Source organism: Mustela nivalis (assembly GCF_964662115.1).
Source record: "Mustela nivalis genome assembly, chromosome: 7".
Taxonomy (NCBI): domain Eukaryota; kingdom Metazoa; phylum Chordata; class Mammalia; order Carnivora; family Mustelidae; genus Mustela; species Mustela nivalis.
Genome location: NC_139026.1, coordinates 124916582 through 125060760, shown reverse-complemented (window position 1 = coordinate 125060760; position 144179 = coordinate 124916582). Strand labels below are relative to the sequence as shown.

Here is a 144179-nt window from a genome sequence, read left to right as displayed (position 1 = left end):
AGGGAGAGGGAGAAACAGGAACAGATGCTTGAGAGGAGAGCCCAACATGGAGTTTGATCCCAGGACCATGGGATCATGACCTGAGCTGAAGGCAGACACTTAAACAACTGAGCCACTCAGACATCTTTATTATTTCTTCTTTAAATGTATGAATGATTTCAGCATTGAAGCCATCATAGGCTGGAGATTTTCTTTTCTTTTTTTGCATATGTAAGAAAGTTTATGATGATATAAATATTCCTTCATTGATGTGGGTTACTTAATTTTAAAAATTCATCTTGGGTCAATTTTGATAGGTTGTATCGATGGTTGGAAGATAGGTTGTATTGATATGTTGGAAGAAATTATAATGTTTCATACTAATTTTCAGGTTTATTGACAAAACATTGCTTATAACATTCTTTTGTTGCTTTATCTGTAAATTCCTTTCAATATTTTTATATTTTGGTACATTTTTCCCTTTTGCTTCCTGATATTGATAATTTTTGCTTTCTCTATTTTTTTTCCTTGATAAATCTTGGTGGAGGTTATCAGCCTTTAAAAACATTACCACACCCATATTTTACTTGGTTGATATTCTCTCTTATTAGTCCATTTCCTGCTCTATTGTTTTTCATTCTTACACTTATATGGTTTTTTTCTTAGGTTAAGTTGCTCTTCATATTGTTTCAGGTTTTGGTAAAAAACGGTAGCTCAGTTTTAACTCTTGCCCTGCAAAAACTAAAATATTTCCTGATTCCTGTTTCATTTGCTTACCTGCTTACCTGTTTTAGATTGAGACACTGTATTTTTCTCTTTCAGCTTCTTAATGATGCTAACCTACTATGTTCTGGCATCCATTCTTTTTGATTAGAAGCCAACATTATTTTAATGGTTGTTTTTATCCTCTTTATAGCTTCCTCTTATGGAAACTGAGACCATTGATTTAACATAATTCTTCCTAAATGGATAAGTTCTTAGAAGCAAACTTCCAAGACTAAATCATAAAGTAATAAAAAATATGGACAGACAGATTATTAGTAAGAAAAATGAATCAGTAATCAAAAATATCCCAGCAAACAAAGTCCAGGACCAGATGGCTTCACTGGTGAATCCTACCAAACATGTAAAGAATTAATACCAACACTTCTCAGACTCCTCCAAATAGAGAAGAAGAAGAAACACTTCCAAACTCATTATATGAGGCAGCATTACCCTAACACCAACACCAGACTAGGACACCACAAGAAAATTATAGACCTATGCTTCTGATGAACATATATGCAAAATTCCTGAACAAAATATTTGTAAAGTAAATTGAACAATACACTAAAAGGAACATACACCATGATCCAGTGAGATCTCCTCAGGCATGCAAGAACTGTTCAGTGTCTGCAAATCAATGTAATATACCACATGAACAAAATAAAGGATAAAAATTATATGATCATCTCAATAATGTAGAAAAAGCCATTTGATATAATTCAATATCCATTTATGATAACAACTCTCAATAAAATGGGTATAGAAGAAACACATCTCATCCTAATAAAGGCCATATTTAACAAAACTGTAGGTATTATATTCAATTATGGAAAGCTGAAAGTTTTCCCACTAATATCAGGAACAAGAAAAGGATCCCCACTCTCATCACTTACATTAAACATAGTATTGGGAGTCCTGGCCACAGAAACTGGATGAGAAAAAGAAATAAAGTCATCCAAACTGGCTGAAAATAAAAATAAATTTAAAAAAACATAAAATGTATTAAAGATAAAAAGATAAGGTTATTTAGACCTCATTAAAATTAAAAATATCTTTTTATCAAAAGACATCATTAAAAAACTAAGTAGAGAAATCCTTGCTTGGAAAATATATTCTCACCACAAACATCTGGAAAGGACCTCATACTCAGTATATCTAAACAAAATTCCCAAAAATCAACACTAAAAATATGAACAACATACATTTTTAAAAAGACAAAAGATCTGAACAGATACTTCATAAAAAATAATATACCAATAACTAATAAGGACGTGAGAAGTTTCTCCAAATCATTAGTAATCAGGGAGATTCAAAATAAAAGATAACACTACACATTCAAGAGAATGATTCAGATTTAAAGGACTTGTAACACCTTATGTTTGTGAGAAGAAAAAGAATTCTTCTTGTTTTAATGTGCTTCTGATGGAAATGTAGAATAGAATGACCACATCAATAATTTCCTACAAAACTAAATATTTAGTGACACTGTATCCCAACAATTTTATTCCTACATATTTTTGTACAAAAATCATCATCATCATCATCATCGGAGCAGTCTTAGTTATAGTGGCCAAAATCTGGGGGAGAAAAAAATCTATCAAAGGAAAATGGGGAAACATTGTATATTTAAATCATGGAATACTACCCAGCAATGAAAAGAAGTGAAGTATTAAAATATACAACATGGATAAATCTCAAAAATTAATAATGAGTAAAAGAACCAGATACAAAATAACAGATACTTTATTATTTCATTTATATTAAGTTTGTATAACAGTTATAATGAACCATTACCAGTAGAAATCAGAATAGTGGTTGGTTCAGAGGCACATGGGATCTTTTTGGGTTATTCTAGGTCATTATAATACTCTAACCTTGTTTGGGTACATCATGTAAAGTCAATGAACTAAATACTTAAGATCTGTGCATTTTATACTTTGTAAATCACACTGTCAAAAGTATCATAAAAGAATAAAAATAAATATAAAACAAAACCAATATGTGCAAATATATGGAAACATTGTGAATATATTTAATGCCACTGAACTGTACACTTACAGCTGGTTAAAATGACTAATATTGTGTTATGCATATTTAACTGCAATTTTTTAAAAAATGTATGGGAAATAATCATGAATTCACCCAACACTGATACCAGTGGTCACAATGGAAAGTAATTTTGAAGGACAGGACTGCAGGAAGTTTCACCTTTAACCTGTAAGCTTCACCATTTACCTGTAAACATCCAACTTTCTCATTTGTAGTATTTTATTTACATGGAAAAATGCAAAAAAATAAGAAAAGTAACTCTTGATCTCCTCACTTTTCAAACTCCTCTATTATCTAGTAACTGTAAAACAGTCCAAGAGTAAAGAAGACTAAATCTGAGCCGGAAATATTTCCGGGTCTTTCGCCCTGCCCCATTCCCTTGCTTCCTCCCCATCCTCACCCTTACCCTGGCTTACTTTACCCCCATTATAGTGTCTACAAAGGAATCTCTAATTAAATCATTGTATTATCATCTTTAAGTCGGAGGAACATCTTCTGTGCAGTTTGGCCAGTGATTTTGCTGGGTCGGGGCAGGAGTTTTTTAGTATCCTTTAATGGGCTTTAAGATAGAACCAAAGAACTTGCTTTTATTTATGCCTCTGGTGCTTCCTTGACTCAGGTTCCCTGGAACTAATGATTCTTGACTGGCCTACCTTCCTTCAAAGATAGAAATCTCCTTCATACATGTTTTTCTTTCCCATTCTTTCTTTCCTTCTTGCCTTCCTTCCCTTTTCTCCTCCTCTCTTTTCCCTCTTTCTCCTGTTCCTCCTGGCCCTCCTTCCCCTGCTCCTTCTCCAGGAGAGGCTCACTTCAGGTTGGGAACCCCCAGTTCTGCATCCCTGATTGAAGGTTGAACTGGAAGTCCAGAGAACCTCACTGAAAGTGCAGTCCAGCTTTGGAGCTTCCCAGTCTCTGAAGCTAGAATGAGATGATCCCATATTGCTAGGACTCTCAAAGGCCTAGCAAAAGCACACGTAAAGTCCTCTCTGGAGGAAGATAACATTGTCTGAACCTTCAAATTACTTCTATAAACAATTTTGCAATTGCAAAATCTGGCATAAACTAAACAATAGCTAAGCACCCAAGGAGACATGAACACATGAAGGAGAATGAGCAGAAATGTCACGCAACATAATCAGACCCAGAGGACCTCTGGAAATTAATGTCAACAAAACAGGGATTTTAAAATAAGAATGAATCAATCAAACAAACAAATGGTACTTCTGTTTCTAAAAATCACCCTTGGGGTGCCTGGGTGGCTCAGTGGGTTAAGCTTCTGCCTTCGGCTCAGGTCATGATCTCAGGGTCCTCAGATCGAGCCCCGCATGGGACTCTCTGCTCAACAGGGAGCCTGCTTCCCCCTTGTGCACTCTCTCTCTCTGCCTGCCTCTCTGCCTACTTGTGATCTCTGTCTAATAAATAAAATCTTTAAAAAAAATAAAAAATAAAAATCACCCTTAATAAATGTACCTAGGAAGGAAATTCTAAGAGAAATGAGAAATGAGTCAAGCATTCAGAGGTGCTTTGTCTCCGAGGCCTGTTTTGGGTAGTGAATGAAGGAAGTACATTCCCAAGGCTCTGGTGTGGGACATTTGTGGAAGTGGGAGGGTGAAGGACACTAATGGGAAGGAGAAAGAAGAATTGGGTTCTGGAATCTCACCTTGCCTACCCTTTGCTTTAGGTGATGTGTCTAAAGAGGGACCCTAGGATCTTGTTCCTTTCTCTGGATATAATTCAGAAGCATTGATCTAGACCTTCAGAGCTTGAAGGCATTTCCAGGACTTGAAGAATAAGACAAGGCATACTTAATGATTTGGACAAATATAAGACTTATGCGAAAATTTTGGAGCTTCAGCCATTCAGAAGAAAGTAGTTTGGGTATCCTCCAATGCTCAGACTCAACCATAGCATCACTACACCCTTTACTTATCAAAGTATCCTATTGCCTGCTTGATTATGAGCTTCGTGTTATCTAGACCTAGGTCTCTCTTACTATGTTTTTCCCAGTATTTATCATGGACTTGGTATTGAGCAGAGATTTAAGAAAGTTTCGATACAGAAATATGCAGTCACAAAACTTATAGCATTTGGTGAGACACTCATTACCATATTTTATGTTCATCAAATTGAACTGTATTGAGAGTAACCTATGCAAAGTCACTCAGGTCGGTGAATAAAGCAGTACTCAATTCAACACTTAATAATAATAGATAAATTTATATAACACAACTATATACTAAGCACTATTCTAAGAATTTTACATGTATTAACTTTTAAATAATTTTATTTAGTATTTTAAGATCCTCATTTTTACAAATAAGAAACACAGAAAGGCTAAGTAATTTTCTCCGGCTCATGTGACTAGTAAAGGGCAGGTGTTCAGGCCCCAGAGCTCAACCTATTAACTACCACTTCCAATTCAATGAGAAAAAAAATTAGGGATTTAATCCTAGATTTCTTCTTTCTACGTGAGCTCATAATACAACGCTGCCCCCTTTCCGAAAGGCAATTTCTTCAATTAGAACTTTGTCTTGACTCTGACTTTTGTTCTCTTAAGTGAAGGGCTCATGTTAAATATTTTTATTTGTTTTCATATGTTTGGTAGGTTAAGGATTTTTATTTTTTATAACATATTAAAAATGTGATTTGTATCACCACTTCCTCTGTGTATATATACCACATCTTGATCCATTCATCTGTTGATGGACATCTAGGTTCTTAAGTGGGTAGGAGAAGAATAAATGAAACAAGATGGGATTGGAAGGGAGACAAACCATAATTGACTCTTAATCTCATAAAAGAAACTGAGGGTTGCTGGGGGGAAGGGGGTTGGGAAAAGGGAGGTGGGGTTATGGACATTGGGGAGGGTATGTGCTTTGGTGAGTGCTGTGAAGTGTGTAAACCTGGCGATTCACAGACCTGTACCCCTGGGGATAAAAATATATGTTTATAATAAGTTAAAAATTAATTTTAAAAAAACCTAGGGAAGAAAATGTGATTTGTGTATATGATGTGCTGAATGGAAATGTGCTATCTCCTAAATGAGTGGGTTTTAGAGGAAACTAGTCAGTTCCATCCTATCCAACTGTGACAAAATGAAATAAACTGACAGTACTTTCTTTCTGCATGAAGTTTTACTTAAAATATGTTTGACAAACCTGCTAACCATACTAAATAAACCTTTTCCAAAGGACTTCACATTTTTTACATGTGCATGTAGCATAGTTTGCAAATATGGGATACAGTGTTTGCAGTGACATACAAGGTGGACTCTATCATTTTTGCAAATGGTCTAGTGAATTTTTAAAAATATTTATTTATTTATTTATTTATTTATTTATTTGACAGACAGCACAAGCAGGGGGAGCTGCAGGTAATGGCAGAGGGAGGCACAGGCCCCCCATGGAGCAGGGAGCCTGATGCAGGGCTTGATCCCAGAACCCCAGGATCATGACCTGAGCAGAAGACAGGTGCTCAACCAACTGAGCCACCCAGGGACTCCTGGTCTAGTGACTTTTAAGCTACTGGTTTCAGTTAAGGGTGCATTGCCAATACTGGATGCTTTTCCTGCTGAGGACAATTGGTGTGTTTTTCAAAATACTAAACTATGTTTACTATTCTACACATACATATTTTTATGTAGACAAAAGACATTAATTTGCTATGTCAGAATGTCAATTTCAGGTAAGTATCAAATATATGCTATATATCTGTAGTTTTATGTACTCAATATATATAAAGCCTTCTGTTTCAAACTTATTTAAATGTCAATTTTTTTCAACCAGAAATGTGAAAATTGTTATCTACCAGAAAGGTGAAAATTGTTATCTACTTAAGTCCAATATAGAGCATAAAGAGGATTTTCATAGAACTAAAGCAGCATTTACTGAAATTTAAATAAAAGGAAGTAGTCTATGATAATATAGTATTTGAAAACATTGCAACAGAGTTAGGGAAATCTCTTCATGTTATTAAGAAGAGTGAAGCAAGAGGAAAGCATTTAAGTGAACTGAGAAATGTATTCCCCCATGGGATGAGATATCCCATTAGTGCAAATGTGGCCCTGAACTCTGTATGAAGATGAACCTTAGGTCAAAAGCAATGCAATCTGTGGAACTCAATTCAACCACATTCCAGCTAATACTGTACCAGGGAAGGCTTTTAGGGGCTCATCATTTCTTATCACATATTGCAGTTCCCAAAGGTCAGGACTGCTTTAATTGCACTTAAAACTAAATACAAGAAAAGTACTAATACAGTGGACTTGTTTTTTTGGTTTTTTTTTTTTGTTTTTTGTTTTTTTTGCTGATTTTGTGGTTTCTTTAAACAAGATGAATATTCCATTGAGAAAGTACCTGGATTACCACAAACAGTGATCATCATACTCCGTATCATACAGCACCCTCCAAATCCATTCTCCATTCTTTTCCACAGATGCAAGAAGTCAGCCTGTAAGGACCACAGCAAGTGATTGATTCCTCCGTGGCTTGCTATTGGGTAGGTCAATCGGGAGCCCAGAGGATCAAAAGGAGAGAGAAGAATGCAGCTGGTTTGCCTCAGGATGGTCCTCTTCCTTGACAGAAGGTCAGTTTCCCTCAAAACGTATGATTTTCTCTTTTCAATTCCAGCACTCGGAGGGGTGGCCACATCCCTACTGAGATGAGTCCCAAAGTTCTACACTACCTCTTGAAATGTCTCTCCACCATGATCACACGTCTTTTCCGCACTCCCCTTAATGCAACATGCCCCACTCCCCACCAAGTGAATTATCCCAGCTGGAGTGTGCCGTCTGGTTCTACTTGGGGTGCTGGTGTGTTAAATTAATAACACAATGGGACATCTGGGTGGCTCAGTGGGTTGAGCCTATGCCTTTGGCCCATGTCATGATCTCCGGGTCCTGGGATTGAGCCCTGTATCGGGCTCTCTGCTCGGAGGGGAATCTGCTCCCCCCCACCCCCACCTGCCTCTCTGCCTACTTGTGATCTCTGTCAAATAAATAAATAAAATCTTTATAAATAAATAAATAAATAAATAAATAAATAAAATTAATAGCACAAGAAAAATGTTTTAAGCTCTCAGATGTAGTACATTAGCATTTAGAAGTAGTATTAAAATTCTGTGAATCAGGAATATATAACCACCTTTTACTTGTAAAAGTTTAAAACATTTTAACTAAAATAACCAGAGAACTTACTAAATCCCTTTTTTATCCTTTACTGGACAATATAAATGATATATCAAATTCTGACTTAAAAGACTGTTCTTCATCTTTTTATTGACCACTTGTTATATACCGGGCACTCTGTTAAGCTGTGGAGATGTAAGGACTGATAAGAAAATGATCCCTGCATCTGAGGAGCTCACATGTATCCGCTGATAATTATAATGGCCTGTGACAAGTATGAAAACGAATAAGAGAAAGAACATTATAAAAACTCACCTTGAGAATCCATGAGAGAGTGTCCTGCAGGAAGAGGGACTATTTTAAAAGATGTAAGAAACTGAACCCTTTTATGGCCTTGAGAGAAGGAGCAAATTCCTGAAAGAGATACCAAAGAATTGAGTTAAGAGAAAGAACAAAAGTAAGTTGTCATAAGCTAATGACATGTCTTTAAAAAAAAAAAAAAAGAAATAGTTTAACAAGAGATATCTTCTGTTTACGTGCATGATGCATGGTAGAGTATTTTAAATTATTAAAATCAGTTCAAGCGCTGCAGTCCAGAAGGACTCTATCTCAACCTGAGGATTTATTATCACTCAGCCATCTGTGACCAATAGTCCCTACAGAATTGTTCCAAATTTATTTTCTAAAGTTAAATCTATGATAGAAAAAAAAAAACTGACACCTTTTCAGTAGGTGAACATCTGGATTCATTTTGAACAGGTAAGAACCAGATACCTGCTATTTTAAATTTTTAATGAGCATAAGGAATAATGTGGAAATACTTTATTGTAATAAATATTGTAATAAAGTAGAAATAATTACCTAGTTAAACTGGAAGAATACTAAAATGTCTAAAAACTGCAGAATACAGTTTTAAAGATTTCTTTGTAAAACAACAGGCCATTGGGGGAAAAAATGTTTAATTTAGATTGGGTAGTCCCCAACTTTCTTTAAAATGAAAGATTGGTAATTTAAAAGATTATCTTAAAAATGCATTTCAAATATGAATGTCTGCAAGTTAGGTAACATGCGTATAATAGGGCTGGTGAAGGGATGGAGAGTAAAAATACTATAGAAACATTGTTAATTATAACCTCCCTGAGGCCTAAGAGTTATCAGAACCAGCAGTTTAAATACAGTACCAGCATTCCTTAACACGGGGAAATTTTGTACAAATGTCCACTTTTCCATGGGCATACATAATTACAACCAAGATCCTTTCTACAGAAAGTATACCAATTTTCACTCCCACTAAACAGTCTATGAAGTGTTGCCAACAGTGAGTAGCAACTGTTTTTCAGTTGTAGCTGATAGGTGCAGGATTGTGTTAAACATTGTTATTACAAACTGTATAAATCTAATGAGACTAAAATTGTTTTCAACTTTCAATCACTTGTGAGATGTATCTGAGTGTGTGAATCAGTTGTTTTACTTTGCCGTTCTTTTAAATTGGCCAAATCAGTATCATTTCATTTCTTTACATACTAATGTCATGTCAGGCTAAGTACAATGGAATTTAGTCGTAAGCTTACCCAACATATGACTTTCAACTGTTTGAGAGAGGTTTCAGAGACTGTACAGTATTTGCATTTTGACAGAGGAAAATTATGAATATTTGCTCTATCCTTTCTAGGTAAGTCAAAAACCTTAAATTTATGGAGAAATTTGGTTTAACATAACAAGTCTTATAAATATCTTAGATTAAGCATACAAAATTCAATTACTCAAGCAAGGTAGTAGGGATACAACACTTTTTCCTTCCTATTTAAAGGCAAATTATGGGAATAAACTCATTGTTCTAAACAATGAGTAGTATCAGTACTATTTTTTTAATGACTTACATCTTGATTCAACATATAATACATCTTTAAAATAATACTTTCTTTTCCTCAGAAGGGATCCATAGTCATTTTGCAAGAGAATTTCTTAATCACATAATGTTTCTTAACAACTCAAGATATTTTAAGACATTTAAATATATTTCAAATGCTTCCTCCAATTCTTATTGTTAAATCCTGAAGTTTCTAATTAGCACAGAGTTCTTTCTTATAACTATTTTCTGTTTGAGAATGAAAAAAAAATTCACTGTCAACACATTAGTGTAATATAAACGTAGGTAATTTCAAAGCCATTATTGCTTTCAAAAGTGATAACACTTCATACTATAATAATTTAGCCACATGTTACACTTTGATTCTTTTATTTACTGAACAGCCACTATAAGCTGGCACTGTGCTCTGAGGTTATGAATATGAAAGGATAAAACTCTAAAATCAAAGTGCTTATGATCAGGGTTACCTAGCTTGTCAAATAAAAAAAACAAAATGCCCAGTTGGATATGAATTCCAGATAAAAAATTTTTAGCATAAATGTGTACCAAATATCTCCTAGGACATACTTAGACTAAATAAAAAAATTGTTGTTCATCAGGATTCAAATTTAACTGGGCATTCGGCATTTTTATCTGGCAAGCCAATTATGAAATAATAGAAGAGTAACAAAAGACGTTATTTCTTCTAAAAAATGTAAAGAGTTGTATTAATGCTATAAAACAGGGACTTAACCATGTTATACAGATTCAGAGTTGGGAGATCAGAGGATTTATTAAAAGGTTATTTCCGAACTGGGTCTCAAGCAAGACAGATTTAGAGAGATGATCATCATTAATGTTCCAGAAAAGGAGAAAGCGTGAGTAAAGGTGGATGGGAAAGAAGGAGCCAAAAATATCTGGTAGTATAGTCAGTATCAACTGGCAAAGAGATTCATACCGGGAGATAGTAAAAAGGAGTATCACAAACAGTATATGTAGAAGTCCCAAGTCATAAATTAAGAAGGATATTAATTATAAATTCTAGGGTATAATAGTCTAAACTATAGGTTGGTGGCGTTTTTTCTACCAGGGGAAAAAAAAATCTATATCAAGAGCGATAGCCCCCTCTGCTGATCGAAAGTAGAAAAATCCTCAACGGCTATCAAAGATCATTGTAATGTTGAGACAAAGACGGGACGTTTCATTAATAAACTATCTGGAAATATTAGCGATATCTTGGAAGATCTTCTTTAAAGCTAAGCATGTGTATTTTTCTATATACCGCAATTCAGAAACTTCTCAGTGACAGAAAAGACCTGAAAAGTTGGGGGATTCATTCAAAACCATTAAATGGAAAATGTCAAATTGCTTAAATGAAGTTTTCCAAAGGTCTTTCTTCCTCCCTATGGCTGTCTTTTCTGCCTAATCTCACTGAAATTAGGGCAAACCCTACATATGTTATTAAATGGATTTTCTAGCCACCTAGGTGAGAGCTATGCATAAACAAGTCTCGCTCTGCAGCTTCTAAAAATACTGTTTCCATTCAAAATCCACTAGAACATAAATGCCAGAAGAGGGGCTTGCCAATCTGCACTTTAAAAAAAAAAAAAAAAATTATGTATTTATTTGACAAAGAGTGAGAGAGCACAAGCAGGGGGACCAGCACAGGGAGAGGGAGAAGCAGACTCCCTGTTGAGCAGGGAACCTGATGCTGGGCTCCATCCCAGGACCCTGGAATCATGACCCCAGCTGAAGGCAGGAAAGCGTGTAACCAACTGAGCCACCCAGACGCCCCCAGTCTTCACTTTTAACAATTGCCCCCAAATGATTCTTTTCAAACTAGTGTCGGAAACACTTCTCAGATACAAATATTCCTTAACAAACTCAAACTCTTCAGCTAACTTGTTGCTGAACAGCTGACTCCTGATTATTCTCAATTAATTAGCACCACCTGTTTAACAAAAGTGAATCGCTCCCCATTGTCTATTAGATCAACTCTAAAACTTCTCTCTGGCAGGAATTCAGGCTCTCTACCAGCTGGTCTTGTCTCCTATGCTCACATCCATGTCTAAAGACCCAATTCCAGCCAGGCTGCTCCTCCCCTGGTCCCCACTCTACTTTGTATCTCCCTGCACACCGATTACCCTGCAGGAAAAGGGGACTTCACTTCTGTTGAGCCTTAGTTCAAGTCTCCACATTTACAGCTGACTTAGACAGCCTGTCATGTCTTTGTCACCAAAAAAATCTAAACAAGAATATTTATTCCAGGGGTGCCTGGGTGGCTCAGTGGGTTAAGGCCTCTGCCTTCAGCTCAGGTCATGGTCTCAGGGTGCTGGGATCCAGCCTCACATCGGGCTTTTTGCTCGGCAGGGAGCCTGCTTCCTCCTCTTTCTCTGCCTGCCTCTCTGCCTACTTGTGATCTCTATCTGTCAAATAAATAAATAACATCTTTAAAAAAAAATTTATTCCAGCTGCTCAATGTGCATACCCTTAGAAAAGTGCCAATAACATGATACTCTCGGTCTTATTCTTTTTTTTTTTTTTATGTTTAACTAAGCTTACCGACATTATAGTGTGGTTGTGGGGCCAGCCTACCTCATGGCCAGCTCTCCATGTATCAGAGGTAGGTCTCAGCTATCCAGCAAAAATGTCTAGCCATTTTTTTAGTGTGTATATATATATATACACACACACACACACACACACACACAATGGGATCTGTCATGACTCTGTGCACACTAAAGCCCTTTAATAAATACTGGAGGAGTTGACTACAATGTGTCCAATCCTTATCATGCCTTACTTAGCATAAAGTCACTTTAGTAATTCCAAACCTGTGGAATTCATTAATACTTCAATTTCTAGCTATATGACTGACTAGTTAACCTGAAAACATCAACCTGACAGTATGACAGGTGCTATATAAGGATAAGCAAATATTCTTTAAGATATATTAAAGACAAAATTTTTATAAGATTTTGTTTATTTTTATGAGAGAGAGAGAAGAGTGAGTGAGTCAAACGGGGGTGGGAGACGGGCCAGAGGGAAAAAAGACTCCCCGCTGAGCAGAGAGCCTGATGCGGGGCTCCATCCCAGGACCCTGGGATCATGACCTGAGCCGAAGGCAGATGCTTAACTGACTGAGCCACCCAGGGGCCCCTAAAAACAAAATTTTTAAATCACTTCCCATATACCCATCATCCAGCCAAACAACCATCAACCACAGTCAACCCACTGCCCCATCGAAACTCCCACCCACTCATTTCAGTCCATGTACTATGTGAAAGCAAGTTTTTTATACCACCTGTATGGATTTGCATATTAATCGCTAAAAGGAATGACTTTTTTTTTTTTAACAAACTATATGTCAGTATTACACCTCAAGTATTCCTTACTATTCTTAAATATCCGGAGTATAAATTTCTAATTGCCTCTTAACCATCATTAGTGGATATTTTTATGCATTAAAAAAATTCCAGATCTATTTCTTAAAAAATAAGAGAATCAAGATATTATCAAAAATTTTTTTAAATTAAAGTGCCAAAAAAATTATAAATGCCAGGCATGTTTGACACAGAACCAAACAGAACTAGTGATTAAGAAATAAATGTACTTGCTACAGCAGAAGCCCCCTGAATATTCAAACTTTAAGGCTATTATGTTCACTTTTCTGACATAAGATTTCTGTCTGCAATTAGTGTCTGTTGTCGTGAGCTAGAACATCAAGCTGCTCTGTCTATGTATATTCAGGGCTGAATTTCAGCCAGATCCCTGCAGAGTGTATGAAATGTAGAATATATCCCATAACAGTTTGTTACTTGATTTGCAATGACCAAAACTGCCTTGGACTAAACACTCTTGCCTACTTAACAAGCGTCAGTTTGATGCGGGAGCGCCCATCATGCATTAATTAGACAAACAAATAAATAGACCAAAACAGAGCAGAACTTACGTATCCAGATCATCCGATGAAGTTGCACACTAGTTGTACTAGCTTCCTATTGCTACAAAGCAAATTACTATAGACTTAGTGGCTTTCAGCAATCCCCATTTGTTATTTCACAGTTGGGTAGGTCAGGAGTCTGGGATAACATGACTGGGTTCTCTCCTTAGGGTCTCACAGGGCTGCAGTGAAGGTGTCAGAAGGCTTGTCTGTTACCTAAAGGATGTAGTAGAATCCACTTCCAAATTCATAAAGGTTATTGGCTGAATTTCATTCCTTTGCCATTGTAGGACTGAGGTCCCTATTTCCTTGCTGGGTATCAGATCCTAGGGGTCATGTGTAATCCATGGCACGTGGTCCCCTCTGTTTTGAAAACCAGTAACAGTGCACCACATGTCCCTCAAGCTTTGGATCTCTGACTTCATTCTTTTCTACCAGTTGTTACAACTCTGCTTTTAAAGGGCTTGTGAGATTATATTATGCCCACCCAGATCACCTCCCTTTTTCCAGATAATGTACTCATGGGATTTGTATCTCATTCCACTACTCTTAAAGTGGGGGGAGTCTACAAAGGCAAGAGTCATTGGGGTCACTCATAATCTGCCTACTATATAACTACTGAGTTATGTTTTATTTTTTTAAAAAGATTGTGTTTATTAATACAACAAACATTATGGCTGTCCAGCTATATGCCAGGGCTCTTCATACAACGTTTAATAAACCATGGTCAGCACCCTCAAGGAGAGTGACTTATGAATCTATCTTTACTGTGACGAATGTAGCAACAGAGATCCTAAAATGTTCACTGGTGAGGCACAAAGGAGGGAGGGAGGAATCTGAATCTTGCAGGATTGTAGGTGGGTAGTTGCTTAGGATGAGTATACTAAAGCCCCAGAACAGATCTCAGAGGACCTTGCATATCACACCAAAGAATTTTTATTCTACTCTGTAGATAGGAGAGAGACATGGGTGGTTATTACGCAAGAGAACGATGTGAGATTCTCCCGAACACCAGACACTGAGACTGTGAAGTTATCGCCGGCAATAAATGGTAAAATACCAGCCACACCATATGCAAACTGACTCACTATTACCGTTACTGCATTTGGGAGAAGTGAATTCTGATGACCTCGTGGCCAAACATGTTGGTGCAATCTTCAAAAGAACTTGATTTATAACCAGACCATCGCCTAGGCACTGAGAAAATCTGACTCAGCCTGACATCTCCTCCATTACTATCCTGTGACAAATTTCTAATTTGCCATAATCTACGTCATACTTCCAAAATTCCATGACTTTCTCACCCACCCTCTTCCAGGCTTTTCAACTACCTACAAAAAAGGTTTTCTTTTATATACTAGATTTAAAGCTTTGCACACATTAAAAAAAAAAAAAAAAACGCACATTTTATACCTGCTGTTGCTTCCTGAGAAAAGGTTACAGGAATCTCAAGTAAATTTTAATGAGTTGGATTCTTAGGTCTCAGAACTGATTTATGTGGGGGAAAGCATTTGAGATTTTGTAGTAAGTTCATGGTCGACATGAATTATCATGTAGGTGTACACCATTCCACATACAGAGTCCTCTTATTTTAAAAAGTAACCAAGTTACAGAAACTGGATAATTTTTAAATGTCACTGTTGGATCTCAGCTAAGTATTTAGAAAATCAAATTTCTGCTTCCTAGAAGTGACTCATCATTAAGTTTTTAATCAGTGAAATACATTGTTTAAGGAAATAAAAGTGAGAGAGAAAAAACTATTTCCTGATTAAGATGGGGGGGATTAAGTAGCTCCCTTCCCATTATGTTCTGTCTTTGTATGTCCATTCTCCTCTCCCTCGTGTTACCAGACACGTGTATGACCAGATTCTATTTGAAGTTTCAGTTCAACTAGTCTCCCCTTAGAATGGAGTTTTCTGCCAAAATCTATAAGTAGAGAATGAGAAGAGCATGAACATTCAAGGTTTCTGACTTACAAGAAGACCGGCCTCAGGGCTCCTGGGTGGCTCAGTCAGTTTGTTGTCTGCCTTCAGCTCAGGTCATGGTCCCAGGGTCCTGGGATAGAGACCCGTGTCCAGCTCCCTGTTCACCGGGAGTCTTCTTCTTCTGCTTCTTCTGTGTATGTGTGCTTTCTCTCTCTCAAACAAATAAATAAATCTTAGGGGGAAAAAAAAATAAAGATCAACATTTTTTAAATAGGAAAGATCAAAAATCAACATATTAGTAGAAACTCAAAAGAATATAATGTCATCTTTTGTATAGGTATTATTTCAGAAATTCATATTGTTATAAGGTTACGGGAAATTTTAAGGCTCCTAAAAAACACCTTTTGAACTATCTAAATTTCTCAAAAACCGTTTTATTTTATTCAACTAAAAAAAGTTTTCCAAGAACCTACTGTGTGCCAGCATTCTGCTAGACATGGGAAATATAATAATGAACAAGATACTTCATCAGATTTTATTTTAACCAGAGGGTGTTAGGAGTCTTGTCCAATTTTTTCAAACACCAACTGGATATAGGAAGTGGGGGATTTTTTTTTGCTTCTTTTTTCTTTCATTTTTATTGAGATTTAATTGGCATGTAAAATGATGTAAGTTTAGGTGCACAATTTGTTTACTTTTTTGATATTTTTTTTTAACTTTTATTTTTTATAAACATATATTTTTATCCCCAGGGGTACAGGTCTGTGAATCACCAGGTTTACACACTTCACAGCACTCACCAAAGCACTTTTTATATTAAAAAATAATTACTAATATAGTGTTGCTAATACCTCCATCCCATCACATACCTACCATTTTCTTTTTTTATTTTTTTTTTGTGATGAGAACATTTAAGATCTACTCTCCTAGCAACTTGGAATATATAATACAGTGGTATTAACTATAGTCACCATACTGTATCTTACTTAGATCCCAGAACTCATTCATCTTGTAACTGGAAGGTTGTACACTTTGACCACACATCTTCTCCTTTCCCCCCATCCCATGGCCCCTAGCCATGACCATTCTACTCTTCTATGAGTCTGGCTTTTTTAGATTCTACTTATGAGTGAAATTATACAGTATTTGCCTTTCTCTGTCTGACTTATTTCACATATCCTATACCTTCAAGCTCTTTCCATGTCATCACGGGTGGCAGAGTTTCCTTCTTTCTCATGCTGGGTAGTGTATCACACATATAGGCCACATGTTTTTGATCCCTTCACTTATTGACAGACACTTAGGTTGTTTCCATAACTTGGCTATTAAATAAAACAATCATCCCAGCCAGATGTTGTATCTTCTCACTCTGAAGAATCCAATTTATGTTTGTCTTCTTAGAGCCCTCAGCAGCCCGTTCTTCTTTGTATTCAAATTATTTCCTTTTAATCACCTCTGTCAGACATCACTGCTCACTATACCCTACCCCACCCCAACATGCCTTTTCTGAACTAAACCTCCTAAAACAAGGACTTTCTGTTTCTTTCAAAGCCCTCAGCACAAGTGTTAAGGAAATATTTGCCAAATTGAAATGTATTCATTAAATACATGTAATTGTCAATAACTTTGGTGACTTAATGAAGAAGTTTCATGATGCTTCACAGCACTTATTCCTCTGGCCTCACAGAGTTATGGAAAAAATCTATTATTTTACCTTTTCCTGGAGTAGCAAAGTTGCCAATACACATAAAGCCCATTGAACAGTACTAAGAAATAAAATATTATTTTCTGAAACAGTATTAGAAAATGGATTGTCAACAATTTAAAGGCCATGTTGTCCAATTCCAAGGGTAACTCCCAGAATCGTTTGGTATCCACAGAGCAGATCAGCCAAATTTATATGAGATGGGCCCCTGGACAATTTTACAGATTGAAAAATTAACTTTCCTTGCCTTAAAAAATACAACAATTGGATAATTTCTACTAACATATATAAGGGTATATAAATCTTTGTTTCAATATCAGCCAAGATATTAGATACATTGAAGAATTTGGAGCATTAGCAAATATTTCTGGAACTTTAGATAATTAGATAATAATAGTTTTCAAGAACAAAACTCAATTCACTTAATCTACCAACAGGCTCTAAATTCACAGATTTCGAGTACAAACTAGAACACCTAACTTTGGACTGGAGATCTTCTAAGTGACAAATAGCTTGCTCTCATGCTACCAAGAACAATGGGAAATGCCTTATGAGTAATTTTCTTGATGGTAAGGACCTTATCTTATCTTTTCATGAGATATAAACATACTAAAAATAAAATAATTCCTACTCTCAACCACACTCTACCATTCTAACACTCCTTGAAATCAGATAGAATCTTTTTGCATCAGCAAACGTTTTTAGCAATGTCCTCTTCAACTTGATTCTCCTAGTATTAAAAGCATTCATATTTTGGAAGGCACCTTACCAAAGCACTGTTAGCCTAAGCCTTAATTTGACAGTGTCTGGCAGGGAAAGACTCTCTAGAGGGGTCTTTTCCTGGGAGAGGAAGACAAGATATTTTATAAGGCAAGAGAGCATCACCAATGTGTAAAAGAACTGCTATGGGATAAAGTCAAAGGAAAGAGAGGGTGGCGAGGAACAAGTACCAGAGGCAAAGATAAGTGAATGCCAGAGTGGGAAACACTCAAGTCTGAATTCCTTCACAGTTTTCACATCATTGGTAAGTGTGTTGAAAGTAAAGTCCAAAATAACATAAGAAAATCAAATTTTAATAACAAAGAGCAACAAGACTCCATAGTATGTAAATAGCTTCTAGCTCAGTACATGTGTCATTTCTAATATGGATTTTGTTAAAACGCTCATTCAGCTCCAGCTGAGTACAGAATATTAATTTTTGTTAACATTTTGCAGAATAATGGAGTTATTTGTTGGTAGAAATCAATTTCGAACAATGGTTACATGAAGTCTTTTTGTGATGTAAAACAATATTAGGTTTGCTTACATGATTTTTGTGAGTATTTCTGTTTTGGTTGCCATGTAAACTGCAGAATTAACTTTTATGCATTTTGTATTTACTTGTTCATTTTGAAAATATATATTTATTAAACCAATATTATAAGTAAAATGTTTTGCTAGAATATCATAGAAAATAAAGTGTTTGATTTAGAGGCTTTGACCTACTTGGGATAAAATAGAGATAAAAATATTAATGAAAATCATTGGCACAAGATAAACATCTATATGTTTACTTTCCATATTGTGAATTTTTTTATTTTTTATTTATTTTCAGCATAACAGTATTCATTATTTTTTCACCACACCCAGTGCTCCATGCAATCCATGCCCTCTCTAATACCCACCATCTGGTACCCCGACCTCCCACCATCCTGCCCCTTCAAAACCCTCAGGTTGTTTTTCAGAGTCCATAGTCTCTCATGGTTCATATGAATTTTAATTTATTTTACAACTAGTACATTTTTATCATTTCTAAAAACTAGAAAACCAGATGAAATGTTTTATATTTCATTTTATTTTATTTCATTTTATTTTATGTATGTAATCTCTTCTTCTTGATAGACAATATTAAGACTTTATCTATAATCTTTCAATCCTTATTAGTGAATCATATGTAGGAGGGAAAAAATTAAGCATCCATAGTTCTGTGATGGCTTAGAAGGTTACTGTTTGTCATCGGAGCTCTTTGTTGTTCACAGTGCAGAATGCAGTTGTAGGAGATAAAAAGTTATTAAAAAAAAAATCAAGACTGTAGTCCTAACTATCTCTTTTCTGTTTGTTTTCTATTAAGTCTATTTCTTGGTCTCTTTCTCTCTCTCTCCTTCTTCCTCTTTCTTACTTTTCTTCTTTTTTTTTTTTTCCTTTCCTTATTTGGTTTGTTTCTTAAATTCTACATGTCAGTGAGATGGTTATCAGAGGGGAGGTGAGTAAGGGGGGATGAGAAAAATAGGTGAAGGGAATGAAAAGTACACTTACCATAATGAGCACTAAGTAATGTATAGAGTTGTTGAATCACTACGTTGGACATCTGAAACTAATACGACACTGTATGTTAACTATACTGGAACTGAAATTTAAAACTTAATATTAAAAAAAGGCACCACCATGGAAAGAAGACTGGAAGGAAATATACCATTCTTTGGATGATTTTTTAAAAAAGGCTCCAGTCTTATTTGTCTATTTTTACTTTTTTTTTCTTTTATTTTTTTAAATTAAATTTATTTATTTTCAGCATAACAGTATTTATTATTTTTGCACCACACCCAGTGCTCCATGCAATCCATGCCCTCTATAATACCCACCACCTGGTACCCCAACCTCCCCCCCCCAGCCACTTCAAACCCCTCAGATTGTTTTTCAGAGTCCATAGTCTCTCATGGTTCACCTCCCCTTCCAATTTACCCCAACTCCCTTCTCCTCTCTAACTCCCATGTCCTCCATGCTATTTGTTATGCTCCACAAATAAGTGAAACCATATGATAAGTGACTCTCTCTGCTTGACTGATTTCACTCAGCATAATCTCTTCCAGTCCCGTCCATGTTGCTACAAAAGTTGGGTATTCGCCCTTTCTGATGGAGGCATAATACTCCATATGGACCACATGTTCCTTATCCATTCGTCCGTTGGGGGCATCTTGGTTCTTTCCATAGTTTGGCAACCGTGGCCATTGCTGCTATAAACATTGGGGTACAGATGGCCCTTCTTTTCACAACATCTGTATCTTTGGGGTAAATACCCAGGAGTGCAATGGCAGGGTCATAGGGAAGGTCTATTTTTAATTTCTTGAGGAATCTCCACACTGTTCTCCAAAGAGGCTGCACCAACTTGCATTCCCACCAACAGTGTAAGAGGGTTCCCCTTTCTCCACATCCTCTCCAACACATGTTGTTTCCTGTCTTGTTAATTTTGGCCATTCTAACTGGTGTAAGGTGATATCTCAATGTGGTTTTAATTTGAATCTCCCTGAGGGCTAGTGATGATGAACATTTTTTTCATGTGTCTGATAGCCATTTGTATGTCTTCATTGGAGAAGTGTCTGTTCATATCTTCTGCCCATTTTTTTTATATGATTGCCTGTTTTGTGTGTGTTGAGTTTGAGTTCATTATAGATCCTGGATATCAACCTTTTGTCTGTACTGTCATTTGCAAATATCTTCTCCCATTCCATGGGTTGCCTCTTTGTTTTTTGACTGTTTCCTTTGCTGTGCAGAAGCTTTTTTTTTATTTTGATGAAGTCCCAAAAGTTTATTTTTGCTTTTGTTTCCTTTGCCTTTGGAGACATAGAAGTTGCTGTGGCTGATATCAAAGAGATTACTGCCTATGTTCTCCTCTAGGATTCTGATGGATTCTTGTCTTACGTTGAGGTCTTTTTTCCATTTTGAGTTTATCTTTGTGTACAGTGTAAGAGAATGGTCGAGTTTCATTCTTCTACATATAGCTGCCCAGTTTTCCCAGCACCATTTATTGAAGAGACTGTCTTTTTTCCACTGCATATTTTTTCCTGTTTTGTCGAAGATTAATTGACCATAGAGTTGAGGGTCCATATCTGGGCTCTCTACTCTGTTCCACTGGTCTATGTGTCTGTTTTTATGCCAGTACCATGCTGTCTTGGTGACCACAGCTTTATAATATCAGAAGAGACCCCGAATTGCTAAGGATATGTTGAAAAACAAAAATAAAACTGGGGGCATCATGCTACCTGATTTCAAGCTTTATTTTTACTTTTGATGGCATATCCAAGAAATCATTGCCTTGGAACAATGTCATGAAGTTTTCACCTAAATTTTATAGGTTTAGATTTATAGATTTAAATCATTAATTCATTTTGAGATGTTTTTTCTTCTGTGTGGCATAAGAAATGTCCTATTTCATTCTCTTGCATGTAGATACCTAGTTTTCCTAATACTTGGTTGAGATTATACTTATTCTGTTGTGTATTCTCGGTACCCTTATAGGAAATTGGTTGAGGGTTTATGCATTCTGTTCCATTGGCATGTAAGTCTCTTTTTATTCTAACACTATACTGTTTTAATGACTGTAGCTTTGTAATATACTTTGAAATCAGGAAATCTGATGCCTCCAGGTCTGCTATTCTTTATCAAGAATGTTGTGACTATATAGAGTCTTTTGTGATTCTGCATCAATTTTAGGGTTTTTTCTCTTTCTTAAAGCATGCTATTGGGATTTTGATACAGACTGCATTGAATCTATAGATATCCTTGGGTAATATGAACATTTTAACAATATTAAGTCTTCCAATCCATAGATATGAAATGTCTTTCCATTTTATTAGCCAGTCACAGAAGGACAAATACTGTGTGATTTCATTTATATGAGATATTTAAAAGTCAGACTCATAAGCAGAGTATAGAATGATGATTGCCAGAGGCTGAGAGGCAAGGGAAGTGGGAAGTTGTTGTTCAATGGATATAAAGTTTCAGTTATAAAAAATAAGTAAGTCCTGGGAATGTGCTGTACATAATTGTGTCTATAGATAATGATACTGTATTATGTACTCAAAAGTTTGTTAAGAGTCTAGATCTCATGTTTAATGTCCATACTACAATTTTTCTTAAAAAGTGAGAAATATTGGGGCGCCTGGGTGGCTCAGTGGGTTAAAGCCTTTGCCTTCAGCCCAGGTCATCATCCCAGGGTCCTGGGATTGAGCCCCACATAGGGCTCTTTGCTCAGCAGGGAGCCTGATTCCCCCTCTCTCTCTCTGCCTGCCTCACTGCCTCCTTGTTATCTCTGTCTGTCAAATAAATAAATAAAATATTTTTTTTTAAAAAGTAAGAAATATTGACTTGGATCATTTACATAGAAAAGGGCACTGAAAAAGGAAAATAAAAGACAGATGTGGAATATGAAAGGGAAAAAGAAAAGTGTAATGAAAATGAATGTAGGTACTGTGATAGAGGGAAATTAAGCTTTGACTATAGTATGCAGTGTGTGTGAGAGAGAGAAAGGGAGAAAGGACAGAAGAAACTTTAAGACGTGTGTGTCAACTATGCTAATATAATGACTTAAATATCTTTTCAAGTGTTTGGAATATGTTGTACTGATATTTACTTAAATGAAGACCAAGAATCATATATTTACATGTTTTATATAATGCCTGTGGAATTTCTACCAATTCCATAATCTTTCCCCTTTTGGGAGCTAAGATGGAAACGTAATAGAAGGACTCCAGGCTTACCTTATCCCTCAAACACAGCTAGATCACTATCATATCGTTTCAAATACCCAAGAAGTTGATCTGAGGACTGACAGAACAAGATGTACAACTAGAGGGAGAGAAGAAACCATCCTGAGGAAAGTAGAAGGTGAAGAGACATGGTTTGGGGAGAAATTGATCAGGGGACTGCAGAGGGGAGGAAGCCTGGTCAGGTGTCCAAGGGAGCGTGGAGTGCACAGGAAAGTGCACAAGAAGAACACTTTCCCAAAGCCATCTTCTGGGAAAATAAGAGGGGTTGATTTTCATGAGCTTTTGCAACGAGTAGGACTCAAAGAGTGGAGTTTTAAAGGTTGGCAGGCTTTGCTGGGATAGAGTCCTGAGGGCACTGCCATACTCCTGGAAAGAAGGCAGACAATCAACACCATGGCAGATTGCATGATCTGAGAATCACCTAGAGTGCATGAAGAGAGACTCTTCAGTCTTTGTGGAGTGCATCTGTGGGAGGTGGTGTTCACAGAGATGCCTCTTGAGGGACAAAAGAGCCATGGGGTGTTGGAGGGGATGTGGAGAAAAGGGAACCCTCTTCCACTGTTGGTGGGAATGCAAGTTGGTGCAGCCTCTTTGGAGAACAGTGTGGAGATTCCTCAAGAAATTAAAAATAGAACTTCCCTATGACCCTGCCATTGCACTCCTGGGTATTTACCCCAAAGATACAGATGTTGTGAAAAGAAGGGCCATCTGTACCCCAATGTTTATAGCAGCAATGGCCACGGTTGCCAAACTATGGAAAGAACCAAGATGCCCTTCAACGGACGAATGGGTAAGGAAGATGTGGTCCATATTCACTACGGAGTATTATGCCTTCATCAGAAAGGATGAATACCCAACTTTTGTAGCAACATGGATGGGACTGGAAGAGATTATGCTGAGTGAAATCAGTCAAGCAGAGAGAGTCACTTATCATATGGTTTCACTTATTTGTGGAGCATAACAAATATCATGGAGGACAAGGGGTGTTAGAGAGGAGAAGGGAGTTGGGGTAAATTGGAAGGGGAGGTGAATCATGAGAGACTATGGACTCTGAAAAACAATCTGAGGGGTTTGAAGTGGCGGGGGGGTGGGAGGTTGGGGTACCAGGTGGTGGGTATTATAGAGGGCACGGATTGCATGGAGCACTGGGTGTGGTGCAAAAATAATGAATACTGTTATGCTGAAAATAAATAATTTTTTAAAAAAAAGCCATGGGGGCGCCATTTCCCTCCCCTGCACCTCAGCATAGGCACACAGATACCTGCTGAGGGCAGCTAACCCCTGCACTGGCTCTTTGGTCTGCTTTTGTTCCAAATCCCATGCCCCTGTGCTTTGGCACAACTGCCCTTCTCAGTCAAACCTGCATCTGTCCCAGTGCAGGCCACTGCCATGTATGTCCCTGGAGTTTGGAATTTTAAAAGTCTTCATACTTGGCTGAGATAGAGTCCAAAGTGTACTGCACTGGCTCCAAGGAGGTAGGCAACCTGGACACAGTGTGAAAACAGAGAAATGCTAGGATGCATAGGGGGGCAGTTATTCACTCTTCTGGGAGTGCTTTCCTAAGAGCAGCAACCACAGAGACTCTTCTCCTAGGACAGAAGAGCTAGCTAGCACCATCTCCCTCCCCTGCCCCTCAGCATAAACCAACTTCAGTAAACAACACAGCGCCAACACTGGCTACCTAACCTGCTTACACCAAGTCCCAAGATCCCCCCTCTACCCACCTTGATCTGTCAGTACTGCTTTTCCCAGGCAAGTGTGCCTAAGACCAGAACAGCAGGCCCCTTCCCCAGAAGACCAGCAGAAACCCTGGCACATACCATGTCTACCAACCACAGAGTTCTGCAAGCTACAGTTCTAGTGGCGGTAGCACCAGACTGTGCCTAGTTAAAACTTGCCACACTCTGGTCAAGGTCCAAACACTATCCATTGCAGGCAAGGAGAGCCTCTATAAATGACTGACCTAAGGGATAAAGCAGCAAAAACACAGCAGCAGAGTGTGCACAGCACAGCCAGAGACACTCCCTGAAGCACTAGGCCCCGGACACTACATGACCTCTTCTACAGAAAGGCATTACATTCAGGAGCAGAAAACATAAGAGGCTTTTCTAACACAGAGAAGAAGACCGAGATCTAGACAAAATGCCAAGACACAGGAATTCATGCCCACAGAGAGAACAAGAAAAGGTCACAGCCAGATATCTAATGGAAACAGATAGAAATAATAGGCCTGATGGAGAATTTAAAGCAACAATTATAAGGATACTCACGGGGCTTGAAAAAAGCATGGAAGATATCAGGGAGACCCCTACCATAGAGATAAAACAGTTGGAAATGAAAAATGAAACAACTGAGATTCAAAACCATCTGGATGTAATGACCACAAGAATGGAAGAAGCAGAGGAATGGATAAGTGATATGAAAGATATAATAATGGGAAATAAAGAAGCTGAGTAAAAGAGAGAAAGGAGAATTATGGATTATGAGAATAGAGTTAGGGTACTCAGTGATTGCATAAAACATAATAATGCTCCTACCATAAGAGTCCCAGAAGAAGAAAGAAAAGGGGACAGAAGGTTTATTTGAGAAAATAATAGCTGAACACTTCCCTAATGTGGGGAAGGAAAGAGACACCCAAATCCAGGAGGCACAGAGAGCTCCCATCAAAATAAGCAAAAGTAGGCCAACACCAAGACATACTATAGTTAAGTTTGCAAAATGGAATAAACAAATAAAAAATCCGAAAAGCAGCAAGACAAAGGAAATCCCTAACTTACAGGGGAAGACCCGTAAGGTAGATCTCTCCAAGTTTTTCCACAGAAACTTGGCAGGCCAAAAAGAAGTGACAGGCTATATTCAACATGCTGAATGGGAAAAAAAATATGCAGCCAAAAATACTCTATGTAGCAAGACTATCATTCAGAAGAGGAGAGATTAAGTTTCCCAGACAGACAAAAACTGAAGGAGTTAGTGACCACTAAGCCAGCCCTGCAAGAAATATTAAAGGGGAGTTTTTGGGAAATAAAAACAAAAGTGACAAGTAGAAAGGAACAGAGAAAGTCTCCAGAGACTTATGACAAAACAAGTAACAAAGCACTAATAACTAAATAAAGCACTAGGAACAAGTACTAAATACATATCTATAAAAAATTATTCTGAATATAAATGGACTAAATGCTCCAATCAATAAACATAGGGTGTCAGAATGGAGAAACAAACAAGACCTATCTATATAACCCCATAAGAGGCTCATTTTAGTGCTAAACACAACTGCAGATTGAGAGTGAGGGGATGGAGAAATACTTATCACACAAGTGGATGTCAAAAAAAAAAAAAAAAAAAAGCCAGAGTACCCACACTTCAATCAGACAAACTGCATTTTAAACCAAAGACTTTAACAAGAGATGAAGAAGAGCACTCTATCATAATAAGGGAACTAGCTATCCAACAAAATCTAACAATTATAAATATTTATGCCCTCCAAATGGGAGCAACCAAATATATAAAGCAATCAGGAACAAACATAAACAAACTCATTGATAATAATACAATAATAGTAGGGGACTTTAACACCCCACTTACATCAATGGACAGATCATCTAAGCAGAAAATCAAAAAGGAAACAATAGTTTTGAATGATACACTGTACCAGAAGGACTTAACAGATACATTCAGAAAATTCCCTCCTAAAGTAGCAGAAAACACATTCTTTTCAAGTACACATTGGACATTCTCCAGAATAAATTGCATCCTGGGTCACAAATCAGGCTTCAACAAGCACTAAAAAAAATTAAGATCATACCATGCATCTTTCTGACCCTGGTGCTATGAAACTTGAAGTCAACTACAAGGAAAAAAAACTGGGAAAGACCTCAAATACACACAGGTTAAACAACATGCTACTAAAGATGAATGGGTCAACCCAGAAATAAAAGAAGAAATAGAAAAAAATACATAGAAATGAAAACATGACAGTCTGAAACCTTGGAGATGCTCCAAGAGTAGTCATTAAGAGGGAAGTATATAGCAATACAGGCCTACCTCAAGAAGCAAGAAAAGTCCCACATAAACAACCTAACCATACACCTAAAGGAGCTAGAAGGAGAACAAAAAACAAAGTCTAAAAGCAGCTGAAGATAGAAAATAAGAAAGATTAGAGCAAAAATAAATGATACAGATACTAAAGAAATGAAATCAAAACAAAAACATTAGAACAGATCAATGAATCCAGGAGCTGGTTCTTTGAAAGAATTAATAACATTGATTAGCCCCTAGCCAGACTTATCAAGAAGAAAAGAGAAAAGACTCAAATAAATAAAATCACAAATGGGAGAGGAGAAGTAACAACACCAGAGAGATACAATTATAAAAGAATATTATGAAAAACTATATGCAAACAAATTGGACAATCTGAAAGAAGTAGATAAATTCCTAGAAACATATAAACTACTAAAACTCAAACAGGAAGAAATAGAAAACTTGAACAGACCAATAACCAACAAAAACATCAAATTAGTAATTAAAAATCTCCCAAGAAATGAAATTCCAGGGACAGATGGCTTCCCAGAGGAATTCTACAAAACATTTCAAGAAGAGTTAATACTTACTCTTCTCAAACTATTCCAAAAAATAGAAATGGAAGGAAAACATCCAAACTTATTCTATGAAGCTATCATTACCCTGATTCCAAAAAAAAAGACTCCACTAATAAAGGGAACTATAGGCCAATATTCCTGATAAACATGGATGCAAAAATTCTGAACAAAATACTAGCAAATCAAATCCAACAGTACCTTGAAAAAATCATTCACCACAATCGAGTGGGATTTATTTCCAAATCTTTAAGGGTGATTCAATATTTGCAAATCAATCAACACAATACACCACTTTAATAAAAGAAAGGATAAGAACCATATGATCCTCTCAATGGATGTAGAAAAAGCATTTGACAAAGTTCAGCATCATTCAAGATAAAAACTCTTAACAATAATGATAGAGGGAACATATCTCAAAATCATAAAGGCCATAGGTGAAAAAACCCAGAGCTAATATCATCCTCAGTGGGGAAAAACTGAGAGCTTATACTCTATGATCATGACCGAGACAGGGATGTCTACTCTCACCACTGTCATTTAACATAGTACTAGAAGTTCTGGTCTCAGCAAACAGACAGCACAAAGAAAAGGCATCCAAATTGGCAAGAAAGCAGTCAAACCTTCACTATTTGCAGACAACATGATACTCTAAATAGAAAACCCAAAAGACTCCACTGGTATGCTAATACAGTAGAATCGCAGATCAGTGATGCACAAGATCAATGGACAGACATCTGTTACATTTCTATACACCAATAATGAAGCAGCAGAAAGAGAAATCAAGGAATTGACCCCTTTTACAACTGCAAAACCGTAAGATACCTAGGAATAAACCTAACCAAAGAGGTAAAATATTTGTACTCTGAAAACTGCCAGGAAGGGCCAGAAATCCCTGTCTCGATGGATGAAATATTCCTCCAGATTTTGCTGGGAAAGAGAGAAGAAGGCAAGGGGGTCAATGCTCAGAGACAAAGACCCTTTGCTCTTCTTAACTCCCACTTTTATTGGTGCTTCAGGATAATCACAAATCCTTATCACTGTTTCTTACGCCAGTGATTTGTGACAAGGGGTCTTACTGAAACTAGGAGGATCTGTTTACAAGAAAGATACCCTGATATGCTAATCTGCATTGTCTACTAGTTTTGCTAAACATAGCCCAAGGGACAATGCATACATCTCTCTTAGATCACCTGGCTGCTTTTGGGCTAAGAAAGCTTCAGGGAAGGCAATTCTGTGGGGGCACTCCTACTGCAGAGTTGTCACATAGGCCTCGGCATTCCAAAGGCTTATGCCCTTTTCCAAAACCTTCCCTCACCCCCAGTGGCCTCTGTGTTACCTTTTATCAAGCCAGGTATTATGGCTGATTTCATGTCCTAGATTAACCTCAACAGAAAACCATAAAACAGTGATGAAAGACATTGAAGATGACACAAAGAAAAATGGAAAAATATTCCATGCCCATGGATTGGAAGAACAAATATTGTTAAAATATCTACGCTGCCCAAAGCAAACTACAGATTTAATGTAATCCCTATCAAAATACCATCAGCATTTTTCTCAGACCTATAACAAACAATCCTAAAATTTGTATGGAACCACAAAAGATCTGGAATAGGCAAAGCAATCTTGAAAACAGAAGCAAAGCTGGAGATATCACAATTCTGGACTTCAAGTTATATTACAAAGCTGTGGTGATCAAGACAATATGGTATTGGCACAAAAACAAACACATAAATCAAGGGAACAGAGTAGAAAACCCAGAAATGAACCCACAACTGTATGGTCAATTAATCTTTGACAAGCAGGAAAGAATATCTAATAGAAAAAGACAGTCTCTTCAATAAATGTTGTTGGGGGGCAGAGGGGTCAGTCTGTCAGCTGTCTACCTTCAGCTCAGGTCATGAATCAGGATCCTGGGATCAAGCCCTGCATCGGGCTTCCCGCTCAGTGGGAAGCCTACTTCTCCCTCTCCCTCTGGTGCTCCCTCTGCCTGTGCTCTCTCTCAAATAAATAAAATATTTTTTTAAATGTTATTGGGAAAAGCAGGAAAGAATAACACAATGGGGGAAAAGATAGTCTTCAACAAATGGTGTTGGTAAAACTGGACAGCAACATGCAAAAGAATGAAATGGGATCACTTTCTCTACACCATACACCACAAAAAATAAAATTTAAAATGGATGAAAGACCTAAATGTGAGACAAAAAGCATCAAAATCCTAGAGAACATAGGCAACACCTCTTTGACATGAACCACAGTAGCTTCTTACCAGATATGCCTCCTGAGGGAAGAGAAACAAAAACAAAAGTGAATTATTGGGACTTCTGCACTATGAAGGAAACAATCAACAACACTGAAAAGCAACCTTCAGAATGGGAGAAGACATTTGCAAATGACATATCTGATAAAGGGTTAATATCCAAAATACATAAAGAACTTATAAAACTGAACACCCAAAACCAAATAATCCAGTTAAGAAATGGGCAGAAAACATGAATAAACATTTTTCCAAAGACGACATCCCAATGGCTAACAGACACATGAAAAGATGCTCAACATCACTCAACCTCAGGGGAATGCAAATCAAAACCACAATGAGATATCACTTCACACTTGTCGGAATGGCTAAAATTAACAATGTAGGAAATAGCATGTGTCAGTGAGGATACAGAGAAAGGGGAATCCTCTTGTGCTGTTGGTGGGAATGAAAACTGGTACAGTACAACCACTCTGGAAAACAGTATGGAGATCCCTCACAAAGTTAAAAATAGAACTGCCCCATGATCCAGCAATTACACGACTAGGTATTTACCTAAAGAATACCAAAACACTGATTCAAAGGGATACATGCACCCCGATGTTTATAGCAATATTATCTAATAATAGCTAAATTATGGAAAGAAACCAAATATCCATCAACTGATGAATGGATAAAGAAGATGTAGTACAAACACACAAACACACGCAAATGCCATGGAATATTACTCAGCCATAAAAGATTGAAATCTTGCCATTTGCAATGATGCAGATGGAGCTAGAGGGTATTATGCTAAGCTAAATAAGTCAGTCAGAGAAAGACAAATACCATGTAACTTCACTCATATGTGGTATTTAAGAAACAAAACAGATAAACATAAGGGGGAGAAAAAAGAGAGGGAGTCAAACCAGGAAACATACTTCTTTTTTTTCCTCAGACTCTTACCTATAGAGAACAATCTGAGGGTTACTAGAAGGGTGGTGGGCAGGGGGTAGCTGAACTAGGTGAAGGATATTATAAGGAGGACACTTATTGTGATGAGCCCTGGATAGTGTATGTAAGGGATGAATTATTAAATTCTACACCTGAAACTAATATTACACTGTATGTTAACTAACTGGAATTTAAATTAAAAATTTTAAAAATAGAGTATTTAGAGCCCCCCCAAAACTAAGACTGTACATTTCTGATATCTCCTTAAGCTAGTATTTTTGGACTTGACCCAGAAGTTATAGAAAAAAAATTTATGTATTTCTACATATATTTTAATTAACCCTTTGATATTAATATTTATTTTATTGTTTGGGGACTAAAATGTGTCCTGTGAAATTCATACATTTATTGTGAAATATATTTGTGACCTAGAATACCATTGATTATTACAAATATTCTAAGGCAGTGTTAAAGAAAGTATATACACCCATTTTAAGAAGCAAAGCTTATAATATCCATACATATAAGTATGTATTTAATTGTAAAATTAACCTGGTTTATTATATTAATCATATGTGTATTTTTGGAAATATGATACACAAAATATCCTGACATTTCTTTCTTTATTCAGAACACCTGGAAATGATAGATAAAACCAAACAAGCCCCTTTAAATTAAGTGCTGAGATTTCCAGAAGTGAGGAAAATTCTTCAGAAGACAAACAGAAGTAGAATGTAGGCAGCAGGAATCAGAGAGGTAGCTGAAGCTGAAGCTTATTGACTGTGTTTTTTATGAGACTTTTAAGGCACAGGAAACATACCTTGTACTTACCCAAGGTAGCTGGAACTGAGAACCTACCACCCACATTTGTTAAAAGTTGTGGGGCTTCCAACACGCATAGAAGGGATGATTGTAACAGCACAAAAGACAGTAAAAGGAAACAAAAGTTCACCATTTCAAAATCAGTACACTCCATGTGAAGAGGTAAAGTCAAGCTTTGATGACTTAAAGGTACACAGTAAACCTAGAGCAACTACTGAAAGATAAAGCTAGCCATGGAAACCAAATGGCATTCTAAAAAAAATACTTATTTGGGAGGGCAACAAAAAAGAACAGATAGGACAAACAACAAACGAAGAGCACGATGATAGATTTGAAGGTGCCCAAATTGATAATGACCATATATGGAAAGTAGATGGACTTAGAAGACTCGGTGAAACAGACCTGGACCAGAACTGCATTTATTACTTTGCCCCATATACGTGCACTGAAGAGTGTGGGACAAGGATGTCATTATTTGGGGTCACTCACTATCAGCATCAACGTGGACCTTATATCCATCAGTTTATAAATGATCTGGGAATTTCCCTTTCCTCAGTCTACATTTGTCAAAATAAAGGGTCATATTTCTCTTTAATAAAAGACTAGGAGAATCACTATCTCTACATTTGCTGTGGAGTTGCAGAATTTTTGCCAAACCAAGAAGAAGAAATAAAAAGCTATCCAAATCAGAAAGGAAGAAGTAAAATCATCTCTCTTTGTAGATGACATGATATTTTACATAGAAAATCCTTGGAATATCACTCAGCCATAAAAACAAATGAAATCTTGCCATTCGCAAAAACATGGCTAAGCGAAATAAGCCAGAGAAAGATAAATACCATATGATTTTACTTTTATGCAGAATATAAAAAATAAAACAAAGGAGCAAACAACAACAAAACAGAAACAGACTCACACTGGTGATTACCAGAGAGATGGCAATAGGAGGAGGGCTGGGCAAAAGAGATGAAGGGGATTATGGGGTACAAACCTACAGTTATAACATAAACAAGTCATGGGGATGAAAAGTACTTTTCGTAGGGAAATTAGGGAATACTATGAATAATATTGTAATAACTTAATGTGGTGACAGATGGTAATTAAACACAGTGAGCATTGCAAAATATACAGAGCTGTTGAATTACTATGTCTTACACCCAAAGTAATCTAATATTATCAACTATACTTTGGTCAAAAAAGAAAAAAGAAAATCCTGAAGACTCCACCAAAGGCTTTTAGGACTAATGAATGAATTCACGGAAGGAAGGGAAGGAAGGGAACGGAAGGGAAGGGAAAGGAAAGGAAAAGAGGAAGGAAGGAAGGAAGATAAAAAGGAAGATAGATGGATGAGTGGAGGATGAGTTTTGTGCCCCAGTGGAAAATCATGAGCCTGACTCTGAACTCAGCAACTGAGAAAGAGATCCGGTTCCCATGAGGAAAGACTCTGCAATAACTAGATAGATGATTAGATAGCTAGATGACGGACAGATAATAAGTAGATGATAGATAAGCAAACAAAAAACTCACTTGATCATAGTGTATGATTTTCAGTGTAGTAAATTAGTAAATTTGGTTTACTAATATTTTGTTGAGGAATTTTGTATTTATAATCATCTAGAATATTGACAGGTAATTTTCTTTTCTTGTAATGTCCTTATCTGGTTTTGGTATCAGGGGGAATACTGGCCTCATAAAATGAGTTTGGAAGTGTTCTATCTGCTTCAATTTTTTGGAACCGTTTGAGAAAGACTGGTATTAATTCTTTTTTTTTTTAAGATTTTATTTATTTATTTGACAGAGAGAGTTCACAGTGGACAGATAGGCAGGCAGAGAGAGAGAGAGGGAAGCAGGCTCCCTGCTGAGCAGAGATCCTGATGCGGGACTCGATCCCAGGATCCTGAGATCATGACCTGAGCCGAAGGCAGCGGCTTAACCCACTGAGCCACCCAGGCGCCCTGGTATTAATTCTTTTTTAAATGTTTGGTAGAATTCACCCATGAATATGTCTGGTCTTAGACTTTTGTTGGGAGGTTTTTTATTATGGATTTAATCTCCTTACTAATAATTGGTCTGTTCAGATTTTCTTTTTCTTCATGACTCAGTCTTTATTCTTTATTTCTTTTGAATACATATATTATGAATGTAACATGTAATGCATATGTAATATGTAATACATATATTATGTATCTGCACCACTCAGATCCCTCTTCAGTGAAGGACTTGATATCGCACATGTTCGTGCCAATGGCAATGACAGATAGTTTTAGTTTCCCGCATTTGCAGTTTTCACCTGAGCTGCAGAGACACCCTCAACTAAGGTCATGCCCTTCTCAAAGTGGTGTACACCCAATGACTTCTCGAAGCAGGAGTAGAAAATGCTAGCACTTTGGGGCACTTGGGTGACTCAGTCAGTTAAGCATCTGCCTTCTGCGCAGGTCATGATCCCAGAGTCCTGGGCTGAGCCCTACACCACTCTCCCTGCTCAGTGGGAAGCCGGCTTCTCCTTCTTCCCCTGCCTGCCATTCCCCTGCTTGTTCTCTCTCTCTCTCTCTGTCAAAGAAACAAAATCTTTTTTATAAAAAGTACTAGCACTTCTCCTCAACTTAAGGCAATTCTGTAGGGCCATTTTGGCTCCAGAGCTCTCATGTGGTCAGCCAAGATTGGTGTTGGGTCTGCTGGATCTCCCTCTGCCCAATCCTGCTTCGATGCCCTCCCTTCCATAGGTGATTATTCCACGTACACCTCTAATTGACATCTGGAACCCTAAACTCTATCTCACAGATTGCTGCCTGGAGAAGCCAACTTGCAACAATTGGTACTAGGAATAGTCTGTGAAAGCAGGAGATAAGATGGGGTTTTGGAGCTGGGTGACTTGCCACTTTCCAGCAATGAGGACGAGATCACTGTTAGTAGGCAGAGCTTAGGAAGTTCCACGAAAAAAGTAACAGTCCGGTCATTCAAACTTTCACTGGTGATGAACTGGGATGGTATTTCAGTGGGAGAGAATGCACTAGCTGCTGTGGTGAATCAAGCATCTGAGAGATAAGCTGAAAGTAGTAACTACAAAGATAATGAAAATGAGTGAGGCTGGTTAAACCATAATTAATGCTGGAAAAAAGATAACAAAAAGCTCAGAGTGATTAGTGGCCAATTGAAAGCTAAATCTGAAATCCAGATGGTTTTCTTTGTAGTTTATCAAGTATTGGGAGGGCAGTGAAAGCTTAGGATCATGCCCAGGAATAAATTTTCAGTGTACAGTTACATTGAAACTCTAAAGAAAGTTGAAGTTGAAACTGAGACAGGTCAGGGTTGGAGTTTGATTGGGAAGGAATGATCCTGACACACGAGAAGAGCACATCTGGCTTAATGGTATCAAAATCTTGAATTCCAAGATTCCCCTGAACATTCTGAACCTGCACAAGGGCTCCACCCCTATTAAAAGCTAGCATCCTTTTAAAGAGAATGCAAAAGCCTTCTTAGGAGCCGAGCAACGTGCATCCTACCCAAGATCTGCCCCATCTCCTCTCTTGGTGTCTAGGTCTGTAACTAGGATTATGTCACAATATAACCCAGTCAGGAACATGCTGGACCTGATAAAAAAAAAAAAAAAAAAAAAAAAAAAAACCTATACCTCAAAAGACCTACAAGTTAGCTTACATATACTAGAAAGAATCGGGAATATGCTCATGGGAATATCTTCTAAGGGAATTGTGATGAAATGGGCTGGTGCATAAAGGTGAATGCATATTCTAAAGATTCAGGATTAAATATCCTGGCAAGGACCCCAGATGATGATACCAGAAGCACAGACAAAAGCAATGGACCACACTAAAGGATTTAAAATACCAGAATTGCCATAGAATATGGTAGAAAAGGGGATGCAAAGGCTCAAAGAAGTGTTCATGCTAGAGTGAATATATCATGTAAGGCCAGAAAACCTATCAAATTATTACATTCTGTTGGATATCCAAAAGAGACATTATTTCAAGTCCATAAGAAATACACTGGTGAGAGATCAAGAATATCATTAAAAACTTCAGTAGTACATCTCCTATGTAGTCTGGGACTGACAGCAGGAGAGTCCTTTAAAGAGTCTCTCTGGTGACCATGAAGTTGATCGAAGCCCCTATATGTTAGAGTCCAGGTGAAAGTACATAATCATAGGAAACCAGTTGGGTGCAATTATAATGGGTAACGAGTTTGGAAGGGCATTTAGATGGACCTGATACATAGGGAGTTGTGCAGATGGTTTAATAGAACATGGTCCCTCAGGGGCAAAATGGATGGATAGCCAACAAAGTTACTACTCAATTTGTCCCATCAAAAGAAAGAAAGAATTGATATTGAAGGCAGTTGCCACAATTTTTTTAAAGTGATGATCTGTACACCAGCTTCCAGACATCAGTCAGGTTTTAAATATGGAACTCATTGCCTTAAAAGAAGACTGGGTCTCTAGGAAAAGGGATCTTATAATAATAAAGCAAGTGTACACAGTCATGATCTTCCTTAGTGCTTCCCCAACAGAACCCCCAAGTATTTACTCCTATAACTGTGACCTGGGGAAAGGGAAATATCCAGACATTTCTAGAACTCTTTAAAACACAGAGTCCAAGTTAACAGTGATACTCAGTGACCCAAAATGTTAGGACCCCTAGTATTTCAGGGGCATATGGGGAAAAGACAATATAAAAGTTCTAGACAGGGTATTACCCTCAGTGTGTTCACAGGGTCCAAGTACAAACCTGATGGTCACTTCCCTAGATCCTAATAGCAAAATTGGAATTGGCATTACTTAGAGATTAGCACAAACCGCACATTGGATTCTTGGCCTATAGTGTAAGATCTATAGTGGAAAAGCCCAACTAGAAATCTCTGAATTTGCCCCTCATTCAAGTAAAGGTAATAAGATTTTGTTTTTGTTTTTGTTTTTTTTATTATTAATTTTTTATTTTTTATAAACATATATTTTTATCCCCAGGGGTACAGGTCTGTGAATCACCAGGTTTACACACTTCACAGCACTCACCAAAGCACATACCCTCCCCAATGTCCATAATCCCACCCCCTTCTCCCAAACCCCCTCCCCCCAGCAACCCTCAGTTTGGTTTGTGAGATTAAGAGTCACTTATGGGGGGCTTAAGTGGGTAAGATTTTTTTAAATGTCATATTGAACATGTGTCAGGTGCAGAAATGAGTGCCACTCTTAAAGATTCAGGATGAGGAGTGATGGACCCCATTACCTAATTCACCAGTCTGTCCCCTGTAAAAATTAGATAGATCCTAGAGAATGACAGAAGACTACCACAGACTTAACCAAGTGCTAGATTTAATTATGGCTATGTTGCTAGATATGGTTATCATTGCTAGAGAAGATTACTACAGCCTCAGTTACATGCAACTGTTGATTTGGTCAGTGAATTTTTTCCATTGCTATGGAAGGTCAGAATCTGTTTACATTCCCATGAAATGGACAACAGTATATACTATTAATTTTCCCAAGGACTCTAAGTATCCCACCTTATATTAAAATATTGTCTGAAAAATATGAGGGCATGCTTCAAAATATCACATTGATCCACTATATTGAATATTATCGTGCAAAACACCAGGTGGCTGGCATGCTGGATACCTTTGTAAGAAACATATACTCCAGAGGTGAGAGATAACCCCTCTAATACACAGGGCCCTGCCACATCAGTAAGATGTTTAGTAGGAGTTCAGTCAGGGGCCAACCAGAATATCCTATCTATGATAAAGGAAAACTTATGACACCTTGTAACTTTCACCAAGAAGAAGGAAGTACAAAGCCTGATATCTTTGGATCCTAGAAACAGCATATTCTATACCAGTATATGCTACAACCCATACACTGGGTGGCAAAAACCTGGAGCAGGAAAGGACTTTACAGCACATCCAGACTGTGGTGTAAACAGCCCTATTCTTTGGTCTGGACTATGAGTTAGACTCTGTGATATTAAAAGGACCGATATTGGGAAAAGTTGCCATGTGATGTTTTTGGCAAGCCCCACAAGAGAATCACAGCGCAGAGCCTTAGAGTTCTATAGAAAGGTCATTCCACCTTCAGATATGCTCTTGGGACCTAGTAAAGACAAGGTCCAACTGATGAGACAACAAATGATCACATGGCTACAACTGCCCATCTTGAGGAGGTTTCTGTTAAACCCAACATTGAGTCTTAAAGTTGGGAGGCCCAAAGATAATCCATCACAGGTAGCAGCAGTATGCCTGGGATCAAAACAGAGCAGCACCAGTGAGCACAAATCAGCTCCATGAGCAGATAACCCAGACCTTCCATCATCACCACAGTTGTACTAGTACCTGTGTCTAAGTCCCACTGAGGGATTCCTTATGTCCTAGTGACAGGGGAGGAAAAAGTTCAAGCTTGATTCACAGATTGGTCTTCTTGGAATGTGGGTGCAAACTGAAAATGGATGGCAGTATAAATCCACTCAAGTACAGCCTTAAAAAGCAGGAGAGGGGTGCCTGGGTGGCCCAGTCAGTTAAACATCTGCCTTCAGGTTGTGTCATGGTCCCAGAGTCCCAGAATCAAACCCTGCATCAGGCCCCCTGCTCATCAGGGAGTCTGCTTCTCCCTCTGCCCCTCACCCCACTTGTGCTCTCTCTCTCACTCTCTCTCCTTCTCTCAATAAGTAAAAACAAAATCTTTTTAAAAAAAGAAGGAAAGAAAAACAAGAGGGAAGAAAATATCCTTGTGGCCAGAGATTTTACAGTATACATTGTCAGTTATTTTATGGCAAAAGAGACATTGCTTAATGTTAAAATATATATAGGCTCTTGGAAAGTGAAAATGGCTTGGTCAACTGGCCATGGACATGTAAGAGGAAGAAAGATTAGAAGATTAAATATAAGAAGGCCTGGCATAGAGGCATGAAGATGGGCATATCAAAATGGCAGGAGGTATGAAGACATTCATGTTCCTGTCCATCAGAAAGCATTAACTATGGATGAAGTATGACTCAACCAGTGATACTAGCCATCTCTGACATCAGTTTTTCCACTACTGATACAATGGACACATGACCATAATGTCAGGGATTGAGGACTTTTTGTGGAATAAACATGGACTCCACTTACCAAATGTACCACACACCAGCAAAAAACTAAATCTGACTCACTAATATGGCACCATTTCCCAGCCATTCACTGGCAAGATGACCACAATGGACCTTTTCAACCCTGGAAGAGATAGGAATTTGTTTTAGTAAAAATAGATACATCCAGTTCAGCTTACGCTATCTAAGTTCTGCAGCTGCTTTAATGAATAATCCCCTTCTTTCCTTGAGCAAACCCATAAATTCTCCAACCAGGTTATGTAAAAGCCTTCAGAAAAGGCATCCCCTGGCCAAACTGGAGACATTTGGGGCATCAGAATAAATAATGATAACAACATATTCAGTGATGCTTTAAATGATAGCAAATATACCAGAAAATTAGTTACTTTTTGTATATAAAACACATAGTTTCAAAGTATCCCATTATAAAATACTTATTAATGACAAAAGAGGAAAAAGTAATTTTATGGTAGAGCTGGATGTCACTATTTTGATTAGTTGAATGACCAAAGTGAACATCCCTAGTAATGGGACAAATTGAAATTACATGCCATTTGACAGGATCCCATGAAGAGAACAAAGCATCACTATCAAAGATGTATAACTTGAGTCTCATCATGGGCAATATTAAACAGATTCAAATTGATTAAAGAGATGCAAATTGACTGATATTCCACAAAATAAGTGTCCCATATTTCTGAAAGTGTCAAAGCCATTGTTATGAACTGAGACATGTCCCTCACAATTCATACGAATTTTGGATTGAAGCCCTCTGATGTGACTGTACTTAGAGAAAGGGACTTTAAGGACATAACTGTGGTTTAATGAAGTCACAAGAGCAGGATCCTAATCTGATTGGGTTTATAAGAAGATAAAGAGAGAAAGGGAAATAAGTAAGGAGTGAGACAGAGAGAGAAAGAGAAAATGAGATCTCTTGTTCTCCATGCAGAAAGGAAAAGCCATATGAGGACACAATAAGATGTCCACAAGCTTAGAAGAGAAAGAAGTCTTATCAAAAACTGACATTGACCTTGACTTGCAGCCTCCAGAAATCTGGAGTTGAACTTGGACTTGCAGCCTTGATATTGGACTTGCAGCCTCGATCTTGGACTTGCAGCCTCCAGAAATGTGAGACAATAAATGTCTCTTGTTTAAGCCAGTCTTTCCTATGGCAACCCTAATAGACTAATACAGTGCAAAAATCAAGAAGACTAAGTAACTGTCTTTGCCTTTCTAATATGTACACATGAATCTTTCTTAAGCAAAAGAATTCCTACGTTTTATTAGCTATACTGTTTGTCTCAAATGTCTTCTTTATGAATTTTGTAGAGAACATTGTGGTTAACTCCTCAAAATCCAATTCCACCTTTCTGCCACTATATGTCAACAATATGGTTGAGTAAATTGCTTGAGCTCCAGGAAGATTTCTGATTAATATAAACCAATCATTACAATCATAAAGCTCTTCTTGCAGAGTGGTTAATAACTTCAAGCTTAAACCAACCACAGCATACCAATCCCCTGGCAACAGAGATGGATTTCTAAACTGTTAGCCAAATTAAGGAAGAACACTTCTTCAAAGGTTAAAGAAGAGATGTTCTCTTTATTCCACTAGATACCAATGAGGAAATAGCCATCATCCTTAAACTCCAAGAAAAACAAGCCTTAAAAAGAAGCATATACTTTGTATACCGGAGAAGAGCAATAGTGAGGATATAGTTCCTGAGGACATTCTTGAACTACTGAATCAACCAATCTTGACTTTTATTCTACTTCTGAACTTCTGGTTATGTGAACCATTTTCATTAATGATTTAAGTCAAATTGACTTGTGTTTTCTATGTTGCAGATTAAAGCATACTAACTGAAGCAGCAAGCAATTATTTTTTCAGTAAATACATAATAAATACCTACCATGACCCAGGCACTCTCCTATACATGAACAAAGCAGAAGCAATTGCCTTTCCCTCAAACAGCTTATTCTAGCCAATTATCTTTATTTTGATTCTCCATCCTTTCTACTTTATCTACAATCACTTTACATATTGCTCTGATCTCTTGTGTGCATGCTGGAAGACTTATTCCAGTTTGTCTACTTCAGTGCTTAACTCATTTTCTACACCACTGATTATGTTCTTTATCACCTCTATGACAGATCTTCCTTCTTCCCTCTATTTTGCTACTATGTTTTTAGTTTCTTTACAATCCTCTCCCAATGTGAATCCATTTGGTATCATCCATCCTCACTTTCCTCCTTTTCTATAACATTTTATCTCATATTTTCTATCTTCATCAGTTTTTTAATAAATAAAGGGAATTCCTTTTTTATACTATTGATGATGCAAACAATATCTTAAGTTGACCTCCTACAGTATTTTCCACTAAAAGCATCTTGTCTTCCTTGTAACTTCACCTGTTCTCTATGACCTTCAATAATAACAAAAAATTAAATCCTCTCTTTTCCCCAGTTTCTTAAGTTATACAAACTTCATTTGTTATATGTTTCTATGTAATATACAATATCAATATATATAACTACTGTGCATAAAATTTCTGTGAAAAAATGATAAGCAACAACTTTTTCAAAGAGTAAAAGCATGCTTTCTACTATCAAGGAATAAAAAGTCCAACCTGATTTTAAAAATCATTATTTACTTCCCTGGCATAAGAAAAAACAGAAAATGTAAAATCTTATGATCTCTCATAGAATGGGTAAGTAAATGCAAACAAACTGTGAAAGAGCATAATGGCAGATAGGAATTGAATATTAATAAAATAAGTCTGGAATATACCTTTATTCTGTTTTGTGCCAGGAGAAATGATACTCCCTCTCTTAACTACTCCAGCTCAAAGAAGAACCACATCTGAAAATCAGAGATTTGCCTTCAGAATTTAGACCCTAATGAAAACAGAATCACAACATGGTAGGATAATTAATGAAGAAGATAAGATACATATCATCTGTTAACACAATTTAATAGAAATAACATTTGTACTATTCTATATACTACCTTTGTTCTCTTAACTTCCTCACTTACTATACAATAGAGTAACTATAGTTAAAATTTAATCTTTTCAATCCCCATTTTGTTTTTTTTTTAATTTTTTATTTTTTATAAACATATATTTTTATCCCCAGGGGTACAGGTCTGTGAATCACCAGGTTTACACACTTCACAGCACTCACCAAAGCACATACCCTCCCCAATGTCCATAATCCCACCCTCTTCTCCCAAACCCCCTCCCCCCTCAATCCCCATTTTGTAATGAAAACATAAATTAGAGTGATCTGGCTTAGTCTAGGCTACAAGAGTTAATTTCGGTGTTACTTCTAAAGATTTATCTTAATTGTGAATTGCAAAAAGAAATGGGTTATTAGAGTGGTATAATAAGAATCAATGAGAAAAAATTTGAACATATGTCTTTAAACCATAGAAATATGTTTAAAAATAATTACATATTAAACTTCTCACTAAAGGAACATAGTTTTAAGAATACCTCTTAGTTATTCATAAAATGAAACAAAATGTGTTTACTGTTTGATAATTATATCACTTAACATATAGCCCCTAACTTGGGTCTCTGCTCCTAAATGGATTATATTTTATCTACTTTGAACTGAAATTTCCATCTGCTGACCTACTCATCTAGCTGATACAAATGATTTTAAATATGTTTGTCTCATTTGTTGATATTTGTGTTGCCTCCATTTTTAGTACTGCTAAAGAACTGTATCACTTTCATTTACTTTTTCTCAGATCATCCATATCAACAACACAGGACTAATTAGCTTGGAAGAGCTACCTGTTCTGAAATCACTGAGGAGAATCACAAGAAGCCTCAAAGTAATCTCTGTCAATGAGTTCCCACTTTTTATCACCACCTTCTGTGATCATGCTGTGACTTTGACAACCACCCTTGAGGGAATATTTTTGCCAGCTTACACAGTGAATCAAATGCAGAACTAGGAAAGGGATGGAGCCCAGTATTTTCCACTATTTGTCGTCTTTATACTAGTGTATACAGTGTTTCCTATTCCAAACTGACCCTGCATGACTTTCTGCAACATGATAGGATCCCCACAGTGGTGTTATTTCTGGGAACACTTAGGTACAAAGAGAGCTCTTGACATAGCTTAACCAATGTAATATTTAATAGCATCCATAAAGGAAAAAATCACAAATGGGTATTGTCTTGATTTTCTCAGTATTAAAAAAAATACAGTGTTTTTACAAATACAAAGGAGTATTTTGAAATTTATAAAATTAAAATGAGAATTTGTAAGTATCTAAAATATTAAATGATATATTGTAGATAGATATCAGAATACATAGCTACCTGTCACAAATATTATTTTTCAGGGCACCTGAGTGGCTCAGTGGGTTAAAGCCTCTGCCTTCAGCTCAGGTCATGATCTTAGGGTCCTGGGATCAAGCCCCACATCAGGCTCTCTGCTCAGCAGGAAGCCTGCTTCCTCCTCTCTCTCTCTGCCTGCCTCTCTGCCTACCTGTGATCTCTCTCTCTCTCTCTCTGTCAAATAAATAAATAAAATCTTTAAAAAAAAACAAATATTATTTTTAGTTATGAATTGCTTTCTAAGCAAAATAGCATACAAGTGCTCCTACAATTTCTATAAGTATAATATACATTAGAAGAATCCAGCCAATTTTATTCCACATGATTTTAATAATATAACAATTTTTTTTTTAAAGAAAACCTAAAATCATGGGGTGCCTGGGTGTCTTGATTGGTTAAGCAGCTGACTCTTGATTTCAGCTCTGGTCATGATCTCAGTGTCCTGGGATAGAGCCTCGAGTTGGCTGAGTGGGAAGTCTCCTTGTCTCCCTCTTGCTCCATCTCTCTCCCTGCTCATTCTCTCTCTTTCTCTCTCACATACACACACAAATAAATAAATCTTTAAAAAGAAAATATAAAATCAAATTTTCTTAAGGTGTAAAAGCAATGACAGAATCATCTAGAGAAGGTGAGATCCTGGCTGATAGGTGCAACTATTCCAAAATGTTTTTTCCCCTTTTGCAGTATTCAAACCATAATACAATGCCACCACCTATTGATGGAATGGCAGAATTGAAATTCCAAAATTGAAATTTTAAAATTACAAAGAACACAGTATCAAATATTTATAGGAATTATAAATCAAGATACAGAACATAGTTCATTAATCAATGATTAGATGAGATATATCAGTAATACATTTAGATGGCAATAGATTTGTTTACATCAATTGCTTCTTTGACGTTCTGGCATTCTGTGGAATGGCGCAGTCTTTCTTTAAGTGCCAATTATTGCTTGAACATAAGAAAATATATAATTAATGTTAGTTTCCTTCCATATATTTAAAAGTAAATGTTAGAAGAAAAATATTGTAAGAATTATTTTTTCACACAACACATAGTCACATTGGATTGAATATTAGGAATCTGCAGAATACATTTTGGGGAATCTAGACTTCATTTTCCAGAAATGGATTGGATAACATCCAGTAAGCACATTTAAAAATAAACTTTATACTATGGAAAATATACTCTCTGGTGCTTACTAACACTTGCAAGAAAGCAAGAGACATCCCACAGACCAAACCCAAGGAAGAATCCCAAGAGAAGAGCCATAAGCCAATGAGCTAAATATCTCCCAGATGCCCTGAAAGAATGTGTATCTGTGTTTGGGCGGGGGATGGAGGGGAAATTGCTTTCAAAGTTCTTGGGCTTTAAGATGTCAAATCAAAAGACAATAAGTTGAACTTCTTTGATGTTGTTAGATGAAACTGAAACTTTCAAATAGTTATATTTTTAGCAAATGTGCAGAATAGAAAAAAATACACTCACCAACTCAGGAAAATAACAAGAAAGTAAGGTTGTGTTCACACAAAATCTAGACAGATCAATAAAAGTTGGGCTTGAGAATTTGTGATATTGGAGTTTTCCTCTGACATGATGAAGTTCTTATTTCCGTTATCTATATGGTCCAAGAATGTTTCAGCTGAGAAAGCAAGATAAAGTGGTCTATGGCTGCATTACTGTACAATATCACTGTAACATCTGGATGAATCAAATTGAAAATCTCTTTAAAGGACAAATAATCTACATTGTAAAGCCACACCAGATTCTCACAAATAAAGCTTCACAGAAAATATGCTTATAATACAGAATCATAGAGCCAACAAGGAAACATTTCATCATAAGTGAGTAAATTTAAAAAAAATCCAAATATTTTTGTTGGTACAAATTAAAGTCAATCATTGATATTTAAAATTCAGTAAGTTTGTTAAAAGCAGGTAAAACAAAGCTAAGTAGAGAATTAATAAACATAAGACTGTATTTCCCATATACAATGCTGCAAAGACATATACAATGCTTCAGAGACAATACCATGAAAGAGAAGTTGAGACATAGAATATGAAATGATTAAACCTAGTGCGTGCTTCTTTGGATTTCCAGAGATAGACAGTAAGTGGAATGACTGAGAGAAAATATTAAAAATTAAGTGGTTGACAAATTTCCTAAGCTGATGAAAAACATAAATCCCTTATGGACATCAGGGAGGGTGTGTGCTATGGGGAGTGCTATAAAATGTATAAGCCTGATGATTCACAGACCTGTACCCCTGGGGCAAATAATACATGAAACATTAATAGAAATAATTTTTAAAAATACAAGAATTTTTTTAAATTATTTTTTCTAATTTGAAAATGTACAACAAACACCAAGGTAGATAAATACAAAAGAAACATACCTACGTAATACAATGAAACACAGAAAACCAAAGGTAAAGAAGTGCTCTCATGTGCAAACAGAGAGACAAGGCAGGCTTCCTAAAAGAAATGACAGTTACATAAACTACAGACTTCCCAAAAGAAATGGTAGATAGCAGACAATGGTGGAATGCTATTATCAAGAAATGGGAGAAAAAAACTCTCACATTATTCATTTATTATTATATTATATTATGTTATATTATATTATATTATTGATGTAGGTCTGACACATAATGTTACATTAGTTTCAGGTGTACAGCATAGTGATTCAACAAGTCTATAAATTATGCTAATCTCACCACAAGTGTAACTTACCTTCTATTGCCATACAACACAATTAAAATCATTGACTATATTCCCTATGCTGTATCTTTTTTCCACATCACTTTTTCATTACATAACTGGAATCCTGTATTTTCCATCCTCTTTACCCATTTTACCCATCCCTTTTCCTCCTTCACCTCTGGCAACGTTCAAATTGTTCTCAGTATTTATGAGTCTGTTTCCACTTTTTGTTTATTTTGGGTTTTTTAGGTTCTACATATAAATGAAATCATATAATATTTGTCTTTCTCTGTCTGACTTATCTCACTTAGCATAGTATCTTCTAGATCTACCCATGTTATTGCAAGTAGCAAGATCTTAACCTTTTTATGGCTGAGTAATATTCCATTGCATATAGCATTTCTTCTTTATCCTTTCATCTGTGGATGGATACTTGGGTTGCTTCTGTATCTTGGCTATTGTCAAAAATGCTACAATTCACAAAAAGGGGCATATACCTTTTCTATTTAGTGTATTTGTTTTCCTCATGTTAATACCCAGTAGTGGAATGACTAGAGCATATGGTAATTCTGTTTTCAATTTTTTGAGGAATCTAAATTGTTTTTGATAGTGACTGTACCAATTTACAACCGCAGCACAGTACACAAAGTTTCCATTTTTCCCACATTCTCACCAACACTTGTTATTACTTGCCTTTTTGATTCTAGCCATTCTGACAAGTGTAAGGTAATGTCTCATTATAGTTTTGGTTTGCATTTCCCTGATGATTAGTGATGTTGAGCATCTTTTTATGTATCTCTTGGCCATCTGTGCCTTTTTTGGAAAAACATCTTTTCAGTAGGTCTTCTGCCCATATTTTAATTGGGTTATTTGTTTCTAGAATGTTGAGTTGTATGAGTTCTTTACAGATTTTGGTTATTAATCCTTTACCAAATCAAATATTTTCTCCCATTCAGTAAGTTGCCTTTCCATTTTGCTAGTGGATCAAAAGATATTCTTTGGTGTAGTCCCAATAGTTTATTTTTGCTTTTGTTTCCTTGCCTGACAAGACACCTCTGGAAAAATGTTACTACAGCTGATGTCATAGACATTACCACCTGTGTTTTCTTTTAGAAGCTTTATGACTTTTTTCACATTCAGGTCCTTGACTCGTTTTGAGTTTATTTTTGTATATGGTGCAAGAAGGTTTAGTTTCATTTTTTGCATATAGTTATCCAGTTTTTCCAACACCATTTATTGAAGAGACTGTCTTTTCCCCTATTGTATATTCCTGCTGCCTTTGTCATAGATTAATTGACAGTGTGGGTTTATTTCTAGGCTCTCTATTCTGTTCTCTTGATCGATGTGTCTACTTTGTGCCAGTACCGTACTATATTATTACAACTTTGTAGTATATCTTGAAATCCGGAATTGTGATGTCTCCAACATAGATCCTGGAGAATGTTCCACATGCACTTGAAAGGAATGTGTATTCTATTGTTTTTGGATGGAATGTTCTGTTTATATCCATTAAGGCCATCTGATTTAAAGTGTCACTCAAAAGACATTGTTTCCTTATTAACTTTTTTACCTGGATGATCTGTCCATTGACATAAGTGGGTGTTAAAGTCACCTACTCTTATTGCATTACTGTCAATTTCTCCCTTTATGTGTGTGTTAGTATTTGGTTCCTGAGCCCTCTGCACCAGGGGTGCTCTAGGAAGCTGTCTGGATTTGAAGTGACAGAGACCTGTGTTCTTAGTGCAATGGCTGGAGCTGTAGAACCAAGGGTGTCACGGTGTGTGCCATGTTGGGACCATATAGGTAGATGGCTGGAGCTGGTATGGTCTAAGTAACCAGGACTCACTAGGTAGTGAGTCCTGCACTACCAAGACAGAGGGGAAAAATAACCTGGGACACCTGCCAGCCTGTCTGACCCAGAGAGTTCCAGCAGCTCCTCCAAAGTTTGGCACAATTCTAGGTCTAATTCTTTTATATTCTTTTGCTCTTTTAAACCCACAGCTTTTTTTCTGTGCCCCAGAGCATCCAGGGCTAGGGTGGGCTAGGGACCTTGCTCACCAAGGCAGCAGGCCAGCTATGGCATCTATAACTAAATATCAGATACTACCACAACTCACACGAATTCAGATCATTACTTATAGTTAAAGGAATAATTTTCCAGATAGAATAATTCTAAATTCATGGGCACCTTATATATAATACAGCAAAATATAGAGCTGTGTCTGTCACAATAAGAAAGATATTGACAAATCCTCCTTAACAGTGGGAGAGTTAACATTCTCTCTAAAAGACTGAGCAACTAGATTTTTTAAAAAGGTTTTCAGACTGTGGATGGAGACAACAATGAATTAACCTTTTAATCTATTAGTGATACATAGGATGACACATTAAAAAATTAGGGAGGAGATACTCCTCTCAGTCGTGGACCAGACTTTCACAAAATTTGACCATGAACAAAGCCTAAAAGCAAGTGTTTCCAAATACCAAAGTAACAAGATCACAAAATGTGTGTTCCCTAAACAAAGGGAAAAAGTAAAAATTAAAGTAGAAATTGATAATAAATAGATTAAGAAATACTTAAGTATTTAAAATTTACTTATAAATAATAAATTAAGGGAGAGAAATAATGAGAATATAAATATGTTTAAATGAAGGGTGATTATGAAATAGTATATACCAAAACTTGTTTAATTCTTAGCAATTCTGTAGTACTAAATACTATATTAGAAAACATTAGAAAATTAAAAATTAATGACACTAACAATCTAACTCAGAAAATAAGTAAAAAAGAACAACAAACAGAAGATAATCATTTTGCAACTCCTAATGAAGTAATTGATTCAGGCGAAGTTTTTAGTGGATGCCAAACCATTTGATAAAAAGCTGACATAAAATGGAATTGATACAAAACTCAAATAGGGCCCACAGACTCCTTGCTAGTAAGTGGGATCATCTTCCACTGTGATCAATATTAGCAACATTAATAATTAGCCAGCTTTTTGATGTAATTAATAATAAATAATTAGTCTTATAATATTCTCACAAAGAAGCATTTTATCAACTTAATAATGTACTCAAAGTAAGTCAAATAAAATCTTTACACTTAAACTTCTAATTTATAGGAAATACCAAAACCTACAGTGATAACAAATACCAAACAATCCACAAATACTTTAAAATCCACCATATACTTTAAAAATCAGATGTTCTGGGGCACCTGGGTGGCTCAGTGGGTTAAAGCCTCTGCCTTTGGCTCAGGTCATGTTCCCAGGGTCCTGGGATTGAGGCCCACGTTGGGCTCTCGGCTCAGTGGGGAGCCTGCTTCCCCCCAACCCTGACTGCCTCTCTGCCTACTTGTGATCTCTGTCTGTCAAATAAATAAATAAACTCTTTTAAAAAATCAGATGTTCTAAGGGAAAACTGATCTGATCTCTTCAAAAAACTAATGTCATAAAAAAGAAGAGAGGGGAATGCTCTGTATCAAAATATCCCTTAGAGAAATACTATATATTGCCATTGATTGAATCATGGTCTGAAGAAACTAGATTTGAAAGGAATTGTATGAACTAATGGAGACATAGATAATATTAAATAATATTAAATTATTTTAGGGAATGATTAATTTTGTTAGGTGTGATAATCCTGTTGTGGGTATGTAGAAAAGTGTCGTAGTTTTAGAGATGGATACTGAAAGAATTAGGAGTCTCTTATGGGTTTTTTTTTCATTTATTTATTTTCAGCATAACAGGATTATCTTGTTATGATATCTTTAATTTACATTTAAAAATTTACCAAAAGCAGATGAAACCAATGATTTAATTGTTAAATCTGAGATAGGTGTTTATAATTCCCTTTATTTTTTGTGTGTTTGAAATTTTTTATAAAAGTTTCAAAAATAAAAAGCAAAGAAAATAGATGCAGCCTCAGAGATCTACTATTCTTAGCTAATATGAACCAGACATCAGCCCATCCAGGCTCCGGTCTCACCAAGAGCTGCCTCCCAATGTTGCACAATGTTTGGCCCTGAAAGTTATAGCGGCAGAGGTCATTCATTCCTCAGCAAGCATGGCCTTGTACACTGAGTGATCATGACATTAATTCAACCTTCTCTGGTCTTAAACTTAGTATTTGAACATGAACTGGGAGTCAAGCAAATTTGGACAGCTCCTACTTGAAATAACTAAGAACCCTGGGGAGACATTCTAGGATTAAAAGCAGTTTCAACTCTTGGAAGCAATTTTCCTTTCCAGTTATACCATTGCTGATTTGGCTTAAATCCTGCCAAACATTTCTTTTCTGGCTGTCTCATTCTAACCAGTTATCCGACGGAAATTGCCATTCTTCTTCCAGAATATGGGTAAAAGAATTATATTCTTATATGGATAAAAATTAAGCAGTCCAATTTTATATTCATTTATTTGAGCCTTAATCTATCCAAAAGGTATGCAGTATGTGCTACGAGGGACTCATAGATAGGCAAGCTCTAGAAGAAAGCATAAATGACATTGGGAGAGAAAGGTCTTAAAGATTAAAGGCATAGTTTGTTGCAGAAATCCAGAGAAAAAACACTATCTATAGAATGAACCATGGGACAGGCTATGAATAATGATAGTTTTGTTTCTACCTTATTCACCCTTTCATTTCTTTTTCTTTCCTTGCTGACTATGACTCCTTTTTAGGCTGAATAAAAGTGACAATAGCAGGCATCCTTTTCTTGTTGCCAATCTGAAAGGGACATTTTTCTAGTTTCTCCACTAGTGGCTTTTTAATTTTTTATTCTTGTAGTGGATTCTATTGGTTGCCACCAAGGTTCTTTTCATTAAATCAGTCAGTGTAGCCAACCCCCAGCTATTGAAAATTAACTGACAGTTTAAGTTTATAGCTGCCTTTTCCACAAAGAATTATCTGGATCAAACTGGAGCCAGTGGGGCAACTAGTGTCAACTCATTGAAATATGATTACCAAGACTGACCACTTTGTAAATACCGTTGAGACATTGAAGAAAGAAAATTGTAGGCTCATATTGAGTAATCAGCAATCTAAGACAAATTATGAGACTCAAAATTCTCCTTGGCAGCATTAAAAAAAATATTTTTTGCCATAAGGTAGTAAATAAAGCGAAAGGCTAGATTTAGAATTTATTTGTGAGACTATCATAAAATTTTTTTAAAGATTTTATTTATGTATTTGACAGACAGAGATCACAAGTAGGCAGAGAGGCAAGCAGAGAGAGAGAGAGGAGAAATCAGGCTCCCCGCTGAGCAGAGAGCCCGACGTGGGGCTCGATCCCGGGACCCTGAAATCATGACCTGAGCCGAAGACAGAGGCTCAACCCACTGAGCCACCCGGGTGCCCAAGACTATCATAAATTTAGAGGAGGTCATATTCTCCTTGCCTAGGTCAGTGCCCTCATAATAAAGTGGGATGCTGAGGTTTGGGATGGGCCATGTAGCTTCACTTCCTCTCTACATGTGCCTATCCACAGATGCCTTGGATATCTTCCCATTATGGCAATTGGCTTCCCACAAAGAGAAGATCCAAGAGATCAGGCAAAACCTTCAATACCTTTTATAACCTAGTTTCAGAAATCAGGTACCATTACTTTTACAATATTGTATTGGCCACACAGTTCAGCCCCATTCAGTGGGAAGAAACCACTCAAGGGCCTGAATATCAAGAGGCATGATTCTTGGTTGCCATCATGGAGGCTGAGTCCCACAGACCACACTTTGGTTTTTAATAATTCAAGTCTCTCCTACACATGAATTCTCATAAAGTCTCAAATCCTTGCAGTATCAGCTTGAATTCCATGGACTTCATCCTCTAAATCAGGGACAACCATGTATGTGCTTCCTTGAATGTAATTTCTAAAGACTAGTGAATGAAGAGACAGTTATCCGTTCTGCACACCCATTAAAATGGCAGGGCAGGGATAGGATAATCACCATAGACTCTTCCATGTAAAACTGGAAAAACAAGAGGTACAGAGAGTTATGGGCCCATAACATTCCTAAAATCTAGAATGTCAGACACGGGTTCATAGTGCCTTGATGAGGATTTAAGTTTTGGGAATCGTTCACTGTGTTTCTGGATCTGCCCTCTGAACTTTTTGTTCTACCCTTCCTTCACTATAAAATGTGTCTCATGTTTATAATTGGGTCATGTTCTCAGCCTTCTTCCTGTATAAATTTGAGGATTCAGAGTTCAATTTTTAATTTTATTGTCCCTGTTCCTTTCAGTTCAAATTAGTGCTACTTCCATAGTCTGATAATTTTTAAAATTTTACATTACTGTTTTTTAAAGTTTTTATTTTAATTTCAGTTAGTTAACATACAGTGTAATATTGTCTCAGATATACAATATAGTGATTCAACACTCAACAGTGTGAGAAATGAATTCACAACTATATGGTCAATTAATCCTTGACAAAGCAGGAAAGAATATCTAATGTGGGAGAAGATAGTCTCTTCAACAAATGGTGTTGGGAAAACTGGACAGGAACATGCAAAAGCATGAAGCTGGACCATCTTCTTATACCAAACACAAAAATAAATTTAAAATGGATTAAAAGTCCTAAATGTGAAAACTGAAACCATAAAAATCCTAGAAGAAAACAAAATATGTTTATTTTTAAAATCTTTGTGGTTCTCCTAGTAATCTTACTAAAGTTTAATCCTATAGATAAAAGCCACACTGCAAGTCTCTTTGAGATAAGCCTTTTTCTAATTGGACTTCCCAGTGAGGCTATTGAAGTATAACACACTTTAGATTCTTAGAAGCCCTGCTATTTAAAGTAGAAGGTCCATGAGACACAACATTAAAACATTATAAGGATTTTGTTTGACTGATTTTTCTAAGGTCTTTACTGGCATATTCTCCTCTTCATCTTTAGACTATGTTTTCCTGAACTTTTTCTGTACTTAATCTTTTCCTGGGAGCCTTTTTTTTTTTTTCCTTGAGGTAGAGAGGTTTACTTTATTTTTTTTTATTAATTTCTTTTCAGCATAACAGAATTCATTGTTTATGCATCACATCCAGTGCTCCATGCCATATGTGCCCTCCATAATACCCACCACCTGGCTCCCCCAACCTCCCACCTCCCGCCCCTTCAAAACCCTGTTTGTTTTTCAGCCATTTTAAAATGTTTACATCATTCATCATATGGAAAGTCTAGGAATTTTCCACACCAGCAAATCCTTCATTTTCATGTTTAACAGTTATTTCCTGAGCATATCTCTCTCTTCTTACATTTTACTACTGGCAGCAAGAAGCAGTCAACTGGCATGTTGAGTAGTGTGCCTGGAAGTTACCCAGTTCACTAAAAAAAATTTTCTACTCTCCATGTTAGTGCAGGAAACAGCATATTACACAGGGAGTCCCTTCACTCTAGTTTCCAGTAGTATTTTTCTCACTGTCCTTTAAGCCCTCACTGTCCATCTCCTTGGAATCACCTGGCTTCCATAAACAAACTCTTTGCTTCCATTTCCCTAACATTCCTTTTAAAGGCCTTCCCCCTTTTACCTCTTTCCTTGTTTCAAAGCAATGCCCACATTTTTTAGATTTTTCTTAGAGTAGTATCACAGTCCCAATACCAAAATCTCTATTGTCTATTGCTGCGTAAACAGTTACCCCCATATGTAGTGCTTTAGAATAACAATGAATATCTTCTATCTCTTTGTTTGTTTATACAAGAATTTAGGTGTAGTTTGGCTGGGTAGTTCTGACTCAGGGTTACTCATGAGGTTCCGTCAGACATCAGCTGCGGCCGCTGTGATCTGAAAGCACAAATGGGCTGGAGAATTCACTTGAAGATGGCTCGCTCACATGGCCACCAAGCTGATGCTGGCTATTGGAGGACAGTTTCAGTTCTTCTCTATGTGAGCCTCTCCACAGGACTATCTCAATGTGTCATGACATGTTAGTTGGCTTCTCCATGAATAAGAGATCCAAAAGAACTAAGGCAGAAATTTTAACACCCTTTATGACTTACCGTCAGAAATCACACACACCACTACACATGACATCATGTTAATTTAACCTGATAACTGAGAAATGGCAAGTACAGTTGAGCCTTGAAAAATGCAGGGATTTAGGGGTGCTGAATCCTCATGCAATTGAAAATTTGTGTACAACTTTTGACCCTCCAAAAACCTAACTACTAAGAACTTTCTGTTGGCTGGAAGACTTACAAATTAAATAAGCAGCCAGTTACCACAGGATTTAATGTAACATACCAAATACTTCATATATTTGTTTTTTTGTATGTGATCCACATTGTAATGTAAATTTGATGAGCTTAAGAGCATTTGTCAATTTTTAAACTGTCGGATCCCCAAAGTATATATAGAAAAGTGCCTGTATAGCAGAAAGTAAGAAAATATTTATTGGGTGAATAAATGCTAGACCCCGAATTTTAGTGAACGTCTAATGAACATCTTCATTTCAATGCCTTTGAAACATTGATCATTATCTGTCATTCCATACGGCAGACAGAAGAATAACTCCATCCAAAGATGTTCATGTCCTAATCCTTGGAAACTGTGAATATAACTTGTGTAGATTATGTGGAAAGGGAGAATTAAGAGGAAACTAAGATTGCTAATTAGTTGACCTTAAAATAAGGGCATTATCCCAGAGTAGCTGGGTGGATTTAGTGTAATCCCAAGAGTCCTTAAACCTGTAAAAGGGACAAGAGGAGGAGCTCAGAGTGATGTGATGTTTGAAGAATGCAATTAGCTCTTGCTAGTTTTAAAGATGGAAGAAAGGGGTGACAAGCCATGGAATGCAGGCAGCTTCTAGAAGCTGGAATAGGCAAGGAAATGAACCCTTTGCAAAGCCTATAGAAAAATAATCCTTGGGTTTAGCCTGGTGAGATCCTTGCCAGGCTTATGAACTTCAAATCTAACGTAATACATTTGTGTTGTTTAAGTCACTAAATTTTGTGGTAATTTGTTATGATTGCAAAATTAATACACTTCCTCCCTGTTCTCTTTAGATCTACTTATTCTCTCCTATACCCTCTTTATTACCAGGGACACAGTGGTAATAAAGTGTGATAGGTTTCTCTTTTTTTTTATTTTTATTTATTTATTTGAGAGAGAGGGTAAGAGAAAGTATGAGAGGGGAGAAGGTCAGAGGGTGAAGCAGACTCCCCATGGAGCTGGGAGCCCAATGTAGGACTCGATATCGGGACTCCGGGATCATGACCTGAGCAGAAGGCAGTTGCTTAACCAACTGAGCCATTCAGGCACCCAGGTCATAGCCTTCTTTCAGGAGCAGTGTCGGCCTCCTCAAATCCAGTTTCTATGTAGTAGTTTCAGGAAACTTCAGTTCTCAGAAGATACAATCTTGCTCATTTACTCCTGTATCAATATCTGGAACCAAGCACACCTTATAGTTTTGATCCCCATTTGTGTTTCTAATCTGTTTCTGATACACAGAGATGCTAATCTTGTATTTAAACATAGTTGTTTTATTACATTTTTAATATCACCTTACTTTCATAGTAAATAACTAAGTTTTATCCATTCTATTACTAAAATGTCTTGTAGGATTTGCTCCTCATTGGAACTGTCACTGGTAATGTTCTCCTCTAAGTCCTAAGCATCTCTTCAGGGATTATTGCAGTTAACTTCCTAACTGGTTTAGCTGTTTCCAGGCTTTCACATTTTAATTCATTGTCCTCTGCATACTGCCAGTTATCATTATAAGATATAAGGATGATGTTATTACTATACTGTTGAAAAATCTTAACTAGCTCCTATAAGTCCGTAGAATTAAGAACTGAGTAGTATTAAGGCCATAGGCTCTGGAATCAAATTGCCTGTGTTCTTCACTTTGTTTCAATTCAGCTTCTGGCTCAGAAAAATCTGGGTGTAATAAGTCAAGCAGAGAGAGTCAATAATCGTATGGTTTCACTTATTTGGGGAGCATAAGAAATAACAGAGAGGACATGGAGAGATGGAGAGGAGAAGGGAGTTGAGGGAAATTGGAAGGGGAGGTGAACCATGAAAGACTATGGACTCTGAAAAACAATCTCAGGGTTTTGAAGGGGAGTGGGGTGAGAAGTTGGGTGAGCCTGGTGGTGGGTATTATGGAGGGCACGTATTGCATGGTGCACTGGGTGTGGGGCATAAACAAGGAAATCTGTTACACTGAAAAGAAATTAAATTTTTAAAATGCCTTCATTTAAAAATAATAATAATAATAGATGTTCCTTCACCATGTAGTTTAGGAGTCATGGTGAATAGCACATATATCTTAATTTTATTAAACAAGTTTTTTAAATTTTTAAAAATATGCTTTCTTAAATAAAAAAAAAATCTGGGTGTGCATCCTAGTTTTTCCATGTATTGCATGACTCAGGGAAAAGTTTTTATCCTCCTAAGAGATCATTGTAGTACTTTCTCCAGAGTGGTGAATACTGTACTGTAATACATGGAAATTTCTTAGACAGGAACTGGCATGAAATGTGATCAATAAATATTAATTGCTTAACTATATAACATAGTATTTAATGTTATTAAGATTCTGGTCCTTTATATTAGTCTGTCCAGGCTGCCAAAACAAAACACCAAATATTGGGTGACTTAAGTAACAAATTAATTTTCTCACAATTTTGGAGGCTGCAAGTACAAGGATCCAAGTGCCTTCAGGGTTAGTTAGTGGTGAGGCCTCTCTTCCTGGCTTGTAGACAGCCGCCTTCTTAGTGTGTTCTCACATTACCTCTTGTCTATGTGCATGTGCAATCAGAGAGATTTCTGGTGCCTTCCTGTTCTTCTTAGGACACCATTGGGTTAGGGCTCCATCTTTATGACTGCATTTGGCTTAATCACCTCTTTTACAGAACAGTCTTTAAATATACTTATATCAAGGGCTTCAACATATGGATTTGGAGGGGACACAATTCAGTCCATGACACCCTCCTTAACCTGACATTCTGGACTCATCTCTTTCTGGTGATACAAATGCCAGACTCCTGCCATAATAGTATTTTGTGTCAAAAATGCACATCCTCCCATTCTTCTCTTTTCAGAGTGCTATCTGGTTCAAATGCAGAAATAACTGACCTTCCATCTTTGCTCCTATGTTACTTTGTTCAGACCATTAACATAGCTAACATGAGATTAGTATTTTTCAGGTACATATTTCTTTTATATACAATGTTTTCTGTTAAATGTCATAAACATTGTATAATGTAATTATTAATGACCTTCCTTTATGAATGTAGCAGCTGAGCCTCAAAGAAGTTCTTTATTCATCTTATCAAATTTGAGAACACTAAAAATGTGCTTGTTTGTAGAGGATGGTACTATTCACTGATTAGGAAATATTGAAAGAGGAGTAGGTTTTATGGGAAAAGATGTTTTATTTGACACATACCAAGTACAAGGTACCTATGACTTATCCAAGTATGCAAATATTCTGTACCCATTTAATATAGCCAGTCTTGGATTAACATACAATTTGGGACTTAGTCTTCTCAGTCCATCATGGTTAGTACAAGTAAGTGTTTGGTGGCAAATAATCTCTTCTAGTGGTTAGTGAAAAATAATGTGTTAGTGAGTAATAATGCTAAATTATTTGTTTGTTCTATATGTTCAACATTCTTTCTCTTCTCATTTTTATCATATATCTTAATTTCTAAACAGACAATTTTTTAAATCATAGAAGTGGACAGGATCTGAAGTGAATGACACAAGATAATCTAAAGGTAGTTCTTTTAATTTATAGATGAAAAAACACAGTTTAGTTAAAAGTGGCTCATCCAAGGTCACAATTAGTACTCACATAAGAAGTAACACTCATATTTTCTTAAGTTTAAGTTTGTACTTCTTAATCATATTCAAAATGTTTTCTCATTCCAATCAAAAGCCTATTCTACCAGTGATTCTCAAGCAGTATTCTGCAGAACATAAATTATGTGAGAAGCTCAGTGAATAAAATTCAAATGTCTTTGAACTCTGAATACAATCCTCTCTTAGAGAGTTGCAGTGAACATTTAACCCAGAATTTATTTTTATTTTATTTTATTTATTTAACCCAGAATTTAGAGATAGAACCCCTTTTCCAGCATGTATTAATTCTAGTAGAAGATGCTTTGGAAATTATGCACTATGCCATATTTGAGAATGACAGTGGTTGGCCTAAATGCTTGGTAGGAAAATTTCCTGCTGAGATGAGGTCAGGCTAATGCAAAGGTAAGAATTTCATTTGTTTGGTAGATTTACACTGTTATTGGAAGATGTAGCGCATATTTAAAAAGTTTCATTAATAAATGAGTATGGGATCATTTGAGTAACTTCCTTAGAATGTATTAATCATATTGTAAGGTAGGTTTTTTAAAGATTTGATTTCTTTTAGGTAAATGGAATGTAAATACACTAAACTGGGTGTTTGAGGGCTTCGGGTTGGAGAACTGTTCTTTCCATGGTAATTGCTGGAAACCAGGTAATGAAGTCATTGTTCTTTGTTTGACAAAGAAATGCTGGGAAAGATGGGAAACTAAACACAGAGTTAGGATTTGACAGAGTAATTAATTCTGTTGCTGTGAAGTAGTAAAGAAGCCTCAAGGGAATTAATCATGATGGAAATCTCAGCCCAGTTTTACGGCTGTGCATTGACTTGAATTTGAATTAAGGGGAAATATTTCTAATAAAATTTACACATGAACAGAAAGTTTCTGATTTTTTAGGACTCTCTTTTAGGACTAAAGATTACTCATGCAAACTGTGTACATCTTAATGATACACATCACTTCAATCAAAACCATGGTACTAAGAAAAAAATATGTGCTAAAATATGGAGCAATATAAATACTTCAAAGAAAATTTACATAATTTTCAAGTTATTTTGGTAAGAGAAAGGCATTATTGTCCTGTGCCAGTTGTAAATGCAACAAACTTGACTACTTTCAATATGTATTATGTTTATATATAGTGAATAAGAAAAATTTAAATATTAATTTGCATTTCTATTATCTTTAAGCAAGTTCAGATTTTAAATGTTATAACTAATGAATTAATCAACATAAATAACTTAACATTAATCAAATATTCCTTGTTAAAAATACTCCCTAATTAAAAAATTTTAAAAGTTGCAAATAAAGAATATAACCTAAAAGTGGAAAGGACATACCAACGTACTGAAGATTTTGCCAGCTTATTGTAGCTGGAAACTTAGAAAAATCACAGATCAAGAAATATTCTATTTTTAAAACTACATTTGGAAGTTTAGCCTTTTTCCCATATCTATAGATACAAAATCAAATCTACAACTACAACTATAATCTATAATCTATAACTATATTAATGGAAAGAAAACAATTGTGGCAAACACCCCTGAACTTAGAGGTCTGCCTCTTACATGCTCTATGAAAGCAGACCCTTCTGTGTCTTTCAGGAAGTAGAAATAAATCTATAAATTATAAACAACCAAGCAAACATTAGATATTTAACTGGACCAGTCAGTGCTACTTCCCCTGATCCCTACTTCTCCTGCAAGATAATGAATTTTTAAATTCAGTAAAGGCAAGCATCACTCCTTCTACTAATACTTTTTGATCCTGCAATGTTCAATGCGCCATACTAAGTACTATGAATAAGACAAGTCCTTGACCGCCATATATTTATATCTCAGGAAAGCAAGTAATTCTTTGCAAATACCAGGATGAAGGTAATTATCATAAGCAAGCTACAGAGAAGTTATCACGAAAATTTCAGATGCTAGAATTTTTACTTCAAATTGTAATGACTGGAGCCAGCTTTATTACAAAATGGCATTTACACTATGTCTTCAACAACACGTCAGATTTGTTTTTGCAAAAATAGGGGTAAAGAGAATTCCAAAGGGAATAAAAATTAGGAGGGTTATCGGTACGGTTCAGGCACTTTGAAAATTCCTCTTTTAACTACAGCAAAGATTGTTGAAGTCGGAAATAAAGTATAAATTAGCAAAAACCCTCTTACTTGTAAACTGTAAAGCACCCATGAGATTTTGCCGTTTTGTTGTCAATTCAAAGGTTAGGCAATAACTCTTCTTTTTCACCAGCACAAATACAAGGTTTTACACAAACTAAATTCACCTGAATGCTTGTCAATGACTAAAACCTGGACTTCAGTTCCAGGTGTTGTCCACACACCCTACCCTCTGGAGAGGGTAATGTTGTGGAGATGAAAATGCTCTACCATCTCCAGACAGGCTGTTTTCAGTCTGTTTTCCCTATAAATAGCTTTGTAATTCTGCATTACATCACACCCTTTGGTTCCGTATATAATAGTTGGTTGGGCTTTATATGATTTATCGAGGCACACAGGCTGACAGCCTTCAAAATTATCGGTGGTTCTCCATACAGACATGGCCGTTTCCTCCCTGAGACTCAACCATCCTCTTAAGAGTTGTAGTTCAGTGTAATCAATATTACAAATTTTAAAGAACGGGCTATGTTCCAGGCCCTAAAGCTCGGGCCTCAGAGCCTACAGCTAAGGCCAGAGCAGCGCGCGGAGGGAGGTGTTTCTGGATGGTAAAAACATGCCAACGCCCAGGGAACCGGACCGGCCGGCCTATTCAGAAACCAACACCCCACCGAAGGCCCGGGGGCTGAGCTCCGGAAGGCTGGCCGACTCCAGAGAGCTGCGAAGCCCTTCCTGCCTCCCACTTCCGCTTCCGGGGAGGTGACTCCCGGGTACTCCCGGCGTGAGGGGCGGTAGCCAAAGGGGAGCCGGAAGTGGCCCGACACTTCCGGTACGGGAAACTCCTTGCTGCCGCTCGGGCTGGCTTGACAGGCGCGGTCTCTGCAAGTAGCTCTGTCTCCTTTCGTCTTCCTCGCGTCCAGCCTTCCAGCTCTTTCGCCGCCGCCGTCCCGCAACTCCTATCTCCGCAGGCGCCCCTTCCCCCATGTTCCGGGGCAGGAGTCCTGAAAGCGAAGACCCGCTCGCCGGTACCCCATCATGTCCGAACTGACTAAAGAGCTGATGGAGCTGGTGTGGGGCACCAAAAGCAGCCCCGGTCTCTCTGACACCATCTTCTGCCGCTGGACGCAAGGTACCCTGGCTGGGCTCTGACTTCCAGCCGCTTCCTTTGCCCTGCGAGAGGCTAGCTGGACGCCTCTGGCGCCACAGCTCCCCGGCTTGCCCCGCACTGTGTCCCAGTTGCCCAGCTCAGCTCTGAAACTGGACTTTCTAGAAACGCCCTGCCTGCCTTGGGGGGAGTGGTTGAGTAGGAGAATGGTTACAGCTGAATGGTGCCACTAAAGCCCCGAAGCGCCTCTGCCACTTCTGCGCTCCCCTCGGGCTGGAGAGCAAGGGTGGTGGTTGGGCTGCAGTGTGTGACCCTGAGGGTGTGTGCCCTGTGCCTCGGTGTCAGCGTCTCAGGAAGTGTTGTGGCCCCCTGAATCTTGACCGACCCCCGCCCCCAACAAGGCTTCATGAAATGGGTGTTCGGTTTAATTTTGGAGAGCGCCGAGTCCGCACGAAAGTCAAAGTGGCTAATTCCAGAAAGCAGCTCTGCTCTTTGTATTTCAATTATGTGGTTAGACGTAGTACTCGGTGTACGAATTTAGTGTTGCTTGCTATCAGGTGCTCTTTTGACCCAGAGTATCCCTGGCTTTGAGACGGGTTATGTCTATTACAGTTAAAAGCAATGTGGATAATAGTACTTCCTGTGCTGGTCTAATTATCCAGATAGGATTTTGAGTTTTGTAAGAAGTTTTATTAATACGAATGCTAATGAAATAAAAATGACCATTTATTGAATTTCTGCGCTGTGCCAGGCTCTGCGTTAGGTACTTTATGCTAGTAATTATCTGTAATTCTGAAGTTATAATAAAACACAACGTGGCACACTGCGTAAGGTGACTTAAAGACTGGTGAAGTTAAGAGCCTTTGGAGTCAGAAGGATTGGTAATGTAAGTATGTAAAACATCACAGGCCGGTAAATAATAACATTTCATTCTTATCATTAAATCAATTTTTTAGTAAATACCTGTTCTCAAAGGATTTGGGGGAATTTTAGCATCGTAAATCCAAGTTCCTACCTCATAGTGTGTACTTTGTAACAAAAATGCAGGGTTTATGTAAATCCCTTCCTCTCTCCCACATATGCCTCATTTAAGAGCTGGTAAAATTAGACTCATAATGTTTTACAGTCAGCTTATTTAGCCGATCACTCTTGTTTTGCAGATGAGGAAAATGAGTGGTGGGGCCATAAACAGGCCAGAGTTGGGCAAATTGAAAGAATCGAGTGAATTACAAGTCTCCCAATTCCTAATGCAGCTCTCTTTTCACCTTATTCCTTTGAGTTTCCAAACCTTAACATGTAATTAGTTTGGCTCTTTTTACTCATTTTAATTACATCACTGAAGTAATATTTTCTGAAATCTTGGTCTCCTGCATTTGCAGATTTTAAAGCTTGCTTTCCACTTTGAGTTTATCCTAATAATGAACAGCCCAGAAGTATACAAGGCTGTGAAGGATTAAGAAAAATTTTACTTCCTGTGTAATTAATTAGCATTAATTAAGCATTTACAACATAGAATAAGATAGTATTCAGCCTTGTTTATGTTAATACTGAGATGGAGATTCCAGGAGAATTCAGAGGCAGTTCTAATAGTGGTTAAGAGAAGGCTTTGGACCAGGTGTGCTTTGGTCCCAGATTCAAGTTATTTAATTTAATTAAACCTCAGTTTCCTTCTCTGTAAAATGCAGATAATAGTAGTGTCAACCTTACAGGGTTGTTGTGAGGATTGAAGGCGTGTAAACCCATGGAGGCACTTAGCACGATATCTGACATACAGTAAACACTCAGACAAGGAAGTTCTTGAGACTTAATTTAAAAAGTGTTTAATTGTAAGATAAGCCAAAGATCACTCTCCAGCCATGACCTGATACTTACAAGAAATTATTTGATGAATAACCATTATTTGTTTACTTTTATTAATTTTTTTATTGAAGCATCGAGGATACATGATAATTATTATCTAAAATACAACTTTATAATGACATTAGAGAATGCTGGGCCAGGAAGGTCCTTAACAAGATTCATTCAGTCACTGCCATTTAAAAATAAAGAATTTTTTTTTTCTTTTTAGAGTATGTTTATATTGTGGATATATAATTCTTCAGGGTTTTACATTGATCAGGATTTTCAGGCAACTGAATTTGTATTTTTAATTTACCATCTCTGAGAGGAAGGTTGTTATTGGTTTTGCAATGTTAATTGTTGTATTCATCTAGAGGCAGAAATCATTGCTGAAGATTGCTTCGGCAGTCATTTGGGATTATGAGACTAGGCACAAGAAACTGCTGTGCTGTACTTGCCTTACAGCATTTGTAATGTGACACCAACTTTGGCTTTATTTCCTAGTCTGTAACTGCTCTGACAACTGTATTCTTACGAGTTTTTTGGAAGCTATTTAAAAGTGTGAGATGTTTAGGGTAAATATTTGTAAAATTATGTTTAGGCATAGTCCATTTATGAACCTATATTGATCACATTAAAAGTTTTTTGATACATTAGAAAAAGCTGCAGGAGTTGCTGCAGCACAGAGTTGGGTTTTTTTCTGAATTGATTTAACAATGTCAGATAATACGTGAAATCAGTAAGCCACAGAAGTGGCACATAGTTGTTTTAATTCATTTGGCTGTTTTAGATAATTCCATTCTATAACTCCTTTTTCTTTGGGGGAAAAATGGCATTTTGTGGGATTTTGGTTTGGGTTTTTTGGTTTTTTTTGTGGGGTTTTTTGTGTGTGTTGGGGGGGTTGCCAGTTTCTCCTTGAAAGACCATAAGTCACATAATTTAAAGATTTGCAGCTGTTATTTTCTTTTCCCCCTTTTTTTTTTTTAAAGACTTTATTTATTTACTTGACAGAGACACAGTGAGAGAGAAAACACAAGCAGGGGGAATGGGATGGGGAGAAGCAGGCTTCTCTCTGAGCAGGGAGCCTAATGCAGGGCTGGGTTCCAGAACCCTGGAATCATGACCTGAGCTGAAGGCAGTCACTTAACAACTCAGTTGTTATTTTCTAACTTGGAAATTGAGTCTCTGCCCCTGCCTCCTTTTCTCCTGCTCAGTTGCCTATGATCATTTGTTAAGAAAAGTGTATATTTTCTACCTCTTATTCAGAAACACCATTTATTCTCCTTGCCCTTTTCCCCACAGACTACAGCAGTGTTCCAGGACTCTGCAAGTTAGGATGGGAAGGCAGACAAACAATAAGCTTAGCACAAATGAAGTACATGTAATAGAAGGTAAAGAAATAGGAAGTTGTGGAGTGGGGTGGCATGGCTAGCCCTTATTTTAAGATGAGATTTGAGCAAGCACTGGAAGCAACTGAGTTAGTTATGCACTTATATCTGAAGAGTGTTCCAGGCAAAGAGAATAGCCATTATAAAAGACTTGATGGAGAATATTCCTGGCTTTTTGTTCAAAGACCAGGAAGGAAACTAGTTCAGCTGTAAAAGGAATGAGAGAAGGGGAGAGTAATAAAAGATGATGTAAGAAATAATTTTCATACAATGGCCAGTAAAGCCTTATAGGGCCATGGTAAGGACTTTGGCGTTTATTCTGAATGAATGAGAGGTCATTGCAAGGTTTGGAGCAGAGAAGAGAAACAATATGACTAGTTTGTTTGTTTGTTTGTTTGTTTGTTTGTTTAAGATTTTTTAAATTTATTTGATGGATCACAAGTAGGCAGAGAGGCAGGCAGAGAGAGGGGGGAAGCAGGCTCCCTGCTAAGCAGAGAGCCAGAGGGGCTCAATCCCAGGAACCTGAGATCATGACCTGAGGAGAAGGCAGAGGCTTAACCCATAGAGCCACCCAAGCGCCGCGACATGACAAGTTTTTAAAGGACTGATCTGACTGCTGTGTTTGAGGATAGACTGTAGTGGCTTGAATGAGACAGCAAGATCAAATGAGAGACATTTGCAGGAATCCAGTGGGGTAGAGATGGTGGGTCAGACCAGGATAGTAGTACTGGGAATGGAAGCCAAGTGGTGCAATGGACCAACTCCCAGCAGAACCAAAATAAGAGTCATTTAGATCTGACAGGATTAAGTATAAATCTTATTATACATGAAAACATTTTGACTTATTGAGAATTTGTTTCCTTTTCAGTATTGATTGTCCAGTTCAGTGTTTGGCAAACTTTTTCTGTAAAAGAGTCAGCTGCATTTGTTGTTTCTGTCTCAGTACTCATCTCTACCATTGCAGCAAAAACAGCCCTAGATAATATAGGTATGGCTGTATTCCAAAACTGCATTCACAGAAACAGGTCAACCCCTGATCTAGATGATAAGCTCCAAGACACCTTTATTTTTTTCCTTTCCTCTAAGTTTTAAGTTATTTTATCGTTTAACCTATTAGATTAACCCAAGAGGGAGAAACACAATTCCCTTTTATACAGTTCATTGTTTGGTGGGGTTTTGTGCAGGTGGATGGAGAATGGAGATATAGTTGGCTGAAATTAAGAGTTTGGACTTTTGGTATAGGACAGTTTTTGTTATGTAATATGAAAAAAAATTTAACAAATAATTTATGTAAGTGAGGGATCAGTTAAAATATAAGTATCAAATGTATTTATAAGTTAATACATTTTTTATGATTTAACATTCTACCAAGTAATAAAGTGATAAGCCAGTATTATTATTGTTGTTGTTATTGTTGAGAGAGGGCGAGCAGGCATGCGCAAGCAGGGGAAGGGGCAAAGGGAGTGAGAATTTTTAGTGGGCTCCCAGCCCAGGGCAGAGTCTGACATGGGGTTCTTTCTCATGACCCTGAGATCATGACCTAAGCTGAAACCAAAAGTTAGACTCTTTATTTTTTTGTAATTTTATTTTATTTTTTCAGTGTTCCAAGATTTATTTATATACCACATAAACAATGTACCACATCCAGTGCTCCATGCAATACGTGCCCTTCTTAATACCCACCACCAGACTTACCCAACCCCGTATCTCCCTCTCCTCAAAAACCCTCGGGTTGTTTCTCAGAGTCCACAACTCTCGGTTCCTCTCCCTCTCCGCTTTCCCCCAACTCATTTCTCCTCTCCATCTCCCAATGTCCTCCATTTTATTTCTTATGCTCCACAAATAAGTGAAACCATATGATAATTGACTCTCTCTGCTTGACATATTTCACTCAGCATAATCTCCTCCAGTCCCGACCATGTTGATACAAAAGTTGGCTATACATCCTTTCTGATGGAGGCATAATACTCCATTGTATACATGGACCATATCTTCTTTATCCATTCGTCCGTTGAAGCACATCTTGGCTCTTTCCACAGTTTGGCAACTGTGGCCATTGCTGCTATGAACACTGGGGTACAGATGGCCCTTCTTTTCCACTGCATCTGTATCTTTGGGGTAAATACCCAGTAGTACAATTGTAGGTTCATAGGGTAGCTCTATTTTTAATTTCTTAAGGAATCTCCACAGTTTTCCAAAGTGGCTGCACCAACTTGCATTCCCACCAACAGTGTAAGAGGGTTCCCTTTCTCCACATCCTCTCCAACACTTGTTTACTGTCTTGTTAATTTTGTCCATTCGAACTGGTATGAGGTGGTATCACAATGTGGTTTTGATTTGAATCTCGCCGATGGCTAATGATGAGGAACATTTTTTCATGTGTCTTTTAGCCATTTGTATGTCTTCTTTGGAGAAGTGTCTGTTCATGTCTTCTGCCCATTTTTTGATGTGATTATCTATCTTGTGTGTGTTGAGTTTGAGTAGGTCTTTATAGATCTTGGATATCAGCCCTTTGTCTGTAGTGTCATTTGCGAATATCTTCTCCCATTCCATGGGCTGCCTCTTTGTTTTGTTGATTGCTTCCTTTGCTGTGCAGAAGCTGTTGATAACGGACTGAACCAGACACGTTGATATACCATTATTCATTAATGATTCTTCCAAAAATGAGGATAATGTGGATCATTATCATTTCAGAGGTTTTTGTTGTTGGATGCCTCTTTTTTCTCTCAAGGATAGATATTCCTTTCTCCAGCTTACCTGAGTCATGTCACCTAAGATCCAATTCTTTTAAATTAAAATTTGTAAGTTTATATGACAAAATTAATTTCTTGGCACTTTGAATACATTATGTATATTTTAGTTCAAAGTATCTATCATAATATCTTACATTGCATTATGCTTTACAGTTTTTCAAAGTCTTATTTAATCCTTGCAACAACCCTGAGAGACAGCAAAGGATAAATGTAGTTTTCTTCATTTTTATAAAGGAGGAAACTAAGGTACAGTTCAGATTTGACTCAACCAATATCACAGAGTTTATAATGACAAACCAGGTCTTTCTATGGGTTTTTGTTTACTTCAGAGCTTAGTGTTATGGAGGCAGAAGTTAAAAAACTGATTTGAATAATGTATATATGAAAGTAAAAGATTGGAAAACTACAAAGATGTTCATGACTTAGGTTTTAAATGTGTTATGAGCTATAAAACAGATTTCTATGTCTGTAGAACTGTGGGAATGTGATACTAAATTATATATTTACGATCATATGCTTTAGATGACTAATTTCAGATCTAATCAGAAAAAAACCATTTTGAGAAAAAATAATTCCTTTTAAAAGTAGGAAATTATTTGAGTGTAAGAATACAAGAGAAATAACTGTATATCCTAAAAAACTTAAACTCAAGTGAAACCTTATTATAAAGGGAGAAGCCTACTTAACCTAGTCCTATTTTAGCATAGAATATTTAATTTACATTTAATTAACTTTATTATATTTATTTTATAATAACCTTTCTGCATTAGCAGCACACTGAAACATGTATACTGTAATTAAACAGAATTTGGAGTATAGCAGATCTGCCTAGAATTCTCTCCATGGGATTTTTCTATGTAACATACAAAAGCAACTCACTGTAGTTCATTTCAACTATAAGACTTGCCCATGGAGCTTGAAAACTGCATTACATTGTTAGTAATTTTAAGGAAGGTAAAATTCATTATTGATTCATGTTTATTACATACCTCAAATGTTTGATAGCTTCTAGTTTCACTTCTGCCCTTGGGCCCAACGTCAAAGATCCTTTCCTGTTCCTGTAGGAACAGAGCTGGATGGAGTAAGGGGGCTTTTGGCTTCATCTCTTGTTCCTAGATTGGATCTCAGATTTGGTTGTCTTGATGTGATAACCAGCACCCTTAGATTTCATTTGTCCTTATTAAATTTGTCCTGTGCATCTTACCTATTTCTCATCCTCCGTATAGCTTGTCTTCTATTTTGTTTCTCCCAGGCTGCTGCGTATTGAGGGAGAAAATTGTGGTCAGCATCAATGCAAATGTAGTAATCAAACCTTAGCTGAGCCCTCTGCTTTTCTCTCAGTTCTTTATCTTGTCAGCTTTTCTTAGTGCTTTTTAGAATTAACATTCCCTCAGTTCTCTTTTTCTCCCATTCCCCTCATTCTTATTCAGTAATACCACTTCCTCTTTGTGTATATATTTAATTTAGAAGCCTGCTAAAATTCACTTCTTCTGCCAGGCCAATGGCTTTCAAGTTTTTTTTTTTTTAACTAGAGGCCTCATTATACTCTGAAAAGTATTAAGTACTTCAATATGAAAAATAAAATTAATGAGACCTGAAGCATTATTTTACATTTCTGTAAGTCTCTCTAATGTCTGGCTCATTAGAACACCGCTGGATCCTCACATTTGCTTCTCTGTTCAGTCTGTTGCAGTCTGTGTTAGGAAGAATATGCAGAAAATCCAGCCTCACAAAGGTTTGTAAGGTAGGAATCATACAAAAGCCTTTTTAGGTAATTGTGAATATTCATTTTTGATACAACATCAGAACTTGACCGGTGGTAGTTTCTTAGAGGTTATTCGCAGTATGGAATCTGAAACCACATGAATGAATTTCTTTACTCTCTTAATTGAAAACCATTGGTTTGTCTTGTACTTTGAATGAATCTTTACCTGTGCATTCATATCTGACAGCCATGCATCCGTCATTTGAAAGTTACTAGTCCACTGGTTTATTCACATATTCCAAATGATAATATACTTCATTCTACAATAACAAAAATCACATTTATTACTGTCACCACTGATCTCATTAGAAGAATATCCAAGAATTGAGATGCTGTCAAGTTCACAGTGGTAGATGCAAGTTTTCCAAAATTTTAGTTATGCTCGAAAGCCTAAAATTTTATCACTGGCAAATATAACCGTCAGTTATTTTTCTCGATGTAGCAGGCTCACTTCATTCCCTTCTTAGAAAGTGTTTGCCGCATAATCAAGTCTGAATAATCATAGTTTGTTAGTACCTCTTCAGAATAAAAACAGTGCTCTACCAAAAAGTATGTCCAGCTTGCAATTCAGAAAATTACATACATGCATTTTCTGGAGGCAAAGATCAGTCATCATCAAGGTATGTTGCACAGGTGCTTTGTGGGTAGTTTCCATTTTGTCATGCAGAATAATTTTTAAAAGGACACTTTATTCAAGTCAAAATTTAATAAAAATAGCATCAGTGAGGGCATTTTTTAGTTAAACAGGCTTCTTTATGTGTGTTTGAGAGAGGGTAGTTTTGTTTACTAGGATGGTGACTGCTAGTATAGTTTAATGACACACTTTGTGTGTGCTAAGACATTAGCAGTCACACCTACTATTGCTTTTGTACCATGGCTATGAAAGTCAACACAGTGTAAAGGGCAAAAAATGTCTTAGTATCCTTATGAGAATTATTTTTACTCCTAGTAGATCCCCTGAAAGAGTTTCAGATTTTCAGGTTTCTATAGACCACACTTGGAGAATCTCTTTTTCTCCAATTCTGTCTGCACCCCACCACTCCACAACTCTTTCAAGACTTAGAATCTTTAAACTTCCTTTTTCCCATGTAATCACTCATGCCCTTCAGTCCATATAAATAATAATTTTTTATCCAGCTATGTTTTAAGTTACCATATGTTTCCCCTTCATTGGTTTAACAAGTAGTTTGCATTTACTCTTTCTCCTTATATTCTGAATCACAGTTCACCCCTTTAAAATTTGCTTACACTCTCCAGTGCTTTAGATTTCTTTTTGTATTCCCAGTGATGTGCTTAATGCAGTGTTTTATGTTTTACTCTGCTCAGCAGCATTTGAAGCAAGTGACTACTCTCTGCTTCCTGGAGGACTTCAGTGTTCCTCTTACCTTTCCAATCTTTGTCCATCTTTACTGATTCAGCCTCTGCTAATTTTTTGATGTTCCCATCTCCATTATTTTTGTTTTACATATTCTCATTTACTTGACTGCCAATGTTGAGGATGATTCAAATTGTGTTTAATCCTAGTACTTGCCCTGAGCTCCAGACCGGTATTTCCCCACTTCTAAGAATTGTTGCCAAATGGGAGCACCTCGGTGGCTCAGTCAGTTAAGCATCTGCCTTCTACTCAGGTCATGAACTCAGGGTCCTAGGATCAAGCACCACCTCGGGCTCTCCACTCAGTGGGGAGTCTGGTTCTCCCTCTCCCTCTGTGATCTCTCTCACTTTAACTCTTTCTCAAATAAATAAATAAATAATAAATGTTGCTAAATGGTTATCTCAACTGAACTTGGCATACCTAGAAACAGACTCTCCCGTTATCTTCCCTTGCAATATTTCAAAAGTATTTATTGAGCATTACTATACAGTATACTAGGAAAACAGTGGTCAGCAGAACAGGCTAGATACCTGTAAGGCAAATATTAAACATGTAAGCAAGCAGTTACTTGTAGTAATCACAGAATATGAAAAGTTCTAGTTGTGCTTAATGGTAGGAGAGACCTACTTAGATAGGTTTATCAGGGAATATCTCTGAGAAGTTAACGCCTAAAATGAGAATGAGATGGATTCAGGTTTCTGAAGAGAGAAGAAATAGCAAGCATTAGGGCTGAAGTAAAGACATTGAAGTAAATTCACTATAGATGATGAATATGAAAGTGAACTAAGGAAATGTGGGTTTGATAGATCACGGTGTCTTTTAAGGCCATAAAAATGAGTTTGGGTTTCATTTTAATTGCTGTGAAAAGCCACTGAATTGTATTAAGTAGGCTATGACAAAATCTGATTTCCAAGGCTACAATATTCCTCTGATAACTATGGTGAGCATATAAGGATTGGGAGCAGGGTAAGTGGGGAGGAATGGAGTCATCTAGTTGGAAACTTTTAGCAGTACTCTAGATGAGCGATGACAGTGGTTTGAATCTCAGAGTAGACCAGAGATGGGATAGAATGGACAAATATAAATCATGTTTTTGGGTCTTGAACCAAGAGGATCTTGCCTTAAGGTGACAAAGGGTTAACAAGTGTTTCAAGTCACAGTATGTTCAAAGGGTAAGAAACCTGACAGAAAATGGATATTTAATGACCTGAAAGATACTCAGCATGCCTGAAGTCCAAGAGGAAGAGTGGCCAAGGATGAGGTAGGAGATTTAGGTCGAAATCAGATCATACAGGACCATGTTAAGAAAACTAAACTCTCTTTATGTCTGGGATTGTAATCTGGGCTCTGTTTGAGAATTCTCTGATTATAACCAATAATGGAAATCTTGAGAGTGGATGAGTTACGCAAGGAGAATGTATGGAATGAAAAGAACATAGATCCTAAAGCCAAGACATGAGAAACATTAACATTGAAGAGGAGTTGACTGAGGGGACTGAGAAGAAATGGAAAAGAAAAATTTGCCACAAGAGGAACCAGTAAAGCCAGGGGGCAAAGGTTTTTCAGAAGAAGCCCGTAGTCAGCATTTCAGATGATTCTCTGGAGAGTAAATAAGAAAAGACTTGAGAAATTGCCCATACTGGTCATAGATGAACTTGGTGAGAATGAATTTGGTGCAGTGAGAGGTTGAAAATTTGGGGGATTGAATAAATTGTAAGGAGAATAATATTGTAAGGTTAAATAAGTATAAGATTAAAAGAGTGCCTGTGGACAACTAGGTGGGCTTTGAGAGGGTGGTGATTGGAGTTTTGGGGGGTTTTTTTGGACAATCAACTGCATTTTTTTTAACTTGGACTTTACTTTTTTAGAGGAGTTTTAGGTTTACAGCAAAACTATGGGGAAGCTACAGAGATTTCTCATATACCTTCTGCTCCCACAACGTGCATAGTGCTCCCCTATTACCATTACACCCCACCAGGGTGGAATATTTATTAATTGATGAACCTGCACTGACATCATTATCACCCAAGATCCATAATTTACAGCTCACTCTTGGTGTTGTGCTTTCTGTCGGTTTGGACAAATGTATAATGACATTTATCCATCAATGTGGCTTCACTGTATTTCCCTGCCCTAAAAATGTTCTGTGCTTTGCATGTTTATCTCTCTTCCCTTTCTTCCTTCACCAATCCCTGGAAACAACTCATCTTTTTATGGTCTTCATTGTTTTGCCTTTTCCAGGGTATCTTATAGTTGGAATCATACAGTATGTAGCCTTTTCCAGTTGGTTACATCATTGAGTAATAGGCACTTAACGTTCCTCCATGTCTTTTCATGACTTGTCAGCTCATTTATTTTTTTAGTGCTGAATTATATTTTGTTGTCTGGATTACTGTAGTTCATTTACCCACCCATTCACTTACTGAAGAACAGCTTAGCTGCTTCCAAGTATTAGCAGTTATGTCTCAAGGAGCTGTAAACATCGGTGTGCAGGTTTTTGTGTTGGCATAAGTTTTCATCTCTTTACTCAAAGAATTTTGGGAGGATTCTTAAGGAGGAGGATTGGTTTTTGTAAATGTGAGAAACATTTTTAAGCACTGTTTGAAAGAGAAGGATTGAAAGGTTGAGAGAGCAGAGGTGGGATGGAATGGGATCCTCTATGCTGTTTCTTATCTCAATTGTTACCACCTACTCTCTCAAGCTAGAAACTTCAGTCTGCTCTCATTTCTTTGCCCCACTTGTACGTGCTCATCAAACCTTAATTTTTACCTAAGAAATACTATCTAGGTATAGTTTCTCTTCTCCATACTAATGGCAATTTTATTAGGTCGCTAGCATCTCTATATGGCTGTTGAAACAGTCTCATCCCCGTTCTGTTCCTTTAAAAAACGGAAAAAAAAAAAAGGCAGTATGATCATATTATAGTTCAATTAGTATTTGTCATGGTCTGGCCTTTCCCAGTACTACCGTCTTGTCAGCTTTCTCTCCCATTTACCATCTCCCCCATACTACCCTTAAGCTACATTAAATTTCCCCCTGTCCTGTAAACTTGTCCCTTTTCTTAGCAAACTCTTTCCTTTAATAAAGGTAAGTTTTCTTTACCTGAAAGTCATTCCTCATCCTTGTCCTCACAAATTCCTGTTCAAGATCAGCCTCAAAATCACCTATTGTGACTTGACTCAGGCAGAGTAAATAATTTCTTTCTGTATCCATAATACTGTTTTCATATTTCTGTTTTAATATCCATTTATGCTTTATTTGTTCATATGTCCATGCTCACCTGTACTGTTGGCTCCTGCACATGAGGGACTTTGTCATTCACGCATACATCCTAGATGCTTGCTGTAGTATTGTATGTTCATTAAGTGTTCGTGGGATGAATGACTGAACTACAACCATTAGTGAAACTTTACATATTCCTACCATGTTGGAATTAGAAATGATCATTTTAAAGATAACTACACAGAGACCTAGGGAGGTGAAATGATTTCCCAACAGTGATACCGATAGTAACTCAGTCCTCTGGACTTCTGGCCCTATACTGTCTGTAGGAACATTTACTAGTTGTTCTGTCAGTGCTGGTTGGGTAATAGTGAAATTGAGCTAGAGCTAGTATGAGCACATTCATAGTCTATGATGCCTTTAATTTTTAGCTTATAGAATATGACTCAAAGGTTTGAATGAAAAATATATTCTATATGGAAAGGATCCTGAAATTCTGTTTGAAATCAGTAGATAGACTAGTCTTTCTTCAAATAAATTATTTAGTGTTCTTTTACTAAGGTCCACACTTTATCCCCTTAGTCCACTTAGGAGGATCCCTACGTACAAATTTTGTGTGTGCATGTGTGAGTATGTTTATGTGTGTTTACATGCATTTGGGGCACAGGGTGGGAACAGGGACTCCAGATCTCTTTTCAGAGGGTTTCTTGATTCCCCAAAAAGTTAAGAACCACTGTGCCTGAATAACTTGGAGATATTTTGCTTTTGTAATAAGTGATCTTTCTCAAAGCAAAGTACATTAAAAATTCTTTGGGCTGCTGTTTGAATTACCTTTTTAATCTTTGCTACTTGCTTTCATTTTTAGGGTTTGTGTTTAGTGAATCAGAGGGATCTGCATTAGAACAGTTTGAAGGTGGCCCCTGTGCTGTTATTGCACCTGTTCAGGTAACATAGACTACTTTACCGACTCCTTAGAGGGACATGTTCAAACGTTTCATATTTGACTTTTCGTTTTCTACTGTGTATGTAATTAGATGATGAGTTATCTCTTAACTTTTGTTCATGTAAATTGCTATAAATATCCAAAAATAAAAAATGAATGGGCAGGTTATGCAGCAATAGCCTTTATTTTCTTTATTTTCAAGAAAACATAATAGGTGTTCTCTAACCTTCAGAAAATGATGGTGACATCATTCTAGTATAGGGATCCTATCAAGTCATAATGTTTTATGCTACTGTTAGGTATATCATAGCAATAATATTCTTTTCATTTGTACTTTCTGTAAAAATGATTTTCCTACAAAGTTGAGGATGAGTAATACTTCCATGCTCTGAAACCGTATACATTTTTAAAATAAGCTGTATTTACAGTTTTAGGCTGTTGGCTTTTAAAATAAAATTAGTGGTAACTGACTACAAACAGAATTTCCAAAATTTAAAAAAAAGAGGTTTTTCTTTGACGAGATAGTGTTAATCTGAGTGTGTGTGTGTGTGTGTGTATGAGATTTGAATCCTAATGTATTGTTTGAATTTCAAAGGCCAATTTGCTGCGAATGTTACATTGTTAAAACCACATATTGAATTTTCAGTTTACTGTAATACTTTAAAATGTCTGAACAGCAGTGTCACTTCGCAGCTGGTCTAAGAGAAGCTGGAATTGATTATGTTTTAATCAGCACGTTTTGAAAATACATATTTAATGTGATATTTATTATTCATTGGGCATAAGGAACACATTCCTGAACTTTGTTAGCTACAAAGTAAATTTGTCTCTCAAGCCTTATGCTCCTCATTATTAAATTAAAAATTTATCTCTGAAGGAGGCGGCAAAAAAAAATCTTTCATGACTGAGTCCAAAATGTATCTTTTATAGTTCATCATTTTTCTTTAAAGGGTAAATTTGATTTTTTTTTTTTTTGCATTAGTAGAATTACAAAAAAAAATAAGAAAAATTTGAATGTTTGAATGTTGCCTGGGAGTAACTGAATATAAAGAATAAAATTTAAATGTAAATTAATATTAGAGTTGTTATAATATTATGCTGGGCACAGATTTTGGTTGCTTTCAGAATCTTATTAACTGAGTTTAAAGATTCCTTATCTTGTCAGTATTTAAATTAGATTATATTAACACTGCCCTTCCTGGTTTTTTACTAAAAATCTATGAATGTAGTTAAATGCAAGGTATACCATAGTTCCCTGTTTTATAAAATTTATAAAAATGTGAAGTTTTACAAAATTCGGTATATTTCCACAATGATAGCTGTTTTTGCAAGGAATAATTGTAATGTTCAAAGCCCTCTTGTATCTTTGAGGTTGTAATTTAGCTTCATAGTCACATAAATATTCTCAATCATAGAATTATGGGTTTCTTTTTTTTTTTCTCAGTGTAAAAATCAAAACTGAGCCTTTAAGCCTAATGAAGGGAAATGAGAAAGTCTAGATAGTAAAACTTTTTTAAACTATAAAAATTAGAATATGGTACTATAGCCAGAAGAGTAGGCATATTATGGAACCCAATAGTTAATACTGGACAAATGACATTACATATAGCATTTTACCAAGAATTTATCACATACTGCAAATCAATGGTAGAATAAAATGATATTTAATGAATGTCACTTGATAAAACTGCCTGCCAGTTTGAGGGGAAAAAATGAATTTAGACGAGCTGATAGCATATATCAAATATGTTCTTGATATAAGATTTAACCACAGAAAAACTAAAACTAATGTATTTTCAGCACTAGAGAAAGGATGAGTTCCAGGCTCAGAAAAATATTTGTAGTGAATATTAGCAGTAAGTGGATGTTGTTGTTCTTATACAAAGAACTTGTACAGATTGGTTAGAAAACACTAAAACTGCAGTGGTGAAATGATGTGTATAGAGTCATCACAGGTGGAATAGTGATCGAGAACTAGAGAATCAAAATGTTCAGTCTTACTAGGAATCCAGAAAAGTACAAATGAAACTATAACTAGATTGTGTTTACTCTTTCTGATTTTTAAATATAAAATAATTGCCAGCGCATATTATGGGTAGGATGATGCTGGCATATTCATAGTGCCATAAGTACATTTGTACTTTGATTTGTTACATTATAACAGGAACCATAATGCAGATTTTTTTTTTTATGAAATCATTGAACTTCTGTGAATCTTTCTTAAAGAAGTAATCCTTCATATGGAAAAGGTTGTATTCAATAAGAAACTATTATAGTAGTAAAAGAAAAAATTATAAGCCTAATTTACTATAATGTAGTTTACACATGAAATGATGTTTGAGTAATTTTGATAGCTCAATAGACATTTAGTGATTAAGAATTACAGTTATGATGCCTGTGGGAAAGCCAAAATGAGAAACATGATCGCATACCCATTATGCTTCTCACTTGTAAGAAAAACTAAAACAGGTATGAAAGACTGGAAGGAAGTATATCAAAATACTAACAGCATTTGTATTAGCGGTGAAATAATGGGTATCCCACCTAATTTTTCCCAAATTTTGTAAGGTAGTTACAATACTCCACAATTTTATGGTTGTTGCCATACTGGGGGAAAGCCAGAAACACTTGATTGCAGCATTGGTAGATTTTACTAATATAAGAATGTTGTAGAATATTACTTGTGTGGTTTTTTTTGTTGTTGTTGTTGTTGTTAAAGTAATTGAAATGATTGCTTATTAGGTGGCAGGTACTGTGCTAAGTGCATTACATAGATTATTTCATAAAATCCTCACTGCAGCCTTTTAAAGTTTATGCTATTATTATTTTTAGTTAGTAAAGTAGTGGAACCAAGATGCACACCTAGGTGTGTCTGACTAAAAGCAGTCCTCTTATCAACACACTACCACTTTCAAACATGTAAGTGAGAAACATCGAAGTAACCTTTTTCTTGGATCTGCTTCCTGGAGGTTCAGATACAACAGGTGGCGCATAAGGGTCTTCATTTTTAATAAACATGTCAGGTGACTAGGATGGAAATGGTCTGTAAACTGCACTTTGGGAAGGAAACACTACTGAACTGCTTTCTATCAAATCATCAGTATAACACACTTAAGGAAAAGTGAGAGATCAGTTTGTTTTTTCTTTTAAATCTTGTATTTTTTTTAGTCAAACCAGGAAGTTGGAACTCGTGATAAGCGGAAGAGTCTTTTGTGTATTTTTATGTCACAAATCAGAGCTAATAGAGCAGAACCACCTTTGTATTTTTATTTCTTTTCCCCCAAGGAACCTAAGAAAAATGTAGACTTGTTCCTGTTTCTAGGGTTTTTATTTTGTGAATGAGCAATTAAGTTTCTTTACTTTTCTGGTTATGTGTCTGTTTTTTTGAGTCAGTTGAGTCACTTTTTCTATGTATCAAAAAATATGTATCATGAAAGAAGAATTTTATGGATCTAGAATCAAGTTTATAGTAGTATATTCTGAATAATATGCTCAATTACTGTTGAATGTGGTGAGAAACTCCAAAATTTTTATAGTACTATTTAGTAAATCATAAAGGTTTTTTTTTCCATTTTAAAATAAAAGAAAAAGGTATGCTTACAATGCATTCTAATAATTATTGCTTTAATTGTGTAAAGGCATTTCTTTTGAAGAAGCTCCTGTTCTCTTCAGAGAAGTCTTCTTGGAGGGATTGCCCAGGTATGATCGTGGTTGGTCTTTAAACTTTTCCTTCACCTTCTAATTTATATATGATCTATGCAGCTTTCACTGGCAATAGTTTAACTGAAATTATTTATCTTAAAAAGTAAACTATAAACAGGATATTTGTTCTTGAGATTTATTTATTTCAGTGTTTCAGAAATTTTCATGAACAGTGATATTTTAATATGTGTATTACCTAATTTGGTTTACCCAAGAGTCTAAGACAGGATAATAGAACTAAGGGCAAAAACCTTTGGCTCTCACTAAAAAGTGGTGCCATTTCCCTGAACTGTTAAATGATAGCCTACCGTAAGGAATGGTCATTTGTGTTTGTTTTGTCTTACTTGGCTCTCAGCAAGAACTGAGTTATCTTTGTATTCCTGCAACTTTTAGTGCAGTGCCTTACACAATGCAGATAACACTGCAAACGAAGCTGTCCTAGCTTCTGTGCTATGATTAGGTCAGAGAGCTGTGTGGTTCTACCTGATAATAACAAACATTTGCATTCTTCTTGACAGTTTAAAAGTCTTTCCTTCAATAAGTGAACAATTTCATGTGAACATCACAATAACTTTTAGAAGAATGGGGAATATATTATAATCCTGGTTTGGCATATAAAGGCAAAACAGTTTCCATTCCAATCCATACCCATAGAATCTAATGATTGTGAATTTAAGGGCTAAAGTGTCACTCATGTATTTTTTATTAATTAGTAGTTGAAATGCAAAATAAATTGTAGAAAATAAATCAAGAGATATAATTATTAACATCAATGTTTTATTGATAAAATTTATAATAGTTGTTATACAGAAAGATATTTACATTGATAAAATATATGGCGTTGTCATAAATGTAAATGTCGTGGTGGTTATAAAATGAATGACCTAATTCTTGCCTTTAAAGAACTGCTAGTCTATTAAGAGAAGTAAAATTCTCCCCAGAGCATTAAATTTTATGTAGGATGTGTGTACACATCGTATCCCCTTTGAAAGTTTCAGGGGCAGTCCTACTGTTAGAGAGCTATCCTGCTTGGAAAGGGGAGGTGGCTAAGGCCCAGGAAGACGTTGAGCATTTTCTCATTGCCCCTTTCTATAAAAGTCTAATGTTCAGATCACTGCAATATAGTATCAGGAGCTTCTGTATTATGCAGCGTAACCGCGATGGCGTCTGCTACTGTAATGTGTTGTGGTACAGTATGTGCTGTGTGTCACCTCATTATCCTTACCCCTATGGGACAAGGAGATCAAAGACATTAGACTGACTCAGAAATGAGGAAAAAATAGAAGTCTGAGCAGGCCCTCACACTGTGCCTGGTCCTGCAGTAAAGGAGCCCTCAGGGCTCTTAGTGCTCCCTTTGCAGCCTCAGGAAGGGGAGCGATCAGTACCAGGTTATTCCAAGTAACGTATTCTTTCTCCTAATGTTCAATTCTTCATTTTTCTCGTTTCTTTTTCTAATTAATGGCCATATTTAATACTGATGACATATTAATCCTTAAGCACTTTTTTTTTTTTAAACCTAAGTTGTTTATGGGGGGAGGAATCCTCCACTTAAAATGCTTGGTTTTCATTATTAAGTTAAAACATTCTTACTATTGTTATCCATGACAGGATTTTTTTCTTTTCAAAGAAAACCATTATAACTGATACTTTGGTTATTTTTAGAGGAAGAGCGGAAGGAACTCCTTTGTCATACCTTATGTGATATTTTAGAGAGTGCTTGTTGTGACAACTCTGGATCATACTGCCTCGTTTCCTGGTTAAGAGGAAAGACAGCCGAGGAAACGGCTAGTATTTCTGGGAGTCGTGCAGAGTCTAGCTGCCAAGTGGAACATTCTTGTAAGATACATTTTTATTTCCTGAAGTCATTTCTTGTATCTTTGTCTTAATAAAACTGTTGAAAATTTTAAAGAAAAAAAATATTTAAAATTTTCATAACACTTCTTTTTTTTAGCCTGAGCTTAATTCATGAGCCTTAGAATCTTTCATTTCCCTGTCAATTATGTTAGTTGCTGGAGGATATTGCACTTGTTTATCATGTCATTTTTTGGAAAAAAGAAAGGATTTGCATCTCTTAAACTTCTCTATAAGTTTTAGTTAGTTTCTGCTTGATGACAATCTCTTCTGATCTTTTGGAACTCTAATACAGAAAGTTAAAAGAACATAATCCTACGTACTTTAGTTTTAGATGCTTTAATGTTAGTTTTCTTGCTATTGGGAAAAAAAAGGATTTTTTGGGACATTAGAAAATTTCTTAAATATCTTTAGTTTCTTAGAGCAGAGATGGGGACATTATTCTTTATTACATATTATTTCTTTTCTTCCTGAACTTTTTGGACATTGTGTAATACAGTCTACATATATATAGGTTATTTTTAGGTAGTTTTAAAAAAGGGTTTAATTATTCTTTCAGGTTTCTCATTATTGAAGATTTCTCTTTAAACAAAAGCTATTCTTATTCATAAAAAAAACATATTCTGTGGATTATAGCCTTTGAAACTTCTTACATAATCAACTTCAAAACTGCCAGAATGCAGTAGTAAAAAGAAGACTTCTGGTGGTACTGAAGGTAGATAAAGAATTGCTTTTCTGTTTTTCTTTTCAGGAATGATCTTGCTAGTATGTGACTTCTGATAATTGGTAGTTCCATGTGTTTATATTGAAGAAGTGACTTATTCTGCCTATGATGCATTCCATTAATGATCATCTCTGCAGAAATTATTTTTAAAGAAATTGGACACCTGATTTACAGAGAGTAAATTTTGATTACTCATGATATATATATATATATATATATATATATATATATATATATCTTAATTTCCACGTAGGATTATCCCTGAGGCACAATTGTCTCCACAGGCTGAAATGACTCTGTAATGTCAGTCTTCTTTCTCCTGTAGTTAAAGTGGCAGATTCTAATAGGTGTACATTTGCAAGGAATAATTTTTAAAATTTAAACAGTTGAATAACTTTCTTTTGAGGCCTTTTAAATATAGCCTTTCAAAAAGAATTTAATATACTTTGAGAGTCGATGATGACAGTTGAAGAAGAAAATTGGAAAATATTCCCAAGGATGATTGTCAAGAATCTTAAGATTGGTTTTAAACTATTTTCCAGGTTTTACTGGGTTGCATGAAAGCATGTTTAATAGTTTCACCTAGGACATTAAAATCCTGACAGAGGAACAGTTGGACTAATTAAAAGTTCTTTTAAAGACTATCTGCTTAAAGCCAATCTATACACTAAAATGCAAGAAAATAGTACGATCTTTTCTTTTAACATTTTTCGTTAGTATTTTTGTAGTACAATCTATATATGCCATAGAGTACACTGTATAATTTCTGTAGTTAGAGGTTAAATCACTCTAGGTTAAATAGCCTTTATAATGTATTAACTTTGGTACTTGGTACTTGAGTAACTAATTTAGGTGGGCATATTAGATTTAATTTCTTTTCCAAAAACATATTTTAGTAGTTTTCCAGTTCACTTTGCCTCATTTTAAAAGTGGACATGAAATGAAACCATATATTAAATCTGTTTTTAGGTTAAGACTGTAAAAATTTGAAAAGTTTTGTTAAATGAAAATTTGAGAATTTACCTTAGATGTTGACAAATGCAAAGAACTTACATTAAAGTTTTTATTCCGTATAACAATCTGTTTTACCTGTTCTTTCCTTTGTTCCCAGCTATGTTCTTTTTCTTGTGTTTTATATTTTTTCATCATCCTGCCTGCTAAGCTTTTTATTTTGCTTGCCTCTTCTCTCTAAATTACTATCTTTATGTCTACTTTCATAGTGTATACCCAGTAGAATTATTTAGGTAATCAAGCACTGCAGAGCAATTAGTACAGTTTGGAAAAGGTTAGGTTGAATTTTTATTTTATCCTGAAATTTTACATGTGAACTGTTTTTCCCCTTGTCAGTAGTACATTGTGCACAAACATTAATTTCATTGGCTTGTGTGGTTGTGTAGTTTTGGCTTTCAGTAACGCACACTTGTTTGCAATAGTGAATGCTCAGGTTCAATTTCAGTTTGTTTCCCATGCATATCAGAAGCTTATTGAAATTAACCCATTTGGGCTGGTAAAGATTTTTAAAAGTAGTTTAAAGCATTTGAGAATTAAAGTGATTTGAAAAGGAGAGCCTAATGAAACATTTTTAATTGTAATTCAAAAAATCCTAATTTTGAATTCATAATGAATTTCTTTCATTTTCTTATCAGAGAATGAAAGAAATTCATAAGAATTAATATTTAAAAGTACTAAGATTTGCTTTATAAAATATATAAAAAATTGTTCATTGTGATAAATTAGAAGTATTTTGATTCATGTTTGAGATCTTTAAAGGTGTTATCTTTGTAAAGGGAGCCAACTCTCTGGATTCAAATCTCTGCTGTGCTGTTCATTGCATTGTGCTCCAGGGAGGCTTCTTCTCTGCCTTGGTTCCTCTTCTGTAAAATGCGGCTGATAGGGTTGTTAGAGGATTAAATGAGATAAAACCTATAGAGCATTTACAGAGGGGCCTGGCACTTAGTATAAAGTGCTATATAAACATCACCTTGGATTTAAATGATTTATTTTATTTCCTTTGCTTTTTTAATTTATAATTGTACTGTATTAATGATCATAATCCAAATGAGTTACTGAAAACTTTTCTAACAATTGTAACAACAAATGAGGAAACAGACTTAAAGCTGTCGTTGAACCTGTGTAGTTTCAAAGTGCTATTCCTTTTTATACACATTAGTTTAAAAATTAAACTTAACCTAAAGATTTTATATTATAAAGGAAGAAGATTAGCTATGATGATTTTATTTGGATCTATGATTCGGAAGATTATTTTAAAGTGCAAGACACATTTCAGTGATGTGTGAAGCACTGTCAATAATTTCTCATATTTTATGTAGTATTCTAGCCTGACTGAGTTGAAAATAAATGTTTATCATTTAATCACCCTTCTACATTCTCAGTATTATATCCATTTTAGTTATAATCATGGTAACTAAGATCCTGAAATAAAAATTTGTGTTATAGTAAAGTTGAAAATAAACAGAATTTTAAGGGAGTAAGGAAATAGGGAAAATTTTGATTGCTTGAAAGTATTTACAGCCTGCTGTGTGTATCTTGTGTCATTTATTTGCCATGTGTAGTGCTGAAAAGTGTCTTTTATGTATAGCTGCCTTGGCTGTCGAAGAGCTTGGCTTTGAGCGATTTCATGCATTAATTCAGTAAGTAACATTGGAACATTTAAAATACTTACCTTGTGGACACATTGCCATTTTAAGTCTGTTCATATTGTGGAAAGGTACTTAGATATATATAATTGAGGATTAATTTGTTACCAGTTTTTTAAATAGTAATTTATTAATGTTTACTTAAATTATTCTGATTCCTAAATTGGCTAACTACCAGAATACACCTTTTATAATATTAAAAGCTTCTTCATCGCTTACAATGAAAAAAATCATTCTAGCTTGATGTCTCTCTGACCTGAATGAATACAAAAATTTCTAATAGGATAAATATTTGAATTATTTTGTTTGCCAATATATGCCTTCTATGATTCTCATTAAAAGTGCCATATTTTCACTAGAACATTAAACTTTTTATTATAAAAGGTAAGGATAGGTACATTGATAGTATTACAAGTGGCATTTGAAATACGACATTACTTTCTTTTAAAAGAAGCCACAAATGTACACCTTATCTTTGGTATTCAGATATTTATTACGTAGTTTTCAGGCTTTACAGAGTCAAGTTTTTTTTTTTCTTTCTTGAACACCTCTTAAAGCTACTTCATTCTTTAAAAATGTGTAATTATTGTAGAATTTATTGATGCCAGACAGTTCACCTAAGTGATGAAGAGTTTTCCTGCCAAGTAGGCATTCTATTTTAATAGTATATATTTAGCAACATTTGTCAGCAGCAGCTTTTGCTTTTAATGGCTAAATCTGTATTTGAAAATTTGAGACACAGAAATCTCATTTGTACATATACAGTTTAATGTATAAGACAATTTTTAAAATTTCCCATTTGTCAATGTAGTCATTCTCATCTCTAATACTAATACTTAATTCTTTTTCCCCCCCCAGAAAGAGATCATTCAGAAGTTTATCAGAATTAAAAGATGCTGTCTTCGACCAGTATTCAATGTGGGGAAACAAATTTGGAGTGTTGCTTTTTCTGTATTCTGTGTTACTGACAAAGGTTTGTTTAAGAAGATACTTTTGGCTTTTATTAGTTTGAGTTTAGTACTGGTTTTCATGCTGTGATGAGTAATTTTATTTTTGGTACCGTTTCTAATCTCAGAATAAAAGTCTACTTATGCTGATGATAAGGAATCATCCAGTTCTCTTTTCTTACCACTCACTTAGTACTTAACCACTTTCAAACTTAGTTTGACTCCTGATTTCTATGTTATAAAAGTTATCAGTGATATTCTAATTATGAAATGCTCTCAGTTCTTCTGAGTTTTATTTTCTTTCATCTTAGCAGTAACTGGCATTTGACAACCTTAATGCTTTCTGGAAGCTCTTTCTGACGCTCAGTCCCTCTCCTAACTGACCTAAAAAATCACTGTGCTAGTTCCCTTTTATTATTGTCCCATCTCCCCCAACCCTCACTGCCTTTTTTCAATAGCTTCATTTTCTTCTTTACCTGTTATCTCCTGCTCCTTTCTCTCCCAGTCCAAATTTTTATATTGAAGAAATTTTCAGTCCCTGTCATCTTCACGCTTTTTCTCTTATGGGCATTTTATTCTCTCAACTTACTTTTATGTGGTTAATTTCAATGCGTATACTTCTGGCCTACCTTTTTTTCCCCCAACTCCTAATCTCCTATCTCTAACTGCCTGTTAGTCTCAGTTGAGTATCCTGCTAGATGTGTCATGTCTGCTATCAGACTTCTTTCATTTGACAGATGTTTATTGGGCATTGACTCCCTGCTAGGGATTGGAATTATAATATGAGAAACAGGTTTTTTTTAAAAGATTCCTCACCAGTACTGTGAAAAACAAATTTACACATTAACAATTCCATGCGGACTCTGTTTTTAGGTGTTTATTTCTTGCATGCACAAAGCCATGGGGGCGGGGAGGCAGGGTAGAATAGAATGTAGCCTGAATCTTGGATTTGATTTGTCTTTGGTGGAATCAAGGACAGACTTTACATAGTAGGGACCCTTTGGTGGATATAGTGTCTTGGTGGATGAGGAAAAGTTTTCTAGAAGAAAAAGCTGTGGGAAGATTTTCTGAGCCATGGAAACAGCAAGTATAAAGGCATAATGAATTTGAGTGTAATGAATTTCAGTTTTACTGCAGCATTTTATTTATGTAAAAAAGGCTCAGAATGTTAAGGCCCTTGTATTCTGTCCAAAAAAAAATAATTGCAGTTTCACTTGGTCAGTATTAGAACAGAGCAAAAATTTAGACAAGGTAATAACGAGATCTTTTGTTGATAAGTTTCCTTAAATTGAGGTAAGACTTGTGTGAGAGGGAGTTGGTGGTAAGGTTGAAGACTGGAGTCAGGAAAACAAGAAAGAGTGGTTACTGAATGGTGAACCTAAGCTAGGGCAGTAGCCATGGAAATGGAAAAGAAAAAGACCATATTTAGAAGTGTGTTCTAAATTTGGAAATTTAAAAAGCACATTTAAGAGAAAGAACCACAAGTACTTTGTAGTTTGTTAGATATGGTAAAGAGCAAGTGAGGGTAGGACTTAAGATGTCTGGCCTCTTACAGGTTTGGCTTTGACTATTCATTATTCCCCCCCGTTTTTTATGCTCAAAACTTTTGATGCCTCTTCTTCCCTTTACAGCCAATAAACCGTCATGTCTAGTTCTTATTTGAGCTGGTCTTTGAGATGATGTCCCCTCCCTCACCAGTGATTATGTCACTTCTTCATATTACTCCTTTTGGCTTCATCATGGCCTGTTTTGTGTTGTTTACAAGGCAGCAAGTGCAAAAATCTCGTACTTGTTTGTATTGTCTTACAATATTTAGGCATTCGTTAAATATTTGGATTTTTGACTAATGCCTTTAATCCTTAGAAATGGCCTTAATCTGATAGAACCAGTGGTTAAAGTTAGGTGAATAGCACAGTGACGGGCAGTTATTCTTTATTCTTTCAACGCTAATGAAAATGCCCTAGTCTTGTACTTACCTAGACTTCTGGGGATTTGGATGCGCTTTTGAGGAATTTTAAAAATACCAGAAAATTCATTTTTAAGAAAAGAAGCTTCCTGCCCCCCTACTTTCTTTTTTTTTTTTTTTTTAAGATTTTATTTATTTATTTGCTAGAGAGAGATCACAAGTAGGCAGAGAGGCAGGCAGAGAGAGAGGAGGAAGCAGGCACCCCGCTGAGCAGAGAGCCCGATGTGGGACTCGATCCCAGGACTCTGAGATCATGACCTGAGCCGAAGGCAGCGGCTTAACCCACTGAGTCACCCAGGCGCCCCCCTGCCCCCCTACTTTGACACTTTATTTTATCAGTACATGTTTAAATTACTGATATTTCTGAGAATGCACAATCAGAATTCTATTTTCTTCTGTTTCAGACCTTTTCTATATTTAATTGATATCTCTATCAACACTTATGTGTATGTCTTTAATACTAATAAGTTTTTTAAAAGGCCTAAGTAAATACTTCAGATACCTTAGCAGATGTGTTAAATCTGAATTTACTTCGGCCTGAAATTAAATGAATATTAACTCTTAGGATTTAAAAACTTTCTCCTCCCTCCTGCTGAAATTTAAACCTCTCTCAGTACCCCTTTGGCCAACATGCCATAAGATCTATCACCTATGAGATAGTCAGTGCTCTGCATAGAGCCCAGGATAGAAAAGATACCCTTAGAGGAGCTCCTCTTACCATTATCATCTCATATGTTCTCTCATATCAAATCTGGGTAACTTTTTAGGAGAAAAGTTACTTAAATAAATGTGTTTTATTCATTTATATAAAAAATGGTCAATTTATAAACTGTAATTTTCATTTTTAGTTTTTGGACTAAGTGAATGTTTTGGTTCCTTTAGGGCATTGAAAACATAAAAAACGAAATTGAAGATTCAAATGAACCTTTGATAGATCCTGTATATGGACATGGCAGGTAATTAACTAAAATCTGTTCTTTTCTTTCATGGACTTAAGTTTATAGAAACTTGACTTTAAGATAATCTGAGTCAGATACTTTTGTCAGTGTTGACAGCGTAAAGTGTGTGGATTTGAGTAGTCTGTGCTTTATGCATTGCTTGCTTTATGTGTGAAATGATAATTTCCACTTCAGATTTATGTATGCATTGCACTTATCATGGCTCATACTTTCTTTAAAGATGACAACAGAATTTTACAAATTCTGCTTTATGTTCCTCTTAATTTTTTAAAGAATGCAATTGACTCATTTCGAGTTAGAAGTAAGTGTATCCTTACCTGTTTGTAAATGCTTTCCTGCTTGAGAGAGATATTTTTTTCCTTATTTTTCTCTGAAACCACACCCCGCCAAGCTCTGTATAATTGTACTAAAATAGTCAAACAGTGATAGTTAACCCACTCTGTTACATAAGTCCTTCTCTTTAGATCTTTGTGCCTCAAAGGTTAAAATTCAATGGTCCATCAAACAAAAAAAAATAATAATTACATATATATTTATAGATGGTTATAAATATAAAGTAAGTTATTAGTCTAAGTAACTTTTTTCCCATCCATTTAAACATAATATCTTAGATAAATTTGTTAAATTTAGATGAACGTATAGAACAATAGATACCATTGTGATGATACACTAAGTGATACATTTCGAAAGCTGTTGTTGAGCATATAAAATAAAAATGTAAGGTATTCCTAACTTTGTTTCTTAATAGACATAATGTAGAAGTTATTACTTTATTGCTTTACCATGGGATCATTTGATGTGGAAACTAGTTTATTCATGTTTTAATTACTTCTACATTTTTATTAATAGCCAAAGTTTAATTAACCTCCTACTGACGGGACATGCTGTTTCTAACGTGTGGGATGGTGATAGAGAATGCTCAGGAATGAGTAAGTATATTTTTTGCTGTGTTTACTCTTTGATGATGACTATTTCCCTAGAGTATCGTTGATTGTTATTCACCTACTTAATGGCTCTGTGTTACTAAGAGGTTAACATAAGTGCTTTAATATAGAAGAAACTTTCCCTGTTTTCAAGGCACTGTCACTTAGAGAGTGTGGAGTTTGAAGGCAGACAAACTTGGATTCAAATTCCAAGTGTTTAGACTTCAGTAAAGTTACTTCATCTACCTTTAGTTTTCTCTAGTATAAAATTGGGATTATATGACTTCTTTAGAAAGTAATAAATAGATCTTTTTAATCTATGAATCTTGTACATTTATGTAGTAATATCTATAAGTCTCAGACACTACTGCATTTTCTTAAAATTGAAAATTATAAGTAATGCAATTTGAAATATGAGTCTAGTGGTTTTTCCTATATTACATTTAGTGTGTATAATTTCATCTGAAATGTTGGGCAGATTTAATGTTATCTGAGAACTTTAAGTGACCCCCCCCACCACCACACCTCCATTTCTGGTTTCATTTATTTCATTGCTATAACTTCATACATTCCCAAGGTCTTTGAAGTGAAACACATTATTGGCCAATTCATCCAGTTAAGAGCTGATATATAGTTCTGAGTAAAATTCCCTTCAGCTTATGACTGGGTCAGTTTAAATTCAGTTATTTACTCACTCAACTTGTATCAATTACTATGTACCTCTTTTTGGAGTATGTAAAGCATAGGACAGGAAGCTTCTATAGTTTTTATAGTCATAGGGAAATTTATTTATTCTATGAGATGAAACTTCACCAGATAGCAAAAGCAAATAATATGATTGAGCTGTTCCTTTTTACTTCCATTTAAATGAGTGAATCTTGATCTTAAATTTGAATTATTCTCAAGTTTTAGAAATAGGTATAGCTAATTAACAAAATAGGAAAGGATATAATATTAACGGGGAGGGTGAAGGTCAGTAAAAATTTATAATTTCAGGTTTAAAGCACCCTAGCACAATCCAACCCTTATTTTTACTATTTAAGAAATGTAAGAACGACCTTCTCTCCCTCTACACATTAGATAAAATATGCACAATCATTCACTTAGTGTTTAGGTTAGAATGAGAACCCAGTTTTGCTGATTTCTGGCAAAGGACAAAAAACTTACGGACAAAGAAACTACAAATTTACCTTGCTCTGTTTTTTTAAATGAGCCCATTCCATTCTTGAACCTTATTTTGATTCAGAGCTATAAAGGCACTTAATCCTCCCACTTAATCCTTTGTATGTCATTCTTTCTTCAGTAATATGCACTCACTGTATGGCTTCTACACACCCTCTCTTTTTCCTTCCCCCTATGGTTTCTGGAGCCTGGAGTGTCTTAGATCATCTCAGATGATCAAAGGAATATCCGGTTCCTGTTAAACTTAGGTTAAAGTATCTCATCCCACTTGTCCCTGTCTTTGCTGCTACTCAATTCTATGGCTCATAATTCTTTCCACCTGGACTTTGATGGCATTTCTCTGGCTCTTGATCCTAGTTACCATAGTCCTCCTTTCTCCTTATTCTGCAGATTCTCCTAAGCCTGCCCTCTCAGAGCTAGGCTATTCTGCCTCCCTAGGCTTTTCCTCCCCTATCCTCCCATAGGCTTTTTTCTTGCCATGAATTTTTTACTTTCCCGATAGGGTATTAGTCACTTATCCAAGTTTAGGTTCTTGATGTGTACAAATTTATTCTTTTCTGTTGTTTGAAACATCAGCTTTCAAAGCTGTTGTCTCGCTGTGAATTTTTTTTTTTTCAGTATAGCTTAAATATCAAAACTAAGCAATTACTTGAATTATCTTGGAAAAGAAGGTAGTCAGGGCATATGTCTTTCATTTTCCCTTAATTGTTAGGAATTATTAGGAATTTGTTTTCAGTCACCAAACTTAAAAATCTGTACATTACTCAGCATTTATCGTGTTTTTCTGAACTGACAACATGGGGGGGAGGTTGTGATATATGTAATATACAAATAAAAAGTATAAGTAGGTACTAGTTGTACAGTACTTAGGCAAGCCACTTTACTTCTCCTAGCTTCAATTTCCTTATTTATAAATATGGAGGTTTATTGCCTTCCTCAAAGGGATGCTCTGAAGGTTAAGATCAGATTTCTAAAATGCCTCAACTGGCCAATGGGGAGAACTCAGTTTTCCCTCGAAAACACACACACCTAGTTTGGGGAACTCAGAACGTGCACCCAAATAACCATAATGCAGTATGAAATGAAGCTTGTTGAAATAAAGTATTATAGAGGAAAGAGAAAACCTTTCCCACTATGTTTATGTTGGGGTAAGCAGAGAGACTCTCAGTAGGAGTTAACGTTTTGATGGGGCAAGATGGAACGAGTGAGAGGGCATTTTGAGAAAACTGCAGGTTGTGTTTAGGGGCTGGAGACAGTGGATGAAAGCACTGGACCTGTGAAGGAGACTGGTAAGAGGAAGGATCCTAAACATGGGGCTAAGTAAGAACCCAGAGTCTCTTGAATACTCAGAAGTTTACATTTTAGTTGGCAGACATGAGGAAGACAGTCATTGAAGGCATTTGGAATGGAAGGAAAGAGGGAGCAGCTAGTATTTATGTACTTGGGCTAAGTAGCGTTTTAGACTGCTGTATGTTCTTAATGTTGGTAGATAAAAAGGTGAGCCTCGGGTGATTAAGTTGACCGGTGTCAAGCAGCAAAGGCATAAGCTGCTGTGTCCACACCCAGAGCTTGTGCTCATTCCACTGTAGCACGTGCCGCTGTACTGCTCTGCCTCTGTCAGAGACCACAGCAGAGTGGACGTTCATGAGGTACCTAAGGGTAAAGTACAAATGACTAGGAGGTTTTCAGATAAAGCTTATTAAACAAATGAACAAGCATGGCAAGTGGACTTGAAACCAGGTCACGGAGAGTAAATATTTTAGCCATGTAAGCAAGGAAGTTTTCCTGGTGGAAGAGGGAGAGAGGAACTGATTGCCAAGGCAAAGAGATGGTGTGTGTAGGTTTTATTTTAGGGGATAGAAATCACTTAAATTGTTTGTTGGCCAGGGGAAGGGAACCACCTTTAATCAAAGTAAATGGCGCCAGGAGGAACTGTAACCTCGGAAAGATGCAGAGTTGTAAAACAGGAAGAAAGAACGGGCTGAGAAAAGAAAAAGGCATTTGAAGTGTGAAAGATTTCAATAGGGAGAAATTTTGAGATTTTGAAGTCTGCTGAGAATAAGTGGACCGAGGTGAAGTTGGAGGCATATAAAGGAGAGAAAGGGTTTGAGACCACTGCTTGAAGAAAGAATAAGAAAAAAAAAAAATGGATCGTGGGAGAAATTTTGAATTGCGTAGTCAGCAGTAAGAGGGAGGGATGAGTTTACATAGAGTGATTTAGAGTGGATCCAACCAGTAAGGTTTATAGTTAGGCTTTTTTCTGCCAGTAAGTATAGATTGGGCAGTTGGAGAGAAAATGCAAATTATGTGTTACCAGGAAAGACCAAGAAGGCTCAGTGAAAGATAAATAGGGCATTTTTCTTGCCTTTAATTCATAAGGATGTCAATGCTTGATCTGTCATATATTTTATATATACAAATAATATAACATGCAATAAACATTTTTCTCAGTTTGTCTTTGCCTTTAGTTAATGGTGGACATGTATATTAACATTTTTACTGTTATAAACAAATACTGCAGTGAACATTTTTGTTTATAAATTTTTACATATTCAAGTATTCTTATAGATTTCTAAAAATAGAATGTGTGATAAAAATTTAGGTGTGTTATATTTGTTACTAATAGCTTTATCAAGATAGAATTCACATACCACACGTATGATATTATTTAAAATTTATAATTCCATGGTATGTATGTATTTATTTTAATTCCATGGCTTTTAATACATTCTTAGAGTTATGTGACCGTCACCAGATCAATATTAGAACATTTTTTTATCAGTCCAAAAAAATACCCTTGTGCTCATTTGTGGTCACTCCCCATAATTGCCTTGCCCTTCAGCTCCTAGCAACAATTAATCTGTTTTCTGTCTCCGTAGATCTGTCAAAACTGGGGATTTCTTATAAATAGAATCATGTAATATCTGGTCTTCTATGACTGGCTTCTTTTACTTGGCATGTTTTCAAGGTTCAGCCATGTTTTAGCGTATGCCAGGACTGTACTCCTTTTAATTGGTGAATATATCCCACTTAGTAGAGGGACCATAATTTATGTATTCCTTCATCTATTGTTGGACATTCAGCTTGTTTCCACTTGGCCGTCCTGAATAATGTGTTTCGGAACATTTATGTAAGTTTTTGTGAGGATGTATGTTTTAATTTTGCTTTGGTATTTACTTAAGAATGAAAATCCTGGGACATATGATAACTCATCTATTTAGAACATCTGTAAACCTGATAGATAAAGCCAGATTACCTTCTAAGATCAGCCTTACCAACTGCTAATATATCAACTTTGCTTTTAAAAAACTTAACTGTTTTCCTGTATCCTGGCCACACTCATAACTGTCCATCTTTTATATGTCATTTACTGATAATTCACATTTCTCTGATTCGTCCTGAGCCTCTGTTTGATCATCTTTTTGTGTGTTTGTCAGCTTTTAGTATTTTCTCTTCTGGGAATTGCTTCTTTCTAGCTTTTGGCATCCTGAGGGGAAAGGTTACTGTCTTCTTCATAGTTACTAGGAACTCTATAAATTCTTTCTTTGTTTAAAAAATGTGATGCAAATATTTTCCCTCAGCCTTTTCTGTCTCTTAACTTTGTTAATGGGTGTCTGTTATCATCCCGGAGGTTGTCATTTTTAGAAAGATAATCATTTCATCTTTTCTGTTACAGATTTTGTTTTTTAGCTTTTTTCCTTAAATCAGTTTTGTATTTCGCCACAAGATTAAACTAATATTTCCTAATATTTTCTTCAAATCATTTTATAGGCTTTTTTAATGTTTAATTCTTTAATCCACTTGGATTATTTATTTGTGAGTAGTATGAGATGGAGATCTACTTTTACTTTTTCCCAAGGAACTGCCCAATATTCCTAACTTGTCATTTCTCCACTGACACACCTACTTAATTAAATAACAGATTTTCCCATATGTGTGAAACCTTCTTTGTACTCTTCTGTTCCACTTACCTGTTTGTGAGTTCTTATGCCAAAACTACCTTATTGCCTAGTTGCATGTTCTTTGATATTTGTTAGCACGTTTCCTATGATTATTATAATAAAAATATTATAATGTAAAATTATTATAGCCATTTTTATATTATCTAGTCCCGTTGAACTTTTTTTAAAGTTGCAGTTTTAAGAAATTTGTAAGAATTCGAATGAGTTATGTTAAATTTGTAGATTATTTTAAAGAAGTGCCATTTTTACAGTAGTAAATCTTCCCATTTAGATTGGACTTTTTTGTACCTTTCAATGAAAGTATATAGTATTGATCATATGTGTTCTGTAGTTTCTGAATCCAGATATTGATTCTGCCTCAACTCTTAAAACTATCTTTAGCTTCTGCAATAGAATACCGATAAACCTGCAGTAGAACTCGTCATCTAATTTCATTTTTGCCCACCTGCTAGTCTTTTACACCAGCTAGTAGGATATTTTTAGAAACTAAGTCAGATCATGACAGTTTCTCACTTAAAACCATTCAATGACTTGGTTCCCCATGCACTTCAACGTGTCTACTGCCACCCATGCACTTCAACTCCTGTCTACTGCCAGCTGCCTTTACTACTGCATGTCTTTTGAGCTGAGATTTTCTTTGCTTTGTTTGCCTATAGATCAGTTTTTCAGTGGCTTCTTTCCTACCTTTAAGGTATTCTGTTGTATTTGTGCCCTGTGTTATTTTATGTACTGAACATTTACTGTTTACATTTATTTGATTATTTGAATGTTTTCTTCATTTTATGGAATTGACATAGAGTCAGCTCTTATAAATCAGAAACCCAGAGCTTCCTTTCTTTTTTCTCTTTAATAGAAATCATTATCACAGTCCATCCAGGCTACAGTTAAATAGTTCATTGAATGTTCATGAACTTGTGATATGCTGACACTAAGAGACTCTAAACCGAAAATTTAGATCACTTTGAAATTTTAGTATTTTTTAAGTAATGTGAATTGCAATTAAGTGGTTAGGTGGTATATAAATTTGAAGTGTTTGGTTTATCAAAATTTGAGGAAAAAGTCAGAAGTGCTTCTTTTCTCTATATTTTATTACTATAAAAATAGATATAACTAGCTGGAGTTAAGTTGCCAGAAGCAATACGGGACTCCCAGTTAAATTTATTTGCAGATAAATCATTTTTAGCATAAGTATGTGCCATTCAATATTTGGAATATAATTTTACTAAATACTGGTTTTTTATCAGAAATTTAAATTTAACTGGGCATTTTGTGTTTTTATTTGCTAAATTGGTCTATCCTAGCTATATGTCAACTCTGTAGCAACTTGACTTCTTAGGAATACAATAACCAGTAAATGGGTTTAAGAAGCTCTTCACTTTCAAAAACAGATTACACAAAGTTCATAGCTCAAATTGTGTGTGTGTGTGTGTGTGTGTGTGTGTGTGTGTGTGTGTATGCAATTTATGTATCAGTGACATAATCAAGTCTTTCTCAGTATCCTACAGCTTTTTAGTTTAGCTAGTCTAACATTCTTGCAACTAAGTTCATTTTAAATTTATCTAACTACAGATTTTTTCCCCTTACTTACTCAAGGATCCCATATAATTTCATCCTGGCTTATTTCTCAACCATCAGAAATCTATGCTTGAAGAAAATTGTGCCACTTGCTTTTATTTCTTTGTGCTACTCCATTTGCCAAAGACCTATATCCCTCTCATCTGTGCCTGTGCAGTCCTTCACTGCCTACTTCACAGGCCATCCCTCCAAGGAGAGCTTCGTGATTCTCGGGGCTGAAAGTGATCTACCCTTACCTCTGAGCATTTTGTTTTCATGGCACTTAACCACATTCTACTTTGATGCCTACTGTTTAAGGGGGGGATGGGATTTTTTAAATTGTAGTAAGAACATTTAGCATAAGATCTACCCTCATAATGATTTTTTTTAAGTCAAGTTACAGAATTAACTATAAACACAAAGTTGTACAGCAGATATCTAGAACTCAGTCACCTTACATGACTGCAATTTTATCTGTTGAATAGTAACTCCCTATTTCCTCCTTCCAGCTCCTGGCAACCATCATTCTGCTCCACTTCTTTGAATTTGACTATTTCAAATACCTCATCTAAGTGGAATCATACAGTATTTCTCCTTCTCTGACTTCTATATTTCACTTAGCCTGGTGTCCTAAAGGTTCATTCCTGTTGCCATGTATGATAGGATTTCCTTCTTTTTTAAGCCTTGACTAATAGTCCATCATATGTATATTCCATAATTTCCTTATCCAGCCATTCGTTGCTGGACGTGTAGATGGTTTCAACATCTTGGCTGCTGTAAGTACTGCTGCAGTGAGCATGGGAATGCAGATATCTCTTGCGATTCTGATTTCAGTTCTTTTGGACTGAATACCCAGAAGTGGAATGGCTCTGTCACATGGTAGATGTATTTTTAAGTTTTTGAGGAACCGCCATACTGTTTTCTATAGTTGCAACACCATTTTACATTTCCGTCAACAGTGTATAAAGGTCCAGTTTCTACATATCCTCACCAACAACTTAAGATTTTTTTTCCTTTTTCTTCATTCTTTTTTTTTTTTTTAAATAATGTCCATCCTAACAGGTGTGAGGTAATACCTCTGTTGGGTTTTAATTTGCAACTCTTATGATTAGTGATGTTTTTGGCTATTCATATGTATTCTTTGGAGAAATGTCTAATCATGTTCTTTGCCCAATTTTTAATTGGGTTATTTTGGGGTTTTGCATTTGAGCTGTAGGAGTTCCTTATCTATTTTGGTCCTTAACCTCTTATCAGATACATGGTTTGCAAAAAGAATCTTGCCAGCTTCATCTTTGTAGTCCCCGTGGTAGCTTTGTATTTTTGCACTCTGCAGCATTGTTGGTTTTTTTGTTTTGTTTTATTTTGAATACTTGGCACTCAGGGTATGCTTCTTAAATGCAGTGCAGTTATCTGGTGTCCAAGTCAGCATCAAATTTAAAAGGCCCAAATGGGCCTTCTATAGATGTACTGAGAGCAGTGAGAAGAGACAGCTGAAGTGGAAGAGAAGAAAGGGGGAGGCAACCAGGAATATAAAACTTTGCATATATATATGATCTCACTGACTGAAGCTGATGGGGTTGATACGGAATCAACGTGATTATAAGAAAACAAAGTTAGAAAATTCTAAAATAAAATGACACAATTATTAGGATGTCCTGCAAGTGTCTCAGTAAGTCTTGAAGTCATCTTACAAGTCTTATATAAGTAAATTCTGTAAGTTTTAATATGTGAGATTGGTATATCCTCACTACATTTACAACTTTGTACACTAATAAATATTCTTAAGAATGAACATTAGCTATCAAAAATAAAAATTTAAGGGAGTCTGGGTGGCCCAGCAGTGGTTTAAAGCCTCTGCCTTCGGCTCAGGTCGTGGTCCCAGGGTCCTGGGATCGAGCCCCGCATCGGGCTCTCTGCTCAGCGGGGAGCCTGCTTTCTCCTCTCTCTCTGCCTGCCTCTCTGCCTACTTGTGATCTCTATCAAATAAATAAATAAAATCTTTAAAGAAAGAGAGAGAGAGTCTTAAATAAATAAAAATAAAATTTAAATAGATGATATTCTGTCTAAAGAAATAGTAATTTGAAATAATACCATTTAAACTATATATTTAAATATGTGCTTACTGACCTAATCTGAATAATTCATTACCCAAGAATTATGAACAGCTGGTTTTCTATACTTAATAGCATGATATTATTATAAATATACTATTTTAGGTGTATGTTTAAAATTCCAAGGCAGTAGATGGTGCAGTATCTAATCATAACACTAGGTGGTGGTATCCGATTTTAAGAAATTGAAGTGTGGAAATGTTTCTCAACATACGTATTCTTTGACCTTGAAATCATTTAGTGCTTAAATCTCAGAAGAAAGAGGAAGGAAAAATTAATAAAGCAGTAGAGTACCATTTCTACTTATTAGGGTTACTCACCCCTACTCTCTTTTTTTCCTTTGAATGCTATAATCCAATTATTCACATGTTGTTTTGTCTTGTGCTGTTGACATTTGTATTTGTTTTATTTGGGGTTTTGCATTTTTTGTGGGGTTTTTTTGTTTGGTTTTGTTTTTGTTTTTGCTCTTGACACTTTTAAAATGACTGAAGATCTTGGGGGCACCTGGATAGCTCAGTAAGTTAAGCATCCAACTCTTGATCTTGGCCCAGGTCATGATTTCAGGGTCATGAGATCAGGCCCCATTGGGCTCTGCATTGGGCATGGAGTCTACTTAAGATTCTCTCTCTCTCTCTACCCTTATACCTTAGGCATGATGTCTCTCTCAAAAAAATTTTTTAAAAAGTAAAATAAATGATTCAGAAATCCCAAAGAGCTTTGGATTGTATGAGTTATAAGCAAATAATGATCAATATTTTTCTTCTTAGAAATTATGACTGAGAAATTTAAAAAGGTGTATTAACTCATTTTAAAATAATAATACACCCATTACATGTTAATAAAAATACAGTAAATTTTTTTTATTTTTTTATTTTTAAGATTTTATTTATTTGAGACAGAGAGCGCGTGCAAGTGGGGACAGTGGGAGAGGGAGGGGCAGACTCCCTACTGAGCAGGGAGCCAAATGCAGGGCTCGATTCCAGAACTCTGGGATCATGATCTGAGCTGAAGGTAGATGCTTAACGACTGAGCCACCCAGGCACCCCTGAAAAGTAACTTTTCTAAAATGAGAAGAAAATTTAGAAGAGTGACTCTGTAAGTCCCTTCAATGTCTATGTTATTAGTGGAAATTCTCTTACATATTTATAGATTCAGTCTTTTGAGGTGGAACAAACATATCATTGGGCCTCTGGAAAACTTCACTCTACATTCATGAAAGCTTAAGAGAAAAAAGCAATGTCTTTCTAGTGGAAATCATTTTGATTTCATGTAGTCTCTAAAAGGGTCTTGTGGACCCTTAAGAATCCTAAAACACAATTTGAGAACTATTATTATACCTCCTGAGAACCTGTAAGAAGCTAGTGAAAAAATAGAAACTCTATGTATAATTGCATACACATTCTATTATTTTGGATTTGTAAATCCAAAAGACTCAACAGCCAATTCATAGCTTATACCATCTGAATGTTTTTTTTTGTTGTTGTTGTTGTTGAAGTTTCTTTTTTTTTTTTTTTTGAATGTTTTGTTTAAGATTACCTAGCATGACTAAGAATTGATGATATTACATTAATTAGAAAAATACAGTATCTTAAAGGAAAAATGGACAAAACATGACCAGATGGTAAAAAGGAAACCAAGTTATAAATACGTTTTATTTACATGGGCATAATTTTTAACCAGAAAAAAATGCTTTTTAAAAATAAATATAGACCCAAATTACTATTATAGTTCCATTTAATGTATGTTAGCTGAAAGTGATAGTCTATAAAACACTCAATTATCGTTATAATTACATCTCTGTTGTGGAATAATCTACTCTTCATTTTCTGAGCTTTGTTCTTTATTACCCACATGCATGCCCTCAATTCTCTTCTCTATGCTGATGATTCCCAAAGCTCTGTATCCAACCTTGATCGCTTTTCTTTGTGTTTCTCAGCCTTACTTCCAATTGTGAATCCATCTCTCACTAGAAGTTCTGAAATTTTCTCCATCCCAGCTTGTCTAAAACCAAAGTCCTGTTCTTTATTCATACCACTTTGGGACTTCTTAATTTTTCCTTTTAGTTAATCACCATTTATCAGGGTCCCCAGACTAGAAACCTTTGAAGAAAGGTTTGACATATTCAAACATTAAATACATAGATTTTTTTTTCATACTTTGTTCTTTCCTCCACCTTGATCTTTCTTCGTATTTTCTTCTCAGTGACCTGGAAAATTCCTACATATGCTTAAAGATTCAACTCAGCTGTTATCCCTTTTTTTTTTTTTTACTTTTTTAAAGATTTATTTAGGGATACCTGGGTGCCTCAGTGGGTTAGGCATCTGCCTTCAGCTTAGGTCATGATCCCAGCAGCCTGGGATCAAGCCCCACAGGCTCTCTGCTAAGCAGGGAGCCTGCTTCTCCATCTCCCTCTGTGATCTCTCTCACTCTTGTTCTCTCTCAAGTAAGTAAATAAAATCTTTATTAACAAATTTATTTAGGGGCACCTGGGTGGCTCAGTGGGTTAAAGCCTCTGCCTTCAGCTTGGGTCATAATCCTGAGGTCAGATCAAGCCCCGTACCGGGCTCTCTGCCTAGCAGGGGGCCTGCTTCCTCCTCTCTGCTTCTCTTCCTGCTTCTCTGCCTACTTGTGATCTCTGTCAAATAAATAAAATCTTTTTAAAAATAGATTTATTTATTCATTTGACAGAGCTAGAGGGGACAGAGGGAGAGAGAATCCTCAAGAAGACTCCCACATGAGCAGAGAGCCCCATGTAGAGCTCAACCCACAACCCATGAGATCATGACCTGAGCCAGATTTAAGAGTTGGATGCTCAACCGACTGAGCCACTTATGTGCCTCTCACATGTTGTCACTTCTGTATATCTTCCCTAATACACTAGGCAGATGTTCTTTTATCAGAAGATAAAGTGTGTGTGGGGAACCTGGGTGGCTCAGTTGGTTGGGGGGTTGGACTCGGTTTTGGTTCAGGTTGTGATCTCAGGGTCATGGGATGCCCAGGCACTCCCACCCCGATCCTGCGTCAGACTCTGTGCTCAGAGCTTGCTTGAGATCCTCTCTCTGCCCCACCCCCTCACGGGTCTGCTAATTCTTGCTCACTCTCAAATAAATAATGAAATATTTTTTCAAAAAAAGTACAGTGTGTGTGTGTGTGTGTGTGTGTGTGTGTAAGCATGTGTAAATAGAGAAAAGAGACACATCTTTTTCTTCTGTCTTTCTTGATAAACTTAGCCTTTGTAAGGCAGACACCTTGTTCCATTTGTCTTTATTTCCTGAGTCTTAAGCACACTGTTTATAGGAGAAAGGAATGGTATCAAATGCCACTGTTTTAAATATTGTGCAAGTAAGGTCACTGCTATCCAGTGATAAATTTTACAAACTAAGATGAGCATGTTCATTTGTTTAAGTCAAAGTCAATTTAAGTTAGCTTTTCTGCATGGATATTATTATATCTTTCTTCTTCATTTTTGCCAGGAATTCCTTGGGTTTCAGAGGGGATGATGTCTTCATTTTAAAAGTTAAAGTTGAATATAAGGTTTTCTAAGTACATTTACTATATATCTGAAGCATCACATCACCCACCACAAACATGATCTAATGGTATTTTATAATAAGTAACAACATAATGATAATTTGATGTAACCACTCAACAATAAATATGTGTGAAGTTTTAAAGTATACTTTTGGGGAAAAGTAAAACTTTTGGTGCAATATATATATGTGTATACATCTATATATAAGTAGTTTTCAGATTTATGTCTGTTAATGCAGTACAAACTTCTCTTTTTAGAACTTCTTGGTATACATGAACAAGCAGCTGTAGGATTCTTAACATTAATGGAAGCTTTAAGATACTGTAAGGTAAGTTGATTTTAATGGTACTTTTCAATCCTTTTTATTCACATGTCCACTGTTGTGGACAGTATTTTCTTCTATGACAACATATAGCTTACTGCTGTTACTATGTACTTCTTAGTTCTTTCCTGATCTCCTTTCCTAAACTGACAGGCATATTAAGGGCAGAGTTAAGTTGGCTGATCATGCTGAGTTTCCTATTCGTGAGGTTCGTTTCTTTTTAAGGATAGAGGGCAGAATCCAGTAAAAAACAGTTTATAAAAATAGAGACACCTATAATTGAAAGTAAATATATTTTTTGGTAAACCAAGAGAAAAGGATATATTGTTTCTTCCTCATAACAGTATGCTTCATGGAAAAAAAAATTTGCTAGATGCCTGAAGTTTTAACTTTTGTCTGTTCCAACTGAAAAACGACTTCACACTCGAAAAAACAAATTCCAAGCATTTCATAGTATTAAATTCTTTAGCACATGGGCTAAGGTTAGAAACTGCCATGAACCTCTCATTTATTGATAAAAGTTTCATTGTTTTCCTGCATCATCTGAAATAACTATTGGATATTCCAAATAGTTTTAAATGGGATTCAAATCATTAGTGATTAATACTTAATGAGATGGCCTCATTTGGAGAAAGGAAGAAGTAGATCTAATTAGTAGATCCAATTTTCTTTTAGAATGTTGGGTCCGTAGCAGTAGTTCTGGTGATGGTGATTTAATACAATAACTGTCTTGCCCTCTTTCTTTCTTTTTTCCTTTAACTGGAAGTGTTCCTCTGTGTCATGACAACACTTGGAAAGGAGTGATATGGGTATGATAATCAGATAGGTTTCATCCTGTCCTTATCCATTAGTAGGGATTGTATTGTATCAAAGTAGTAACTCTTTTATTTTCTGTGACTTTAATTTACAAGCCAAAACTGTTCGGAAGGAGCCTGGCAGCCAGAGCATCAGGCTGCATCCCGTTCTCCCAAGAAACACACACAAACGTCATTGATCCTAAAAGTGTGTGTGCATGCTTGTGTGCATGTGTACACACATACAAATGACAACTACGTAGAGGTGATGAATATGTTAATGAATTTGATTTTGGTGATCTTTTCATAGTGTATACATCTACAAAAACATTAAGTTGCACACTTTTAATATATACAGTGTTCACATGTGGAAGATATTTTAATAAGGCTGTTTTTTATAAAGCATGTGTGTGTTTTGCAGGAGGATCGGGTGTGGAGATGAGACTGTGAAATCTTCACTGTGTAGCCTGTAATTTCCTGATCTAGAGCCTGTCTGTCCCTCTTCAGTTGCTTTGCCCTGTCTACTGCTGTGCTCTAGCTCTGCTGGTTTCCTGCCAGATTCTCAAACACACCCAAGCCCTTTCCTGCCTGATAAGACTTCATACTTACTGTCATTTCTGACTGATACTCCAGTTTGTAAATGGATGGCTCCCTCTCCCCATCAGGTCCTACTTAAAGTGGTGCCTCAAAGACCTTTTCCTCAGCTATTCCTTCAGTGAAATTTTCACAATTTCATAACAATAATCACTCTATAAAGATCTTTTCATTTGCTTTTTTTATTATCCCCAGTGAATTATAGACTCTCTGAAGCCAGTGACATTGTTTTTCTGGGTATATATTTGGTGTTCAGTAAACATTTGTTGAATGAACGGCCAATTTAACCAGAATTGTAAGCTTTTCTAAATCATGCTTTTGCTTTTCTTTAGCTGTTAGGAAGAACTGGGGAATGAAAGCCTGTTTTCCTCCTAAGATCTTAGTGGGAAAACAGTACTGGCTGTATATTCTCCTATTATATATTGCGTTAGTGTTCTAGCAGTAACTGGTATTTTTAAGATTTAAAGATTCTTTTAATGGCAGGACACAATACAGTGGTACTCGGATAGATGAAAGGCAGAACTGTCTATTACTTACACCTCCAAACAAGGGAAGGCTACCAGACAGGGCCACAGAGGGGATTATACCGGTGGACAGCGCAACAGTGAGGGGCGACCGTAGGTGGCAGCTTTGGTATTGGGTGTTGGGATGGAGTCAGCTAGGTTTCATGGGCTCTGCTTGGATTGGAAAATTTCAGTGAGCTCTAAGGCTTAAGGCTGTTTCTTCTTGTCTGACACCTAGCTGCAGGGAGCTTAGAGCCATACACAGTGGCCCAGAGTGTGGGAGACCTGGAAGGGAAGTGGTTGGGATGGTGTGATTATAGCTTTTGGAAAAACTATTGTTACACTGGTGTGTTCATCTGTACATAACTGTAGACGTTCCTCTGAAAACCTGTATACATTTACTTTTCACCAAACATTTAGAGAAAAGTATTAAGGAAATCATTGTGTTTGTATTAGTTTTGTGAATCTGAACATTTCCGTGTTAATATTGTAGCAAATTGCTCTCTAGAAATTAACATTTTCATATCATTTTGACTAGATGTGTTCATTAACACAAATGAAAGTCTCTTTACACACACATACAGTGAAGAGGATGACTCTGAATGCTTTTGATGGTGCCCCCTCTTTTTTTTGTTAATTTAATTTAATTTTTTTTAAAGATTTTATTTATTTATTTGACAGAGAGAAATCACAAGTAGAAATGGAGAGGCAGGCAGAGAGAGAGAGGGAAGCAGGCCCCCTGCCGAGCAGAGAGCCCGATGCGGGACTCGCTCCCAGGACCCTGAGATCATGACCTGAGCCGAAGGCAGCTGCTCAACCCACTGAGCCACCCAGGGGTGGCCCCGCTTTTTTAAAGATTTTATTTCAGAGATAGAGAAGAAAGCACACAAGTTGGGGGAGGGGTAAAGGTAGAGGGAGAAGCAGACTCCCCACTGAGCAGAGAGCCCAATGCCTGGCTTAGTCCCAGGACTCTGAGATAATGACCTGAGCTGAAGTTAGACACTTACCTGACTGAGTCACCCACCTTTTTTTTTTTTTTTTTAATAACTCACATAAAACTCACCATTTTACAGTGTACTGTTCAGTGATTTTTCACAAGGTTGTACAACCATCACCACTTACCTAATTTCAGAATGTTTTTCTTAACTCTCACAAGATACTCAAAACCCATTAGTGGTCACTTCCTCACTCCTCCCCAGCTTCTGGCAGCTTTATTTCTCTGGAGTTTTGCCTGTTCTGGACATTTCATCTAAATGGAATTGTACAATGTAGCCTTTAGTGTCTGGCTTCTTTAACTTAGCATAATATCTTCAGTGTTCATTCTTCTTTGAACTTATATTAATACTTTGTTCTGTTTATGACCAAATATTCTGTTGTATTATATGCCGGTTTTGTTTATCTGTTCATCACCTGATGGATATTTGGGTTGTTTCTGCTTTTGTGCTACTAGAATAACACTGCTAGAAACGTGCATATGTATAAATTTTTTGTGAACATGTTTTCATTCCTGTTGGACATATACCCAGCAGTGAAATTGCTTGTCATGTAGTGATTATGTGCTTTATTTGCTGAGGAGCTGTCAGCCTGTTTCTCTCAAGTGGCTGCGTTATTTATGCACTCTTACTTATTTATATTAGTGTAAGACACTTAATGAGTTCATTCATTTATCTTTTGATCCTTCTATGTATTATACTCATATTTTACTTCTACCTTAATTAAATACACACAAATACACACTCATTTTCTAAAAGGGAAATTAAATAATCATTAAATTTTTCACCCAAGAGGCAGCTACCACATGAGTCAGAAAGCCTGAGTTTTAATCCCAGCTCTGTACTAGTTACCTGTTTGAAATCAGACAAGGCACTGATCCTTTATATTTCTGTTTCTGATGTAAAATTGAAGGACTTGTGCTGAGCACCTCTAAAATCCCTTCTACTATGAACCTGTGATCAGACCTTTTCCTTTGTCTTTGTCCTTTGCTCTTATTTTCTGTTGTCCCCAAACCATCATCCTTCCTGCTCTTCTGGTTCACCATTGCCATTAGCACATCCCGTTCATCCTTCTCATCAGAGGACAAAGATACTGGTGTTTTGTATTCTCTTGTATTCACAAGAGAGTGCTTATTTCCCACTTCCTAATGATAATTTAAATTCCAAAGGGCCATCGTGGTGTTTGAAAGCAGGGAATCCTATCAGGGCTAATGACGAATAAGGGAAGAATTGCCCTGACTGCTTCAAGTAGCCACTTGGCATTTCCCCATTCAGGGGAGTCTGTATGAGAAAAGAAAATAGAGCAAGTGGGATTGGTATGGTTGTTTTTAAGTTGTAATCTCGGTCCTCATAAGAGTATAGAATTAATTGATATGAACATAATGGGATTTCCCAAGTCTTCTTGTTTTGTTGTTGTTGATTTTAAACTTTCTCAGTCACACACACACAAAAAAACTTTGGATACTGTGTTTTTTATAGATTAAATATATAGACTTGAGACAGGCTATAACTTTTTGTACAATTTAAGGAGACTTCATATTGTAGAACTCTGAATTACCTCCAATCATGAAGAGTCAAGTAACAGGATTCTTTTATATTCTTAGATATTTTGTAGTATATATTTTGCTTTAGAGAGATTATTATATTGTCCCAGGTTCTTTGAAGACATGATGTGCTTAAGGATTTTTCTCTTTCCTTATTTATTAGTAAATATATTCATTTGTTAATTTATAATTGTTCTTCTGATAAAGTAATTATTATCAAGGTTATAGTTTCAGGATTTGACCACCACGCTAAAAATCTAGAACATTTTGTCTAGCAATTTTAGTCAAACCTGAGAATGATTCTTAGGGCTAAACTAAGTTTTTCCAGCTGAGTTAAATCTGTATTATTGTTACTCTGATGTAAAGGTACGATATAAGCTTAGCCCTGACCGTCTTTATAACATTGACTTTTACATTTGGCATTTGACCTTTATGGGTAAGGCATTCTGGCACAATACATTATTCCATTTAAGTATGAATTGGACACTTCAGTTACGCTTCTGATACTCATGGGCAGATACTCAGCAGGCAGTATAAAATTTTCATTTGTTTGTTTATCTTGCTACATTTGTTCTAGGTTGGTTCTTACTTGAAATCTCCAAAATTCCCTATTTGGATTGTTGGCAGTGAAACTCACCTCACCGTATTTTTTGCCAAGGTATGCTTATAGCAGGATTTTTTTTTTTTTTTTTTAAGTATGACATCAGGCAACAAGTAATCTAAGTCCATATTTAGTTTGGATCTTCGTGCAAAATTCAGTGTATTCCTACTAACAAGTGGATTGTTCCAAAACCTAAAAAATTAATAGTAAAGAAAATATTATTACACTGCTCTAGTTTTACAGTTATTTTAGTAAACTCTGTCATGATTTAGTTATTTCTTTATCTTTTGTAACTTCAGAGCTTTGGCTTTTGATATTTTTCAGAAATCACTGTTAAATAACTAAATTTAAAAGTTTTGGATTGCTCTTTTGTAGAAAAGATAAGAATCTCATTTATATAATATAAAATTTTAGTTAAAACATCTAGGAAAATATTTTTAAATCTATTAGTAGTTCAGTGGTATAGAAGTGATCTTTTTAAGATGTTATGTTTCCTACAATTTTGATATATAAGGTTATAATATTGACATAGATTAAATGCATTTGAATATGTTTATTTTAAAATTCTTAAAACAAACCTGTTTCTAAATTTCCTCCTTTAACAATAGTACTTCTTTCTCCACATAGAGTGGTTAGAGCTTTGGAGTCAGACAAACTTCATTTGAATCCTAGCCTTACCACTTCCGAACATCATTCAGCCTCTTTTCCCAGGTCTTTAAAATAAGGGTTTCTGGTAATACCTCGCTCTTAGATTTGTTATCAGGTTTAAATATATAGTGTTTAGCAGTACCTAGTCCAAGTTAAGTGCCCAAGGAATCTTGGCTGTTGCCATCCGCCTCCCCACTGCCATCATTATTCTGCATTTAGTAAACATGGAGTTGCTGATGTTGGAGTAAAGAGAAAATCTAGAATTGTTTATTTTGATGTTCTTTTTGTCTAGAGGACTTTCCTGATTACCCCATACACTTTTTTAGATTGTACCTGTTAGTGTAATTTTCCTTGTGTCTGAAAAAGTATGACTTGTATAAATTGTGCCAAGGAGTGAACTGATAGTGCGAAGTTGTGTGGGTCTATTTCCTCACTTATTACTGGATTACTTTTAATGTGCTGTCAAAATCTAGTGATTGGATTTAGAGTGAGTACTTACCTTAAACAGAAAAAGCTATAAAATATAACTCAAAAAGTACAGACTTTGACAGAACTACAGTAGTAAAAAGTACTGATAAGTTACATTTAGTCTGAAAGCTTTTGCTCTTTATTTCCCTCCTAAAGTAGAAAAGAAGTTAAAAACATAATGTAAACTATAGAAACTGGACAACTTTGAATTCCAGAGGGAGGATTTCACCATTTGACTAATTTTTGTGTCAAGTGTTCTAAATTTCCAGAAAAGAAAATCAGTTCCAATTTGCATGCAAAAATGTAGTTTCAAGCCAATTATTATTTTTATCTCCAGCTCCATATTTTAGCACAGGAAAACTAATGAATTCTATGAAACACTTTAAGTTTCAAATACAAAAGATAATGAGATGAAAATACTTTAAATCTTAAATTTTATGATTGACATTTAAGAAATGATTTTGTTATCAAGTAGCAGAAGAGATTTTACAGAAGCTTAATAGAAGGAACGGTGTCGGCTTAGCTATGTAAATACAGACACTTTGTATTTTAGCATCCAAATATCAGGTCTGTTGATAGATACCTTCTTTTCTATGAAACATACTCTTCCTACCCACCTGCGTGGTTTTTTTTATATTTTCCACAGCATTTGATCTCTTGTGCAGTTGAATTTATCACACAGTGCATTGTTCCTATTTCCCGTACCTTCTGTGTGTGTGTCCTGTGACCAGCAGTGAGCCGTGTTCAGGACAGGGACCCTATCATTCATCTTAATCACAGATCTCAACCACGTGCAACAAAATGTTGAATGAGAGACATGAAGTGCATAGAGAGAAACAAAAACCCCTACCACACCACACCCGAAAGAGCAAGCTCCGTGTATGCCCTCTCAGTCAAATGAGGTTTTCAAATCTCTGTTCATTTGCATCCCCGGAGCTACTGATAAACCAGACAGGAAAATGCACAAACACAGAAAGTGATTAGAAAGAATTTTATGGTAAGATTTTAGTTCTTCAACTGTTATAAGTCCTAAAAATCACAATTATCAAGTACCTTATTTCTCTTTTAGAAGTCCTGAACTTTAAAATGATTGTTTTGGTACTTACCTTTGTATCTGTGGGTCTGATACATAGTCTGGCACATAATATAGGGGATTCATTAGTTCAGTGAATAAAGTCTATGCCTAAATTTTCCACACTTAGGTTCCAGTGATAATTATATCTTCTTAAAAATATTTTTTCATGACTCATCCTGAAGCTGCTTAGAAGCATGGATACTTCCTCTTCAGTGAATTTTAAAACAACTGAATTTAGATTGTTTGAACATGGCTCTTTCAAAAGAGTTAGAAGTAAAGAAATTTTCCCTTTGAGATAAAAGATTGAAGATTACCTAAGTAGTAAATGAGATTGGTGATGCTTCATAATATTTATTAGGTCCAGTTGAAAAAAATTTTTTTAAAGATTTTATTTATTTGACAGAGAGAGATCACAAGTAGACAGAGAGGCAGGCAGAGAAAGAGGAGGAAGCAGGCTCCCCGCTGAGCAGAGAGCCCAGTGCGGGGGCTCGGGGCTCCATCCCAGGACCCTGGGATCAAAAGGAAGAGGCTTAACCCACTAAGCTACCTAGGCGCCCCAGTTTAAAATTTTTTCTAAATAAAGCATTTCTCTAGTCTTCATAATGTAGAAAATACTGTAAATTTGTTGTTCTGTACATTATAAGACCTATTATTTGATCTTTCTTTGATATTTCTATATTTGAGCAAGTAATTTTGATTTTGTTTTTGTTACTCAAAGAGTAATGTGGAGGTTTGTTTTTCTTATTCATTTTTGGTTTTGGTTTATTTATTTTGGGGAGGTTCACTGACTTTATGTTTCATGGCCTGAAACAAAGAGCAGCATAATGTAAATCCTGAGGTCTTTTTCTGTAAAACTGATAAGTTTGTATGGATATGTGTTTCATTTGCTGACCTATTTGTACTGATTATGATTAAGGATAAAGCATATTTAAAGGTCACAATTTTCAAAGTAAACTGTAATTTAACATTTTAAAATGCTTTTGAGGGACACCTGGATGGCTCAGTTGGTTGAGCCAGCTGCCTTCAGCTCAGGTCATGATCCCGGCGTCCTGGAATCGAGTCCCACATCGGGCTCCTTGCCCCGCAGGGAGCCTGCCTCTCCCTCTGACTCTGCCTGCCACTCTGCCTGTGCTCGCTCTCTCTCTGACAAATAAATAAATAAAATCTTTAAAAAAAATAAAAATAAATAAAATAAAATGCTTTTGAAAAGCAATGTAATTCTTCATGTGATACACCGGAGGTGATGGTAGTTGCGCCTGTTATCATTCACATGTCTATTCATTTGTCAAATATTTACCTGGCATTATGCCAGGTGCTGTGAAGACTGTGGTGTAAAAATAGATGGGCTCCTGTTCTTATAGAGGTATATATTCTAAAGGGGGAGGCATTCATTAAGGAATCATTTATAAAACTATAAAATTATAACTGATGAGGGCTGACAAAGCACAGGTCTATAAAGCTCTAAGAATGTACCTTAGTTTTGGAAGACTAGGAATGTTTCCTAAGGAGAACTGATGTCTACAGTGAGCATCGAGGCATTAGTAAGGTGAAACAATGGGAAGAGGGGAAAAAAGCCTTCCCTAGACCAGAAATAGGAGCTCAGCACTATGGTGGGAACAAACTGGAAGGGAAGAGTAGGAGCACAGAGGATTTAGAGGGCAAGATGTAAGATGAGGGTACAGAAGCAGAAGCAGGTCTTTGACTAGAAAAACTGTTCTGGGGAGATAGGAAGGAAAGAAACAGGATTAAATTTGCATTTTGGAGGACTATGGCTAATTGTGGAAAATAGACCTACTGGAGGATAACCTAGGGAGTGGGTAAAGAAGACTTGTAGTATTCTGGGTAAGCAGGGGATATGATTTGGCCAGGGTGATGATGGTAGACATTGATGGAAGTTCATAAATTTGAGAGATTTATTCCTGAGGTAGACTGACAGGACTTGGTGACAGATTGAATGGGATAGATAGAGGTAGAGAAAGTTAATGAGATGAGTGTTTTTAATGATTAATCTTAGAGTCTCAGAAAGAGCTCAGCAGCTTTGCTCTTGTTGAATTCACCCACTCGTGATTACAGCAATTAATGCTTCATTTGGCCACTTGGCCCAGTCAAGAGTAAAGACTGAGACACTGTAGTTCCAGGTCTTAATGGGCCAGCCACATGCCACAGTGCGGTTTACAGTCCCGCCCACACTGGCAATGCCTGGAATGCTCACATGAGAAACAAATCAAAGGAATAGGGGAAAAGGAACTCAATAAAATAAATTTTAAAAAAAGAAAAAATGGAGATAGTATAGGACAGTGTAGGGATCAAAAGAAAGCTTCAAAAAACCAAACACTTTAAGAGAAGTTATTATATCCATGAAACTTTGGAGGCTATGAGGAAAGGACATTTGACAGACAAACTAGAAACTGAAATCTTACTGAAAGAACTGAAAGACAAATTGGAGAAAGCTCTCCCCTACATCATTGGCTGTAGCTTCCTAACGGAGAACTATGCTGTTGCCCTTCAAGGAGCTGTGGTATCTATTAAAATGTAAGTCACTTCCTGTTACTCTTAATCTCTGAGCCCTACATTGGTTCGCCTTCATTAAACATAAAAGCCAAAGTCCTTAGAATAACTTAGTATGCTTTGCGTCACCTCATCTGATTATTTCCCCATTGCCTTTCTCATCACATTTCCTACTACTCCCCCTTCCTGTCTTGCTTAGCCATGCTGATCTTTCCTCCATCCAGTTCAGGAACGAGGCAAGCCCTTTGCACGTGCTCTTCCCTTTGCTTAAAATGATCCTGCCTCAGATGTCTATAGAAAGGGTTCTTTTCTTCCTTCAGGTTGGTATTCAAAAGTCACCTCACTTTCCCTGGCTACCTTTTCTAAAATGTCAACCCCTTATCCCCCTGCCTTTTCATTAACATTCTCACAAATATAGATATATTTTAATTGAGGTGAAATTCACATAACAAAAATAACCATCTTCAGGTGAAGAATTTAATACATCTTAGAGAATGGTGGTTGCACAACATACATAGAAGCCATCCTGTGTGAGTGGGAGTTTTATGCTTAGGTTACAAGCTAGTCCTCCTTGGTATCAACTGTGGGGAGCGCGTAGGAACTGAGAGTCATCAAGCAGCAGGGGTCCCACAGAACTCTGTAATAAGGGGATGTGGGTGAGGTAAAATGCAATGCATAAAAGGACTTCTTCAAAGAAGGAAGCTTAATTTTCATTAAGGTGGAGAGTTCTCCAAGTCATCTGAGCCATGACAGAATAAAATTTTCAGATCTGTACATTGTGAGAGAGCTTGGGTAGTATGTTAAAAGTCATCATACTATAGTATTTTTTTTTAATTCAAGTACCATGGAACTTTTGGTAAATTGAAAACTTAAGAACTTACTGTGCAGGTAAAAGAAATGATTTTGAGTAGTAGATGCTTGATACAGAACCTCTATTTTTGAACTTACCTTTCTTGAGTTATTTCCCTTGATTTCAAAAAAATGGCTCTTATTCTTAAAATAAGGCTGAGTAACATGTTTAAATCAAATTTTAGGAGTCAGGTCTTTTCATACTGAAGCATATATACTTTAAATACCCAAGTATCACCTGAGAGACTATTTGGGCAGTTGTCCACTTACCTTTCTCTTCTCTCTAACCATCATTTTACCCACTGATTCCTTGCCTTCCTTTTTTTATATTTTAGTTTTAAGATTAAATTATTTGGGTCATTTTTATTATTTCCTCTTGAATTGGAACTGATTTTGAAATTAATTTTTAGAGCAAATTCAAGATGAGGGCTCTGTATTTGAAAATATGATTCTCTGATTTTGTTAGAATTTTATGTGTATAAAGTAGGTAAAATAAATGTCTTATTTGTTTTTATTGTGCATCTCAGTCTCAGTGTGGAATGACAGCTGGTGGTTTAATATAAAAATGGCTGGAACCCACCTATATAACATCTAGTTTCATCTTTGGAAGATCAGTGACTAATTTCCCTTGTAATCCATTTCATGCTGTCTTTTGAAGTTGGAGAGATGAGTTTTACATCCCTTTTTGTTCTCTTTTATGGTTATAAAAAGGACTCGCTGTGTATGTGCAGAGTATCACCTTTGACCTTTCGTGTGACAAAAGCAGTTTTCCTTTTAGGTAAGAACACATGAAAACACATGACCATTGAAACTCAGAATATAGAAAGAAACTGAATTGAATGCAAAGGAGGAACAAAACATGGATCTGTTCCTTCATGAGCTGACTGCTCTTTCTGTGGTGTCTGTTACTGGGAGTCAGTTTAGAATTCTTTCTCCAGGGTAAGCTCCTTTTGTGTGTTCATCCTTGGGTGTAACGTTAAGAAGACTACTGCGATTAAGTGTTAGGTTTCTTTTTTTAAGAGTTTAAAAACTGGACAGCCCTACTTGACCATTAACATACATTTCTCTACATGTTATAAACGCAGTTTAAGAAAAAGTGAAACAATACTTTAGAGACTTTGTTATAAAGAAAATTCAGCCTCTGTGTATCATTCCTGTTGGGTCAAAGTCTTGGAACTTGGAAGGCGGGTAAATTCACAGTCAGATCTGTAACACGTAAAATGTTGCAGTTTGGATTTTGCTGTATTAATGCAGTTAGTCACCCCATCCATTTATCTTAAGTAAATTTGTGAGTTTGTGTTTATGTTTCAGTGCCATGCCTTCTCTACTACAGAGAGGAAATGGATTTGAGAACTGAATTATTTATTTTTATAGTTAAAGTCATAACTTGTCATGTATGCTTTTAACACCTTTTCTCTAATGTAAGAATAGCATCTGGTATTTGAATGACATGGAATGTTTGGGTAGAAGTCTATATAAATGAACTATTTTCAGTTTTTAAATTATTGAAAAACTGTGAATTTTTTAACCATAAGCTGTTTGCTAACTGCTTAGCACACTTTGGAGCTACCCCCCATCTCTCTGTAGGGTTATGCCAAGGATTTGTACAGTCTTAATAAAGCATTTCTTTTTGGCTGTTTTTATCAGAGATCTTTCAAAATGTATTATAAATATTCTTGCCTCATTCAACAAAGTGACAATGAAATTGCTCTTACGTTCTCTTTCATACTACTCTGAACACCTTTAGGCAGCTGTTTCTGTATCTGGCTTTTATAATTTTTAGGATTTTGCTTTTTCTCTTTGTTCATCATGTCAGTCATGTCAGCCTGCTGGCTAGAGGCCATCCCTCTTTCCCTTGCAATTCGTGTGTAAGAGTTTTTTGTTACAGTAGAGTTAGACAATCTTCCAAAGGTAATATGTTGTTGATAAGACCTACAGGTGTTCTGTCATGAGTAAAGCCTATGAGTGTTAATTAGAGTCAGCGTTGATAGGTCGACGTCTCTAGGTGTCTGTGTGTCATTAATGGAAATAATTGCAGTCAGTACATTGGATAGCAGAATGGAGCAAAAGGTCTTATATCATGTATTTAATGTATGATAGTGTTAAGAAGTTTGTGGTTTTCTTTTTCTGTACTTTTATCTGTGTTACCCTCGGCCCAGAATGTGATCAAAATCCTGCTCATTGTTCATGTTCTAGCCTTGACATTTTTCTTGTTTTGTTTTTTTTTTAAAGATTTTATTTATTTGACAGACAGAGATCACAAGTAGGCAGAGAGGCAGGCAGAGAGAGGGAGAGGAGGAAGCAGGCTCCCTGCAGAGCAGAGAGCCGGATACAGGACTCGATCCCAGGACCCTGAGATCATGACTTGAGCTGAAGGCAGCGGCTTAACCCACTGAGCCACCCAGGCACCCACATCTTTCTTGTTTTGACTCTTGCTTCTCTTACTCCCTTGCTGCTCCTAAAATTTCTTCCAGCTGTCTACCTTCTTGTGATCACTGATGTTAACTGCGCTTTACCTGTTTTTCCCACAGGACCCAGTATAGCTAACATTAGACATTGTCCTAAGTCCTATTGAAATGCATAGATGAATGATGCAGTGTAGTCGTTTTCTGTTTGCATTTACTGAGTGGTGCCTGTGTCAGGCATTATGCTAACCATCTTGCATGCAGTCCTGATTTAATCCACAGGTAACCCTGTGAGGTAAGTACCATTTCTCATCTACAGCTAATAGTCTGGGGCCAGTGACAAATAACCTCTCCAAAGTTACATATTAGCGCCAAAGCCAGGATTCAAACTCTAATCTTCTGACTCCGTAGCTTTTCACTATTTCTATTCCTTAGGATAACAAAAAACAAATAATTACACCAGGACAGAGTAGAGACTGGAAGAGGGGAGAGGTGGGTGCACAGGATATGATACTTGAATGTAAAGGACATGCTAAGTTTTTGACTTAATATGAAATGAGGGCTGTATTCGAGACTTGGAGAAAAGAATAAGCAAAAAGGGATGAGATGGTGGGATGTGATGGTCCACGCTATATTTGGGGACTAGTAGTTCATTCTGTATGGCTACACCATCCTGGTTGTGCCAAAAGATTAAGAAGGAAGCGAAGGTTGGGATCAGATCTAGGACTAGCTGGAATAATCCTTTATTCCCAAACTATCTTCGTTCTATAATGTCTGCATGCTTAGCTTGATATGGAAGGCTTAACATGCATTTCCAAGGCATGAGTGTAAAGCATGTACAAGGAAGCTGAATAACCTTCATAATGAACAAGAACTTTTCCATAAAGCTCTGCTAATACTTAGAGTATTAGAAATTTGAATATTGTGACTATTTTTCATAGTCAAACCCTGTTTAATATAAAAGAAAGGATTTGTGGGTGGCGGGGTTGGGGGTGGTACAGTCTGGGCTGTCCCTCACTTTGCATTGACACTAAGGCAAGCCTGTCAAGCTTAAATTACATAGTGGTGTGTGGCCTGCAGTGTAATTCTTGTAGACCTTCATTTTCATATGAACCATAGAAGGTCTGTATATGTGGAGATTCCCCTTTATGTGGCTTATATTATAATCGATGTTGGAGGGTAAACATGAAGGGAAAGACAAGAGGAAAAGGTAGGCCAACTATGAACAGGAAGAGCAAATATACATAGCACAAACAAAATAAAGCCCCAGCCAGAATATGAGGTTTTAATTCCATTTGCCAGCTTCCTGAAGTAGTGACCCTGAGATCTCAGTGATTTATTCCATATTCAAGGAGGCAGTGAGAGCAGTCCACCCCAGGCAGGAGGCATATTTGACCACTAGAATTGTCTAGATTTGCATGCATGCGTTGGTGATCATAGAAGCATTTCAACAAGGTGAGTTTTGTTATATTTAAATTGTCTGTAGACAGTGTACCCTGTATTTGCCTATACTGAGTACACCACTCCCACCATACCCTTTCTCCTCAAACACACACCAGAGCTTATTTCTCTCTTAATTTACATGGTGGTTGCAGGTGTGTTCCATGTACCTTCTTCTAAGATCTGGAGTGAAGGAGCATCCTGTCAGAAGGTGCGATTCTCCTGGTAAAGGGAAAAGAGAGACACTGGCAAAGCCACAGGTGGCCCTTGAAGCTTTTAGGAGCTAGCAGAATGTCACTTTTGCTTATCCTGCTCTGACCAAAAGAAGTCACCTGGCCAAACCTGACATCAGTGAGGGTAGGAAGTAGACCCGTCCCACAGAGGTACTTCACAAGCCCATAGCCACAGGCTATGCAGTTCACATGCAGTTTATATTATATATAAATATAATAATATTTATATTATTATAAATAATGCTCTTACAAGGCAGGGAGCATAAGAAATTGAGAACAATAATGCCATCTAGCTCCATAAGTTACATTGTGTCCACGTGATGTAATAGAGTTTAAAATGCTTCAAATGATACAAAGTCTTTACTTAGAAATGAGGAGGAATTTTCTGACTGATTTTTTATCCAGGTGATCATTGAATATTAACTAACCATTTAAAGAAGTCAGAAAATCAGTTTTCTTGAATTATGTAGGTATTGATGTGCTGAGAGAGGAATGGCTTGGGTGAGCTGTTCTCTTAATGAAATTCAGTAGTTAAAAGGCTAACAGTTTTTCTCCACCTGGTTCTTCACATAAGCAAGAGAACATGAAAATGCTTATAGATATCCAGCAGAGTCTTTATTCAGAGTGGATGCCTTAGGCCTTAGGGATGAATTCTCTGGCAGAAACCAGTTGAGAAAGACTGATAGGATTATTAAGGTGAGTTGTGTAATTATGATAATAGGGAGAAAAAGAAGCCATTCTTTAGTATTAATAATAGTAGTGATTCTACTTATGCCTGTATGAATTCCTCCTCCTGCCTTATTTCTACTTGTACATTTAGAGTTTGGTTTTTTGGAGAAAGAGCCTTGAAGGGCTTTTCTTTCTGTTTCTCCTCTGACTTTTCTGCTAATGCAACACAAATGAGCACTACATAGCAGTGGGCTGTTGTGGAGAGAGCTGGGGGCTTTTGCACATTTGGGGAGAAGTAATGGAAGAGCAAGGAAAAAGTCCACTGCCCTAGCTACTGTCAGATGACGTGGCATCACCCGAATTGTTTCTAACAGTGGCACTGAAGAATATTATGTACTTGGTAATTGATTTGAAATCTGTCTCTTAGTGATTCCCAAAATATTTCCAGAAGTATAGTGAGTTTTAAAATCAGTATGAAACATCAAGTGATTTTAAAATGAAACGTTACTTTAAAGTTTAAAGGGAAATTATGTACCAGCTAACTTTTTTCTTTTGAGGGCCTCTTCATGGCACTAGGTAATGTTGCCTATGAGCTAAAATGTAACATATATGTGTGGTCATTCCTGAAGTTAGGTAAAACTCTGAGGTTCTTTGATTACTTAGGAGATTTATCTTGATAATGATGAAAGGTATAACGAATAAACTGTAAAGACCTTTTTTCAGTAATGAGCTACTTATACCTAGCCAACAAACTGAACACAGGCCTTTTATTTCAGTAGGTGTTTAGAAGGATAGCTCGTGTTACAGGATTTTAAAAGGTTTATGGTGAACAGCGAATAATTATAGTAATAGGGCAGGCAGAACTGCATGAAAAAGAGATACTTGTTTCATGACTATAGGATATTAGATAGTCCCATGACAATGTGGCTTTCTTTCCCCCCTTCTCTTCTATAGCAGTTTGCCAGTTAAGGAAAGTTAGTTGAGGCTAGATAATTTTAAAAGCTATATTGTTTAGCAATCCCTGTTGGCCAATAAATTGGCTAAATAGAAATTGTTTGTTCTAATATTCCTCTGATAGAAGCATCAGATTATTATATTTAACCAAATAGAGAACTACTTTTAGAGTAAAAATAATTTTGATGGTAAATCAGAGTTTAAATAATGAAAACAATATTTAAATATTTAACTATTGGGTTTAGTATCTTTTCCCAGAGGGGGTACCTAAAAGAGTTTTTGATGCAATATATGTGGAAATTTTGTTCTACTTAATAAAGCTAGTGATGAAGAAAAGAAAATGCTTACTGCTAGCCTTGTTGACTTGGATAACTTGGAATTACATCTTTGGAAACTATAACTGAATGGTTTCCTGAGGATGGGGGCAGGGGTTGATGTATGGTTTGGATTTTATTTTAGGAGGTAATTCCTTAATTTTAATATTGTTCATCAACATAAACATACAGTAGCATATTTTTCTCTCTTCCGTTTGATTGTGACCATACACACACACACACACACACACAGAGCCTAGGTCTTTCTTTACCATTTAACAGGCTTGCCAGCCAGTATTCAGAACATTGTGGGTGTGTGGGTAGTTGTATGCAAAATATGTATTAAATATAGAATCTAAAAACTATTGCTATATGGAGTCCTTGAAATGGAAATCCGAAGGGTCAAGTTCTCACATTCTTCCTTGCAGTTCTACAGCTGTTACATGAGAGTTCTCTGTCTTCATCTTTTATGTTTAGCAAGAAAAATACAGCAATTGTATCACTCTCTAAAATATTTTGTCTTTAGATTATAAAGGACACTTTATCAGTTGAATTAATTCTTCCCATTCAAACTTGCTATGCAAGTATGAAATATATTTGACATTTAATATATTACCAGATTCACCACTGTTAAAGATCTTTAAAATAGGAATCTTGTTCAGAAGTGTTTAAGTTAAATAAATTGGCCAAAATTAGTATTGGCATTTGTCATTTTAAATCAAATTAGAAGTTAAAAAGAGTTCAGCATGGAACACTTTAATGGGAATAGGTGGATTTATAACTTTTCCAGATTTCATCCATAAACCTTTAAACAGTATATAAATTTAAACAAGCTTTAACAAAAGATCATTTTCTCTAATAATCTAAAAAGCATGTAAACAATCAAAAACTTCAAAAAATCAGATTGGAAGACTGTACTGGCTTTGATTTTTGGATATAGACTATTGGAATGTTTTCATTGGAATTTCTTGTGGGGGGCGGGGCTTTTCCTTTTTCCTCCCTCTAGCAAAAACACATCTTAAAATGAGTGGTATGATTAAAAACAATTTCTAGTGGGTTTAGCAGATTAGCTATTAGTGTATCATTGAGACAAAAGGAGCAAAACAAGATATTAAAAAAACCATTGATGACAAAATTTATTATTAGTAATGACTGTTAGAGTTGCTGGGCTCATTATGTGGAACCTGACCAGTGCCACTGGTTGTATTTTGGGAGGAGAAAAGGGATTTCTGTTTAGGTGGTCTGCATCTGGGTGGTTTGCTCATATCCAGTGTTTTGAGCTACTTCTTTCATACTTCTGAACTTCAACCAAGAAACTGTCTAAATTCCTTTTCTACCATCCTCCATTCTGACATCTTTGAAGTGATCTGCTGTCCTCCATTTCCATGTCTTGCTTTGTAGGTTTTCTAGCGCTGGCTTCCTCCAGTGCTCAGGTCCTGCTCCCACTGGCCTGTGAGCAGCTTGCAGTTGGCAGGCATGGAGTGCTGGTGGTGTGCTCAGCATTGGGAGAACGCCATGTGCTCTACTGGGATATATAACCGTCACCTCCTAACCCCTCGTGTTCACAATCAGATGCATTCTGCCATCAAGGCTGATTTCCCTTCCTCACAGCTTTTCTCATAGTTCTAGTCCCCCACCTATGGCTCTACTAATTCCTTCTAGGATTCCCTACGCTCTTTGTCTTTGAACAGAGAGCCAGAGAATCTTTTTTGTAAAATCTATTAAGGTATACCCAGATGTGTCAGAAAGTTGTTGAATAAGTGCCAGTGCACTTGGAGAAATAATATATTCTCAGTGGGTCAGCCATATGTAAATTTTACAGTTTTAAATAACATACAATATTTATTGGAACACATCCATGCTCATTTGTTTATGTATTACTGTATTGTCTTGCTGCTGCGATCATGTGGCCCTATTTACTCTTTGGCCCATTACAGAAAAAGTGTGCCAGCCCCCATTCCAAATGAAGATTTGTTAAAACCAGATTACACTGGGAGTTGTGCCCACGTGTCAAACGATCTTCTAGATCAGACCAGCATATATAGCCTCTTCAAACAAGAAGAATACATTTTCTAAAGCCTAAGTATTTTGTGTGTTCATAACCAGAGGCAAGAGATACACAGTGAACATTTTTCAGTAAGTCTTAAATTTGTCTTCTCTGTGTTAGCATAGTACATTTTGTTTATAGCACTCGTAAATAAGGCATCAGGTAGTTCACTTTCAGTTCTTTCACACACCTGCATTTTCTGACCTCTTTAATGCCAGAGAATTTGATAAAAACTTTTTCTGTGGTTAAAACTGGAATCTTCTTTGTTAGCTTTGTAGTAATTTCCCAAAATTTAACTTTGTAAGAATATTAAAGGAGTGCTTCAACCATATTCTCTGCCACCTCTTCCAGTAAAGATTTTCTTTTGTGACTGAGAAAAACAGTACTTCCTTTCCCGCTATTAAATCGTATTTATATTTAGAAAATCCAAAGTCCTGTTCTAACAGGTGTTTTAAGCTTTTCCTCATCACTTAACTAATAACAAAGGTTAAAATGCAACACCTGGTTAATAGAAAAAATGTATCCTCCTCTTGGGCCAGTATAAGTTTACCCTTGGGTAAAATCTCATCTGCAGCTCTACCTTCTTATCCAGAATTTCAGTGATAAATCCCCAAATTCCAACAGCCATTCTAAAGGGAAGAATTGGAAAGAAGTGAGGTTGGAAGTAGTCAAGGAAACTAAAACCTGTGGTGGACTACATGGAGAAACTTCTGGAATTACGGTTGAAAGTGATAAAAGCAAGTAGGGGGATCATGGTAATAGTCCCAGTGTTAGTAATTGCGCCCTGAATCAGAGAGCTGACATGCAGTCCTAGCGTCAGTACGAAGTTAATGATAGGGCTAAGGCTGTACTGGTGATGTATTCTAAAAAGGAAAGTGTTTTTAAGAAATTAGGCTAAATAAACACTACCCAAGAATCTCGCATTATCATCCCAAATTACGAATGCATTCTTCCTTTGACCCAACAATCCTGCTCTGGTGCTCTGTCCTACAGATAAAACTGCATGTATGAAATTACATGTTCAGGTTTCTTTGGTGCAGCAGTGTTTTTCACAGCAAAAGATTAGACATTATCCAATTATCCATCAATGAAGGACTGAATCATAAGATCAGAAAGTGATTGAAAGGCCAGATGAAAATATGTCACATGACATATATCTCCGAAGTAATATTGAAAATGCAGAAAAAGTTGCTATCAAGGGATAGTAAATGCGAAAGAATTGTACATTCCCAAATCTTACTGTGTTATAAAATAGCACTTTTTTACTTTATTTTAATATGTGAAATACGTGTAAGGGCTTGCATCTGTTGTTCTCCCATCTGACTTCTATTCCCGTTCAAACTCAAGTATCTTATCTCATGAAAAGACCTACACTAATTGATTCTTAAGCTTTGTTCTTTCATCTCCAAGGTAAAGAGGGGGTGATGTGGTGATTAGGACAAAAGTGAACTATAAAAATTTATTTCCACAGAAGAACAGCATTTCAAATGGTATTTAACACTTTTATCCTATAACTTGTTAAAAAGGATTCAAGAAGGTAAAAGGGGATAGTTAGAAACTTGTTCTCTGATGAGGTTTGTGTGAGTGACCACAATTTTAGACAAAGGCTCCGATCAACGCTATGAATAGAGGAAAACAACTACAGCCCAGAACCTAGATTTCTGCCAGTAAAGTAGAATTTCATAACAGTTTAAATATGTGGAGCAAAGGTTTGTGAAGAGTCTAAATTAATGTTGAGTTTTGTGATCATTTTTGATAAACTATAATATTGCTTCCTACATAAAATTGCTTACTATAATGTAATTATCTCTTCCTATAGAGAATTTTAAATCTACTTTCTAGACATTTCGTGGCTAGGTATTGCTATAATATACTTACTAAAGTAATAAATACTAAATGCATTTCTATGTAATTATTTACTATCCTATATCTCTGGATTTCATTTTTAAATATTTGAAAACTAGGTATCTTATAAGTTATATTTTTATTTGAACAATAATTAAAGCAAAAGTATGTCATTACTTTTTGCAGGTTGCATTTTATAGTAATTATTTAATATTAGACTTCTCAAGTGTTTTTATATGAAGCTTCAGTATCATGCTCACGACAATTGCCTATGGTTGCCGTATTATTCCCATTTTCCCAATGTGTGGTGAAGGCCCAGAGAGAGTTTGTGGCTTAGCTAGTCACACACATGATAGAAATATCACTCAAAATCTTCTGACTCCAGATTTCCTCACCCTAGCCTCATACTTGTTCTGTTTATTTGTGAGGCCATGGTATTACTGTGTCTGGTTGATAGCATGCTTTTTGTCTTTTCAGGATATGGCTTTAGTTGCTCCTGAGGCTCCTTCAGAACAAGCGCGGAGAGTTTTTCAAACCTATGATCCAGAAGGTAAAAGATTTTATTATTTTATTATCAATGGCTGAGTGTTTTATATCTTTATATATTTGAAGTGGATTGATACCTGAGTGTTACTCAAAAGCATTTTTGGATTATTGAATGGGTGGCATTTCTTCAAATTTTTAAATTGGAAATGTGAAAATGGGAACAAATAAGGATGCTTAATGAATTTTAGGTATACAAATTTGATAATTTATACATTGCAGAATGGTAAGTATAGTAGCATTAGCTAACACCTCTGTCATGTCACATAATTATCATTTTTTTGTGGTGACAACAGTTAAGATTTAGTCTCTGAGCAACTTTGAAGTTTATAGTACAAAATAATGTACTGTATACAATATACACAATACAAAATATAATCGCTATGCTGTGCATTAGCTCTCCAGGACTTACTTATCTACTAGTTCTGAGTAATGTCTTAAACACCTCCCCTGCTCACCTACCTCCCCAGCTCCTGGTAACCATCGTTCCTAATCTGGCCTTGGTATCAGAATAATACTGGTCTCATAATATGGTTGAGGAGTGTACCCTTACCTTGAGTTTTTTTGGTACAGTTTGAGAGGAACTGGCTTTAATTCTTTAAGCATTTGGTAGATTCACCAGTGAAAATACCTGTTTCTGCAGTTTGTTAAGAGGTTTTGGGTTACTTTGTCAATCTCCTCTTTGTTACCAATCTGTTCGGATTATCTGTGTTTTCATGATTCTGTCTTGGTAGTTTATATAGTTCTAGAAATTAATTTATTTCTTCTAGGTGGTCTAATTTGTTGGTGTATGATTGTTCATAGTATTCTGATACTTAGTGTTTCTGTGGCATCAGTTGTAATGTTTCCTCTTTCATTTCTGATTTTGAGCCCTCTCTTTTCTTGGTGTATATAGCTAGAAGCTTGTCTAGTTTTTCAAAAACAAGTTGTTAGTTTCCTTGATCTTTCCTATTGGTTTTCTGGTCTCTATTTCATTTATTTCCATTTTGATCTTTGTTATTTCCTTATATTCTGCTAACTGTGGCCTTAGTTTGTTTTCTAACTTCTTGAGGTATAGCATGAAGTTATTTGAGATCTTTCTTACACTTCTTTTAAAACTGCTTTTGAGGGCACCTGGGTGGCTCAGTGGGTTAAAGCCTCTGCCTTCAGCTCAGGTCATGGTCTCAGGGTCCTAGGATGGAGCCCCTTATTCAGGCTCTGTGCTCGGCGGGGAGCCTGCTTACCCCCTACCCCGTCCCCCGCCTGCCTCTCTGCCTACTTGTGATCTCTGTCAAATAAATAAATAAACTCTTGAGGGTGGGGGGGCCTGCTTTTGCAGCATCTCATAGGTCTTAATATATTGTGCTTGCAATTTCATTTGACTGTATTTCTTGATTTTCCTTTTGAGTTCTTTAACCCATGGGTTGTTCCGGAGCATGTTGTTGAATAGCCATGTATTCCAGATTTTCCTTGTTACTGATTTCTAGTTTCATTCCCTGGTGGTCAGAAAAGACCCCTGGTATGATCTCAGCCTTCCTAAATTTGCTAAGACATTTATTTGATCTATCATGTGATCTATCGTGGATGTTCATGCGCACTTAAGAAGAATATGCCTTCTGCTGCTGTTGAATAGAATGTTGTGTATATGTCTAAAGTGTCATTTAAGTCCATTGTTTGCGTACTGATTTTCTACATTGATCATGTGTTTGTTGTTAAAAGTGGGGTATTGAACTCCTCTACTCTTATTTCATTGCTGTCTAAAATTCTCCCCCATCTGTTAATAAGTGTTTAATATATTGAGGTGCTCCAATATATGGTACATAAAGGTTTATAATTGTTCTATCTTCTGAGAAATTGATCCCTTTATCATTATATTGTGACCACCTTTTCTCCTGTTAGCTTTTTACTTGAAGTCTATTTCATCTGATATAAGTATAGTTACCCCTATTCTCTTTGGCTTCCATTTACTTGGAAAATCTTTTTTTGATTCTTCTGAGAGTCCTTCAAGATTAAGTGAGTCTTTTGTAGGCAGCATTTGATTGGGTTTGTTTTTTTTACCCATGTAGCCACTCTTTTAATTGGAGAATTTAAACCATTTAGAGTAGTATTTTGATAGGTAAAGACTTATTATTGCTATTTTCTTAGTTGCTTTCTAACTACAGTTATATAGTTCCTTTTTTCTCTTGCTGTCTTTGTGACTTGACTTTATAGCAGTATGCTTTGATTCTTCATTGTTTATTACAGGTCTTTGCTCTGTGATTACTATGAGGCCTTCGTCCTATGTCTTATAGCCATCCATTTTAAGCTGATAACAGTTTAACTTCAATTACATAATTCAATTATGTGCCCTGCTCATAATTTATTTTGATGTCCCAGTATACATCTCTTTATACTGTGTATTCATTAACATAATATTGTAGCCATAATTATTTTTAACACTTTTGCCTCTTATATGCTAGAGTTCAGTGATTTACACACCATTACAGAATGAGAATGTTCTGTTTGTTCATTGAGGTATAATTGACGTGAAACAGTTTCAGCTGTACAACATAATGAGTATGTATATTGTGAAATGATCACAGTAAGTCAGGTTAACATCCATCACCATACTTAGGTTTTTTTCTTGTGGTGAGAAGTTTTAAGGTCTATTCCTTGAGCATCTTTCAAATATACAATACAGTATTACCTGCAATCACCCTGCAACACATTACATTCCTAGAAGTTACAGCTTGGAAGTCTACACATTTGATGCCCTTCAACCTGTACTTCCTCTGTCCCCTACCACCAAGGCCTCCCCCCCGAAGCAATTAGTCTCTTTATCCGTGAGTCAAGTTTTGTTTTTAGATTCCACACATAACAGAAATCACATGGCATTTGTCTGATGTATTTCACTTTGCATAATACCCTCACCTTCCATCATGTTGTAGAAAATGGCAAGATTTCCTTTTTTATTGATGAGTGATATTCTATTTTGTGTAATTTTTTTTTTCCATTCACCCATTGATGGACACTTAGGTGGCTTCCATATTTCAGGTATTATAAGTAATGCTGCGGTGAACATGGAGGTGCATATATGCGAGTTAGGTTTTTAATTTTTTAAGGAACTTCCCTACTATTTTCCAGAGCAGCTGCACCATTTTTTATTCCCATCAACAGTGCATAAATGTTCCTTTTTCTCTGTATCCTTGCCAACACTGGTTATTTGTTTTTTGATAATAGCTATTCAACACGTATAAGGTAATATTGCATTATGGCTTCAATTTGCATTTACCTGATGGCTAGTGATATTGAGTACCTGTTCATATACCTGTTGGCCATCTGTGTATCTACTTCAGATCAATGTCTATCCAGATCCTCTACCCATATTTTAATCAAATTAATGTTAGGGGATTTTGCTCTTGAGTTGTAGGGGTTGTTCATGTATTTTGGATATTGACCCCGTATCAGATGTATTATTTGCGAATATTTTCTCCCATTTGGTAGGTTACCTTTTCATTTCATTGATTGTTTCCTTTATTGTGTAGTTTTTTAGTTTTGTTTTTTTTTTAAGATTTTATTTATTTATTTGACAGACAGGGATCACAAGTAGGCAGAGACACAGGCAGAGAGGAGGAAGCAGGCCCCCTGCCAAGCAGAGAGCCCAACGTGGGGCTCGATCCCAGGACCCCGAGATCATGACCTGAGCCGAAGGCAGAGGATTAACCCACTGAGCCACCCAGGCGCCCCTGTAGCTTTTTAGTTTTATGTATTTTTGCTTTTGGTGTTAAAGTCCAGAAGTCATAGCCAAGACATGTCCTAGAGCTTACCACCTATGTTTCATAATAGGACTTTCATGTTTTCTGATACTCAGTTATTAAATGGATTAAGTTTTTATGTATGGTGTAAGACAGTGGTCCAGTTTCATTCTTTTGCATATAGCTCTCCAGATTTCCCAATGCCATTTACAGAAGAGACATACTGTCCTTTCCTTGTTGTAGATTACTTTGTTGTAAATTAATTGGCCACTTGTGGGTTTACATCTCTGTTCTGTGCCATTATTTGTCTGTTTTTATGCTAATACCATACTGTTTTGATTACTGTAACTTTGTAATGTACTTTCCTATCAGGAAGCGTGATGTCTCCAGCTTTGTTCTTCTTGCTCAGAATTGCTTTGGGTATTTGGGGTCTTTGTGGTTCCATATAAATTTTAGAAATGTTCATTCTAGTTCTGTGAAATATGCCATTGGTATTTTGATAGGGATTGCATCAAATGTGTAGAGTGCTTTGGGTAGTACAGACATTATAACAGTATTAATCCTTCCAGACCATAAACACAGAGTAGCTTTTTACTTGTATCTTCACTTTCTTTTCATTAAAGTGTTACAGCTTCCTTATTAAATTACATTCTTCTTGATATAGTAGTAAATGGAATTGTGTTCTTAGTTAATTATTAGTGTATAGAAATGCAACAGATTTTTTTTTTTTTTTATATTCTGCAACCTCACTGAATTTGTTAAGCCATTTTTTAGTAGAGTGTTTAGGGTTTTCTATATAGAATGTCATGTTCTCTGCACATAGTGACAGTTTGACTTCATCCTTCCCAGTTTGGATGACTTTTCTTTTTCTTGCCTAACTGCTTGGTTAGGACTTCTAATACTATGTTGAATAAAAATGGTGAGAGGGGACATCTTTGTTCCTTACCTTAGAGAAAAGGATTTCAGCTGTTCACTATTGAGTGTTACAGTAGCTGTAGGCTTGTCAAACATGGCCTTTATTATGTCGAGGTAGTTCCCTTTATATCTGCTATGTTGAGAGTTTGAATCATGAATTGATGTTCAATTTGTTAAAGGCTTTTTCTGCGTCTATTGAGATGATCATATGATTTATTTTAGCCTTCATGCTGTTAACGGGGTATACTGAGTTGTGGATGTCAAACCTTCCTCACATCCCTGGAATAAATCCCACTTGATTGTGGTATATGATACCTTTAATGTATTGTTGAATTTTATTTGCTAATACTTTGATGACGATTTTTGCATCTGTGTTTATCAGGAATATTGGCCTACAATTTTCCTTTCTTGTGCCATTTTTGTCTAGTTTGGGTATCAGGATAATCATGGCTTCCTGAAAACATTTGGGAATATTCATGTCTTTTCTACTTTTGGAAGAGTTTGAGAAGAATTGGTATGTATTCTTCTAACATATTTAGAATTCACCAGTGAAGCCAGCAGGGCCTGGACTTTTGTTTGTTGACAGACTTTTTTGATTAGTGATAGTTTCCTTATTCACAATTGGTCTGTTGTAGATTTCTAGGAATTTATCCATTTCTTCTGTCTAGTTAATAGTCTCCTCTGATCATTTGTATTATGTGGTATCAGGTGTCATGTCTTTGATTCTGATTTTATGTGAGTCATCTTTTATTTTCTTGGTACATCTAATTAAAGGTTTCTCAGTTCTCTTTAAAAAAAAAAAAAAAGAACAGCTCTTCATTTCATTGATATTTTTCTGTTTAGCCTCTATTTCATTTATTTCCACTCTGATTATTGTTCCTTTATTATTTTCTTTCTAGTTCCTTGAGGTGTTTGACATAAACAGTCTTCTATTACACTTCCAGTAGAGAATTTTGAATTTGACTGTATATTCACCTTTACCAGTGAATTTTATACTTACATTTTAATGTTACTAATTTAGTGTCCTTTGATTTCAGCTTTAAAAGCCTCATTATTTCTTACAGGGTAGGTACATGGTAATAAACTACCTCAGCTTTTGTCTCTCTGGGAATATGACTACCCAGCAAAATTGTCATTCAGAAAGGAGAGAAAGTATTTCTTTTGAGCACTTGCTCTTTGAGCCTACAAGTTTTCTGCTGAAAAGCTACCTATAGCCTGATTGAGATTCCATTATATATGATGAGTCTTTTCTTCTGTTGCTGCTTTCATAATTCTGTATTTGATTTTTGAGAGCTTGATTACAGTAATATGTCTTGGTGAAGAAGAGCTTTCAGGACCTTTGAACTTCATGTACCTAGATATCCCCTCTCGCTTCCCAAAGTTTTCAGTTCTGTTTTTTCCATATGGGACTCCCATGCAGAATTGTAGAGAAGACGACTATGTCCCAAATGAAAAAAAACAAGACAAAACTACAGGGGAAGAAAAAGGGCTAAACATAAGGGAGATAAACAGTCTACCCGATAAAGAATTCAAAATAATGGTCATAAAGACACAGTGGATGAAATCTGTGAGCACTTACTCAAAGCGATAGAAATTATAAACATAACCAGCCACAGAGGAAATGGTAACTAAAGTGAACAATGCACCAGAGGAAGTCAAAAGAATGGGGTCAGCAGTCTAGAAAACAGTAATAAGAAGCAATAATGCTGAATAGCAAAGAGAAAATTAAGAAGTGAGGATGGGTTAGGAGACCTCAGCAACATATCAACCATAATAACATTCTCATTGTAGGGGTCCCAGAAGGAGAGAAACAAGGTGGGGAAACCTATTTAAAGAATTAACAGCTGAAAATTTACCTAATATAGGGAGGGAAATATACATCCAGGTCCATAAAACACAGAGATCCCCAAACAAGATGATCCCCTGGAAAACAAGATCCACACCAAGAAAACAGTAAAGAGAATCTTAGAAGCAGCAAGAGGAAAAGCATACAAGGGAAACCCTAAAAGATTATCAGCTAATTTTTCAGCAGAAACTTTGCAGGCCAGAGGGAGTGGCTAATGTTCAAGTGCTGAAAGAAAGAAAGGGGAAAAAAAAAAAAAAAAACTTAGAGCCAAGAATACTCAACCCAGCTAGGCTATCATTAAGAATTAAAGAGGAGGGGCACCCGGGTGGCTCAGTTGGTTGGACAACTGCCTTTGGCTAGGGTCGTGATCCTGGAGTCCCGGGATTGAGTCCCACATAGGGCTCCCTGTTCGGCAGGGAGTCTGCTTCTCCCGCTGACCTCTCTCCTATCATGCTTTCTCTCTTTCAAATAAATAAAATAAAATCTTTAAAAAAATTTAAAAAAAAAAAGAAAGAGGAGATATAGGGGTTCCTCACCACTAAAATCTTACAAGAAATGTTCAAGGGACTATTTTAAGTGGAAAAAGGCCACAACTAGAAGAAAATTATGAAAAGAATTGGATACAAAATCAATACACAAATCTGTTGTGTTTCTATACACTAATAATTCACAAGAGGGAAATGAAGGAAACCATGCCATTTACCATTCTATCAAACAGAATAAAATATGTAATAATAAATCTAACCAAGAAGACAAAAGACCTGTTCTCTAAAAATTGCAAGACAGGGGCACCTGGGTGGCTCAGTGGGTTAAAGCCTCTGCCTTTGGCTCAGGTCATGATCCCAGGGTCCTGGGATCGAGCCTCACATTGGGCTCTCTGCTCAAAAGGGTGCCTGCTCCCCCGCCTCACCTACTTGTGATTTCTGTCAAATAAATAAAATCTTTTAAAAAATAAAAAAAAATTAAAATTGCAAGACATTAAAGAAAACACAAATAAGTGGAAAGATATACCAGGCTCTTGAATTGGAAGAAGTAATATTGTTAAAATTATTGATAGCACCCCAAGCAGTCTACAGTGTATTCAGTGAAATCCCTATCAAAATAGCAATAGTGGCTTTTATAGAACTTGAAGAAAAAAAATCCTAAAGTACGTATTAACCTCAAAAGCCATAGCAAGCTTGAGAAAATGAACAAACTTGGAGTTCTAGATTTTATATAATAATCCAAACAGTGTGGTATGGCATACAGACAAATGGAACAGGATAGAGAGCCCAGAAATAAACCCATGCTTATATATGGTCAATTAAACTATGACAAAGGAGGCTATACAATAAGAAAAAGACAATCTCTAAAATGGTGCTGGGAAAAGTGGACCACTTTCTTAAACCCTGCACAAAAATGCAAAATGGATTAAAGACTTAAATATGAGACCTGAAACCATAAACTAAAAATGAACCCTCAGAAAACCTACATAGGCAATAATTTGGATTTCAACCTTAGTGATATTTTTCTGGATCTGTCTCCTCAAGGGAAACAAACTATTGCATCTACATCAAGCTAAAAAGCTTTTGCACAGCAGAGGAAACCAGCAAAACAAAAAGGCAAACCCTGAATGAAAGTATTTGCAAATGATATATCTGATAAGGGAGTATTATCCAAAATATATAAAGAATTCATACAATTCAACACCAGAAAAGCACATCATCCAATTTTAAAATGGGCAGAACACTTCTATACATATTGTCCAAAAAAGACCTACAGATGGCCAACATACAGATGAAAAGATGCTCAACATCACATTAGTGGAAATGGAAATTTAGGAAATACAACTCGAAATCATGAGCTATCACCTCACATGGGTCAGAATTATCTGGTATCAAAAATGCAAGAAATAAGTGTTGACAAGGATATGGGGGGGGGGAGGGGGGACCCTCATGCAGTAGGAGTGGTAATATAGGCTGGTGCATTGTGGACAGCAGTATGGAATTTCCAGAAAAAACTAAAAATACAAGTATTTTACCAGAAGATAAGGAAAGTATCGATTTAGAAAGACATAGACACCCCTATGTTTACTACAGCATTATTTACAATAGTCAAGATAATGGAAGCAACCCAAGTGTTCATAGAAGAATGGATAATGTGGTATATATACAGGAATATTACTCAGCCATAAAAAAGAATGAAATCTTGTCATTTACAACAACATGGATCCAAAGGGTATAAGGCTAAGTGAAATAAGCCAGACAAAGGAAAATACCATATGATTTTACTTAGATGTGGAATCTAAAAAACAAAGGAGCGAGCCAACACTACAACAACAACAAGGGTGACAAGAGAAACAGACTCATGGAGAACAAATTGCTGGTGGCCAAATGAGAGGACGTTGGAGGGGCATGAAATGGGTGAAGGGGATCATGAGGTATGAACTTCAAATCTAAAACTTAAGCCTATTTAAAGCTAGCCTATTTAAGCTAATTTAAATGCTATTCCCTTATGTTTATGAGATACAGTGACTCTGATTCTAGTGTGCATTTATGTAACCTTGAGAATAATTTCACTGGGAGGTTGTTTCCTGTTCATCAGTCCTTAGGCATTCTCTAGAAATTCCTTTTGTTCAGTTCAGTTCTCTCTATTCCTCTTAATGGAGCCATTTTCTCCTCTGTTCTCTTGCTGCTTCCCTCCTGCCACCCCCACTTACCCCGACCCGTGTCGTCCCCACCCTCCTTCTGCTCCAGGTTTTGTAGCTTTTCTGTCACATAATACAGGGGGTTTTGCAGGCCAGCCTATAAATTCACTACTCCTTTCTTTCTGATTTCAAGTGCTTACACAGTGTTTTTGGTTGAACTATGGTGCCTGAACCTTGTTGAAACTTGTTCAGGCTAGTTTGAACGGTCAGACATGACACTGCTTGTTGGGCAGCCGTGTGTCAGGCAGCCCTTCCTCCTCAGGCGCTTCCATCTACTGGGGAGCCAGACGAGCAAACCAGTAGTAATACGAAGGCAAAGAGGCCAGGGAACGCTGAAACATGACAAGGTCTTAACTTCATGATGGTGTCCTAAAATCATGATGAGATGTCACCTCACATCAGTCAGAATTATCTGGTATCAAAAATGCAAGAAATAAGTGTTGACAAAGATATGGAAAAAATAGGGGGGTACCATCTTCGTTCCCTTGCCTGGGAACAAAGGTTGCATACATCGTTTAGTGAAAGAAAAATTATTATTTGACTAAAACTGGCATTAACTTACTTTTAGATCTCAGTTTTATTTTGTATTCCCAAAAAAACTTGACTCTCTCACACCTACAGTGGTTTGAAAACGTTACAGTCCTAAGTGCGGCCCTGTCCCCGCTCCCCCCACGCCCCTGTCCTCCATCTTCTCACAAGTTGTCTCCTGCTTTCTCTGCTAATTCTGGGCTTTGCTTTCCTCCTGCAGCACAGTTTGACTGGTGACCAGACTTGCCAGGCTTTCCCTTTTCTTCCCTTGTCTTTCAGAATAGAAATCAGGATTTGGTGCAAATGGTGAAGCTTCTCGGGAAACGACTCCCTTAACTGTCACTTGCGCTCTCCTTCACCAGTGCTTCTTTACACGCAGTTATTCCTCCTCTCAGCCACTTGACACTTTTTACAGTCTGTTAAGTTAAAGCTTCTTTTTCTTCTAAAGACACAGCTTTTTCTCTTTTCAAGTGTTTTAAACACAACTTAACCATACCAGAACACTTACATGTTACCTGCTTAAGATCACAGCTGGTGCACTCTCGTCCTCTCGCCGCCTCCGGTTACCCGTGCGTTCAAGGTCTAGAGCGCTGCTGTGGTCCGGTGTGATGGTCAGCAAATGGTCCTTGCCGGTATTTCCTCTGTTGTTGGTACCAAGGGCTTATCATTGCAGCATCTACTTCCATCATCTCTCAGGGAATCGGTGCCTAAATACTAGATGTCTTAAGCTTCATCTGCTTTCAGACTTAAGCATTTCTTTTTCTAAAGATTTTGCCTGATACTTTATTTGGTATGAATTCAAGAATAAAGTAACATCAAAATAAAGGTTTTAAAAAGGTAAGCAATTGTCCAAATCACCTCTTCTAATCGGGGGTATAGTAAAAGTCTTCAGTGTATTATGAAAATTACACTACAGTCTAGCTTTAAAATACCGTTTGCCCTAAATGTAGAATCACTGGGCTGGTAGTTACTGTTGTTCTCAAGATTGTGTGTGATTAAGATACTCATAGGTATCTTAAAAATATGCTGGACTATGTATGCTTGAAGTTAATCGTGTTTGAGTGAAGAAGGTTGTTTGTTGTCCCAGTTTTTGTTTGCCTACTTTATAGGGCCAGTTAGCTCCTGGTTTAGTCTCTATTATGTTAAGAAGTGGCAAGACTGCCCACCATTCAGGGTTCCTGAGGAACATTGTAATACAGACTGTTTATCAGGTGGATATACACATAGCCCCAAAAATAAGGAAACCTATGGAGAGAATTGTCCCTTTCAACTAGGAGCCAAGTAAAGCCTGTTTTACATTTTGAATGCTAAGGTTTTAGCTGTGACTTAGCTAAACAAATGAGTTTTCTACCTTTTAAACTGATCAAATTTAAGCTTACAAAGCTTGAGTATTTTCACACTTCCCTTCAAACAAGTTCTTTACTCTCTATACCTCAGATTACTGGTAACTTGAAATCTGGGAATTAAACCTTCCCTTCTAAAAATTATACATTTTTACTTATCCTAAATAAGGGGGCCCCGGGTGACTCAGTTAAGTGTCTACCTTCGGCTCAGGGCATGATCTTGGGGTCCTGGGATCAAGTTCTGCACTGGGCTCCCTGCTCAGCAGGGAGCCTGCTTTTTCCTCTGCTGTTCTCCCTGCTTGTGTGTGCTCTCTCTGTCAAATAAATAAATAAAATCTTCTTTAAAAATAGATACAGTTATAGGTATCTATATCTATATATCCTAAATGATTCTTTGTTTTTTAGTCAAGGCCAATTTTTCTTCAAATGGCTAAGCATCTGCTTAAGAGGTTTCAGACTATAAAATCTTAACTTCTTTCTTCCCTTTCTGAAAGAGTATATGCCACATCCCGAAAGAACCACTGCACTGTATTCTGGAGTAAGATAGAAGTGGGCCTTTTGTACATCTTGTTCTACATGACAAGACTTTGTTTTTTAAATATCTAATTCCCAAAAAGGATATTGTGTGGAAAGTTGATTTAAAGCTGAAATAGTCTCCAGGAATGAGTAAATGGGTAGAGAAACTCAGACACTGCACATTTAAGGGAATGAACTTGCTTGTTAAAACTGTGATTTCAAGTGCCCCTACACGCCTTTGTGTGTCATGTGCTATTGCATCATCCGAGTTTGGGCCCTTTCCCAATGCTATTTCCTCAGCAAGCCCAAGAAAAGGAATATTTTCCATAAACTCATCTTCATCAACCATTTGTTTCTGTCCTGAATTCTCAACTTTTGAATTTTTCCCTTTAAGTCTATGGCTTTTACTTAAATGAAGTCTGTTATAGGGATAGCTCTTGGTCTTAGAGCAGCATATCATTAACATTCTTTCAAAAAGAATGACATTATAACTGACATTGTAACTAAAGAAATTTGGTGGTAAAAACTTATTTTAATTGGCTTTCTTAAAGGGAATTTAAAGGTTCACATTGTTATTCAAAGACATACCTAATTACTAAATAATTACGATAACTTTAAATAGAAAAATACTTTTATCTTTGACATTTATAACCTTCTTTAAGGAGTAATTTCACTTTTAAGTTTCCTGAGAATTCTCAGGTACAAGTCATGTGGGATTTTTTTATTAGAAAAATAAATCATTGCCTCTGTGCCCAGAAAAGTCAAAGAAGAGAGTATCTAATAATAGGCACAGTTGCCTCTCACATGATTTTTCTCCTAGCATTTCTTAAAGCAAACTCTTACTCAAGATGCTAATGCTGTTTTTCTCCCCCAGATAATGGATTCATACCTGATTCACTTCTAGAAGATGTGATGAAAGCATTGGACCTTGTTTCCGATCCTGAATAGTAAGCGAAACAGGAAGTATTATTTAATGGACTCAGAAAGAGTCTATCACATTTAAAACATGACACAGTTTTGCCTTTTTTAAAAATCTAAACCTGAGTATAGGAAGCTTAGTTCTTTATGTAAAGCAAAGATGTAAGAAGAAAGCAGTATTTATAGCAGATTCAACATACTTAAAATGACCTTTTCCCCACACTTTTCCTATTGTTTTTTCTCACTATAAAACCTTCTCCATTTTTAAAAATTCTGTGCATATCTGAAAGTAATGACAGATATCTATGATGTCCATATTGCTAGTCGTCTCACTTAAAGGACCGGCAAGCTTCAGACTTGGTCTTAAAGACATTTGATCGAAGACATTGCACATTGTATATCATTAAATTGACTGATCTAAAACCTTTTTGTAAGCAACCCCAGTATGTTACAGAATATAGTTTTCAGTATTGCTAAATGTCCTCTTTTTATACTTTGTAAATTGATACATCTCTAACTTTTCATAAATGTGTGCTTTTTGATATCGATGAGAATCTCTTAAGGGGATATATCTGTTGCTCAAATATGAAAATACAGAGATCACTATGATCTATACTAACTTTTCCTTCGGTAGTTTTTAATTTTCAGTCTCAAAGTTATCTGACAATGAACAAATTAGAGCTTACAAAACAAAGGAAAAGATTCAGCAAAAGCACCATCAAACATTTAAGTACACACAGTTTTTAGAACTTGATATTTAAAACTGTTTTTAAATAGCTTGCTAAATTTTGTTTGAGAGTATGAAACACATTTTCAAATGGCTCACATCTGAATTAATTTATCTATTACTAGAGCTCTGATATTATTCATTCTTAATAGACATAATCATTTCTAACTTAAAGAGGAGGAACTCAATTCAGAAAAATGAACTTGTCCAATAAATGGTATAATTGTAATTATGTATTTTGTAAAATCGCAAATCGTTATTTCTTCTAAATGGATTTCCAAATAGAAACCATCTTGTTTATATCACTGTAGTTTGCAAAAGAGAATTGAACTCAAGCAGTTTTGATTGTTGACAGTTCTTAAGAGGGAAAGGAGAAAAAAAAAGTTGTGTGTTTTTTTTTTTTCCCCAAATTCTTACGTATGTGGCTGTCGTCTACTTAATTTTCCTTTATTCATCAGGATACATAACATACCTTCAATTATAAAGTTAGTGCACTTGAGTTAGATTGTTTTTCCTAGAGGTAGCTGACAAATTGGACTGAGTTTTTCATTCTGTATTTTGGCCTACTCACATTTATAATATGTGATGGCCTATAAACAAATAGCACCGCATTAAGATTAAGGAATTAAATACATTAAATATGACCTTGCCTTCATTTGTTTCATGCCCTAATCTAACCTAACATGCCCAGTCTTACTCAGACCCGCTCTACCGTCATATCCTTTGCATTATGTAACAAGGTATATTTAACCTGTCATTTAAGACCTGGGAGAGAGGGGCTTCTGGTGTGGCTCAACTGGTTAAAGCCTCTCTCCCTTTGGCTCATAATCCCAGGGTTCTGGGATCGAGCCCCACATTGGGCTCTGCTCAGCAGGGAGCCTAATTCCACCTCTCTCTATCTGCCTGTCTCTGCCTGCTTGTGATCTCTGCCTGTCAAATAAATAAATAAAATCTTAAAAAAAAAAAAAAAAAGGTCTGGGAGTAGAACATAGAAAATGAAAATTTTCTGCAAAGACCATTTTCATTTTTACAACTCTGCCTTCCCAGTTCCACGTAACCCCTTTCACCAGCCTTGGCTCCACCTACATGGCAAGCAAAGCGTGTTCCCGGTAGGCTGTTCCTGGAACAACGCAGTCTGCGCAGTCCGCGCCTCTTGCGGTCACTCGCTGTGCCTCAGCATTCTGTGCCTCTTCACCCTATACCCTTCAGTTACATTGTCTCAATTTTAGCTTCCTTTGCATTTGGTTCTTGAAAGTAAGCCTTTTGGGAGATGTTTTTGATTATCTGAAGTGCCTTTGACATGGTTTCTTTTTCTCTTTGAGCTTAAACATTTTTTTTTTTTTTTTTTTAAGTTCAGTGGCTCATATGATTGTTAAATTCAGGCATACCTATGAAGCAAAGAGAATTGCCTTTGGGAGGTTATAAGCCTGCGTTGACAACCCAAGCTTTTGAAATTACTTTACCTAATAAGGGGCAATGTTTCAAAGTCGTCATCATCATTTAAATTCTAAATAGTAACAGAGTACTCTGGTTTAAAAATAACCAAGTTTTGGCAAATTAGAGGTCATTCCTGTGTATTTGTCACTAACGGTCTAAAAAGAACAGCTCTTAAGATTTTTGGCAGTGAGATGTGTTATAGTACTACTAATTAAATCTCTATGAAAGAAGGAAAATAAGCTTTTTCTCCTTTGGTATCCACTGTTTTTCTTTTTTTTTTTTTTTTCCCTCCCCGTAGTATCAATCTCATGAAGAATAAACTAGATCCGGAAGGATTAGGAATCATCTTATTGGGTCCATTCCTTCAAGAATTTTTTCCCGATCAGGTAACATAATTGAAGACATACTATATGTTTTGTTCTCCTGGGATGAGCATTTCATGATTGTTTCAGCATTTCTTTTCTACTCATGTAAAATGGTATAACATGCAGCTAGAAGACGAAGAAAGTGCTGTTACGATGTAAATACTTTCCCATACAGAGAGGATAAAAGGGTATGTGTGTTCCAGTACAGTAATGCAGAATTTCTGGGGAGGGGGAAGTGGAGGAGCGCGCATGCACCGGCACATACAGCTAGGGTACTGGTTTTTAAAGGAGCTGTAACAATGAGAAGCGCGCAGTAAGAAGAGAAAGACCCTCTCTACCCTCCTGCACCCTGTTTTCCTGCTCTCAGGTCATTCTTACTCATAAATGGTACTTACCTTTTTGGAACTTTTAAAATACATTTAAATAAATAAAGGAGGTAAAGGAGTCTGTGTGCAGGAGAAACACCTAAGTTGCAGGAGAATTTTAGTTGAGTGAAAGTAGAACCTTGGAGTGGAGCTGTACTGTTTCATGTTAGGACATGTCTTCCACTGGGCTTCGACAGGCGCTAGTCTCCATACTCCTGAGTCACCACTACGTCGTTGACAAAGCCAGTTCTGTAGCCCATGCCTGTCTTTTCTTCGTGTTTCCTAGCTCCGTGAAGGATGTTACTGCTAAACCAGATGCCAAATTTAGGCCAGGCATAGTGGGATCATTTCATCAGATACTATAATGGTTTAAGTTAAAGATCTGTGTTTCAGTAGAAATGCCAGTTTCTATTTCAATTTCACCCCTCTTATAAAGGAGATGTACTGCCAAGCTTGAAGTCATGGAGGGAAAAGGTCAAGATAGAGTTGTTAATTTTATGTTTTAGGTTTAAATTATCTTTAACAGAGTAGACATTACTGACATTCAGTCTTGGTAATTAAAAGAGAACCCATATTTTCTAAATCTAGATCTGTTATGGTTAATGCGAGTAAAGAAAGTGAGGTGAAATTCAAAGTAAGTATATAACAGAATAGCTAGAGGTCTTTAAATTTTGGTAAATACTTCATGAAAAACTTTTTTTTCTGACATTATTAAAATGACTATTGGATTGTGATATCCTCTCTCTCTTAGATATCTTTTTTTTTTTTTTTTTTAAGATTTTTTATTTATCAGAGAGAGGGGGGGAGAGAGCGAGCACAGGCAGACAGAATGGCAGGCAGAGGCAGAGAGAGAAGCAGGCTTCCTGCTGAGCAAGGAGCCCGATGTGGGACTCGATCCCAGGACGCTGGGATCATGACCTGAGCCGAAGGCAGCTGCTTAACCAACTGAGCCACCCAGGCGTCCCTCTCTTAGATATCTTAATAAATGTTTAGTAAATTATAGCATTAACTTTATAACATTAAATTTAAAATTATTGCACTAAATTTGGGGGCAGATTTTGAAAAGTGCTTGGGAAGTATAAACCAAGTGGGATAGTTACCAGCTCTTGAAAATCTGCATCTCAGATGTGATTCATTACATGATAGTACTTATAAATATTCTAAGAACTTATTAGTTCAAGAAATTAAATTTTTAATTGTATTATTCCTTGAGATAATTAAAGAGAATTTTAGTCCCCTGGTCTTTCAAAATGTAATCTCCAAAAGCTCGTTAGAAATGCAATTTCTCAGGTCCCTCCTCCAGGGGATTCTCATGGTGTCAGACTTGCTGCTTCAGAGAAAGACTGGGCACATTCCCGCCCGCTCACCTGCTTCTGAACTTTCTGGGGCGCATCCCTTCTGACCATGGCCCACACCACTGAGACCTCTTTATACTGCTTTGTACGTGTCCAATTTTGTGAAAGTCAGTAAACCTTTAATCAAGTAAAGTTGCAAAATGGGTCAGAAGGGCAGCCAGGAAAATATTTATCTAACTTCAGTGATCTCTACAAACATTTAAAGTAGGTGCGAGGGAAGAGCTACTTCTTTGCCTAAAGGAGAGGCAGAGTGGAGAGGGAGGGAGGTTGGGGGGCTGCAGAGGAATCCAGAAGCATTTCAAGGCAATTTATTTACAATAAGAATAGCAGAAGCAACTTCCATTTTTTTAAAGCTCATAACTATGGCCCAGGTACTGTGTCCCTTATAAATTAGGTACTGTTTTCCCTCCCTTTTGGCAATAAGGAAATTGAGGATTAGAAAATGTAAAACAATAGCTTGAGGTCACACAGCTAGACAGTGGCTAATGGAGCAGCCCCGGGATAGGTACTGCGCCAATGCGTTACAATTACCTTCTGTTGATATTTTGCATTTTCTGCCAGTTGTTCATGAGTGGAACTAAAGAATATAAATTGTGTATCTATTCCAGTGAAATATTTGCTTTCTAAGTTAAAGTACATTAACTCTGAAAATAAACAGCCAAATTATCTAAGTAACTAATTCCATCAACTCATGTATGCAATTAAGAAAATTATCACATTTTTGATTTTTCTATTTTTTAGAAAGCATTTTGAGTAAGATACAAGAGTTATAAGCTTAGATTTATTAGATTTTTTTTTTTTTAAGATTTTATTTATTTGAGGAGAGAGAGCATGTAGGGGGAAGGGACAGAGGGAGAAGCAGACTCCCCGCCAAGCAGCAAGCCCGATGCAAGGCTCCTCCTCAGGACCCTGGGACCAGGACCTGAGCCAAAAGCAGACACTTAACTGACTGAGCCATCCAAGCGTCCCGATTTATTAGATCTCTTTTCTCAATTTTCAAGAATTCAAAATAGCCAACAGAGTCTTTTCATGGGAAAATGACTATTATGTTTGTCTACAACAGAAAAGTCAGACAACTGAGTAGTTGGAGAAATGGCATAAAAGCTAGACTGGTTCTGTATTTTAGGATTCTTGGTTGCAAATCACAGCCTGAGTTGACACAAGTGGGAAGGAAAGATAAGAACTGTGAGGAACTGCTTACAGGCATTCAGGAACTGAAGCAGGGAGGACGGGGGCGGGCTGCCCCTCTCCCGTGGATTCTCTAGAAAATCGAGCCACTGTTGCCAGCAGCTCTCTTCTCTGAGTTACAAAATGGAACAGATTCTAATGTGGACGAGGACCAGCTTTTGTCCCATGCATATCCTTATATCAGTCAGTTAAGGCAAAAGACACGAGGCCCTAGGCCCTGAGGGAGATCACTGGAGCCAGGTACCTTAGGTGGGGCCAGACCATTGATGGCCTTGAATAAGAGGTTAAGAGAATTGGACTTGATCTTTAGTGAAGGTTAAGGCAGTAAGGCTAACATGATCAGATTTCCTGTAAGTTTAGTAAAATGGGAATTTATAGGATTTCACTTCTTTATTGGTTATTATTAAAGGCTCTAAGTGTAATTCGCATCTTCATTTCCCACCAGGCTCTTTTCACTGTTTAGAAGTTGACAATATTTAGATGGGAGAGGGTGGGTGGAAACCCTTTCCTTTGTAAGCCAGTGGAAAACACTGGTACATAGATGTCTGTCTGCAAGCTGACGAAGAGTGACATTACTGCTCTTACGTATTTATTGAGAGGAACAAATTATTTACAACCAGAAAAAGGTAAGATTTTAGGAAATATTTTTGTTTTTTAGAACCTTGTCCTTTAAAAAAAAATAAACCAGAAGAGCTTATAATAAATATCAGTACTTCCCCATTTTACAGCATCTTCCCCAGAAGCCACTAGTTAAGTTTTTATGTTTTTTAGTAGATAAGGTCTTAAGTTTCTTGCTTCAGCAAATGATTCCCCCATCAAAGTATATGGATTTAAGAAACGTGAATTTTCCTTTCAACTACATTATCCTTTCGAAGTATAAAAGTAAACTTTAAAGCTTTAATAGTATTTTATTTATAATAGGGCTCCAGTGGTCCAGAGTCTTTTACTGTCTATCACTACAATGGATTGAAGCAGTCAAATTATAATGAGAAGGTATGAGCATTCAGAGTAATTTGTCTTCGCCTTCATTTGGTAAATATGAGTCTGTAACAAGGTTTGATTCCCATAAAATTGTCCAAGAGTCTTTTACTCTCTTTACTGCTACAGCATATTTCAGAACTGGTTGTATTTTGATTTGATCAGTATATGTTAGTCATTGAGATCTTCATTAGTGTTTTGGAACAATAGTTTCACTGTGACAAAACAGCTACATTTACATACATTTTGTTACTCTCGGCTGTATCGATATTACTAGATCAGATTTTGCCCATAAAATAGGTCCTGTTTTATCTGATAATTGTAATAACTTGAGTTAAATGCTTTGTGGACCATTTTTCAGAAAAGATTATACTGTGGAGAGTTGAAAAATGTGAGTTGTAGTCTCATTGTATTAAATTGATTTCATCATAGAGAGTAATATATTAATGCAAATAAGAATTGCAAATGTGTTTTTATGGAAACTCCCAGTTAAAACTAATAGTTATTTCTTTAGGCTGCTCAGATAGATTAGAGCTTTTATATTGGAAGAACATAATTAGAGCAATCCTGTGTACCAAACACTAATATATAAAAATACATATACTTTGGAAGAAGACAGTCTGTATCTATTCCTTTTAAATTATACATTTGGAATTTCCCTTCCTACAAAAAGAGATTAATGACGGACTCGTTTAATATACACAGTAAGCTCTTTTAATGAGTTAGGGTATTAGTATATTATTTCACAGACAGTCCTAAAAGTTTTTTGCAATTAAATCAGAATAAAACTTGTTTCTAGTATCCATCTGGCCATGTATATTTTATATGATCATCACCACTGTATATAAACTACCTGGCTAGTTTTACCTACCAGACTTTTTCTACTGTTTGATTTTTGTTTCTGACCTGACAGCCGCCTTAATTTTTTTCCCATGGTTTTTCATGTAATACGGAATACACTCATGAATAGCATTTTATAATTACAAAAGCAGATTTCATTGACAAACATCCAGTTTACTCCTATCTGTGGAAATTTTAACCCTTTCAAATTTTAAAAGGTGAACTCCTCCTCTGAATATATAGCTCTTTTTCTATTATAGCTTCTAATCTCATGAGACAGCATGACCATTCCAGTGCCTCCATATTAAAGCAGTAAGAACTATATGTTATATAAATAAACATTTCTTCCAACCGATATGTTATTTAAGGGATGGTATTTTTTCTTTATCAGAAACAACCTGCATGTATTTTAGGATTCACATGTTTTTGAAGTCATGATCTTAATATCTAAAAATGAACTGCCAAGCTATGAGTTAAAATGTGTATCACCATCTTGTTTCCAAATACATTTTTACATTAACTAGTAAGCAAATATTCTTGCTCATAATATCTATCAAAATAAAATTAAAGTTCCATATGAAATAATATGCAAGGCCTGAATAAATATTATATATATATATATATGCAAGGCCTTATTTGCTAGCCCATGCAAAGTTCTCTGTCCTTCTTAAGACTGACCTCTGTGGCTTTCTTTGTTCAACAGGTAATGTATGTTGAAGGGACCGCAGTTGTTATGGGTTTTGAAGATCCTATGCTACAAACAGATGACACTCCCATTAAACGCTGTCTCCAAACCAAATGGCCATACATTGAATTACTGTGGACCACAGATCGCTCTCCTTCACTAAACTAATTTGCCTATTTATAAGGAAGATTGTAATAGCAGATGTTGAAAGAGGGATGCAAGACTGGCAGTTGGCTACATGAAGCTATACACTGGTATCATTGATTAACTGTAAATAACAATTAAAAACACATTTTCAGTGTTTAAGATATGTTTAAATTATTTGTTTTAAAGCTTTATGTTAAAGGTTACCCTATTTTAAGTCTTTGTGTGAAATTTACTAGCAAAACTAAGCTTTAATCAGAGTTCATCACTTTTACAGTCAGATAATTGGTCATTTATTGAATTATAAACATCCTAATACTATACAGCATTTATATATTGAGTATCAAAGTTACTATTTATAAACTACTTTGGGTTTTTATTTCATTCAGACATATTTTATGGTTTCAATGATTCTGGCTTGCAGTCTATCAGCCTCCACATTGAAATGCACAAGAGTTAAATCTTTGTTGTTTCTTCTCTAAAATCTGGTTTCCATTAGGAATACTGATAAATTATCAACCTGGATTCTTTGCCAATTGGCTTAGCTCTGGCATGTTTATAAAAAGTAGAAACTATAAGGGAACATTACCATTTATTCACTGATATATAGAGGATGTATTTCAAAAAAAATGATAGGTAAGAGAATCTGTTTGATAGTCTTAACACTGTTAACTCACTGTATTGCCAAATACACTTTTCCAAATTTGTCCCAGCAGCCCTGTAAGCCAGCTTTCTTGTATATTTATGTGATAAATGCATGAGAACATCTGTTATTACATTAGTATATTGCATTATTTATTACGATCCTGGTGGATGGCTAAATAAACACTTTTTTTTCTTTAACTGTAGCTTGGCAGTTTTTACATTAGTGACTCAAAAGAAGCTAATACTTAACGGTGTTTCTGCCCACCAATCCTTAGACTATATCATAGAACAAATGCCTAATGGACTTCTACAACCTTGAAAAGGAGACCAAACTGTACACTGACAAAAGAATTCTGTAACTTACTTGTCAGCCAGGAGCACTAGAAGCTCAGGAGGCAAAGTTACAGAAAGGTCCACCCTGTTTATTTTAGAGAGAGATTTTACTTTATTTCAGTAAGTTTGTTGCCCAGCAATTTGAAAGGTGAATAGCTAGAATTACTTTCTTTCCTTCACTTGAGAAGCATTTGTCAAGTGTACTCTTAGGAATTTAATAACTGAATTTCATGGACACCTGTGTGGCTCAGTTGGTTAAGCATCTGCCTTCAACTCAGGTCATGTTCTCATGCTCCTGGAATCGAGTCCCACATTGGGCTCTCGCTCAGCGGAGCCTGCTTCATCTCCCTCACTTCCACTCTCTCAAATAAATAAAATCTTAAAAAAAAACCTAAATTTTACCTTCATTATTTAGCTAAATATGTTTGTATTCGCTCTGTGAATTTGGGGTTTTATTTAAATTTTATTTTTATAAATGTTAATGGTTCCAGTATAAGGTTTATAGCATAAGAAAAGACTGGAACAAGATTTTATGTATGATTTTTGGTGACATTATGTTCAAGAGTGTGATACAAGCTACTAGAATTACAGCTGTACAATGTCTTTGTTATTAATGTTGGCTGCTTCCAAATGTATATAAAACACAATATGCTAACTCTGGTCCCAAATTCCATAGGATTATGAAGAAGCATAGATTTTCTCATAAACATTGAGCCTACAAAATAGTGTTTACTTTTTTACGATTATATAACAAACCATCCCAAAAACTTCATGATATAAAACAATTGTTTTACAAATTCTTTGGCTGTGGACTTTAAACAGCACAGTAGGGAGGGCTTATCTGCTTCTCAATCTAGAGTCTCAGAGAGTGGAGGGATCTTTACTCACATGACTGGACCTTACCTCCATCTAAGGGACAGATATGGAACACATAAAGCTGTGGATACATTTTCCTTCCACATGTATGTGAGATGCTTACCAAGATCAATAATGTGCTGGGCCATAAAGCAGTCTAGAGAAACCCCCAAAAGTTGGGTAATTAAGCAGCACATTTCTGAATAACCCGAGAGTCAAAGGGAAATCAGAAGTTAGAACATGTTTTACTGAATGAAAATAAAACAGCAAAAATTATGGATGTCATTATAGCAATGCTTAGAGGGAAATGAATGGCTTTAAATATATTATTAAAATAAAGGTTTGAAAATTGGAAAGCTAAGCTTTCATCTCAAACTCAAAATAAACCAAAGAAAGTAAACAAGATAAAAAGATATATTCACATATAAAAGGATGAATTTGTACCCCTACC

General features: G+C 36.3%; 1 protein-coding gene across 4 annotated transcripts; it reads left to right on the top strand.

Annotated features, from left to right (window-relative positions):
* Positions 1-60338: 60338 nt before the first annotated feature.
* On the top strand, positions 60339-142738 carry MINDY3 (MINDY lysine 48 deubiquitinase 3). 4 transcript variants are annotated; one of them, XM_082739048.1, is made up of 15 exons: positions 60339-60667; positions 73851-73930; positions 77567-77627; positions 79293-79466; positions 82805-82856; positions 83721-83835; positions 86658-86731; positions 87584-87663; positions 100256-100326; positions 105325-105405; positions 121281-121353; positions 133768-133840; positions 136274-136361; positions 140170-140241; positions 141770-142738. In XM_082739048.1, the coding sequence occupies exons 1-15, from the start codon at positions 60574-60576 to the stop codon at positions 141917-141919; spliced, it is 1338 nt and encodes a 445-aa protein (XP_082595174.1). In that variant the 5' UTR covers positions 60339-60573; the 3' UTR covers positions 141920-142738. The 4 variants fall into 4 exon arrangements, with proteins under 4 accessions (XP_082595174.1, XP_082595175.1, XP_082595177.1 ...); XM_082739050.1 differs by having other exon boundaries at positions 60361-60667; positions 82779-82856; XM_082739049.1 differs by lacking the exon at positions 105325-105405.
* Positions 142739-144179: the final 1441 nt, after the last annotated feature.

What these genes read in the sequence shown, in the direction of transcription:
- MINDY3 (XM_082739048.1), top strand. Translation starts at nt 60,574, where the DNA reads ATGTCCGAACTGACTAAAGAGCTGATGGAGCTGGTGTGGGGCACCAAA. An exon ending in TCACCGTATTTTTTGCCAAG is followed by an intron (nt 105,406 to 121,280) that starts GTATGCTTATAG and finishes TTGTCTTTTCAG; the next exon opens with GATATGGCTTTAGTTGCTCC. An exon ending in TCAAACCTATGATCCAGAAG is followed by an intron (nt 121,354 to 133,767) that starts GTAAAAGATTTT and finishes TTTCTCCCCCAG; the next exon opens with ATAATGGATTCATACCTGAT.